At 56.7% G+C, this 111,581-nt stretch overlaps 3 protein-coding genes, 1 long non-coding RNA gene and 1 other non-coding gene across 8 annotated transcripts; 2 read left to right on the top strand and 3 right to left on the bottom strand.

Moving 5' to 3' along the window:
• Positions 1-17,567: 17,567 nt before the first annotated feature.
• On the bottom strand, positions 17,568-18,128 carry LOC123832037. Its single transcript, XR_006787989.1, has 2 exons — positions 18,029-18,128; positions 17,568-17,631 (listed from the first exon to the last, which is right to left on the bottom strand). It is a non-coding gene; the product is annotated as an uncharacterized LOC123832037 (long non-coding RNA).
• On the top strand, positions 18,121-67,931 carry COL16A1 (collagen type XVI alpha 1 chain). 4 transcript variants are annotated; one of them, XM_045859499.1, is made up of 72 exons: positions 18,121-18,420; positions 20,006-20,112; positions 22,039-22,113; positions 22,221-22,338; positions 23,195-23,318; positions 23,609-23,875; positions 24,482-24,562; positions 24,729-24,854; positions 25,664-25,717; positions 26,027-26,053; positions 26,614-26,649; positions 27,660-27,686; positions 28,728-28,790; positions 29,076-29,117; positions 29,242-29,286; positions 29,386-29,421; positions 29,752-29,814; positions 30,139-30,183; positions 30,266-30,361; positions 30,532-30,570; positions 31,121-31,165; positions 31,324-31,359; positions 31,834-31,944; positions 32,344-32,379; positions 32,610-32,645; positions 32,723-32,833; positions 33,201-33,245; positions 34,015-34,050; positions 34,201-34,245; positions 34,544-34,675; positions 35,442-35,477; positions 35,692-35,799; positions 36,118-36,240; positions 36,339-36,392; positions 36,601-36,642; positions 36,987-37,022; positions 37,109-37,162; positions 37,333-37,401; positions 39,471-39,524; positions 39,616-39,642; positions 40,368-40,427; positions 40,610-40,657; positions 40,790-40,843; positions 44,186-44,239; positions 44,455-44,487; positions 46,852-46,968; positions 47,055-47,096; positions 47,199-47,285; positions 47,925-47,969; positions 48,898-48,942; positions 50,645-50,698; positions 51,239-51,292; positions 51,808-51,861; positions 53,411-53,455; positions 53,570-53,623; positions 53,935-53,970; positions 54,314-54,376; positions 56,652-56,723; positions 56,915-56,968; positions 57,799-57,843; positions 58,063-58,107; positions 58,424-58,477; positions 58,923-58,976; positions 60,944-60,994; positions 61,349-61,438; positions 62,872-62,907; positions 63,749-63,793; positions 65,152-65,340; positions 65,676-65,742; positions 66,457-66,633; positions 66,810-66,887; positions 67,616-67,931. In XM_045859499.1, the coding sequence occupies exons 2-72, from the start codon at positions 20,040-20,042 to the stop codon at positions 67,816-67,818; spliced, it is 4,878 nt and encodes a 1,625-aa protein (XP_045715455.1). In that variant the 5' UTR covers positions 18,121-18,420; positions 20,006-20,039; the 3' UTR covers positions 67,819-67,931. The 4 variants fall into 4 exon arrangements, with proteins under 4 accessions (XP_045715455.1, XP_045715454.1, XP_045715458.1 ...); XM_045859498.1 differs by having other exon boundaries at positions 18,121-18,425; XM_045859502.1 differs by lacking the exon at positions 40,610-40,657 and having other exon boundaries at positions 18,121-18,425.
• Positions 67,932-75,492: 7,561 nt separating this feature from the next.
• Positions 75,493-91,539, top strand: PEF1 (penta-EF-hand domain containing 1). The gene is made up of 5 exons (XM_045858419.1): positions 75,493-75,618; positions 83,953-84,229; positions 88,203-88,358; positions 88,853-88,996; positions 90,531-91,539. Exons 1-5 carry the CDS (start codon positions 75,595-75,597, stop codon positions 90,758-90,760), a joined length of 831 nt encoding a protein of 276 aa, XP_045714375.1. The 5' UTR covers positions 75,493-75,594; the 3' UTR covers positions 90,761-91,539.
• Positions 91,540-94,212: 2,673 nt separating this feature from the next.
• HCRTR1 (hypocretin receptor 1) lies at positions 94,213-101,644 on the bottom strand. Its single transcript, XM_045859613.1, has 7 exons — positions 101,440-101,644; positions 101,085-101,263; positions 99,688-99,931; positions 99,232-99,347; positions 97,557-97,783; positions 96,050-96,171; positions 94,213-94,425 (listed from the first exon to the last, which is right to left on the bottom strand). The coding sequence occupies exons 1-7, from the start codon at positions 101,642-101,644 to the stop codon at positions 94,235-94,237; spliced, it is 1,284 nt and encodes a 427-aa protein (XP_045715569.1). The 3' UTR covers positions 94,213-94,234.
• A 6,837-nt stretch (positions 101,645-108,481) lies between these two features.
• LOC123832421 lies at positions 108,482-108,611 on the bottom strand. The gene has a single exon (XR_006788073.1). It is a non-coding gene; the product is annotated as a small nucleolar RNA SNORA16B/SNORA16A family (small nucleolar RNA).
• Positions 108,612-111,581: the final 2,970 nt, after the last annotated feature.

The raw sequence follows: 111,581 nt of genomic DNA, 5'->3' as shown, positions 1-111,581 counted from the left end.
GGCGGAGCTTTCGTGCATTGAGGGCTCTGCTCCTCTCTGCCACTAGGTCCCCATTCTCCCAGGCACTGACTTGCCACGTCACCTTAGGCAGGTCACTGAATCCTGTCTGACTCAGGTTTCCTTGTCTGTAGGCCAGGCAGCCCTTCCATTAGGGCTCACATCTAAAAACCTGTCATTTCTTTCCCGGACTTGAACTTCTCACCTCACTGCCTTTATGCTTTCTGCCTCCATTATCCAGTCCTTTGTCCACCTAGCCCAGGTGTGATCTTTGCAAAATGCAGATCTGGCCAGGCCACTGCCCTGCTCAGAAGCCTTTTGAAGATCCTAGAATTAGCCTAGTAGAATGCAAGGCCCTCCCTTGCGCACCTCTCCCGGTCCACCTCTCGCCTCCCCACCCAAGCACATGCCCTCTCCTCTGCCTGGAACTCCTTCCCGCTTACACTGGCAAAGTCTCCCTCATCCTTCCTGATGCAGCTCAGGCGGCCCCTCTGCGAAGCCGCCCTGAACGCCCTGCCCCAGCAGTCAGCAAGTACTTGCGGGGCTCCCCCAGCCTGGCACACTCTCCCACGATAGCGCTGCCCACACAGAATTGCTGTCATCTGTGTCGGCCTGGTTTGGGTTTGTGCGCTCAGCCCAGGGCTCCGCAGGAAGCAGGCACCAGCCAGTCTTTTCTGAGTGAACAGATGGGATGTGCAAATCTCCCCAAATATTAGCTTCCTCATCTGCAAGACAGGGATAATGATAACTCTTACCCAGCCTTCCTTGCTGGGTACCCGGAGCATGACATGAGCCTATTCATGGGGAGCATTTTGCGGGGGTTATCTACCCTTCCCCTGGTTACTCCTTATGGCCCTGGGTGCTCTCCTAGGACCCCAAGTGGGAAGACAGCCCTAGGTGCTGTCCAGGGTGCTGAAAGAGGCCCGCTGCCCTCTCAAGAGAGAAGGAAGCCTGAGAGGCTCACCCAAGCTCAGCGGCAGCCTTTCCTTGCCTTCCAGACTGTGGCAGGGTGAGCAAACAGCCTGTCCTCCATCAGACCAGACTCCAGGAAACATCCAATAAAAAATAATGCAAATTACGCCTAACATTTTCTAGTAGTCATTTTTGAAAGCTTAAAAATGTGGAATTTATTTTAGGATATTTAATGCAACATATCAAGAAACATCATTTCAACACATAACAGAATCACCAGTGAGATACTGGACATTCTTTTTTCGTTCCGCGTCTTTGAAATGTGTGTGTTTTATACGTACAGCACATCCCAATTCGGTCTGGCTGCTGTGGCTAGTGGCTACCATATTGGACAGCACAGCCCCAGACAGAAAAAAGGTAATGACCTTGAGCAAGGTAATCGTGTGTCCTCGGCGAAAAGGAAGTACAAGTCCTACCTGGCATCACTGCGTCATGGTGAGGGCTCCAGGAGGTGTGGTAGGGAAGGCCCCCAGCCCAGTGCCAGCACACAGTAGGCCCTGAGTCAGTGTTCCTGGGGCTAGGGATTAGGGCATACAGGTGGGCAGGGAGCAGAAGCAGAAGCAGCTCCTGAGACCTGGGACTGCACCCTCTCCCCAACCCCTACAACCACCCCAGAACCTACCTTTCCTCCTCCCATCTGCAGCCCCAGACTCTGGGAGAAGGGGGGTAGGTTGGGACTGGCACTTGAACAGACACATTAAAACTCACTTGGGTTTAATGTATGTCCATTAGGCACCAATTAAAAGGAAATTAGGTGGCCTAGGTGGCCTAGGTGGCCTGAGGGAAAACCTGGTCGTGGGATGCTGCCAACTCCTGCTTCTCTCGACTCATCCCCCTTGAGGCTTTCTCTTGCCCAACACGGCAGCTCCTGGGGTCCACATTCAGGGCTTTTTAGGGCCATTCCCCAGTACCCCCGTTATTTCCCCAGTACTCCTACAAGGCTACCAATCCCGGGAAGACCCCCGCCCTCTCAGGTCCTAAGGCATGGTGAGTATGCAGGGCAGGGGAGACTCCCATAAGGGACTTCAGACCAGTGGGATGCCGAGAAGAGTGCTGAGTAGGGGGCTGGCGTGGTCTGTGTTAACAGGATTGCTCTGAGTGGATGGGAAATGGCTTCAGGGTGGTACTGAAGAGTGAGGGGGATGTGGAGAGACTGGCGGCGAGACCATATGAAGGAAACTAAACTGTGGGGTGGGGGGGGGCGGTGTGCCATGCAGAGAGCATGGAATCTGTATACATGTAGGTGTGGATGGTACAGGAAGGAGCCAAGGATGATTTGTGGGCTTGTGCCTTACACAACTGCATGGATGACCTTGCCATTGGATTTGGGGTACAGGAAGAGGACTAGCTTTGGCGTTGGGCATGTTAACCTCGAAACACCTTGGAGATGGTCAAGGGAAAATGTCAAGCAGGAAGCTGGCGATGAGACAGGATGGCTGGGCTGGAACCACTGGCATGGCAGGGGGCTGTGTTGGAGCAGGCCGCAGAGGGAGTGGGAGGCAGTGAAGACGGTGTAGACGGTTCCTGAAGTGGGGCCGTGAGAAGATGGAGAAAAATTTCAGGGCACACCATAGGCTCTGAAGGCGAATTAGCTGGAGAGGATGATGGAGTGTTTCCAGGAATGAAGAGGCCCTCGCCCCCTCCCCAGGATCCTACGCAATAACAGACCCAAAATAACTAGCCCCGCCATCTTGGGAGGCGGGGTCCTGCAACCTGGTAACAGAAATCACAGTAATTCGTTCTGCTCATTCTGGGGGCTGCAGGCCGGCCGCTGTTCCTGAAGAGGGTGAGAGGGGATGGGATGGGCACTCAACAAAACCTCAGACCTGGGAGGAGGGAGCTCTGGGCTCACTGGGGAGCAGCCAGGGTGCAAGATGGGGACATAGACACGGTGCCCTGGGCTCTGCAGCCTGTGCCTCTGCTTCCCTTGACCAGCAGGAGCAGAGGTAAGCTCAGCTCCCCGCTAGGCCTGCTCCGGCTTGGTATGTCCCCATCTCCTGCGGTGGCATGGCACAGCCCCAGCCATCAATCCAGGCATCCCTAGAGTCAACCAAGAAAGTCAATATTTAATTTGGGCACCATGTTAATGCCATTGATTACTGACCCCTCCACTTCCTTGGGCTCATTTGTCACTTCCCACCCACCGGGGGTGGGGGTGGGGCCTGGACTCAGTGGAGGCAGAGTGCAGCCTGGGGTTGGCTGGGGGGAGCCGGCCTCCGTGTGCAGGTGCTGCCCTGGGCTACCCAGCCTTCTTTCTCCCTGAGCACCACTGATCTGCTTCCTGAGCCCTGTCTCTGGGGAGGGAGGTGACAGGGAAGGGGGTGGCAGTGGTGTGCGGTGAGGTGGGGAGGGGAGGTCCACTTTCCTCCCAGGCAGGTTGAGTCCAGTTCCCTGCAGGGTCCGGAAACAGAGCAGGTGTGGGTGGGGGTTGAACGAGAGCGGGAAGGACAGAAGCCGTGGAGCACACCGCCACCACGGGAGACAGATGCGAGGCCAAGGGCTGTGCCAGCTCGGGCTTCTGGAACCTCTCCTGGCTGCCCAGTGCTGAGCCCGTGTGATGCTGTGGGACCCACGCGGGGACCTTGAAGGGAAGGTCCACCCCTAGGCCCCAGAGAGCACGTGGGGTGCATGGAGCTTAGAGGCTCAGAGTCCCGCTGGGCAGTGAAAGGGGCTGGTAGAGTGGGCAGGGGCAGAGTGGCAGGGGGCAGGGCCCATGTCAAGGCTAGACTGTGTCCAGCTCCACTGTTTTTGTCAGTTCTGTGGATCCATATATGGGACCCTTGGCATTTTTCCCCAGCCCAGCCCATTTGCCCTCAGAAAGGGAATGGCATCTGCTTTGGGGGCCAGACTCGTGCTCAAATAGCAAGATGCTGAGTGTCCCTGGGCAAGTTAAGCAGCCTCTCTGAGCCTCAGAGTCCTCCTCTGAGAAGTCTCTTAGGACCTTGGTCATTTTGTACAGGTTTCCAAGTGTCAGGGATGGGCAGGGGTCAGCTTTCATGGCCCAGAACGATGTTCCCCAGAGTCCGCACACTGCGTAGCTGCCCAGCCTGGTGCGGCAACCACTGGGGGGCTGTCCACTGCCAGTCCTGGCCACCGTGGCACCCTGGGTGGTCCCCTTTCTCCCCAGCTCTCCAGCCAAGGCCACATCACTGAGGGGACAGTTGGGCTCGGCCTGCCATGTACCACTGGGTGACCAACCCAATGGGCAGAAAGTCCAGCTTGGGGCACCAGCAAGGTGGCAGCAACACATGTAAACACTCACATAAGTGGCAAGAAAGTCTGCTTTGATGAACTTATCCAGAGTTTCGCAATCAAAAACCCAAAAAGAATTTGTTTCATTTCAGCATACATGTATATGCTGTGCTTCATGGGTTAATATCACTTCTATTATGAATTATCTAGGGGCAACTTCAGACTCTTTTCAATGGGTAAGGCATCTAAGTGTCTTAATCTGGCCTGGATGCCTCCTGTTCTGAGCTGCCCCAGGACTTCTCAGTGGCCTGGGTGATCCTCTCTGAGCCACTCAGTCAAGCCTTGAACCAGAAGAGCCCGACGGAGTCATTCATTTATTCAGTAAACATTTTCTGACGCCAAGCTGTGCCAGGCTCTGAGCTGGACACTGACAAGGTAAAGATGAGGAAGACTTGGTCTTCAGGAAGGATACCGAGGAGGTGGGAAGCAGGGGGAAGGGATGGGTTTTGTTTCCTCTGTCCAAAACCTCCCGTGGCTCCAGAATAAAGGTAAGGTTCTACACCATGGCCCATGAGGCGGGGCTCGGCCTGGTCCCCTGCCACAGTGCTGCCTGAGTCTCTCACCACTCCCCTCACTGATGGAGCTCTAGCCCTCTGGCCTCCTTTCCACCCCTCCCACATTTCATGGTTTCTCCCACCCCAGGACCTTTGCATGTGCTGTACCCACCACTTAAAAGGCTCTTTCCCAGTTATCTACTTTGCTGGGGCCTCATCTTTTTCAAAAAGATTTTATTTATTTATTTTTAGAGGGAAAAATAAATAAATTTTTAGAGAGAGGGGAAGGGAGGAAGAAAGAAGAGAAACATTGATTAGTTGTCTCTCACACGTGGGCCCACAACCTAGCCATGTGCCCTGACCAGGAATCGAACCAGCAAACTTTGGCTTTGCGGAACAACGCTAAACCAACTGAGCCGTGCCAGTCAGGGCTGGACCTTTATCTTTCAACTGGAGCTCTTAATGCTACCTCCTCAGAAGGCCTTCCTTGCACACCCCTTGCCCCTTCGAGTCCCTTTTTCTCATATCACTCTAATCCTTTAGTACTGCTTCTCCTGACCTGAAATTATAGCACCTGTTTCCTCCTTATTGCTGTCTCCCTCACTAGACTGGGAGCCTGAGGGCAGAACAGGGTTAGATTCACTGAGATACACACCGTTGCCGGGCACGTGACAGGAACTTAAAAGATACTGTTGAGTGGAAGATGAATGCATGTGGTGCTTAAGGTTCCGACCAGACATCAAGAGGGTGGGTATCCTGGAAGCAGAGGTAATCTCTGGCCTTCAGTGCCCTGCCACAGGCCAACTGTGTCTGTGTCTCGTGCTGGCGAGTGGGTAGGGGGATGGTGCTACACGTGCACGCCTGAGAAGGGGAGAGCCCCAAGGACTCCAGCCTCAGGACATGCATATTGCAGGAAGCTCATTCCTTGCATATTAACTTGCTGCTGTCCCGTTGCTGCTAGATTTTTCACTGTCAAGGCAAATGGTTGATCAGGGATGGGGGTTGGGAGGGCAGAGCATTCAAGTTCAGGAGACCAAGTACATTTTCTGTGAGAGTATCACTTGCAGCCAGTGGGGGGCGGGGGGGGACTTGCTCCTAGGTGGCCATGCAGAGGTGCTACATGTGCAGCTGCCTAGCTGAGTGTGCTAGGCACACTTAGCTGGCCTGCAGTGCAAACGGATGACTTAGGCTTTACATAGCATCTTTTCTGAACCCAACTGAGGGTAGGAAGGGCCTTTAGAGACCATTGACTTTCATAGCCCTCATTGCACAGATAGAAAAACTGTGGCCCACAGAGAGGAGAGGTTGCTTGAAGTCGTATCCTGAATTCACGGAGGGTCAAGGCCAATGCTCAGAGGACAGTGAGTCTTTACGGAAAACCAAATGTGTCTCTGTCATTGTGCTGGGCATGGGGACTTGCCACACTAGAGAAGCCCACACACAGTCCAGGAAATGGGGCTGGAGGAAGAGGGGGATAGACATGGGCCTGAGTGGGGGGTGTCTCCTCTGCCTTTAGGGGGAGGCTCCTTAAAGAAGGAAACTCCTGTGCCGAGCTTTGAAAACTAATTGAGAGCTCAGCGGGTGGAGAAAGGGGAAAAGGCACTGCAGGTGGAGGGTGCCGAGTAAGCAAAGGCAGGAGACATGAAACAACCTGGCAGGTTTGGGGAATTGCAAATCGTGTGGTTTGGCTGCAGAGGAGAATGCGGGAGGATGGACAGGCTGCAGATATGAGGCTGCAAGGGAGGCAGGTTCTGATCAGAGGGGCCTGGCGGGCCGTGATAGGGGTCTGGATTTTATTCTGAGGACTGCTGGGGAATCACTGAATCACTTGGATTTTAGAACAATGGCTGCAGTGACCAAGGAAAAGTGAATTCAGCAAACACATTTTGAGCACTTACTGTGTGCCAGGCACCGTGCTGGGTCCTGGGGATTAGGTTCTGAATGGGGCACACGCATCTCAGCCCTGCAGTGTGAATACGACAGACAGGTGTAGCAGGTAGGAAGCTTGGCACACAGTCTCAGGAAATACCCCATTTCTTTTTCGTTAAATCAGCTCCAATGTGACTCACTCTAAGTCCTTTCCTAGGAGTTGGCAGGAAGCTCAACCTCAGCCTTCGCTGGGGCTCCCCGCAGAGGCGTGTGCAAGGACGCGCTGTCCCACCTGGGCCTAAGCACGGAGGAGGCACCTTGTCTTTGGTCTGCACTGGTCACACGGAGATGCCCCGCTGTCCTAGTCCACGTGGTCCCTTGAGGTTCAGGAACTCAGCTGCTCCTGTGCCACTCGGGAGCACTGAGGCCAGCACCCCAGTGCCTGGGCTCCAGCCCCCCACAGCTCTGGTTGTCCGTGAGGGGAGCTGCTGCTGAGGCCCCCACTGCTCACGGAACCCCTGCTTTTGCTCCCTCTTCAGCTAGCCGCTCCCTCCCCTTTCCCTGCCCACATCGGCTGCCCTCTTCTCCCCTTGGGAACACCTAGCACAGTCACTTCCAGGAGGTTCGATTTTTCAAAAGTCAGGAAGAGCCATCCTCAGACTTTAAGCAGCTTTCGTGCGCAGCCGGCACAGTTCCCCGAGGCTAGGGAAATCAAAGGGCTTGGCTACCAGCTTGGAACTGGGAGGGAAGCACAACAATTAGCATGTCAGTACATTGTCCTGCTACCAGAGTGGATGGACTGGAGAGACCCAGGCAGCGATACTCTGAGAGGGGCGGAGATGCACTGAGCTTTGTGGGAGCTCAGACAGGGGTGGGTACCAGGCTTATGCCTGGGGGTCAGGAAAGGCCTCCCAAGGAGGGGAGTTTTCGCCAAACTGAGCCCTGAAGACAGTGAGGAAGTGTTTTTGGGAAGAGGGAAGAGCAGGTGTCAAGGCCTCAAGATGAGAACCTACAGGGGTGAGTGAGGAACAGACAGTTGCCCTGGGAGAATAGCTTGGGCTGAAGGAGGTGGGGCTGGGTGGTGGAGCCTCCCAAGTGCAAAGCCAAGGTTTGGAGCTCACCTTGACCATGAGAAGCCGTTGAAAGATTTTAATCAAGAGATGTCATGACCAGATTTCTGGTTTTGAGACACTGGTTGGCTAGCAGTAAAAAAAAAAAAAAAAGGATGGGGAAAAGATAAAAAATTGGAGGAATGGGGAGCCGTTGGCAGGAGCTGCAGGGATCCAGGCCAAGGATGGTGGCTGCCTGGACGGATGGCGGTGGTGGTGATGGAGAGAGAGGGCATCGTCCATAGGTAAGCATGAGGAGGAAGGGACAGGACTTGCGGTTGGGGTGGATTGGCGGGGCGGGGACAGACCTTCAAATGGCTATGTGGGTGAATCCCTGAGATGGAGCAGACGGAGCAGGATGGTGGTGTGTAGGTGCCAGCGAGACATCCAGGGAAAAAAAGGATTGGGGTGCAATGGATCCCTCCCACCACCCCACCTCTGCATCCCGAGATTCCTAAACTTCCCACTAGATGGAGGGCTGGTGCTGGGAGACCGGCTCCTCCTCCCGTCCTCCGCCCCTTACCCCTATTGGGATGGGCCTCCATTTGGGCCTCCTCAACCCCACCTCCCTGAATTCTCCAGGCGAGCCCATCTCGTATTTGGGGCCATCAGCTGTCCCCACACTGCAGGACTGTGACCTTAGCCTCTAGGGTCTAGTAGTAGCGGCATTAGCCCAGACACCTCTGCCCCAGGGGCCTCCGTGTGCCGCTCTGTGTGGGTGTATACAGGGCTGTCTCCCTGCTCGGGGGATGCCGCTCGGGGGATGCCTCGGCCAACGCGGCTTAGAAAACCTGGAAGACCGCCCGGCTCCCACAGATGCATCCTCAGCCTAGAGGCCTGCCCATCAACGGCGCCATTGTTACCCCCACCCCCGCCCCCGCCGACGCTCTCCTTCTTTCCTTCTCCCCCACCCCACGATGGGGGAGGAGGTCCCCGTTCCTCTCACTTCTGGCTCAGGCCCCAGAGGCAGGCCCAGCCCCAGTGCCCTAGATGTCCAGACTTTGGGATCAAGATACAGGGTTGGACAGAGCTGGGCGGAGCCAGACTACAGGGGGGTGGAGTCAGGGAAAGCACCCGGGTAATGCGTAAGGCCCAGGGCGGGCCAGGGGCGTGGCCAGCGGCGGGGTGGGGTCCGGATCCCCAGACCCTGGAAACTTCCTCGGGTTTCCACCCACAAGCTTCTTAGGTCGCTTGGGAGCCCCACCCACTTTGGCCCCCCAGTTCAATAGCCGGACAGACCGACTGTCTGGCTGCACTTAACAGACGTGGTTTCTCGGGAGGCCGCGCCCAGCTCCCTGGAACTGCCAGGCCTTGAGGAAAGGCAGGGAAAAAGGGTTACGGACGCAGTCTCTGGGCCTGCACCTCAACCCTGCGATTCCCCACTCTCACCTCAACTGCTCCCGTTCTCTTAGACAGTTGGCTGGAGGAGCTGCTCGGGCACCCGGGCCCCTCACGAGGTCCTCTTTCCCTGCCCCTCAGTGCTCAGGCCTGGAGCCTGCTCTAAAAATAGACCAAGGAGTGGAACATGCCCACCCAGGAGGGGATCTGGGAGGCCTGAGTCACCCTGCAGGGAGGGCATTCCGCCTTCTTGTGACGGCCAGGCCTCCTTCTGTTGGCCCGACTCTGCGCTCTGGGCTGTGCCATGTCGCCAGGGAGCAGGCCAGGCCACGGGGGCCCAGGCCGGTGAGCTGAGTAGTAGCAGCCACAGCCGGGAAGGATTAGGAGTTCCTGGCCCTGATTTATTTAGTTGTTTTTGTGTCTCGTGGCTGCTTACAGCAAACCCCCCCCTCCACCCCTCTTCTTCAGCAGGACAATCACGTCTATACCTGCCTCTGTAGCCCGCCCAGGCCCAGGGGGCTGTTCTCTGGGTGGGGACCTAGGCTTGGAGGAACAAAATGTCCCAACTTGGATCTCAGAAATTCTGCAGCTAATATCCCCATTCTACGGAAGAGTAAACTGAGTCCCAAAGAGAGGAAGGGGCATCTCACACAGTGGAGATTAAAACTCCAGCTCTGCTTCTTAGCAAGCTGCTTCTTAGGGCCTGTTGTCTTGCCCTAAAGAGCTCAAGTTGAGGAAGACACCCATGCACCTTTAAAATGGGGCTAATGAGAGATATGTTGGATTGTCCTGCCAGTTAAAGTTATTTTTTTATTTTTTTTAATCTTTTTTTAAGAAAAGACCCTTCTCTCTCTTTTTAAAGATTTTATTAATTTATTTTTAGAGAGGGAAGGAAGGGAGAAAGAGAGAGAGAGAAACATCAATGTGCGGTTGCTGGGGGACGTGGCCTGCAACCCAGGCATGTGCCCTGACTGGGAATCGAACCTGCGGTGCTTTGGTTCGAAGCCCGTGCTCAATCCACTGAGCTACGTCAGCCAGGGCTTAAAGTTATTTTTTTAAAAAGCAGCAGGGGCAGATTGGGAGTTACAGTACATCTGGGTTCAATCCCAGCTTGGCGAGTTAGTCACCGTCAAACTTGGGAACAGAAGGGGCTCAAGGGTCCCCAGGGTCAGCTTTCCCTTTTTGCCAAGGGGAACGGGACCCCCCTCAAGGCAAATAATGCTTCAAGGCAGACCCTGGCCTTGAACCCTAGTCCTCAGTCCCAAGCTCTTTCTTCCTACCTTCAACCACCTGTCCTCTCCTGTGGAAGCGCCCGTGTCAGACCTTTTCCGAATGGTCAAGGCTGACAATATTCCAGTTGGTTTTATTTCTTTACATATTATTTGCTACTTAGGTCACTTTGTGTATGTGGGGGGGAAGCCCTGTCTTATATATGGCAGAAATGTCATTGACCTCTCAAAGCTACCGGAAATCGGCTGTGTAAACAACGAAGGGGGACAGGAGGACTCAGATGAATGTGGGTGTGAGGTGCAGGGTAAGAGTCCATGGGGGATTACTTACCCCCGCCCCCAAAATAATAATGAACACTTTTGAGCGGCTACTGTGAGCTGGGCTTAGTTTCACATTATCTCCTTTACTCCTCCCCCAAATTCCATGTGGTTAGGTGTTATTATCACCCCATTTTACAGGTATGGAAACTCAGGACTCAGAGAAGGGAAGGAATTTGCCTCAGAGAACAAAGCCAGGAAGTAGGAGAGCCAGGATCAAACAGGCTCAGAACTTTGATTTTATTTCTGCCTTGATGAAAAGGTGGGTTTGCACCCTGACCTCTCTGTCTCTCAGCCTCCCTTTCCAGCTGGCTTGTCAGGCCTCCCCAGCCCAGCCCGGGGCACTGCTGGGAGGGGCTGCGGCTGGGCAGCCATGGGAGCTGAGAGTCCAGGATTTGTAGAAATTACGAGTCCAACTGTCTCAGTCTCCTACATGCAAGGAAAGAATCCGGGAGGCCCGGAATGCTCCCCTCCTCACCACACCTCACCCAGGACAGCCCTTGGCTCGCCCTCCATAGAGCAGGGTTCCTCCTTGAAAAGAGCTGAACTCCTTCTTTCATTCATCCACCAAGTATTTATCAAGTGCCTAGTGCCTGCCATAGGCTCTGGGGATAAAATGGTAGCAAAAGCAGTTCTTCCCATGGTGTGTGGTCTAGCAGGGCACAAAGACGCTCAAATAAATCAGTGGCTGATAATTGATTACACCCCTCCCACTCCCAAGCTTCTGTTTAGATTTACCCCTTCTGGGAAACTGTTCCCAAGTGCCTTTCTTGCACCCCCTAGTGGTAAGGAAGGTTAAGACAGTCTCAAAACTGAAGGTTGGGGTAGGGGGCAGGTGGGGAGGGAAGCCTGCCAACAAATTGCGTGTGTTGTGGCGGGGAGGCTACGCTTTCTCATCGTGTGGATGCAGTAGCTGGCATCTGCTGAGTTCCAGGAACCGTGCTCAGCGCTTTATATGCATCATCTCAAGTAGCCCTCACAGCGTCCGTGCGAGCTGTGAACAGTTCCGTTTCACCACCAAGAAAAATGAAACTCACCCCAAGAGGTGACACGATCAGCCAGGAAGTGGTTGAGGTGGGGTTTGAACCCAGTCATTCTGGGGCTGAAGCCCCCACCCTTAGCCACTTATGCTGAGTTCTTGTTTGATTTCAGGTGAAGAAACTAAGACCCAGAGAGGCCTAGGGATTTGCTAAAGGTCCTATGGCACATCAGGACTAACTTGAGTTGTTGGTAGCCAAAGAGAAGGGAGGGGGCCCTAAGCTCTGCTACCCACCCTTCGGTCCCCAAGGGGATCACTGGGGGGTGGGGCAGGGCCTTGAGGAAGGCTGGGGGTGTGCTCAGCGCGGCCTGTGCTCTGCCCTCTCCCCGCTCTGCAGGCCCCGTGCTGTGGGTGGCGCACGCAGCAGAGGCCTCCTGGATGCGTCAGCAGGTGTGGGCCGAGTGCCACTGCCCATCCTCTGCCTGCTCTGAGACGGCATCTCTGTGCACTGATCTGTGTGGGCTGGGGAGGTGGCTGGTAGTCAGGGGAAGGGGAAGCTTTAGTCCTTCGTCCTCTGGGAGTTTTCAGTCTGTCTGGGCCTGTCTGGGGAAAGGGGGCACTCCCTGTGTTGGGGATCTTTATGCAGGTGAGCGTTTAGAGCGTTTACCAGGCGCCTGCTCGGTGAGAGGGCCTTTCCCTTTGTCGGTGCCTCCTTTAATCCTGTCAGCAGACCCTAAGCCATAGATATCGCTGTCATGTCTGCTTTTCAGAGGAAGAGGTTAAGCAGTACCTCAAAGTTATCAAGAGAGCCAGAGGCTGGATTTGAACCCAGGTACAGGAGACTTAACACCACATTCTACTGCAGGGGTTCTCAAATGCAGTCCCTGGGCCAGCAGCAGCAGCGGCGGCGGCACTCAGGAACTTGTTGAAAAAGCAAACCACCGAATCAGCAGCTCTGGGGTGCAGCCTGGCAACCTGTGTTTAAGCCCTCCAAGCTCCAGAACTTAGGCTCTACTGTTTTATAGCATTTGGGGGCTACGGGTGACTCGTTTAAGATCATGGGCCCTTGGGCCAGGCAGAGCTGAGTTTAAATCCCTGCTGCACTACCGCCCAGCCCTATGACCTTGACACTTAAATCTTGAGCCTTTGCCTTTCTAGCCTGTGAAGAGGGGGTGATAACAGAACCTGCCTCCTAGAATTGTTGCTGGGTTAGATGAGAGAGTAGGTCCTGTCTGACAGATGGAAAAATAAAGGCTCAGAGAGGGGAGAGGACTTGCCCAGACCTCTGCTGTGTGGGCTCTTTCCCAGGGAGGACTCTGCCCTGTGGGTCTGCCCCCAGATGACCACTTCCAATCCGGCCCCGTCCTTGCCAGCTGTGTGTGGGGCCTGGAGTCGAGGACTCGCCTTCTCTCTGTCCACCTCCTCATGCTCAGAACGGGGATCGAAAGAGTGCCGGGACCCCCTATGGCCGCTGTGAGATGAAAACATGTTCCTCTGTGCGTGGTGCCAGCCAGCCCTTTGGAAGGGCTCAGTGGATGCGAGGGACTGTCATTAAAGGCAGAGCCAGGATCAAACTCTCTTGTCCTCCCACGGCCCCCACCCCTGGACAGAGGCCGATTAGGAGTTGAAAGGAGGTGAGCGAGTGTGGGAGTTCTGAGGAGCAGAACCTTCCCTTTCGGGCAGAGCAGGGTTTCTCCGCCTTGCACTATTGACATTTTGGGCCAGATAATTCTGCACTGTGGGGGCTCCCTCGTGCAGTGCCAGATGGTTGGCAGTGTTCTTGGTCTTGACCCTCGGGGTACCAGGAGCCTCCTCCCCCAAGTTGTGGCAACTACAGGTGTCTTCAGACATTGCCAAATGCCCCCTGGGGAGCAAAACTGCCCCTGTGGAGAACTACTGAGGTAATCAGGCAAAGTGCTTTTAGGTGCTTAACACGCCGGGCATGTACATATGGGATCCTACCGTTTACCTCGTGGTGGGGAGGCTGGGCCCTGGTTTGGGGGTGGGGGTAGGACTGGAATCCAGGGCTCCAGTGCCTGTAACCTCTCCACAGGTCCCTCAGAACAGGTGGGCAGAGCCAGGGGACAACCACACTGATGCCCAGGAGGCCTGTAGTGTTCTCCCTCCTCCCTCCAGTGTCCACCTGCCTGGCCATTGCCACACCCACAGCAGTGCCCACCTGAGTCTGGGCTTGCCTCTCCAGGAGCGCCATGGCGACCAAACTTGGTAGGTGCCTGATGCCATGAGCTACTGAAGTAAGACACCCTGGCTGGGCATTTAAAAATGTTGCCGAGGCCGAAGTTGCCTGGGCCCAGGATGCAGAGCTCACCATGGCCCTGCAGCAGAGGTGGGCCCCAGTGGACTGGCATACCGGCATGCCCACTGAGACCAAAAAGCTGCCATCAGAGGTGAATGATGGGTCTCCCTGCCACAGGGAGGCTGACAGCCATGAGACCGTGGTGGCAGCGCTGATGTAGGGCCAGGAGGGGGAGGGGAGGAGGGAGGATGGGAGACGGAGTCAGAGAGTCAGAGGTATGGAGCCAGGAACAGGGACATGAGACACAAGCAGACAGGGACAGAGGCAGGGTGGAGAGAAGCAGAGAACAAACAAGCTCCGAGGTAAGCAGAGACAGGAGACAGGGAGGTACTGACACAGGAAGTGTGAGCAAAAGACAAAGGCCGGACACTCAGAGAGAGAGAGAGAGGGAGAGATATGCAGAGTTAGAGACTCAGATCCGGACATGGGGGACAGGAGCTAGAAACAGAGAGCCGGAGGCAGGAGAGTGCTGGAGAGGAGCCGGAGCGCAGGGAGGGAGGAAGAGCTGGAGAGCCCAAGGTCTGACACAGATGCAGAGACCAGAAGACGGGGCAGTGAGAGGGCATTGGTGTCGGAAGGAGACGGGCCAAGAAGAGGCCCAGAGAGACCAGAGGACGTGCAGAGACGCCTTGGCCCTCTGGTCTCAGCCTCTGCTCTGTGACCCAGAAGCAGTGTGCACGTGTGCGTCTCTGCACACATGTACATTTATGTTTGTACTTGCATGTCACACTTCCAGTGGGTGCCCGTTCGTGTCTGAGCTCAGACAGTGGATGGTGCTTATGTCCACCAGTCCACTGACTCCCCAGTGGATGCCTGTGGGGTGCCAGGCTCCGCGGAAGGGCAGCGAGGCCTGGTGGACAGGGCCCTTGTGGAGCCTCTCGCTCACTGCTGGAGGACAGTACACAAACACACACGTGCCAGAGCTGTGAGGGGATTTGAAACAGAGTCCTGTGATGGGAAGCGACTCGGGGCTCCTCTCAATCTGGCGGTCTGGGAAGGCCACTCTGGGGGGGTGACTGATGAGGTGAAGCCTGTCAAAGAGCCAGCCAAGCAAGGGTCAGGAGCAGATCCTTCCAGAAGAGGGAAGAGTCGGTGCAAAAGCCCAGCGGGGAAAACCAGCTTGGCAAATTCAGGACCGAGAAAGAAGCCAGTGGGGCCACAGCAACTGGGGTGAGATGTGTGTCTGGGGTGAGACGGGGAGGCAGAGGCCAGATCACAGAGGACTTGGTAAAGCCAAGGGGGAGATTTTGGTTTGTGGGTGAAATGAGACCCAGAAGGTTGAAGCAGGAGAGTGCAATCAACAGCTTTGGGTTTGGAAAGGTCTTGGTGGGAAGTGGGGGTTGGGGACTCCTGCACAATCGGGGTGAGAGAGGGTGGTGGTTTGGGTGAGGGTGCGAAGAAGTGGGTGGATGCAAGCTGTGTTTTGGGGTAGGACTGACAGAATAGTGGGGGTGGTCGAGGAAAGGAAGGAGCCAGTGATGACTAGGTCTTCAGACTGAACATCCAAATGACTTGTTACGAGAATGAGGTAGACAGGGAGAAAGAGATCTGTGGGGAAATCATCACGAGGGCTGTTTTGAACGTGTAATATGCCCGTGAGCTTGTGTGTGTGCACATGCGTGAGGGCCCAGGTGTGTCCATGTGCATGTGGGGTTCAGATCAGTTCTGCTTGGCTGCATGGGACTCCTGGGCCCTCCATGTTCTGGCTCCTCACTTTCCCCCAGCCCCAGGAGCTGCCGTTGCCAGGTAGGAATTCCCCAATGGCCAGCTGGGGTGGAAGGGTGGGTTGGCCTGTGGGCACTACGGACATCTGGGCCTTCTACCCCAGGCCCAGGAGGCCTTGGTAGCCCCACCCGGCAGCGGCAGGCGGGCTCCAGGGCAGCTGCTGGCGATTAGCAGTGTTGATTACCTCGTGGCAATGCATCTGGGGTGAGGGCGATGAGCCCAGCCCCAGGGGATACCCTGCTCGCTGGCGTGCAGGGCTTTCTGGGGCTGAGAGAATGCAATGTGTCAGCCTCACTGCAGACACACGCGCGTGTGTGTGTGCATGTGCACGTGTGCATGTGTGTGTGTGCAAGTGGGGGTTTCTGTGAGAACCACCTGTGTCTGTATGGCTGCCTGTGTGTGTGCTAGAGGTCTGCAGGTCTTTGCTCGCTCATATGCATCATCGTGCCTGTGGGCACATGTGTGTATTCTGCCTGTATTTTGTGCATGCACACGTCTGAGTGTGCACACATGAGTGCACACCCAAGTACCTGCAGAGCTGTGCGTGTGAGTTCTGAGAATGAGGCACCTGGGTTTGAGTTTGTGTTTCAGTGTGTCTGTTTATGGTGAGGAGTGTCCTGTGTGTACATGTGTCTGTGTGACTATAAGTGTCTACGTATACACATGGAGCCTGCACACACATGTTGTGAGAGAGCGTATCTGACCGCACACTTCCGGAGGTATGTGCCTACATGTCAGAGGGCGGGAGGGGCATGAGCACATCTCTGGGCTGTGTCTGTGATGGTGTATCCAGGTTCAGCATGCACTCCGGGCTTGGCTGTTTTGGTGAGCACCTTGGGGTGCAGTAGGAAGGTATTTGGACTTCTCCTTCTCAGGTCTCAGGTCCCTCCAGTTCTGGGTCAGATCTCCCCTCCTGCCTGGAAGAGTCTGGGGTGTGAGTTGCCCAGGATGGCAGGGTGGTCAAGAACTTGTGCTGTGAGTCCAGGCTAAGCTGGGTGCGGGTCCCTGTACAACTACCCACTAACCACGTGATCCTGGGCGAGCTGCAGTTTTCCTGTGCTCCCAGTTTCCCCATCTGTAAAGTGGGGATAAGAATTGAATTCTCCCTGCTGGGGTGGTTTCGAGGGTAAAAGGAGCCTAACCTAGCTGTGTTGCCTATTATTTCCCAAGTGCCCACCACTGGGGCAGCCGCCTGTGGCCAGGCTGGGCCCATGCCTACCCACGCCTGGGGCCAGAGCACCCAGAAGGCTCCACCCCCTCCGCTTCCCGCATGCTGAGCTCAGCGATTCCCAGGCTCCACCACGGTCGTAGCCACATCTGGGCTGGCTCCATGCAGGGACCACAATGGAGGCGCCTTCATGGCCGTGGTTGGGGTTTCCGCTGACTCAGCGCCTCTGGCTCCGGAGGCGGGTTAGATGGGGCCATAGGGCCAGGTCTCCACCATGTTGTTTCTACTGGAAGCCCCCCCAAACCAGAGCACTCCAGTTGCTGTCTCTCACCCCCACACCCATTCCTCCCACTCATTGGCCTCTTGGACCTACTTCTTTGTAGCTCTTCCACTTTGCTGCTCCCAAATTTACTGCCTCCAGCGGGAGACCCTGGGGAGGGTCACCTTGATGACTCCCCTGCCTCTGGACAGACTGGATGCATGACCTGCTCTTTTCTCCTCAGAAGTCCAACCTCTCATGCACCCTCAGTTCCTCTTGCTTTCTTGCATCCGGACTATAAAGCAACGCCTCTCCATCGCTGGGTATCCGCTTGAATCCCAGCGTCACACCCCCCCCGCCCCGCCCCCACCTCCTGCGGGGTTTGCAATAATAATGACTATAGCAGTGAATATTGACCGAGCTCCTCTTTTGAGCCAGACCCTGCAGTAAGCATTTTTACAGACTCTGGCTCCTCTCCTGCTCACAACGACCCTGTATGGTATATCGGTCATTACTCTGCATTCCAGATGCGAAAACGGAGTCCGAGTTCAACAACATGTTTGAGCCACAGAACAGAGGACAGGGACTGGAGCCCTTCTCATCTCCTGGAGTAAGGGGGAATAAGAGAAAGAGGCCAGAGCAGAAGGGGTTAATACACACACATGCTTCCCTCAAGGGCCCGCACCCTCTCCCCAATTCAGACAAACCTAGAAACACTAACTGGAAGTCAGGCTCAGAAACAGGAAAAAGCTGACCGAGAAGGCTTGGGCAGCAGCCACGTCACGGGTGCCACAGAACTGGGGAGGAGGGTCTCCACCCCTTACCCCAGCCATCTGGAGGCCCAGCCTGGGAAGGGGAAGGGGGTGGCAGGGGGGAGGCCCTTCCAGCTCCAGGCCTGGCCCTTAAAGGGCCGGCCTCCCCGCCCACCCGCCTGCTCCCAGAGCCCCCTCGTAGGGCAGCTCTGGGCACGCAGGGTCCCGCCTTGCTGGCTGACTGGCTCACCTGGCGGGAACTGGGAGGGCGGGCCTGGGAGGACGGCCAGGCCAGGAACGGGGCTGTGAGTCTGTCCGCCGCCTGTGCCGATGCAGAGCCCCCTCCTGGCTCTCCCGCCCTCCTCCTGCCTGGCGGGCGGGTCCAGCTGTGTTCCATTAGCAGCCCTGGCTAGTCCCCAGCCCCCTGGAACCTCCCCCTTTTCCCCCACCCGGAGTGGAGTGGCCGGTAGTCCTGGCGGCAGGCTTGCGCGCCTCGCCGGGCAGCCTTCAGCCCCCAAAGCTTAGGACCTGTGACGCTGGGGGCCTGAGGACAACCAGAAGTGACCGAGGATTTCCTGTGGGCCTGAGGAACCCAAGCCCTGCTTCCTCTGGCTGGCTGCACTGAGCTGCCTGGATTACTAAGTGAGGTAGGGGGATCTCCAGCCACGATAAGTAGGGGGTGGAGTGGACTGCCTCCAGGCTCTGGGCTGAGTGTCCCTTCTGCCACACTTGCTGTGTGACCTGGGGTAAATGGCTTTCCCTCTCTGGATCTCAATCGCCTTCTCTGCAGGGGGATGAGCTCTAAACTCCATTCCAGTTCTGACTCTCCCTGCCCCCACATCTGTGCCTTTGTAATGGGATAGGGTCATCTCCTTGGAGGCTTCTTCCATCCCTCCCTGTAGGCCCTGCTCTGGCTGGGGACCGGGGAGTGGAAGCCAGAGATCAGGAGCAGGAAGGGGATACAAGCATATCAATGTTCACGCCTCCACATGCACTCACGTGTCTCACACAGTTGGCAGCTCTTCCGCTGACTGGCAGGAAGGAGAGGCCAGGATAGGGTATGAGAGATGGGATGTGCTCCCTCCCAGTGTGGGGGATGATGAAGAAGGTGGGGAAGGGTTTTGCCCCAAGAAGAAGGGGGTTAGGGTCCTATCTCCAAAATATTGAGGTGAGGGATTCCTTTCTGTTCTCATTCTCTATCCAGGGCTGAGGGAGGAGAAATAGAATTCCATTACAGCTGGAAGGAATGAGGTCAGACTTGCATAAGAACTTCCCAACAGGAAGGCCATTCATAGGCTAGCTATGCGCACGTGTGTGTGTGCAAGCTCTTGTGTCTGGGTATATTAGTGAACATGGATCTTTGTGAGTGTGCCTGTGTGCAGGTAGGCTTGTACGCATATATTGGCATATATGTGTCTGTGTGTATATGTGCCTGTACATAACTGTGTGTCGTGCTGACACATGCATGACTCCATGTGTGTGCGTGCAAGCTGCCTGTCTCAGGGGAGGCTGGATGATGTATGGCTGTGCTGGCTGCTTGCTGAGTCTGCATTGATTTATCTGGGTCCATCCATCCAGGGTTTAATAAAACTAAAAGATGAGCATCCATCAGCACCAGAGGTTGGCAACAGGGTCCTGAGCCCCGGTGACTGGCTGTCCCCCCAACTGTACCAGTGGGGGAAGCTTGCTTGGTGCACCTACCCCCTGTGATGCCTGCCAGGAGTGTCAGCCCAGTCGTCAGCCCCTGACCTTGTGGGTGCCTGGCAGGGCCTCCTGCCTGAGCTGGGCACAGCTAGCCAGGCACCAGGCTAGTGTCTATGAGTACAACACACAGGTTGATGAAATATTGATAAATGGCCTCTGCCTCAAGCCCCCTCACTCTCCCAATGGATCTGGCCTTGTAGACCCTCTAGGTCTCTCCTCAGCTCAGCAACTCTCCACCGGCACAGCCAGCTGCCGCTTGGGCTGTCAGTGCTCCAGCCCGCATTCTGCTCTGGCTGGTTGGTGTCCACGCCATGCTGGTGGTTAAATATTTTGAATGTCACCCAGGCCCAAATCGTAGCCGAAAGCCTGTGGTTGGGCCTCTAAGAGGTTCTGATGCCTGACCAGACCTCCTGCCACCCCAGTGCCAGGGCTTGGGCCCCGGGGGCTGGCTGCTGTTTGCCCACCTGTGGAATTGTGCTGTGGGAGCTCAGGAATCCACCTTCCTGGTTTCTGTGATTTTCAGGTGCTGTGGCTCTGGCCGACTTCTCTGAAGCAGGATGTGGGCACTGTGGGCTCCAGGCCTATGGCTGCTTGGTCTCTGGGCCACCTGCAGTCATGCGGCGAGTACAGGTGAGACGAGGCCGGAAGATCAGGGTGCCATATGCCTGTGAATGGCTCCCTGCGGTGCCAGGTCCTAGGCACCTATGTGACCATGTGCCTAGGCCATGTAGCCATTCATAGGAGAGTCTGGGGGCTGGACTCAGGGTGGCCTGCGGTGTTTGTCCATGTGAGCCTGTGTGACGTGAACAAGCACACGCGCACGTGTGTGTGTTTCTGTCTGCACATTTGTGTGTCTCTGGGCCTCTCTCCGCATCTGCACCTTTTCATGTGTCTGTGTGTGAGATGACAACCCCCTTCCCTAATACGCAAACCCACCCTGTGCACAGAGTGCTGGCGGGGCCAGTGGGCTAGGGAGGCGCAGGCGGTTAGCAATCCCCGCGAGAGAAAGCTGCATCCTGAACGAGGCCCAGGCCCCTCCAGTCCTTTTCAAGGTGGATAATCCATCCTCCAGCCAATGTGTTATTTTTCCGCCAAGGCTGGCCCTGGATCCCAGATAAAGGGCCCGCCTTGAGGCCCAGACACTGGATGAGACAGAGGGTGAAGCTTTCCAAGGCCCAAAGCCAGAGGAAGTTGACCGGGCAGCTTGCCCTGCCCTGCTGGGTGCCCTCTGGGCTCAATAGCTTAGTCGCCTAGCTGAGTAGAAATAGAACTCCTAGAACCCAAATCCAGCCAAAGGAGGCAGAAAAACCAGCGTGCCGATGCAGGAGGGGTAAGCCCCTGGGTGCATGTGACTGCCCGAGTTGTGTGTACATGTGTGTTTCTGCATGTGTACACATGTGCCTTGCTCTCCTTTCCCTCACCGTGTTCCCTGGGGGATGGAGTAGAGAATTTCAACATCTGTAAGGAATCTGGGCCCATTGCCATGGGCTGAGTCACCCACTGCTGCTGCTGCTGCAGTGATAATCTTTCTGGGCAGACCTGGGAGAGGAGGGGGACTCCAGTGGAGTCACCATGCCTAGGGATCCAGGATCCGTCCTCCAGCTGGGCAGCCGGGGAGTCTAAAGCCCAGCTTCTAGGAGCTGGATTCACTGTCTTGTCCCGGCTACCACATGTGCATCGGTGGCAAGGCCTTTGCGACTGTAGCCTCTCTCTCTGCTGTTGGGACAGCTCTCCCAACACTTCTGCTCAGTCAGGCCTATGGTGCCCACCCATCCCTGCAGGGTTCTGGGGACCTGAATTAAGCTATCCTCTTCTCCAGGGGCCTTTACCTCTTTAATAGACCCTACCTGGAGCCTCAAGGGCATGGTGGTTCTCTTGAGCTTGTGGTCCACTTAGGCCCTCAGTCTCTTTTCACCGTTTCACAAGGTGGTGGTCCAGGTGAAAAGTCAGTCCGTTCTCTGGCCTGCTTTTCTGCTTCGGATGTGAGAAATGTACCCCAACCCGTTGTTGAGAATACTTGTACCGGCTGCATATGGTGTCCCTGGTGGCACAAGCATCCCCAGCTCACGCATGCTCAGAGACACTCACGGGCTTGTGTGTAACACCAGTGTGCCTGACCCGACGTCTCCTTCCGCTGCAGTGCTCTGCCCCCAGCGGGGGTGCATGTCATGGAGGGAGCGCGTGCATGTACACATCTCCCCACTGAGTTCTAGGGTATCTCGGGGTTTCTTTTGTTCTCTCTGTTGCTGGCTTGGCCCCTGACGTGGGATCTTGGGGGATTCGGGTTCTAGGCATACTCATCCTGGTCTACTGTGGACTCCCTTCCCAGCCTTGGGCTAGGCCTCAGTCTCTGGGCCTCAGTCTTCCCATCTGTATGCTGGGGACTCTTCCTGGCTCCCAGGGTGGCCAGGGCCAGAAGGCAAGAGGTGACAGCTGGTCCAAAGCACGGCCTGGCTAAAGGTCCAGAGTGGGGACGGTAAACCCCTTAAAGAGCCCAGCTGTGCAGCTCCCTTAGGCTGAGCCCACCAAGTGCCCCGCCGCCGATGTTTCCTCCAGGTGAGCAGTGCCCACCTTCGCATCAGGAAGGACTCAAGTTGGAACACAGAAGTGACTTATCGGGCAACGTGACCGGTGAGTGCCCATCTCGTCCCGTTGTCCCCTCCCAACTTTTCCCCGGAGTGGCCTGTGCCTCTCCTCATCTGCCCAGCTGAGCTCTTCACCTGGTGTCTCCCCCGAAGGCTTCAACCTCATCCGCCGACTCAGCCTCATGAAGACTTCGGCCATCAAGAAGATCCGCAACCCCAACGGGCCCCTCATCCTGCGGCTGGGGGCGGCCCCACTCACCCAGCCCACACGGTAAAGGCCCCGAAGTGGCCGCTGGGGGTCAACACCGACCTCAGCCCTACTCGCCAGCAGCTCTGGATGTTAGGGTGCTGAGCCTACCAGCACCTACGGGTCATTCCATCCTGCCCAGTGGTCTCTGCTCCTGGGGCCTGCAAGGCGGGCACAGAGGAGGCGCCTGGCAGGCCCACATTGCGTCCCTCCTCTGTCTCTGGCTCACAGTGGTTGGGGACAGGCCTGCATCCTGTGGACACCATGAGGACCCCAGGACGGGGTGGGAGCCTGGCATGGGTCTGTGTGTGTGTGTGTGTGCTCGCACGCATGCTCTTATGCATGAAGTCCAAGTTCCCACAAGTGCCTGGGCATTCTGGCCCCTGCTTGCCTCTCCAGCTTCATCTCCCAAGATGAGTCTCTTTCTTTCTTGCTCCTCTGGTCCTACTGACCCCTTGTCATCTTTTTCCAGTGTCTCTTCTCCTATCCCCCTGACCTGCGCCCAGTTATTCTCCCCGGGACATCCTGAATTCCTGGGAAGCACTTGCCACCAGCGTTAGGAGATGGCGAAATATCACTCTGGGGATTCTTTGTTTATGGCTTGCTCCCCTAGCCCCTCCCTGTCAGACTCGAAGCCTCCATGATGAGCAGGCACCTTGTCTATGGTCCCTCTGTTGCCATCCCCAGCAGCCAGACCCCCACCTGGCACATAGTGGGCACTCAGGAGGTGTCTGTAGAGTGGATGGATGTGTGCAGCTGTGCGTTGGTTTGGATGTGTGGGCCTGCACTTCGCTTGTGTAGGTTCAACTGTCCCGAGGGCCCAGGGTGGCAGTAGTGGTCCCTTCCCCAGCCTTAGGCACCTTCCCTGCTCTGTCCCCAGACGCGTGTTCCCTCAGGGTCTCCCTGATGAGTTTGCCCTGGTGCTGACCGTGTTGCTGAAGAAACACACCTGCCGGAACACGTGGTATTTGTTTCAAGTGACCGATGGAGATGGGTACCCACAGGTGAGCCCCACTCCTACCCCCGTTGCTCTTGGGGCTGAGCGCGGTACCAGTCTAGCCCAGCTTCTGTGCCCGCTTGGGATTTCTGGGGCCTCTCTGCCCCCGCCTGGGGCCCGCCCACCAGCATCTCCCTCATTCTGGAAGGATGCACTGCTCTGTCCCCAGGCAGCGTTCTCTCCTTTCGGGGCCTCAGTTTCCCCTCCTGGGAAATGAGCTCGAGGGCCCTTAACTTTGCCATGCTCTGGCTGTGGGGCTCTGATTCTCTGTCCTGCACCTTCCCCAATTCCACACAGATTTCTCTGGAAGTCAACAGCCAAGAGCAGAGCCTGGAGCTCCGGGCCCGGAGCCACGACGGCGACTTCGTGTCCTGCATCTTCTCGGTGCCCCAGCTCTTTGACCTGCGTTGGCACAAGCTGCAGCTGAGCGTGGCGGAACGCGTGGCCTCCGTGCATGTGGACTGCACCTCGGCCTCCTCCCAGCCCCTGGGGCCCCGGCGACCCATTCGGCCCGTGGGCCACGTCTTTCTGGGCTTGGACGCTGAGCAGGCCAAGCCCGTCTCGGTGAGTGCTAGGTCGGGCTCTGGCCTCTGCTCCTGCTTTCTGGGAGCCTGAGTGAGCTCCCCGGAATCTGTTTCTGCCTGGGTCCTCCCCTTGATCAGAATCCTCTCACAGCTCCCCACAACCCTCCAGATGCAGCCTAAACGTATGAACCCGGCATTCAAGGCCCTTCATGATCTGGTCCCTGCAAATGTCCACAGCACCATCGTCCCCCACCTCTCCCCACGCAGCTTGGCTCTGGTCGGTGCCGCTCTTGTCGGCCACCTCACCCAGCACTTTCCCGCCTCCATGCCTTTGCCTGTGCTGTGACCTCCGCCCTGAATGCTTTTCCTCATGTACTGTCTGTTGACTAGCTAGTGGTCCTTCAAGCCCAGGTGGGATGGAGCCTCTTCCTTCCCTGTTTCTCTGGGCCATGGTGAACATTGCTCCCTCCTTCCCTCTTTCCTGCACGAGCAGTTTGCTTTCCTCTTGGTGACAGCTACATTCCTGATGGCCTCCCTGGCCGGACCAGAAACTCCCAGGGTAGAGCCACCTCTGTGCCTCACGGGGGGCTAGGACACAGAGCTACTTGCTACAGTGAAGTGACAATGACTTGTGTGTCCCCTGCAGTTTGACCTTCAGCAGGCGCACATCTACTGTGACCCGGAACTGGTGCTTGAGGAAGGCTGCTGTGAGATTCTACCGGGAGGGGTGAGTGGCCTGGCCCCAGCACAGCTGCGGGGAGCAGGGTTGGGACAATACCCAGGGGCACAGTGGGCCGGAGGTAGGGACCAAGAAGAGGATGCCTAGAGATCTTAGGGTGGGGGGGTGTGGTCTGCCTTCTGTACTGAATCCAGCCCTTCCCCACCCTGGGCAGTGCCCTCCAGAGACCTCGAAGGCCCGTCGGGACACCCAGAGCAACGAGCTCATCGAGATCAATCCACAGACTGAGGGCAAGGTCTACACCCGCTGCTTCTGCCTGGAAGAGCCTCAAACCAGCAAGGTGGGTGGGCAGGGCAGACAGACATGGGCACAGGCAGGCGACGTGAGACCACCCCTCACCTGGCCTTGCTGAAGTCTGTCCCTGGGGTCAGTTGTGCCTGGGGTATGGAGGGCACCGGAAGCCCTGCCTGTTGGTGTATCCATGCTATAGGGTTTAGGGAGGCAGAGAGACAGCCCACTGGTTAACCCTGTGCCCACTTGCCTGCCTGCCTGTGGCAGTAAGAGTCATGCCTATCTAGCTCTGGCACCACCCAGACCCTCACTGACGCCACCCCAGGCCCTTCTGGTGAGGGCAGGGTGAGGCTTGTGCCCAAAGGCAATTTCTCCAGGACAGGGATACCTGGGACAGGGGGCCAGGCCACACTGCCTCCCTTGGGGCTTGTCTGCTCTCCTGGGCCCAACCCTGGCCAATGCCAGGCTGGTTCTGTGCCCAGCACCATGGCCAGCTGCCCTGCTCATTTTCAGGTTCTTTAGGGGTAGCAGGGAAGCCCAATTCCTCTCTTAGCCCCACCCCCTGCCTGGGCACCCTCCCTGCCCACTGGGCATCGTGCCCAGCCTTTGGCTGCAGGAACACAGGATCTCATTGATTCATGGTCTTGTTTTCTCCGACATCACGTGGGTGGAGGGAAAAGGAGGAGGGGGAGTCTGTGGGATGCCAGGGGCCTGAACAGGCTCTTGACGCCATGGGAGGTGCCAGATGCCAGGCTGAAGGGGTCCCTGGGGCTCGTGCCCCTGCCTGAGTGCCCCTTTCCAGTGCGGGTCCCGGAACTGCCCCCTCCTCAAAAATTCCCCTCTACTCTGTCTGCCTAGGTGGATGCCCAGCTGCCGGGAAGAATCAGACAGAGTGCAGAAAGGGGAACAAAGGTAGAGACGGTGCGGGGGGAGCCCACGGTGCCCTCGGTCTGCCCTTCATGCCCTCTGCAAACTCCTTGCATAAGAGACTCTACTCCCACGCTCTTCGTGCCTGCCCACCCCTCCCCCCTGCCCCGTCTCCTGGACGGGGCTCAGACACATGGGCGCCCCCTTGAGAAGGAAGGGCGAATGGGAGAGAGATAGCACAGTACCTGGCACCGTGGAGGGCACCCGCCCCTGGTGGTTCTCGGGCAGGGGTGTTAGAAGCAGTTCTTCATCCTCTCCATTCCCTGTCCATCCCCACGCCCTCCCTCTTCCCAGGCCCACCAGGAGATAGCCCCCGATGAGGTAAGCCTCCCATTTAGACTGGCAAAAAGAGCTCGGTGGAAGAGGTGCCAGCATGAGCCCTTTGGATAAGGTTTTGGGGCACCAGAGCCTAGGCGTGGGCGTGTGGAATGGCTACACAGCTCCCAGCATTCCTCGGGGGCTCAACACTGGGCCTTGTCTGCCCCGAGCCTCTCCTTAAGGGGTCGGGGGTAGGGTTTAGGCCTGGACAATCTGGCTGAGTTGACAGCAAGTGGCCATGGGAATCATGAGGAGAGCCCAGACCTTGGCCGTGGGACCCTGGGTTCTTGGCCTCGTTTTGCTTGGACTTGCTCTGTGACCCAGTGGCCACTGCTCTTCCTCTCTGGGCCTCAGTTTCCTCATCTGAGAGATGCCTTGGCTCTGGGTGGGTAGGAATTCAGGGGTGAGGCTTGTTGGATAGGATTCCTATCTTCATGCTCTCTAAGACTCCACCCAGAACATACGTGATGTTCTGTGTGCTTGGTGTGTATGGGGAGGAATGGGTGGGGAGGGCTGGTCCTGGGCTCTCAGCATTGATCTTCTGGCCTGTTCTTCCCTTTCAGTGCCCACCCTGTGCCCACGGTGCCCGGGAAAGCAATGTGAGTGAACAGAAGATGTGCGGGGTGGGATGGGCGCTGGCTGGGGGTCGGCGCTGGCTGGGCCTGGGCATTGCTTAGAGGTTTGCTTGGCAGCTTCCTCGTTAAGGACAAGGGGGTCTTTGTGCACGTTCGCACTCCCTCCCTGCCCATCCCCCCCAGCTGGGCCTGACCCCCACCCCCACCCTCAGCAAGCCAGGGCTGCATGGAAGGGGCCTCACGCCTGGGGTCTGGGCGGTGTATTTGAACCCAGGCTGGAGTGGGGACGGGCTGGTGTCCGGGAGGATCAGGACCCAGCTCTGCACTCCCCAGGGACGTGGGCCCACTTTGCTCGAGGGCAGCGTCACACACCATCTTTAGAGAGAGGAAGGGCTCAGGGTGACGCAGCCCAGCACTGGCCCCCCAAACACATATTGGTGCAAGGCCTCCCCTCCTATCCCTCTCTAGCTGGCCCGGGCCCACCCTCCCTCTGGGGTCCAGAAGGATAAGGGAGAGGGGCTCAGTGCAAGCCCAGCTGGTGCCCAGCTGCGCCTCTTCCTTAGGCAGCATGAGTCACCCCTTTATCAGTGCCTGGCATTCCCAGTTGACAAGTCACATTGGCCCACAAAGGCTACAACCTCAGCTCCCCTCGGTTCCAAGACCCTTGGAGGCTATCAGAAGTACTCCCCTCTGCTGACCGCCTCCGTTTCCATTCAGTCCCCCACCAGATCTGATACCTCTGGCAGTCCCCAGATATACTGGGGTTACCATGGCAACCGAACAGCCATGTTATCCTAGCAGCTGAGGGGAGGAGCTAGTCAAAGCCAGGCAGGTTTGGAGAAGGTGGGTTAGACCCCTCCGCAAGTTTGACAGCCTTGGGGCCCAAAGTCAGCCTGCTGGTTGGCCCCGGAGGCCAGCAGTGGCCGGGATTGAGCCCGCTGGTCCTGCCACCGCGCTGTGTGACCCTGTTCTCTCTGGACTCCTGGTTTCCTTTCCCTCCCTGAGGTTTAATGCTGTCTCCTCTGTCCCCTCAGGTCACGACTGGTCCCTCTGGCCTCAAGGTCAGTCCCAGCTGGAGAGCAGGACACTCCTGTCCTCTTCCTTGGTCCCAGCCTGTCCTGCAGCATGTGACCCCGGGGCTGTGCTCCTCTCAGGGCTGCCTAAGCCTGTCTGTGTGTGTGGTGGCTACACGCGTGTGTGCTGGAAGAGTGGGTGTGCGTAAGGATGTTGAGAACTAACTGCCCTTTCCAGAGGCCCCGCTGCACCTCAGGCCTTGGGCCATGTGTATGCTCGTCTGTGACCTCCCCAAGCCCCTCAAGCATCCCGTGGGCTGGGTGCCATCATTTCACTTCAGGGAAAACCGAGACCCCGCTGTGCCCGAGTGTGTGACCGGGTGGGTCAGAGTGATTGCATGTGCACGTGGCTGCATGCATCTCCGGACACATGTTAGCACGTGTGCAGCCTACTCTAGTGGTATTGAGGGCTGAACCCATGCACTCGACCAGACCGCAGAGCCTGTGGGTGGGGGGCAGACTGTGTGTGTGCAGATGCGAGCTTCTGCCTGAGTGTGTGATATAACCCTCTCGGCCACCTGCGTGTGAATGCTGGCTGAGTGCCAGGCTCTGTGCTGAGCACACTTCCTGCAGCATCACACCTGAGGTAGGTGCTGACACGAACCCCACTTTATTGATGGAGAAACTTCGGCTCAGAGAGGTCACATGACTTGAGTCACATATTAAAGTGATGGGGGCAGGATTTGAACTCAGGCAGCCTGACACTCACCATCACGGGTTTCTGCTGCTCCATGTTTGCGTCTGTGCACGTGCCCCTGTGCCCCTGGGTGTGCTGTGTGCAAGCTAGTGTGCTGGAGCAGGGGTGTGGGGAGAGAGACACCCTAGGCGTGAGACTATAGATTGCCAGATACAGCCTTGTGGCCTGGGTTGAATGCATATGGGATCCATGTGCCGTGTGCGTGGTGGGGGTTGGGGTGGGGTTGTGCTCATTTATACACCCACGTGGGGTGGACGGGTGGGGAAGGTCAGACTGGGGAGGCTCCCGTGTGTCCCCTCTGGTCCCAGCACCTGCTTTGGTCTCACCCACAGGGAGGGAAAGGTGAGCAGGGCCTGCCTGGTCCATCAGGCCCCAAGGGAGAGAAGGGAGCCCGGGTAAGTCCCAGCCGTGCCGGTGGCAGGGCCCTTCCCAGCTGTGCCCTGGGGTGGGGTGGGCTGGGCTGGGGTGAGAACCATCATCTCTCCGTCTCAGCTGGAACCTGGCGGCCTGGCCCAGAGGAGGGATGAGGGCCAGGGTCTTTCTAAGGGGTTAGTGTGTGGAAATCTCTATTTTCTAGGGGCACCTAGGACTGTGGAATTCCTTGGCCCATCCTCTCCAAACAGGTCTAGGGAGACTCCGCTAGGAGGTCCCACCCCTGACCCCTTGCTCCCTACCCACAGGGCAATGACTGTGTCCGAATCTCTCCGGATGCCCCGCTTCAGGTAAGACCCAGAGGCGAGGCCTGCTCCAGGGCCAGTGTGGGGTCAGCCCTGGGGAAGGGGCTGTGCCCTTGGCAGCCCGTGGGGTGACCCTGGGCCCCTCTCAACACCTTATCTCCCTGCTCAGTGTTCGGAAGGCCCGAAGGGAGAGAAGGGGGCGTCAGGAGCCTTGGTGAGTGTGGGACCAGGGATAGGGCAGGGGCAGGGGGCCCTGGGCCCCAGCCTCCCTCTGTTTTATCACCCCTTCTTTTGTGTCTCCAACTTATCTCAGGGACCCTCAGGACCCCCAGGATCCACAGGCCAGAAGGTAATGGGCCTGGATCTGGAGGGGTGGGTGCCAGAGGGGCTCGTGGGCCCACAGAGTTGAGGAGGGAGGTGACATTGGGCACAGAGTTGGCAATACCTTCCAACACTCCCATCAGACCTAGACGGGGATGCCACAGACCCCGGAGTGGTAGTCTGGCTGGCTTGGGAGTCCTTCCTGTTGTCTGCCTTCCTGTGGTGACCGAAACCATTTAACCCAGGGGGAGGCCGAGACTGTGGGTCTAGAAGGCAGCTGTCTCTCCCCAGATGGAGCTGCCCTGGTTCTTCCCAGCCCTTCCCTCAACCCCGACCACTCTGTCTCTGCCTTCCGCAGGGCCAGAAAGGAGAGAGGGGAGACGGAGGCATCAAGGGCTCTACGGGAAAGCCAGGCCGAGATGTGCGTGCGGCGCTGGGGCCCCTCCCCACCACGACCATCCCTCAGCAGGGTTGTCAGAATGTCGAGTTTAACCGCCAGAGTCCACTCTGATTCCCTCACTCGGACAACGGAGACCTGAGGGGAAGGGCTGTGCAAGGAGTCACAGCAAGGAGGGCGCTTCCTGACCCCCAGCCTAGGAGCCCCTGACCTCTAATTCTCTGGGGCTGACATTTGATGACCTCGGGGCACTGGGTGGAGCCTGGCTTTGGGGAGGGACAGCTGGGTGTGCGGTGGGTCTGTACCCTGGGGAGGTGCCAAGCCTTGGCCATTCTTGTGCCCCCACAGGGCCGGCCCGGAGAGATCTGTGTCATGGGGCCCAAAGGACAGAAGGTGCGTCGTGGGTGCTGTGGGGCAGGGAGTGGGCGCTGGGCCGAGGCGGCAGCTCTCTCACACTCTCATCACGTCTGACCAGGGAGACCCTGGCTTTGTCGGGCCTGAGGGGCTGGCAGGAGAGCCCGGGCCGCCTGGCCGACCTGGGCCCCCTGGGATAGGACTCCCTGGGACCCCGGTGAGTACCCCTTGCCCCTCCTGCTATCCTTTCTTCAGAGACACTCTCCTGCCAGGCCACGGGTGGGGAGGCCAGGCCTAGGGTCCTGTTTGGGGGAAGCGGCTAGAGTAGACCTTTCTGCAATTTGAGGCCCCTGGGAAGCCTCTACCTGACTCTGTTTCTGCACTCAGGGGGACCCGGGTGGCCCACCAGGCCCTAAAGGAGACAAGGTAAGCACAAGCTAGAGTGAGGGCATATGGGGGAGCCCCCTGCTCTGCAGGAGGGGACAGAAGAATGGGCTGGGGGCAGCCTGGGTGATGGGCATGTGGTGGGGGAAGGGGCCAGGCGTTCGTCTGAGGAGGCTGGGGTCCAGGCCTGGGGAAGCGCAGGCCCACGGCGTCTGGTAGCGACCAGAGGGGCCCGCACGGGAGGGCCCAGCTCACTGCAGGGCCTTGTGCCTTCGTGAGCAGAGAGCCCTGGGAATGTTTGCCTGTCTGCTGTGGCTCCTCCGGCGTCACCCAGACCACTTTCCAACCCACCACCCTGGGGAAGGGGGCGCAGAGGCCTCATGTCCTCCCTTCCTTTGCAACCAGAAGGCCTTGCGGTAGAACGGAGGGCAGGCCACAGGAAGGGAGCCTTTGCTCAGCAAACAGACCAAGAGGAGATGGGAGGTTTGGCAGAGATTATCCTGCTGTCCAGAGAGGGGACTGGATGGGGAAGGGGTGAATGGGCTTAGGTCCCAGCCAGCAGCCTCCCCCTTAACCCTTCTTCTGACCACAGGGCAGCTCCGGGGTGCCGGGAAAGGAGGGCCCAGGCGGGAAACCTGTGAGTGACTCCAATTCGGTAGGGTTGGGGAGGGGGTGGCCCATCCTGCCCAAGTCCACCCTACCACGGCCCCCATAAGGGGGGCCAGGTCCTCGGGCCCTCCCTTGGCACACCAGTCCCTCTGCCCTGGCCACTAATGACCACTGTATCTCCTGCAGGGGAAGCCAGGGGTGCCGGGGCTGAAGGGAGAAAAGGTGAGTCCCTGGCCAGGGTACCCCAGCTTGGGGTGGGGGTGGGAGCCCTTCCCTGGAGGTGACACTAAGCATCAAGGGCCCAGTGGCCAAGGGTGCTGACCTTCCTTAGGGGACCCCCACCCCTGCGTTGTTACTACGTGAGCATGGCGATCGTCAGATAAAGAGCCTGGCTGGGGACTTGCACAGCCAGGTTCAAGCCCCGCCTCAGCCACACGTGATTTATGCCTGTGGCAAACTTCCACATTTGTACATGGGACACAATGCTCTGTGGCTGGTGGTGAGGATGCAGTGTCGTGATGTCCAGGAATCATTAGTTGAATGAACGAGTCAGTTGAACCGAAAGCCCCTCCAGTGTCCCTGCTGTCCACTCTGATGCTGGGGCTAAGGCTCTGGCCCACCCAATGTCTACAGCTCCTTGTCTGCCCCTGGGTCGCAGCCCCATCTTGTCCATTTGTGGTCCCTTCGTTCCGCTAGGGTGACCCCTGTGAAGTGTGTCCAACACTGCCTGAAGGGTTCCAGAACTTCGTGGGGCTCCCTGGAAGACCAGGGCCCAAGGGGGAACCGGGTGATCCTGCACCAGCCAAGGTGAGTGCCTAGGGTAGCCAGGGAGGGACCCCGCAAAAAAACGTGGGGGGATGATCATAGAGGTGTTGGGCAGAGAGGCTGGGTACGTCTTATGACCATAGAGAGGTTATGGGCAGAGAGTCTGGGCACTTAGCTCAATGGGTAGGGGCTAAACCACAGAGTTTAGGACTGGGCTAGAAAGCCACCCCAGGTCTCCATGGCAACTTCCCAGGGTTCCTGAGGAACTGCTAAAATGCCTTTTGGGGAAGCTGGTGTGGAGCCAACCCTTACAGTGAGCAAGCCTGCGCCCTCCACTTGGGGCTGGGTGTTGGCCAAGAGTGATGGAGAGGAGTAGGCAGTGCTGGGTTAGGGTCCTGGCCTGGACTCCCACCCCGCCCCCTCACAGACTCTCTCTTTTAGGAGGGCCTGGGAGCTGCTGGACGCAAAGGTGATCGGGTATGTAGAGCAGCCCTCTAGCGGGACAGCCTAGCCTGGCTTCATCGCCTCCATCTGTCACGTGGCTTAACCAGCCCTGGCCCTGGGGTGCTCCTGACCTTCAGTGACCTAGAACCCTTGGGTGTTTAAAGTGTTTGTGGCATGTGACATTGCTGTCCCCATACACGTCGAGGAAGTTTGGGGCATCCCAATATGCCCAGCCTCAGACCATACATCTTTTCTCTCTGCAGGGAGACCCCGGAATCCAAGGCCAAAAAGGAGAGAAGGTGAGGGGACCCCAGTCACCTGGCTGCCCCCCTCTGACTATTGGAAGCCTTTCTGATCCCTTCCCTTTCCTCCCCAGGGCGAGTCCTGTTTGTCCTGCGGCCAGGCTGTGGGGGCCCAGCATCTTGGGCCTTCTACAGGGGTCAAAGAGGGCATGGGCCCCCCTGCCTTTGGTTTGCCTGGCCCCCGGGTGAGTGACTGCTTCCCCCTAGCACAGCCCAGCCAAGCCCACCCTTGCTCCCTGGCGGCCTCCCTGGCTCCCCAGGCCCCTGCATCTCAAGGCCGAGACCGGGAGGGAGGCGCTGAGGCAGGTGTCCCAGGCTCGCACCCTGGTCCCTCCTCCATTCCCGCACTGCCCCGGGTGACTGCCCCAGAACTGCCTCTCAGAACGTCTGAGTGCCCAGCCATACAACAGAAACGACAGTCCGGCTGCCTGCAGGGCAGAGGGATTTGTAATTCTGAGCTGCAATTCTTTTTCTGGGTGGACACTGGGGCCCATGGAGTCCGGGAAGGACGGGACTGGAAGATGCTGTAACTGTGGCTTGATTGCTTTTCAGGGGGAAGTTGGGGCTCCAGGGCCAGTGGGGCTGAAAGGAGAGAAGGTGAGACCTGGGTCACATGTCGGGGACACCAGGACCTCTTAGCAGGGAGACAGGGGAGAGGGCCCCGGGTGGGCAGTAGGGACAATACAGATGAGAGATCAAACCGTACATGCACAGTGAAGCAAATTCATCAACGTGTTACAAACTGGAGTTGACACATTTATTTCTGAGAGCCCTCGTGTTCTCCAAGAAAGTTCCTTCATGTTGTATTTTGAATGTATTGATAATCTAAAACAATTAAGCACACTCAGTATGGCCTTATGCTAATATAATAATACTAACACTTCTTTACTACTTATTACGTGCAGGGCACTGTGCCAAGCGCCTGCATGTGTATTAACTTGTTTCCTTCCCTTACCACCATATGAGGCAGAGGCTTCATTGTTCCCATTTTACAGATGAGAAAACAGAGGCACAGCGAGGCCCAGTAAACTGCACAAAGTCACATGGGTGCTTGTGTGCAGAAGTGGGATGCGAGCCCAGGAAGTCTGGCTGGAGATTCTGTAATCTTCACCTCTCAGCTGGCTCCCTCGACTGCAGAGGCCGTGTTAACATTTGTATTTCTGGTTGCATTGGAGACAAATCACAGCACTGAACTCGCAGTGCAGCATGACTCAGACGAGGGGTTTTGTGGGTGTAGGAGTATTCAAGTGCGAGAAACTCTGAAATATATGTTCAGACTCGGCTCTACTGAGCAAACTATACCTGTCATTTCTCAAATAGAGCTTTGCAGCCCCATTTGACCTTACGTTCTCTGCTTTGATCCCAGGGTGATTTCGGGGAGGTGGGGCCGGCTGGCAGTTCGGTAAGTGCAAGTGTGCTCGGGAGGGCCACAGCTCCGGGAAAGGACAAGGAGGGAGCTGCTGCCCACTGCTGGGGAGATGACAGGCCGGACGGTGCCTCAGCATGGCCTGGGCAGATGCCGGGCATCACACATTTTGTTTTAATCACACAGGGACCACCAGGGCCCGTGGGACCCACAGGCATCAAAGGGGAGAAGGTGAGGATGGAGACGTCCCCCGCACCACAGCCTGGGCTGACTTCCCCGACACGCACTCATCTTGCTCTCCTTCAGACTCTCCGAGCCTCCCCGATGTCTGAGGGTCATAGCTGAGCCCTTAGCACGGCGTCCAAGACCCCTGATGACTTGGCCCTTATCTTCCTTTCTTACCTATTCTTTCGCAACCTCTCCTGAGGTATCCCTTGCCCAGTAGACATGCCCTATTCTCAGGCCTGGGTACACTCCCCAGATTCCAGTCCTGGCCTGGGGAGCCCAGCCCTCTGTCCTTGCTTGGCAGGGGGAGCCTTGTGAGCCATGTTCAGCTCCGTCCAAGCCTCAGAACGGGGACAGCCATGTGCTGGCCTTGCCTGGCCCTCCTGGAGCAAAGGGAGACCCTGGGCCTCCCGGCTTCGGCCTGCCGGGAAAACAGGTGAGTCCCAGGGCCTCTGGTGGGGTGGGGGGAGCGGTGCAGATGGGGCTTAAAAGAGACTAGGGACCCCACCTGGGTCTCTTGGCTCCCTGGGCAGTGGGGAGTAGGTGGCAGTGCGTGGAGGGGTAGGACCATTGTCCCCAGAGAGAGCTGTACTGACAGGCATCTGCCCTTTACCTTGGGACACAGGATGGCTGGGTGTGCAGAGAGCGTCCCAGCCTGGGGCCAGCCAGGCCTGGGTTCAAAGTCCAGGCTCCCTTTTACCAGCTTTTGGACTCGAGCAAGTCCCTTTTCCTCTCTGTGCCTGTTCCCTGTGCACGGCGGGTATGGTGGAGGGATCACATGCATGAAGCACTCAGCCTCGAGCAGTAGGTGCTCAGGGAATGGTAGTTACCTCTGTGGTGGCTGTTCTTGTTGCTGCTCCACCAGCAGCAGCAAACGCTGACAATGTGTACAGCCGGCCGACCCTGCGGCACGGCATCAGCTCATCTAACCTCTCTAGAGCCCTGCCGCGGAGACACCTGTGCTATTTGGTCATCCCCACTTGGCGGATGAAGACATCGAGGCACGGACAGGATAAGGAACTTGCCTAGGGTCACCCAGGCAGGAGTCTGGCTCAAATCTTTTCTCTGAATCCACACAGTAACTGAGAGCAGAGACTTGGGTCTGTTTTGTACACTGTTGCATTTCCTGGGCCTCGCACAGCGTCGGCCACTTAGGGGTGTCTGGTGTAAGTGAGCGGGTGCTGCCAATGCTTTCTCCTCAGGGCAAGGCTGGAGAGCGTGGCCTGAAGGGGCAGAAGGTGAGAAAGCCTCAGTGGGCCTGGGCGGGCACCTCCCCTTCTCGGATGCCCTCTCCGCTTCCTTTTGCTGGTTGCCCCGTGCCCACTCTCTTCTCCCTGCCCAGTCCCCAGACCCCCAGACCCAGCAATGGGCTCTGAGTGCCTGCAGGTCCCAAGAGGACAGCCTGCCCCCCCATGGGTCACCTCTGCCCTCCTCGATCCCTACTCCTTACAGGGTGACGCAGGAAATCCGGGAGATCCTGGAACGCCTGGCACCTCGGGGCAGCCGGGACTGTCAGGAGAGCCTGGGGTTCGGGGCCCCGTGGGGCCAAAAGGAGAGAAGGTCAGTCAGGCGGGGGCAGCTTGTTGCATGAACAAAAAGCAATCAGACCACAGGGTATGAGCGGGGGAGGCCGCGGGGCTGGGCTGTGAGCCTCCCAGGGCACCAGAAGTGCTGGGTGGAGGCGCCTCTGCTCTCTCCTGAGGCAGGAGGAGAGCCAGGAGTGCCAGGTGTCTGATCTGATCTCCCAGGCTGAGGCGGGGGCAGTAGAGGGGCAGAGCTCTCAGAGGGGCACAAAGACCACCCCCCTTCTTCATGCCTCCTGCTGGCCCGAAGGCTGGCCTGGCTCACCCACTCCCGGCTATGCCCATCTCTGACCAGGGTGATGGCTGCACGGCCTGCCCCAGCCTGCAGGGGGCATTGACTGACGTGGTGGGACTGCCTGGGAAGCCAGGCCCCAAAGGAGAGCCAGGCCCGGAAGGCATGGGACGGCCTGGGAAACCGGTGAGTTCGGGCTGCCTGCCTTCTGGTCCTTTCCTGCCTGGGCTTCCTCTCTCTCCCCCTCTCCTCTGTGGGACCCATGGGCCATCTGTGTCTTTTAGGGCCAGCCTGGTCTCCCAGGAGTTCAAGGGCCCCCAGGACTGAAGGGCGTACAGGTAGGTGTGAGCATGGGGGACCTGAGCTGCAGGTATGTGTGGGTGGGGGTGGGGTGGGGAGATACCTGGGGGCAGTCGGCTGCGGTGGGGGATGGAGATTAGCTATGGAGTAGGGAGAAATGGTGGAGGAGGTTAAGGAGGAGGGGCTGTGGGAGTGGTCAAGTGTCAGTGGGGCTCTCAAGACAAGGATGTCCTTCTGTCTCTTCAGGGAGAGCCGGGGCCTCCAGGAATAGGAGCCCAGGGACCCCAGGTGAGTCTGGAGCCTCCCCTTTGCCTGCCCGCTGACCCCTTCCCCCAACAACACTGCCACTGGCCAGCTGTCCACTCCCATCTACCCGGAAAACCACAAAGCTCTGCCCTCTCCCACATGCTCCAGGGCACCGCTCTGGGGTAGAGTTGTGCAGCAGCTTTAGCCTTGCTTCTGTCCAGGATCTTGGCTTTGACCCCTGCCTCTCTGACCCTCAGGGTCTTCTTGGGGTGTTCTTCTGAGGGCTGGCAGACAACCCACCACAGACCAGGTCTGCCAGTGGGGCAGGGCCAGGGGGCAGGTTGGCTTGGACGGGTGTGGCCCAGTCTGCCTTCTCTGACTTGCAGGGGGAACCTGGAGCCCAGGGTTTGCCTGGCATTCAGGTACGTCTGCCTTGGGCCTGGAGGGGGCTGGCAGGGGGAGGGGCTACTCTAGGATAAAGGATAACTAGCCGTGCTTCCATCTGCAGGGGTTCCCGGGACCTCGAGGACCACCTGGCCCTGCCGGAGAGAAGGGTACCAAGGTGAGCCTCTGCCTCCTTGGGCACTAGGCCTGCAGTGCTTCTACGAGGCCTGGCATCAGGAGCAGGGGACATGGGAACCAAGTGATGCCTGTCAGAGAGCTGCCCAAGACCTGGCCTGATGTGTCTCCCCTGCCGGATTGCCCCTGCAACCTTTGTGCCCTCTTCTGCAGGGACCTCCGGGGGTGAAAGGAGCCGTTGGACCCATGGGACTTCCTGGTGCCAGTGTCTCCGGGCCTCCGGTAAGGGTCCTCTCTGTGCTCCATGCTGGGGCTGTTGCTGGGACCCAGGGCGTTGCTGCTGGGAAGAGGGCATGGGGCTGCCCCGGCCTGTCCCCCGGCAGTGTGGGGAATGGGAGCAGAGACGTCTCCGCTCAGCCCAGCCTCGGAGGAGGAGGACCACCTGAGCAAGGGCGGTACCGATCACCATCGTTTTCTGCACAGCGACTGTGCTGAGGTCCTGTGCTGAGCTCCAAACAAACAGGGGTCATTCCATCCTCGCAACCGCTCTGCCTGGGAACGGCCCTATTGATTCACGCTGTTTCACAGACAAGGAAACTGAACGCCTGAGAGCGAGGAGGCAGAGCTGGGACTTGAACCCAGCTCTGTCTGACTCGAAGCCGCTGTGTGAACTCCCCCGCCCCTGCTTCAAGCCTCGGTGTAGTTGGGGGTTGTTTAAACCAGTGTTACCCGGTGGGACTCTCTACAAGGATGGAAGCACTCTGTTCCCGCTGCTGGAGACGGTAGCCACTAGCCACATGTGGCTGTCGAGCACTCGTGGTGTAGCTAGTGTGACTGAGGAACTAAAATCTACATTTCATTTAATTTTAACAAATTCAGCCCTGACCTGGTGGCTCGGTTGGGGTGTTACCCCGTACACCAAAAGGTGGTGGGTTCGGTCCCCAGTCGAGACACGTACCAGAAGCAACCCAATGGATCTCTCTCTCACACTGATGTTTCTCTCTCTCGTCCTCTCTTCCTCTCTCTCTAAAAATCAATAACCTTATCCTTGGGTGAGGATTTTAAAGCAATTTTAAAATTCATTTGAATCGAAATAGCCCCGTGTGGCTACAGGCTACCGTGCTGGACGGCACAGATCCGCCCCGACCGGCAATATGTCCAGCCCACGAAGGCCCCCCTTTATCTTTGTCCCACCGATGAGTCCCGTGTCCTGAAAGCTGTGTTTGTGGAGCTAATTGCATCAGTTAAGAAATATTAAATGCATTTCCTCGTTTTCATTCATCAAAGACCTGTGTGACAGTCAGCTTCACAGGAACCCCCTAGAATTTTGCAAGGTGATATAATGCTGGCCTAACTCGAAAAAATGTCACCGTTCAGCCAGCCGGGGCTATGCCAGGTTGTGAACAAATGGTAGAAATTTTTCACGGGCTTTTGGCAGTGTAGAAAATCGCCCCGTGAACTGTAACTTTTTGGCATTTATGGATCCCTAGAGAAATTCCAGCCCCGGTTTGGGAATCACTGATGGATTCCTTTGAGGGTGCTGTGTGGCCCACAGGGGCCAGGGGCTTGCCCAGGCCCCTGCGGCCAGTCTGCACTGCCCCACAGAGCTGACTCTCACGGTCCCTCCCTGCCCGTCCCGGGGACTCCAGGGGCAAAGCAGAGGCCAAGGTGAAGGTGCTCCTCGTCCTTGGGGAGCCTCCCGTCCCATGTGTGAGGGCGGCACATCCCCCAGGACGGCAGCCGTCAGAATGCCTGTGTGGCCGGGCTGGCCTCCCCCAGCCTGCATCGCATCCAGGAGGCTCCCCAGCCCTGGCCCCACACTCACTAGCTGTGACCTTGGGTGAGTGCCAGCCTCCCAGAGTTTCCCGTTTCTTGTTGATAGAACAGGAGCTGCAATAAATAGCCTGAGACACAACCTTTGTGACAGAGAGGATATGTGCCCAGCACTGAAGGGCGAAGGGGAGGGCAGGGGCTCTGGCCGCACAGGCCTGGCGCAGTCATGCTGTTGGGTCTGTCACAAAACCCCCTTCCGCCTCAGTGTCCTCACCTGTAAAACAGAGCAGCACTGCCCTGGGGGCAGGGCCGAGGATCCCAGCCAGCGTTCTCTGACGGGCGCTCAGCCGGGAAGTGTGACACTAAGATGGTGATCAGGGAATACCAGGCTTCTTCCTCCTTCCTCCTCCCCCGTCCCCTGCATTTCAGTTTCGTCCTCCAGAATGGGGCACCCGGATGCGGCTCCAGGGGGGCCTGGCGCTGCTTCTCTTTGTCCCATGGCCCTCCCTGCAGGCAGGCTGATGGCTGGCTGCTGTGTAGCATCAACCACTGACCCTGGGCTCTCTCTCTCTGTTAAGGGACCTGATGGGCAGCAAGGACAGACTGGACTTCCGGGAGCCAGAGGGATGCCCGTGAGTATAGCGTCTCGAGGCTGCAGGAAGCCACAGCTGGCCCTGCCTCCACGCCCTTACCCACTCATCTTCCTGTGTTCTTCCCCTGCAGGGTGAGAAAGGATCTCAGGGAGAGAAGGTAAGTCCCATCTCTCGGGGGAAATTAGCAGTCCCTACAGTCCTGCCACCCAAGGGAACCTATGTACATGCTAGTAGCCCTGGGCCTGGAGAATGGGGACCGTCCTGGTCTCCTTGCCTTCCCAGCTCACTGGTCCCAGGGAGCAGGAGCCCCGAATGCTCCCCACTTTACCTGGGTGCTGACCCAGGGCTCTATCAGGATCCCAGGAGGCCCAAAGAGTTCCATAATCCCCCCTGGGCAGGGGACAGCTGCATTTTTGAGTGGACGTGGGCGCTGAGTCAGGGACGGGGACTAGGTGGGGAAGGACTAGCGGTGAAAGGGCAGAGATGAGAGGGACCAGGAGCGGAGGGCCCGGCAGGCAGGGCTGCAGCTGCACTGGAGGTGAGAACACCTGGGCTGCCGCAGATGGCGGTGAAACTGGAAATGCAGGCAGAGCAGCAGCCCTTGTCTGCTGAGTGCCCCCCACGGGCGGGAGTTCTGCGTACACTGGTCTGTTCCATCTTCGTGGCAGTCTGTGCATTTGGCGTTACTACCCCCACCTTACAGATGAGGAGACTGAGGTTCAAGGGGTTGAACAGGCTGCCCAAGTGCACAATCGTAAGAGGCAGGTCCTAGATGTGAGCCCTGGCCTCTCCATCCCCTGTGCCTGTGCCACCTCCCACCTGTCAGTTTCCAGAAGGTCCTTCATCCTTGCTCTCCTCTGACAAAGGCCCTTGTCTTTCCAGGGCGAGCCCGGGGAGTGCTCCTGTCCCCCCCGAGGAGACCCTGTCTTCTCTGGCATGCCGGTAAGTGGTGCTGAGCGCCCTCCCCCCAGCCAGGGGGAGAGGCCTGGCCTCCCGCCACAGCCCAACACGCAAAAGCCCCGCAGGGCTTTGCGCCCCAGCCAGCTGCCTCCCCACGCAGCCCTGCGCTTGGTGTGGACGTTGCCTGTAACCTCTCCCCTTTTGCGACCCCCACTCCCACCCAGGGTGCTCCGGGACTTTGGATGGGCAGCTCCTGGCAGCCGGGCCCGCAGGTGTGTGTCGCTTGTCTCCTCTGTTTCTCCTCTTGTCCGCCAGCGCCTCCCGGCTTGCCCGCCCTCCCACGGCTGCCCCCAGCAACGGGGCAGCGCTTTCTTCCGGGTCTGACTATCTTTTCTCTCCCGCAGGGTCCCCCAGGAGTTCCCGGACCACCAGGCCCCCCTGGGGTGCCTGGGCTGCAGGTGAATGGGGGTAGGAGAATGAGTTTGGAAGGCAAGGCGCATGCTCTGTGCTGGACCCCAGGGTGTGCTGCTTCCCTCCCCCTCCCCACCGGCCCCTGAGCACGCACACCTGTCATTCCTCACTCCTCTGTGCTCCTGCTCCCAAGGGTGCTGTGGAGGGCCCGCTGACCCCTGGGGCAGGCCGCGAGCACTCCCGGGCTTTTTTCAAGGAATGTCCTGTTGCGCCGTAGCGCAGCCACCCTACTGACACCCATGCCAGGCCCAGGCCTTGGCCAGCTGACAGGAACCCAGAATCTGGGTCAGATAAAACATTTCTTACACTGGTGCAGAGTTCCACCTGTTTCTTGCACACCTGCCATTTTCCAGGGATTGTTTTTGGTTTTTGGTTTTTTTAGATGCTGGTGATAAAACAGTGGACGGAATTAAAAATCCCTCTTCTCCTGGAGCTTGCTTTCTAGTCAGAGGGACAGACAATGAGCAAGATAAATATAAATGGAATATAGTATGTCAGGAGATGATACATGCTAAGGAGAAAGATAAAGTAGGGAGTGGGAATGGAAAACGGGAGGAAGGCAGGGAAGAGATGTGGGGAAAATGTTGAACAGAAGGTAACATTTGAATCGAGACTTAAAGAATATGAGGAGTGAGACTTGTTATGCTTTTTTCTCACGGGAGAGTATTCCTGACAGGAAGCGGCAGGTGCAAAGGCCAGAGCGGGGAATGCAATGAGCCCCCTCCGGCAAGGAGGCCAGGGATAGTGAGGAGAGAGCGGCTAGAGTTGAGATCCCACCGCATGGCGTCCCAGAGCTTGGCAGCCTGACTTTGAATCCCAGCTGTGCTATATGCTAGCTGTGTGATGCTGGCCCAGTTACTTACCTTCTCCCTGTCTCCAGCCCTTCATCTGTTAAGTGCAGATAATTACTGCGTGTACCTCATGGGGCTATTGTGAATTTCAAACAAGCTAATGCATGCAAAGTGTATAGAACGGTGCCTGGCACATGGTAGGTGCTTAGAAGGCATTCACCATCATTACGACGACAACTACTGTTATTATTTTACATCCATTCTCTCGTTTATTGGAGCCTTACATCAATGTTAGTAGGAAGGTGGTGTATCTGTAAGCCGCAGCTGGGCAAAGCAGGGCTCTGAGAGGGAAGAACCTTGGCTGAGGTCACCCCGCTGGGAGCTGGCGGTGCTGGGCTGCGCTTCCCCGCGCAGAGCACTTCTCCCCAATGCCGCCCTCCGGGACAGCTCCCCAGTGGCCTGCGCAGCAGGCCGAGTTTCCCAGGGCTCCTAGGAGGCACAGACCGTGGCTGCTGCATGTCTGGCTCTCAGCTCCTGGAAAGGTGATTTTCACCTGAAGAAGGAGGGCAGAATCACAGGGAAGCTTTTTATAAACTGTATTCCCCACGGCTCTGGTGATTGGGAAGTGTTATACTCATGTGCACACATGCACCCCTGTTGCTGATGGGAGTCTCCACTCTGATCACAGTTCCCTGTCTCACCCAGATGCAGAAGTGGAGCCAACTCTGGGCCCCCAGGGGCAGCTACACGTTTCCCAAGTATCAGGGCTTCCTGTTGCACTCCTGCCAGGAAACAGGAATCTGTCTGCAGGGAGCTTGCAGTTTGCTTGGGGAAGCACGGCAGTCGTTTCAAAGTGATCCGTTAACCAGCTCACGCTGATGCAGTGTGAGCGGTGCCAAGCCATGCTGGGGGAATGAGGCAGAGAACAGTGACTGCTGGGCCTGGTGGTCCCAGGCACCAGAGTCCTCTGCCAGTGCCAGCACTGGGGACCAGGCTGAGGCTGCCTCTGACAGGCAGCTGCCCTGTGCCAGGCAGGGCGCAGGTCCTGCCGCCCAGGCCGGGTCGTCTGCTGCAGCCCCTCCTTCGTGTGCAGAGACTGGCTCGGAGACACACGGCACTTACTGGCCCGAGGCCACTGCTTGGTTATATCATGCAAGCCTCACCCATTTCACGGGAGAGGAGACTGAGGCACAGGGCTTAAGAAATGTGCCCAAGGCTAGAGAGCTAGTAGACAGCGAGCTAACAGCTGTTCACAGCTGCAGTAGAACAATAGGTGGGCGTTTTAGTTCTGGGAGGCAGGGAAAGAAAATCACAGAAAATCAGGCTTGAACTAACACACGGGCAATGCAGAGTGGAGCAGGGGGTGAATAAGAATTTAGGGCATAATTACAATGAACATGTTCAAGGTGTTTCTCCCTTCCCAAGGCACTGTTCTAGGCACCTCCCCCCGTGAACTCCTTTAGGACACAGAATGAATAGGGCTGGGCGATGGCACGGTGGTGGTGTGAGAGGAGGCAGCGGGGCTGACATGGGGTCTGACCCAGGCCCGGTGGAGCCTGGCCTGAAAGCCGGTGGGCTGGTGGGAGAAGGTGCATGTTCTCTCACTGGGAGCTGGGACCTGAAGGACGGCCAGCTCTCAGCCCCGGCCAGGGAAATCCTGTGCCGGGAGAGCAGGGTGAGCGGGGGTGTGCCCGCTCCACGCGTATTTCGTGCATGCCTCCTCCCCGTTGGGCACTGGGCACTCGAAGGCGAGCATGTGCCCTACTTCCATGGGGCATTTTATATGCACATGCACACTGGGAGTCTGCCAGGTGAGCAGAGAGTCCGGGGCAAAGCTTTCCTGGGAGCATTCTGCGTGCCAGGCTGCGCCCTAAGCTCCTTCCAGCTCTGGTCTCCTTTTAAGCCTCACTGTCAACTAACCCTGTGTTATAGGTAAGGAAACTGAGGCACAGAGATTGTTTCTTCTCTGACAAAACCTGCTAAACATTACACAGGTAGCAGGAATGGGCCCCTAACTAGGTTGACTCCCCAGGCTCCACCTTGTTGTGTGGGCGAGTGTCCCTGGGAGGGTCTTTTGAGAAGCGATGCCGGCGTCGTGGTTGCGAGGGGCGTTGAAGCCAGCGGTCCTCACTCTGAGCCTCACCTCTGTGCCTTGCTCGCCCTGTGACCGTGGCAGTTACTCATCCTCTCTTGTTCTGTTTTTAAGATGGAGATAACAGCTAGTTCACCAATAGAGTTGTGACGATTCAATGAGAAAATGTAGGAAAAGGACTTAGCACAGGAAGAAGCAATGGTTACATACTATGTAGAAGACCCTGTGCCTAGTTTCTGACTTCCGGTAACCCGTGGAGAAAAAACACCCTGTCAGACTGGGTTGCGGGGGTCACCCTATGAACGCATCTGGAGATTTCGAGCTAAGACTATGGGTTCAGCTTTGCAGAATGAAGGGAAGGGGCAACGGGGGTGGTGGGAATGGAGCAGGGAGCCCTGTGGGCTAGAGAGCGGAGTCCACTCACTGGTGTCTCTTCTTGGCTGCAGGGAGTGCCTGGAAACAACGGTTTGCCGGGACAGCCCGGGCTGCCTGCAGAACTGGTAGGTGCTGGCCAGGACTCACTGTCCAGCTGCCTTCCCAGGGCTGAGCTTGCCAGGCCAGCACCCTGAGCTGCAGTGGCATCAGTTGGGGGGTCCCTCTTCCAAGGCTGGGAGAAGCCTGGATGGCACGTGGCTTCCCATGGCTCCACCTGATGCCATAATTCTCCTCCCCCCCTTCCCTCCCCCACCTGAGCCCTCCCATCTGTCTCTTGCAGGGGTCCTTACCCATTGAACAGCACCTCCTTCAGGTAAGAGGGTAAGAAGGGGGGTGGGTACTGGCGGGGGCGGCAGAGAGAGCTGCGGATGGAGCTGTTTGTGGGCAACGTGAACTCCGTGCATGTATAAGAGGGTCTAGCTCCTAACTAACCCTCAGGCGATGCCTGCTGAAGGGACCCTGTTTGAAGGAACCCTGAGAAGGTACATGTAGTGGATGCAATTGGCAGCTCCAATCCCAAAGCCAGTGAGGCCCTCTACCACCCTGGTCACGCCAGGCCAGGGCCCAGCAGCACCCAGAGCAGAGCGGGGAGTCCGGTGCAAGTGCACTGGGGGGATCTCAGGCCTGCCCGCCCAGGTTGCATTCTATGGTAAGACTGGGTGGGGGCCTTGGAGAAGGCTTCAGCCATCTTCTGGTCAATCCAGGAAGAATCGAGGAAGGAGAGGGGATTCCAGAAGCAATTCTAGAGGTGCAAGGGGACTTGGAGCCCGGAGGCAGAGTCAACCTGTGCGGGGGCAGCAGACAGTGTCAAGGTCACACCCAAGGGTGTAGCTTGGTCTGGCCTCTCAAGCTGGGCTGAGATTGCCCCTTGGGAACCAAGGGTGACACAGCCCTTCCTTGCTCGGTTGCCTCTGGAGATGAGACCTGAACTTTTCCCTCCTCCAGTTCAGCATCCTCAGGGGTCCCTCCCAAGCTTTGGCCACCAGAGTCCCCTGTCCTGCCACCTTCTAGCACTGGCTAGTCAGTGCCCTGGATATCCCACCTCCCCACTGGGTCAGGACGGCATGGGGGTGTGCCTGCCCTGATCCTGCCCTAGCCCAAGAGATTTTCAACCTTTTTCACCTCATGACACAAAAACTAATTTTAAAATTGCGCAGCGCACCAAAAGATACATTCTTGCTGATCTGACATACAAATAGGTATGATTTTGATTCATTCACACCGGACGGCTATTGTTGTGTTGGCTGTTGTCTTTTTTTGTTTGCCACTCTTAAGGGGAAAGAGGTCAGTGCCCCTGACTAAATAGTCAGGTGTTGCAGGTTTTAAAAATTCTTGCGTCCCACTGATTGAAAATCGCTGCCCCAGACGGCAGACGTCTCCAGAAGCAGCCTGAGGCCAGGTGAGCCTCCTGGCAATGGTTACGTGTCAGAGCACAGTGGGGTTGTGGCAATGAAACCCCAGCTCCTCTGCCCCGGGCTTCCGGCAGCCTGGGCTCTTCCAAGTCCCGCCCCTGGGCAAGCGATGCGCGGCTCATGCAGGACTTAATGTTCCTCCGTGCAGCACTTCTTCTGAGAGCTTCTTAACCAAGTGCTCTGCAGAGGGGCCCAAGCAGCTGTCTGGAGAGGGGTCAGAGGGCACCCCAGGGAGTGCAGACCAGGAGCCCCCGCCACCACATGTGCGCACAGCCCAGAGGAAGCCCGGGCCTGTGGACTGGACACCAGCTCTGGCCTCAGACAGGCCAGGGTTTAGTCCAAGCTCCCCGGTACTGTGGACAAGTCACGCTGTCTCTCTGAGTGTGGGCTTTCTTATCTCCACAATGCTGCTAAGATGACCTGCCTCACTGGCTGTCAGGGTCCAGTGCGATAATGTGCATAGGCCTATTACGATGACTGGCATGTGGGTGCTGAGTAAGTGACAGCTGTGGCACCAGGCTGTGTAGGGAACAGTGAGGGTAGAGCAGGGGCTTCTGCCCAGGGATTCACGGACACCCCACCAGCCCATGCAGAGACTCCGGGCTCCCCAGTCCTCTGAGACTGTAGTCTACTTTTTTTACTAGTGGGTTTTATTTTTGGGGGGAAGAGGACTCATTGCTTCCATCAAACTCTCAGAGGGCTCTGTGACCCACAGAGGTTGAAACCCCCAGGGAAGGGGAAGACCTTCTTGTCGAGAAGACTGCTGGGCCCAGTGAACTGGGCGTCTCTGACCGCTGGGACCTGCTGGGACCTGCTGGGACAGAAGGCAGACTCCACCCCTGAGGGCGTCTGCAAAAGGCCTGGCAGCTCCTGCAGCTGCTTCCCCTGCTCCCGCAGAAGCTGTTCAGAGCGGCCTTTTCAGCCTAAACCCTCGTGGCACGTCCTCACAGTGGGTGCAGGTTGCAGGAACAACCAGGACAGATGGTCCCTCCGTGGGCCCCTCTGCCTTCTCCCATACGCCTGTCTGGAAAGTGGCTTTGGTGGGGCCCACCAGTGCTGCTTCTTGGAGGAAACTCAAAGCCAGTGTTGGGACTGCGTCCCCTGAGGATGGAGCAGAGCTGCCTCAGGGACATGGCTGGGGAGGGGGAGAGGGTGGGTGAGGGCTGCCAGCCAGGCAGGGTGCGCAGGCTGAGTCCAGGCAGGGTTCTTCCGTCTGGCCCTTCCCGGCCATCTCAGACCCATGCCCGTCGCCCTGCCCTCCTCAGAGCCTCTGCAGGGACTGTGTCCAGAGGCAGACAGCCCGCCCAGTGGCCCTCCTGCAGAAAGGGGAGAAGGGAGACCAGGGCATCCCTGGCGTGCCAGGCCTTGACAACTGTGCTCGGGTAAGAGGCTGGGTTCAGGGGCAGCCTTGGTGCAGGGAGAGCCCCCCGTGGCCGCACCCGACAGAGCCTCTCGTTGCCCCTCACAGTGCTTCATAGAGCGGGAGCGCCCCCGAGCTGAGGAGGCCCGGGTGAGTAGGCCTTCGCCTACCCCCTCCACGTCCCCCCACCCGCAATGAACCCCACAGGGAGGGCCCCTGCCTGCTCACTCCCACCATCTCCCTCCGCTCCAGGGAGACAACAGCGAGGGCGACCCGGGCTGTGCTGGGAGCCCCGGCTTGCCCGGTCCTCCAGGACTGCCCGGCCAGAGAGGAGAAGAGGTAAGACCAGGGGCTGGGCCCTCATCCGCACAGCGGCCCCTAGTTCCCGAGGGCAGTTCCATTGCCGCCCAGTGTCATCGGGCCCTCCAGGGGCTCCCTGTCTCTTGGGAGTCCTGCAGGGGCCCCCGAGGGCTCAGGTCAGCTGGCGCCCCTGACTGCTCTGCCCTCACTGCTCTGCTCGCACGCTGGCCTCCTCGCTGCTCTCGGGCCACGGGCCACCCTCCCTCCCCGGCCTAGCTGCCGCCTCTGTCTGCATCACGCTCGTCACCGTCTGACATGCTGTGTATTTCCTTCAGTTAAGAGCATTCCGCAGGCACCTACCAAGCGCCAGCCTCCGCTCTGTCTGTTACCGCCCGCCTCCCCCCGAAGTGTAAGCACCACGAGGCGCAGGTTCTTGTGTTCTGTTTATTGCTGTGTCCCCAGCACCTGAACCGGCGCCTGGTACACAGTATAGCTGCTCAATAGACATGCTCTGGATGATTCAGTGAACTGAATGCAAGGTCTGACACCAGCTTTCACACCCTGCTCTGACATCAGCTGCCTGCAGACTCCAGCCATGGCGAGCCAGGGGGGCCGCTGAGACCCCGGGCTCCGTGGGGCCTGAGCCTCTTCATCCATTTCCCTTGGCTTCCTTTGCAGGGTCCGCCCGGCACGAGGGGCTCCCCGGGTCCTCCAGGCCCCATTGTAAGTATCTGGGGTATCCTGGCCTGTTTGAGAAGCTCTCAGAGGGGTCCTAGTGCTTGAAAACCATTTTGCTGCCATGTGACCAGGAAGCTGCGTGGGGCAGAAAGAGGAAACTTCCACCGCCCGCTCCTTTCTCTCGGCAGAGTGTCTATGGGGACCGTGGACTCCCACCACCGGACCCCTGGGCATCTGCCGCTCTGCCAGTGGTCCTGCTTAGAGAAGGCCTCCAGGGTGCATCTGTGTTTCCCCACCCCCATCCCTGCTGTGTTTTGCATAAAGGACCCAGGCTGGCCTAGGCAGTGGGGGGCACCAAGGCTGCTGGATCTTGCTCTCTGCAGCCAGGGAAGCATGTGGCAGCCTGGCCAGACCTCTCTATGCCCCTGTGACACCAGTCCCTCCAGGGGCCAGGGGCTGGGATGGAGCTGCCCTGCCCTGCTCTGTAGGGCCACCTCTAGGACAAGCCTCCGAAGGCCAGACGAGGGGCATCCCCCTGGAGTCCTCTGTGGTGTTGATATGGCAGGAGAATAGAAGTGATTAGAAAAGGCTGGGGGAACTGAAAATGCTTTCTCTGGAGAAAAAAAGGCTGGTGGGAACTATCTTAGGAGCAGGAGCCACCCACCTGCGGGCTCCGGAGGTCAGGTAACAGGCGGGAGGGGCTTCCGCCCCAGCACGGGGGCTCAGCTAGACCCGGGAAGACTTGGGAAGGGCCGCTTGACTCTGGGGGCTGTTCTTCATCTCTGCTGATGGCGGAGCCACTCTCCCTGGAGCCAAGGGGAGGAGTGTGCGTCTCTGGCCCAAGACTTCCAAAGAGCCTCTTTTCCAGCTGCCTTGAAACATTCCCGTGACCTCTCCCACGACCCCTCAGCCCCAGACTGTGCCCCAGAGAGACTGAGCTTGTGAGATGTGACCTGCCTGTTTCTCCCACCAGGGCCCCCCAGGTTTTCCTGGTGCCGTTGGCTCCCCCGGATTGCCTGTAAGAACCTAGTGCCGCTCCACCTCCCCTCCCCCCACCAGCCAGGTCTCTGTGGCTTTTGCTTGTCTCCTTCCCTGTCGTGGCCTCACCTCCATCCTCCATGTTCGCTTGTTGTTGTCCCCCTGCAGGCATGGTGGCTAACGACACGGGCTCCCTGAGGGCCCAGCAGCTTGGGCATCTCCCCAGTGTCTGCCCTCTTGTCATTTCCCCTTCTCCTACTTCTCCTGCTTTCTTTCTCTCATCACCGCCCTCCCCCCCAACCCCCATCGCTTTTGTTTCCCTTTTCTCTCCCACAACCGCACATCACTCTCCACACGTCCTCTGGAGCTATTTTATACGCTTATTTTAAGCCGGTGCCTCTAGGGGCCCTCTCTATTTCTCCCTTCTCATTTCTGCCTCCCGCTTCTCCCACCTTTGGTGTTCACTGAAGATTTGCTGAAAGTCGTTCTTGGGGCCCTGCCAGGCGCCTGGCGCTGAGCCTGGCAGAGATGCCAACGCTTGAGGGCTTCACATTGCAGGCTGGCACAGGTTCGCCGCCCTGCTGCTCGGCAGGGCTGTCCGGAGGCACCCCGGGGACCAGAAGGTGCCGGTGCCTGCACCTTTCCCAGCGTGCTGGAGGAAACTCTCAGCTTCCTCCTCTTCCTCTCCTCCTCCTTGGCTCCAGTCCCAGTCTGCTCCAAGGCTGGACATGTGGTGCCAGCCAGTGGGGTTTCTGAGAGTCGGGGCCCCTGCCCCTCTGTTCTCGGCATCTTGGTCTGCTCCTTCTGCCAGGCGTCCTTAATTCCTCCGCCTTCATCATCGCCACAAGTGTGTTTGAACCATCCTCACCCTCACTTTGCTCTGGGTCATGGAAACTAACCCACCGGGTGTCAGACTGTGTGCTCCCGGGGCCTGGCTCTCCTCCTCCCCGGCCTGGTAGCGCGGCCCGGGGAGCCGGGCCCCTCCTTGTCGCAGTTCCATCTGTCCCCACGCCCTCCACCTGGCCGGACCGTGTCTTTTCCTGCTTGCTTGGGTGAAGGGGCCATCTGTCCGTCTAGCCATCTGTCTTGTGTTGTGGAAAGGTTTGGGCGCCGTCTCTCGTGGGCACGAGGGGGGAGGGACGGACACGGCCCCTTCCTGCCGCGGCGAATGTGCGAAGGGCAGGGCGAGGAGTTGGGGTGGGAGCTCCGGCCTTGATTGACAGTGCTATCCCTTTCTACCCCGAAAAGTGACAGGGACTGCTCTGGAGGCAGCCTTCCCATGTCTCTCCCCTGTGTCCCCAAAAGAAAGTGATTTTGACTGGGGGAGGGAGGGGGACTTGGACAGGTAAGTGTTGGGCGCCCAGTGGTACATTTTAGGGCGAGCATCACTCTAGGGACACCTCTCCTGTGTCACCCTCTGGAAGGCACGCCCAATTACTGTCGTAGGGCACACGAGCGACAGTCACCTGCCTCAGAGGTACCCTCTGGGAGTCACCCACCTTGGGGGACATGTCTCTGCAGTCACCTGTCTTGGGGGCTGTGCTTCTGAGAGGCACCCACAGATGACAGTCACCCTACCAGGACACACACCGTATGGACACCTTGCTGGGCACCCTAGAGGGCCACCAGCAGCCCCCATCTTTGCCCGGAAAGGACACGGAGGGCTACGGGGCAGGGGCAGGGGGCAGGGGCTGGGTGGGGAAAGCCGTCTCCTGCAGTTGCTCATGATTTTTCTCTCCAAGGGTCTTCAAGGAGAGCGAGGCCTCAGGGGCCTGACGGGGGAGAAGGGGGAGCCGGTAAGAGGCGGCCCGTGGGGGGCAGGGATAGATGAAGAACCCTGAGGAGACGGGGGGGGGGGGTCCCAGGGTGGCTGCTGTGTGGAAGATGGGAGGTGGACTCTGGCTTTTGAAACTGTCGCCCCCCGGCCCCGATTCTCTCAGTATGGGGGTCTGCATGCCACCTCAGGCTCCAAGGAGGCCCATCCCCCTGTGAGGGGCAAACACCCCTGTCCCCTGGTTTCCGCAGATGTCCCTAGGGGCTGTTCTCCATGCTTCCTGCAGCACTAGCAGGTCCCTGCTACTCCCCCTCCCTGGCCCCTGTCAGCCCCGGCTCTGGGCCCCCGGTTCTGGGCCCCCGCCTCTGGCTCAGCTCCCAGGGTCTCGGTGGCAGTCGAGACCCAGTGAACCTGGGCCTTGGGGAAACGGCCCTCGGTGGTGGCTGACCTGGGCGGGTGCCTGCCGAATGGCGGCTCCAGGCATGCTGGCTCTGGCCACCCTTTCTCCTGGGAAGGGGAACAGAAATGTCAGGGGGCCAATCACGTCTACCTTTCTTTGCAGGGTGCTCCTGGGCAACCTGGCTACCCAGGCGCCATGGGCCCACCAGGACTGCCTGTGAGTGAGAGGCACTGGCCCGGGGGTGCTGGAGCCTTAGGGTGGTGGGCAGGGCAGGACCGGGCTTGGGCGTCCCTCGGCAGCTCCTTCCTTTCCGAGCATCTTGGCCCACGCCTCTGCCAGGCCGTCCATGCACACCCCCCGTCCCGGAAGCCCCCTTGGCAGTATGGCGTGGTGCCACCACTTTGCTTTGGGGGCTGTCACTGCTGTCGCTGCACATTGAGGGCCAGACTCTCAGAGCACCCTGGGAGGCCGAGGCCCCAGCAAGACTGAGATCTGCTTGGGGGAGGGGGCTGTTGAGAGAGTTGGAGGGACAGCACGGAGGTGCTGCCCCACACAGGAGCCTGCTAGGTGGGCGTGTCCCCTCTTTCCACTGAGGACGGTGGTGGCAGGCAAGGAGCAGCCCACCTCTCTCCCTGCAGGCAGTCGTGTAAGGCCGCAGGCTCCACCCCTCTCATTAGTGCCGTGACAGGCAGGCCGTGGGGCTAATTCCTTTCTCCTTGCTCACTTCTCAGGGCAGCAAGGGGGAGCGAGGCTACGCTGGGCCCTCGGGAGAGAAGGGAGAATCGGTGAGTCTGTGTCGCAGCCCAGCGCGGGGGTGGGAGCAGGGCTTCAAACAGAGCCGGTCCCTGCCTGCCGCCCCCACCGCCGCCACCGAGATCTTCCCAGAAGCCTGTGAGGCGGGCACACGACCACTGTTTCCCTGCCCCCTGAGTCACTCCAGCTGCATCTCAAGCAGTCAGCACAGGCTGGTGGCCAGAGCTGTGAGGAGAACCTCAGCAGGATTCATGGAGCCAAAGGCCTCGGGCTGCCAAGGGGAGGGGTCCAGGAGTCAGCTGGCAGGAGACACCCCCACTCCCACCCCAGCAAAGGCAGGCTGACAGGGGTGGGCAGAGAGGCCCAGGCCTGGGATCTAGACCCTGCTCGGCCACCTGGCCGGCTGCAGGCGCCCAAGCCCAGGCCCACCCTTTGCAGAGCCAGGCCTGCGCTGCGTGCGGGAGCCAGGCTGTTGTCAGACCAGGACCCTGAGGCTCTTGAGGTGGCACGGCTCACCCAGGGCCCTGCAGCTAGTTAGTGACTTAGGGTGCAGCCTGCCTGCAACCCCGAGTCTTCCTGTGATAAACCACCCAAACCTTAGCCTTACCGTCCCCCTCACCCATGTCAGCGAGGCCCCGCCGTGTGTTTATTCAATAACAAATATTTCTCGTGGGCCTGCTGGTCACCCGCCAGGCTCTGGGGGCACTGTGGTGAGTAGAATGGGTGATTGAGTCCCTTGCCCTTGCGGAGTTTACATTCCAGTGGGGGAGGCAGGGAACAGATGAACAAATAAACACATACAAATAATGAGAGATAAGACCGAAGGAGGAATTAGGAGAGGGGCTGGAGCGGCGTGCTGGACTGTAACTCGGAAGGCCAGGGAGGTCTCTGAGGAGGCGACCCGTTTGAGCTCAGTCCCAAATAAAGTGGGGGAGGGGCACGTGGCTGTCTGTACTGGGGAATCCGGAGGGAGAGACCATGGCTGGGGCCGCTGAAGGAACAGCTTTGAGCCGTCTGATGATCTAATGATCTGAGAGACCTAGTGGGATGAGGGCACTCATACAGTGGAGGGCGTTGTAGTGGAGGGTACAGTTGTGCGAAGGCCCAGGATGTGGGTGTGGGAAGTGTCTCAGGACACAGTGGGCTAACCGAGCAAGGCAGAAGGTAAGAAAGGGGGAGGGAAGCGAGTGGGGAGGGGTGGGGGGTCGGTACCGGATCACAGAATGCCTCCCACCTGGCACTGGTGGCCAGCGTGATCCTCATTCAGGCGGCAGCGGGGAACCATGGGAGGTTTTGAAGCAAGAGTGTTACAATCCAAGCTACGCTGAAGAAGAGAGGGCAGCCGGTGGCTGGCTGGACTGCAGGGAGCCAGGAGCGGGCAGGACTAGTGAAGAGGCTAGTCCAGTAGCTCAGACAAGAGAGGGGAAGCCTGAACAGACCAGGGGGAGGAGTCCTGCTGGCCTAGAGGGGCCTCCCACCGCACCTCCTGCCTCTACACCCCATCCGTCCTCTGCCCCGTCCTCTCGTTGCCCACGCCTCCAGTCAGAGTGATCAATTTTGCTCTCTTTTTTTGGTCTCCAGGGCCCACCAGGTTCTGAAGGCCTCCCAGGTCCCCCAGGCCCAGCGGTGAGTAAAGGAGGGGCGGGGAGATGTGGACCTGGAGACCCTGGGTCCTGGTGCTGCCCCAATATCTGAGGCAGGAAGGTTGAGTTCCAGCTGCATTGTCCTCTGTGATGACAGGGTCCCCGAGGAGAAAGAGGACCCCAAGGGAGTTCGGGTGAGAAGGGTGACCAGGTGAGTGGCAACTAGGACGCGGCTAGCCATCCTGGCCACAGCGGATGGTTGGGGGGAAGTGGGGGTGGGGTGGGAGGAGTAGGGTCATCTCATTGGTGGAGGGCGGACCAGCGCTGGCCTCCCAGCCCCAATCCACCTCGAGTTGTAACCCCCGACCTCATGCCCAGAGCCTCACCTGCTGGCCACCTTGGGCCAAGTGGAAGGCAAGGCCCCATGTCTAGAAGCAATACCATCCTGTCCCTCTTTCTACCTGCCGGCCAGGTAGGACAGAAGGGGCAGCACAGCAAACTGTCCTTCCCTTCTTCCCGCAGGGATTTCAAGGCCAGCCAGGCTTTCCGGGCCCCCCGGTGAGTGGAGGCGCAAGGCCAGCTCTGTCCAATGTGATCCCGCCTGGGAGGGGGGCGGGCCTGCCCAGGCCAGACTCAGCAGGATGGGCCCGAGGAGGGGAGGGAAGGGGCACGAGAGGAACAGCCTGGGTGGCCAGGCCTGATGCCAGGAGCCAGGGCCTGGAGAGCAGGGCCTCCTGGGTGGGCCCCAGCCCAGCAGGCCGGCAGACTCGGTGCTCCTGGGTGGTGTTTCTAGAAAGCATCAACAACGGGAAAGCACAGGCAGCAGGAAGAAGGAGGGGAGCCTCCCCCGCCCCGCCCCCCGCAGCCCCACGTTCATTCCTGCCTGGTCCTCTGTTCATAGGGTCCCCCTGGATTCCCAGGCAAAGCAGGAGCACCGGGCCCACCGGGACCCCCAGCGGAAAAGGTGAGCAGGACTCCCTGTTGGCCACAGTCCCAGATCTGAGCTGTTCGGCTCCCACCCCCTGCTCTATCCCCGGCAGCAAGCCTTTGGGGGCTCAGGAACTGCCTCCGTCACACTGAGGGAGGGGGAGGGGAGCCCTCCAGGGTGGCCCTAGCACCTCCCCTGCTAGCAAACCAGTGGGTTGCTAGGGATGGGCCCAGAACACCCGCCAGCCTGAGGCCAGGTCTCTGCCTGATGGGGGAGGGTGGGAGGGAGGAGGCAGAGGGGCGCAGTGAGAGCTGGGTGACTAGGATGCCACAGGCCGCCAAGGCCAGCTTCATCTCCTCCAGGGGGAAGGCGGGGAGTTGAGGTGGGGGAAGCGAGCCCACACTGGGAGTCTGGGAAGCCCCAAGGCAGCGGGAAGAGCTGTGCCATTTGTCTTCTGGGTCTGACAAGAGCAGGAAGAGGCTAGCCTGGAGGTATTGTCCCCAGGGGCCCAGAGAGTGACCTAGTGACAAGGGTGGGAGGGGGCAGCAGCCTGGGGAGCCCCCACACTGGCTTCCCCCAGGTTTGGCTTGCGAAACTGCCCTGGTGTGGGGAGGGCTGACGTTCCTGTTTCAGCCCAATCGCTGGGCTTCGTGGATGCGACGGCTGGGTGGTGTGATGAGGCCCCAAGATGCACTGCGAGCACCCACATGGGGACCCTCTTTCGTTGGGGAGCCCACATGGCACAGCAGAAACGACTTCCTGAGGGGCTTCTCTTGGTCTAAGCACTCTCTGTTCAAGTAAGGAAATGAGGCCCGGAGGCCGGGGCACGTAGCAAGGTGGAAGGTAAAGCCAAGACTTCCCTCCCAGCCAAGCAGAGCCCCCAGGCTGCTTCCAGAACCAGGGCCCACCAGCCGTGGTGGAGGCCACCTCCTGGCCCTTCTCTGGGAGGGACCTGGGTGGCAGCCCTCTGTGCGGGCTCTGCACTCCAGGGCTGCCTGCTCACCTTAGGCGGGTCATTGTAGACAACCCCAAACCTCTGGCCAGCGGTTCCTCCCCATTCCCTGTGGAGCTGACATTTTTCTGGGGCTGGGCTGACCCCTCCTGGTGGCTGGTGGCATTGCAATACCAGCCCGAGCTCTTTTTTTCCATCCCCCTCTGAGCCATTTCCAGCTGGACCCCTTCCCCTTGACCACCTCACAGCCGCTGCTCCAGGGCAGCCACCCCCTCTGCACTGGAGAAGGCAGCAGCCCTCCTCACAGGGATGCCTGCCTACCCCATTCTCCCGTAAACACGCTAATTCAAAGGGCCATTCTCATCACTCCCCTTCTTTGAAATGTTAATGGCTCCCCCGTGCCTGTAGCAGTGTTTCCACTGTGTTTTGTAGTCCTCCAGTCTCATTGCACAGGAGCTCATGAGAACCCTCAGTCTATAAAACAGATGCAAGTGTAGCTTCTCTGGCTAAGGCAAGGGTAGGGCGTCCCTGAGTTTCCCCTCTGGGCCCCCACTTTGTGCCCTTAGCTCCCAGGCCCCCCAGGCCCCCCAGGGCGCTGAGAAGTACTATTTGAAAATAGCCGTCTTTTCAGTAAAATTGAGCACGGCGTGCAGGGCCCACAGCCAACCAGGCCCCAATGCCTCCAGCCTCCTCTCCCACCCATCACACGGGCTCCCAAGACACCGTGGCTGGGCCAGGCGTGTAACTGCTTCTGAGTCCTTGCCTTCTCTGTGGTTCCCTTGGCGTGCCCTGTTCCCCCTCTCCAACTGCCCAGACCTCGGACGCCCTTCAGAGTCTAGCATCCGGTGACACTTCGGTGACACTTCCCTTGGCCCTGGCCTGAGGGAGCTTCTCCATCCTCTGAGCTCCTGTAGCCCCTTATTTCCACAGCGCACAGGGACTCTTGCATTGTCCCTTACTGTGAGCCTCTGAGCTCCTTGAGGACAGGGACCCCCTTCTCATCTGGGAGAGGCGGAGGCTATACAGCACTGGGTGCCTTGCTGGAGCCGATGTGAGGTGAACGCCTCAGTTCGCACCCGCTACTGAGCGCCCACCGTGCCAGCCCCTGGTCAGCCCTGGAGAGGATGCTGGACTTCTCAGGCTCTGCCCCTTCCTCGTGGAGCAGTGAGGAATGCCGTGTGGATAAAGATAGACCCCCTTGGGGGAGTGCTGTGTGGAGTACAGCTGCGTGGTCCAGAGTAGAACTGGGAGACCGAAGCCAGCCATCCCAACCTGCAGTAGTCGCCGCAGGCGTGGCCCAGGGCTGTGTCTCCGGCGTGGGCTGAGGCCCTGCTGACTCTGCTGGGGGCTTGTTTCCAGGGCAGCGAAGGGATTCGAGGCCCATCAGGCATGCCTGGGCCCCCTGGACCACCAGGACCTCCCGGAATTCAGGTAAGTGTGTGCCCCCTTAGCCTGGCGGGCGTGGGTTATGTGTGCATGTACACACAGGTGCATGTGTGCGCGTGTGTATTCGGTAGGGCAGGGAGTTGGGTGAGGGGCAGAGAGGCTGGGGGGCCAGGTGAGGCCTCACTGCTCCGAGGGTTCCAGCACGGTCATGTGGAAACACCTTTTCCTGTTTCCAGGGCCCCGCCGGCCTGGACGGTCTGGATGGGAAGGACGGCAAGCCCGGCTTGAGGGTGAGACGATGGGCAGGGAGGGCGCCCCCTTCCTTCTCCAAGAGCCAAAGTCGAGGGAGCCCCGATGAAGGGAACTGAAGCGGCCCTCACCTCTGTTGTGGGCGCCCACGCCTTCCCTCGGCCTGCCTCTCACCACACCCCACCTCCCTGATGGCACCAGAGTGCCATGGTGTCTCAGTTCTCCTGGTAGCCTTAGCCCCCTTGGATGAGCCAGGCCTCGCCGAAGGCAGGGCAGCGACGTGAGTAAATTCCTGTCCAGAAACTCAGACAGCTAAAGGAACTAGTGTCCCTTGGGGCCCCGCTTGTGTTGGATACCTGGCTCAGAGCCTGCTCCCCCAGGCAGGGTGGGCTGGGTGGTCACAGTGACATAAGGGACCTAGACTCCAGCCCTGTCTGCAGCTCCTGCTGTCTGGAACCAATGCTCCCAGCTTTTGAGTGGACACATTAACCCAAGGGACCCAACTAGGCTAGTGTCGTAAGAAACCAGGTTGCAGGTGTGGAAGGACTCGAGCCAGCCTGGCCCCTTGGGTCTGATTTTGCTGGGGCATCTGAAAGGGATGGGGCCACAGCAAAGGGCAGAGCATCCAGGGCAACCCCATTCTGTACCCAAAAGAAGGAAACCTGAGGTCCAGAGAGGGTGGGTAGGATTCATGCAGGGGCCATAGCCAGTCAGAAGCTGAGCCGAGCTAGGAGTCTTCCCTCTGCCCCACAGGACCTCCCTCCATCCTGGGGCAGCTGGGGGAGGGGCTGGAGAAGGGAGAAACATTGGTGAATGAGTTGGGTACAAGCTAGACAGAGCTCCTGCCTCAATGCCCCTGCTCTTTCCCTAGGGAGACCCCGGTGTCGCTGGCCCACCTGGACTCATGGGACCCCCGGTAAGTTGAGCTTCAGGGAGGAGCTGGGAGCTGGGAGGTGCCAAAGCTGAGCCAGCCTAGCTCTGCTGTGGTGCGTGGGGTAGGTGGTGCGTGGGGTAGGTGGTGCGTGGGGTAGCTCGGATCCTCCATAGGTTGGTCTGGTTTGTTTAACCCGAAGGACGATGGGAAGGGGCCTCTGGTGGAGGCAAGGGATGTGGCAACTCCCTGCTTTTTTCCCAGGGTTTCAAGGGGAAAACAGGACTTCCTGGCCTTCCAGGACCAAAGGTAAGGGCCTGGTGACCTCTGCCAAGCAGGTTTTCTTGGCTCTTCTCAACACCTGACCCGAGACAAATGCGGCACCCCAGACAGACTGGATGTACCACCTGATCCTGGGCTGAGATGCCGTCCCAGCACCCAAGCCTCCTGAGGCCGCCGGTGCCTGGCAGACCGGGTCAGGGCTTCCCCAGTCCATCAGGCTGAGGGTCTCAGAGGGCCTCGGGCCAGAGCTGGGGCAAGTGGCCAGACCTCTCGGGTGGGGTTAGCGTGGGGTGGGGAGGAGCCAGGTGGCAGTCTGGCAGCTCCAGTTCCCTCTCTCTTTCAGGGCGACTGTGGACAGCCAGGTCCCCCAGGGAGCAGCGGCCGGCCCGGGGCTGAGGTAAGGGCTGGGGACCTACACGTGCTGCCTTCAGACAGCCTCTGGGCTCTGCCAACCTGGGATGCAGCCACTCCCTCTCGCTCGCCAGCAAAGCAGCTGTCTTCTCTCCTGGGCCTTCTGGGGGAGGTTTTGCCCAGCATGGCACATCTTGTCTTTCTCCCTCCTCTTAAGGGTTGTAACGGTTCCCCTTTCCATGGGCTGTTGGGTTGCGAGCCTACAAAGGCAGGGCTTGGACACCCCGGGCTGGGGGCTCTGTCTGGCCCTTGTACTCACGGGCAGGGCTGGTGCCCCGGGCCCCGGAAGGCTTACCCCTGGAGCCCAGGGCTTGGCTCAGCTCCCTGGACCGTTGGCATTCCACCTGCTCCGCTCAGGCTCCCACCCCCAACATCCTCGGGTGTGTGATTCTGTTTCTATGTCTTTTCTTTTTCCCTTCTGGCTCCTGCAGGGTGAGCCTGGTGCCATGGGACCCCAGGGAAGACCCGGCCCCCCTGGCCACGCTGTGAGTTCTCTGTTTCTGTGTCTGCCCCTAGGGGAGTGAGGATTCCGCTGGAGCTGGGTGCCGGTGGGCCAGCTGGCGACTGCCTGACCCCGGGAGCAGCCCCCAGCTGCGCAGAGCTCCATGGGACTTTGGGCTCACCCAGCCCAGCGGTTCCCAGGCTTTTTGCCGTTTTCTTATTTTCTGGGTCCCTTTGAATTTACTTATCAAACAAAGGTCATTCAGTTATTCAACAAATAATTACTGGGCACCTGCTCCATGCCAGGCATGGTTTCAAGCTCAGGACTAAGGCAGCGGGGAAGATAGACGTGGTCCCCCCCATCCCAGAACTTCTGTGCAGGCACAACAAGCAAACTCACGTGGAAGTGATGTGGTGTCACGGGAGGTGGGGGGACCAGAGGTGACTCCAGAGGAACCTTTGACAAGAAGGAGCCAGTTGTCCAGCAGCCCTGGGGAAGAGCATCCAGGTCGGGGGTGGGGAGGGGGGAGGAGAGCAGATGGTGCAAAGCGCCTGATACGGGGAGGGGCTTGTGTATTTGGGGAGCCCAAGATCAGCGCAGCTGGAGTGGAGTTCAAGGAGGATGGGAGTGGGCACGGGGAAACTGAGCTCGGAAAGGACACGACGCACATGGCGTGGGGGCCAAGGGTGGAGCGGGGCAGCAGTGCCCTGACCTGGCATGTGATTAGAGGCAGCGGTCCTGCTAGTGACCTGCATGGGGCGGGGAGGCAGGGAGAGTGGAAAGAGGGCAATCGAGGGTGACCCCGTGTTGGGTTGCACGTCAGTGGGTGGTCTATTTACTGAGATCAGAGAGGATATTTACTAAGCAATAATGGATTTTCCGTCTACCTCACTCATCAGCAATGTAGACGACGGCCAATGGGCGCCTTTGGTCAGTGTGAAGGCGCCGAGCTGGTGGGGTTCCCGAGGAAAGCAAATAAAGGCACTGGCATTTTATTGCAGCCCTACTGTGGCAGGCTGTAGAGCTGCAGGCTTTGGGAAGTGTTAAAAATAGTTTATGACCAAGAAACAGAACTCACAGGTCTTCATCACTATTTTTAGAGATCTCAAGGGGTCCAAAGGCCTCCGGCTGGGGACCGAAGGTCCAGCTCAGACCCTCTCACGCTACAGATGGAGGGAGAAGTCACACACTCCGAATTATGTCCCCACTGGAGACTCATTCAGGGGCTAGGGACAAGGGGGATACAGGGCTCCTCTTCCCTCCTCTGTCTGCCCAGCCCTGCCCCCTGCTGTGTGCCAGTCTCAGTGCTGGACATTCCTGTCCAGGAGACTTCAGAAGAGTACAGCAGAGACCACGCCCCCAGAACGTGCCATGTGGGAGAGTGCGGGGAGTGTGCTCTGAGAGAGATGTGTGCCCTGGGAGCCCTGGGTAGCTCTGGTGGCGCTGTTCAGGGAGGTGACATTAGATCTGTTTCTCAGCTGCAGATGGGGGGGGGGGGGCCTTTGGGCAAGGGCCAGCCCAGGCAGGGCAGGAGCACTCCTGCGTGTTCATGTTCAAATTGCCGTCCTCCCGTGGTAGGGAGGCTGCAGGAGACCGGGAGGCCTGGGGTTGGTGCTGAGCCCCTGCCCCTCATGCCCTGCTGCGCGGACCCCCACTTCTGCTCTTCACCTCCGCCTCCGCAGAAGGCAGGCGGGGGTTAGGGTGGGGCTCGGGAGACACCTAAGCCAATGATGTGGGTAACTCCCTCAGGCCTTTGCTCCCCATCATCCCCTCAGCACAGCCCCGGATGTACCATTGCATGAGCGGCTGGCACCAGGGGCCTGTGAGCATAGGGACCCCCAGGACTCAGCTCTGGCACAAATCTTTTAGCAGAAGCTCAAGTGCAACACCCGAAGGGAAGGAGGATTTAGGATGAAGGTTGGGGCTTGTTCCTGCTGTCGTCCCTCCGCACCTCCCGGAGGCCTTGTTACGAGAGATTCTTTTCAATCCACTGACTTTGCCTCTCTTTAGGGACCAGCGGGGCCTCCAGGCCAGCCAGGCCCAGCTGGGATTTCTGCAGTGGTGAGTGACAGGCGCCCCCCCCTCCCCTCCCCCACACCAGGAATTTGGCTCTGCTCTGCTCTGGGCTCCTTTTGGAGGGAGCTTGGGGGATGGAGAATAGCTTGTCCCCATCGCTCTCCTTTTCTGGTCAGCCTCTCTTGCCTCCAGAGGCCTCCCCCACTGGCATGTGCTGAAGGCCTTGGAGAGGGCCACAGGCCATCCCAGGGTCCCGTCTCAAGTTCAGGAGGCACCAGCTCCCCCTGTGGGACCTGGGGGTTGGCGGGTGTGGTTCCTGGCACGCAGCATCTGCCCCTGGCATTGTGGGGTTCGTTTTTGTCCCTCCCCTCCCTTGTCACCATGCTCCCTTTTCTCCAGGGCCCGAAGGGAGACCGGGGAGCCACTGGGGAAAGGGGCCTTTCAGGCCTCCCGGGCCAGCCTGGCCCACCTGGACACCCCGGCCCTCCGGTAAGACCCGCCTGCTCAGGCACCGCCCCAGGGGAAAGGGCCCGTTGGCTTTGTCAGTTGAGAGCCGCACTGCATGTGTGGGGGCTCCTGGGAAGGAGGGGCTGTTTGCGTGGAAAAGGGCAGCATGAGCTTGTGCCTGAAGATCCCATCATGTTCGGAAGGAGGGACAAGCTCAGTCAGCAGGCACCGCTGTGCCCACTGCGCACCAGGCTGCTGCTGCTGACCACCGGAGACGCGGGTAGAGCTCCCTCCACGCGGTGTCGGGCAGGGGACACTTGGCCCCGCCCCTCCGCAGCGAGCTTGTGGGTGACCACAGAAAATGTGTAAATGTCAGGAATTAGAAACACAGTGCTATTACTGAATGAAGCTTTCTCAGCGACTCGGAAACCACTGATAATGTGTTGAATGAAGAACCAAGGGCGTGGCATCTGTCGTTTCATCTGTACTGCAACCTTATTTAGTCGGTCCGATTGTCCCCATTGTACAGACGAGGAAACCAAAGTTCGGCAAGGTTAAGTAGGGTGTCCAGAGCCACACAGCTGGTGAGTGGGACAGCCTGTCTGATGCCAGAACTTTCGAGTCAGACACGCTGCCGTACTCCCTCCCCAAAGGTCCCGGATGGGCGAACCGGGGAGGTGGGCCGACAGTCAGTCTCAGGGAAGAGAGTCAGTGGGCGGAGCTGAGGCAGAGAGCCAGGTGTCCCAGCCCCCATGTCACGGCACTTTCCAGCAAAGCACACTTTCTTTTGCGGAGCGATAGCCATGACCCTGGGGCTGGGGCCCTAGACTGGGGCGGGTATGACCCCAGCAGAGTGAGCTGTACATCCTGGTCAGCCCATGTGCCAAGAGGGCCAAGTCTCACCTGCCACTCCCTCGCACTCCTGCCAGGGACTGTGGGCAGGCAGGTCCCTCCGTCCCTCCCCTTCCCTGCCTGCAGGCTCAGGAGCCTCCGGGACCCCTGGATGAATCTGCCAGGTTGCCTTGCAATTCCTCTTCCCCAGCGCCCACACAAGTGGGTGGGTGGGGCCCAGGAGGGAGCCTCTCCTGTCCTAGGGGGGGAGCAGGCTCACCTGACCAGATCTGCAGTTCACACCTTCATTCAACAAACATGTAACATACACTCAGAGCCAGAGACTGCAGGATGCTGGGTCTCAGGCAGAGAGGTGTGGTCGGCTCTTCCTAGTAGGGCCCAGTGGGCGGGGGCGGGGGGAGCCTGGAGCTGTCAAGTGTGGCAAGTGAGGGACTCTGGGACAAGACAGGAGTGTGGGGCAGGGGTCTAAGTTTCCATGCCTGTGCCCAGAGTGTCCCGGAGGGAGGGGGAGGGCCATGACCCATTGGTGGAATGGGGGCTGGGCACGCTGGGTGCGCCAAGCGAAGCATGTGACGTCCAGCTGGGTTGGCACTCATGGCATTTTTATTGCTCTTACTTCCCAGGGTGAGCCTGGTGCGGATGGTGCGGCCGGCAAAGAGGTACCGTTCGTGCTAACTTGTCCTCTTCCCGTGGGAGCACCGCTTCGTGCTCCTGGCCCTAACCTGGCCCCTCCTCATCCACTCAGTCACCCTCTCAGCATGCAGACTGTCCCGGGACAGACTATATATGGGGCCCTGTGCCCGTGTCGCTCGGGGGAGAGGAGCTGGGCTGCAGGGCGTGAGGATGGGAGCGCGACTTGTTTTTCATTATTTTTTTAAACCATGTGTCTGGTCAAAAAGAGACAATAGTAAAAATAAATTCCAAACACACATTTCCAGGGTGCCAGTGCTTGCCAGGCCCCCCAGTGTGCCACAGATTTGCTCTTTTATTCTAAATTCTCACCTCTTTTTTGAAATTCTCACCTCTTTTTTTCCAAAGATTTTATTCCAAAAAAGATTGGAAAAATCTTTTTTTCCAAAGATTTTATTTATTATTTTTGAGAGAGAGAGAGAAGTGAAGGAGAAAGGGAGAGAGACATCAACCGGTTGCCTCTTGTACAGCCCCATCTGGGGACCTGGCTGCGGATCGAGCCGGCAACCCTTGGTTAGCAGGCCAGCGCTCAATCCGCTGAGCCACGCCGGCCAGGGCTCACCTCTTTTTGTCTGTAACAAAGGACCCAACATAATAATACATCTCCATGCCATGGGGGACACCAGTTTCCTTTCCAGCTGTCCACCATCCTGTTAATAGGGAGGCTCTTGTCTTTTCTCATACAGAGCCCAGCTAGACCTAGCGCAAGGGCCTGAGGCTGTGGACGGTGGTCCTTTCATGGGACGTGCCTCCCCTGGGTGGCCTGGAGATGCTGCGTACACTTGACCCCTGACATTTGCTTTCTTCTAGGGACCGCCCGGAAAACAGGGATTCCATGGATCCCCTGGTCCAAAGGTGAGTGGGCACTGAGTGGGTTTGAGAGGAAAAGCTCACAAGTTGGTTAAGCCTGGGCCCAAGCTACGACTTTAGCCATGGAGGGGACACACGGGAAAGGCCAGCAGACAGGGAGAACAAAGTGGGCAGAGCCTGGAACAACCTCATCTCTGAAAACTTCTCACATGGTGCTGTTCCAGGATTCTTAGCTGTCATTGGGGGAATGGAAATTTCAAATTCATTCTCTCATTGATTGATTGATTGACTCATTCATTCATTTATTCATTCATTCATTCTGCAAGCATCTGTTTGTTCTTGCTTCCATGCCAGGCCCTCCGTCCTTGCCTTGGGTAAAAAGAAGTCCCCGAACAACAGATGCTCACTTAGTCCAGTCACACTTACACTAGAGTGTGGCAGGTTTTACTGAAAATGAGACACAGCACTGAGGGATCAGAGGGGGGCACGCTCAGCTCAGCGTGGGAGTCAGGGAAGCTGCACAAAAAACAGGGACATTTCAGCTCCTACCCTTCCCGACAGCATGGATGCACCCGGAGAGCATTATGCTGAGTGAAATAAGTCAGGCGGTGAAAGACAAATCCCATATGATCTCACCTATAAGTGGAACCTAGTCAACAAAACAAACAAGCAAAATATAACCAGAGACATTGAAATACAGAACAAACTGACAGTAACCAGAGGGAAGTGGGAAGGGGCAATGGGGGAGGGGAGGAAGGGTCGTCAAGGAACATGTATAAAGGACACATGGACAAAGCCAAAGGGGGGTAGGATGGAGGGTGGGAGGTGGGGATGGCTGGGATCGGGGGGAGTGTTGGGAGGGAAATGGAGACAATTGTAGTTGAACAACAATAAAAAAGAGAAAAAAATTGAAACAAAACAAAACAGGAACATTTTAGCTGGGTAGTGGAGTGCACTGGGTCCGGAGGAGGGGAAGGGCATCCAGGCGGGGAGGACTGAGAGGGTGCGGCCCAATCAGGGAAGTGTAACCTCTGCCCTCTGGAGGGAGGCGCTCGGGCAGGGAGTGAGACGCTCAGGCAGGGAGTGAGACGGGAGAAGAGGTGGTCGGGACCACATTGTGAATGGTCCCGAATGCATGGCCCAGGAGTTAGGCCTTCATTCGGGGAGCAGTTGGGAATTGTCAAAATTTCTAAGCAGAGAGTAACGCCAGCAGAGCTGTCTTCTTTCTACAGGGACTGTCCTGGCAGTGAGGTGGGGCAACCCGTCAGGATGCTGGGGCCGCAGTCCAGAGGGAGATGCTGGGGGCCTGGTTGCAGGCTGGAGAGAGGGGCAGATGCTGAGACATCACGAGGGAGACTTGACAGTACTTGGCAGTGCTGGACTGTGACTTTCTGTCCTTGCAGGGCGATCCAGGACCTTCAGGACAGAAGGGCCAGGCAGGAGAGAAAGGAAGAGCTGGCATGCCTGGTGGGCCTGGCAAGAGTGGTCCCATGGGGCCTGTTGGGCCACCAGGTCCTGCAGGAGAGAGAGGCCATCCTGGATCTCCAGGGCCTACAGGGAACCCCGGATTGCCCGGGGCTCCTGGCTCCATGGTAAGGGGAGGCTGGCAGCCACGGACACTGTCTGGACATGCAGGGTGGGGCATGGACTGTTTTGGAGCCTTTTGCTGCCATTCTGCAGGAAAGAGCATGATTCCCATACGAGTGGCTCTTACTATGTGTGGGAAGGTGGGGGGTTGGGACCCTCTCCCCAGAAATACACTGATGCACAAAATGGTTTGGACCATTCCCAGGGCGGCAGTTAGGATTAAGTATCTGTGGGTGGCTCTCGGGACCTTTGCTTCCCTCCCGTCCTTTATTTCCATTAAAGTTATTCCCAAGGGAGGCTGGGAAGTGTAATTGAGGCAGGCTTTCTTCTCTTTCCTCAGGGAGACATGGTGAATTACGATGAAATCAAGAGATTCATCAGACAAGAGATCATTAAAATGTTTGATGGTAATTGGTGGCTGCTGGGTGGCACCGGGTGCTGCTTGCCCTTCCCAGCTGCTTCTCCGCCCTGTCCTGGCCTCCTTTTCCTTCAAGCTCAATGTCCTACCCCCTCTCCTCCCATCCCACCCCCACCTTTCAGGCACATGTTCAGTAAGACTTCAGATGTTTCTTGTCACCTGCTCTGTGCAGAGATAAAATGGTTCCCTCCTGCCCTCCCCAAGCCCCCACTGGAGCAAAGGAGACAGACAAGAAAACTGACATCAAATGAGTCTGCATGAAGTGAGCTCTAAATAGTAGGGCGAGCAGCAACCGTAAGACGGCTGCTGCGGTTTCATTTGAAGCTCGCTTTCCTGTTCGTGTGCCGGTCTAGCACTGACTTGCTAGGGAAACAGGCACCCTGTCCGCAGGGGGCTGGACGTTGTGATGGGGAGCAGACCTCGGGTGTCTAGCCAAGAGTCTGGACTCTCATCTGAAGCCAGCGGTGAACCAATGGAAGGTGCTGGAGAAAAGAGCCACTGTAATTAGATCTGCGCTTCAGAAGGGTCACCATGGAGGCCAGGGCACAGGAGGCCCCTTGGATCAACCCCCATGGTCCTGGCTCTGACCGGGTCCCTCTGAAGAAAGGTTGCTCTGAACGCCAAGCTGACTGCCTTTCTGTAGCATCTGGGGTCATTCCAAGTCCCCGGTTGCCCTCTGACCCGTCCCTGTCCTTTCTTGCAGAGAGGATGGCTTACTATACCTCCAGGATTCAGTTCCCTGTGGAGGTGGCGGCAGCTCCCGGACGACCAGGGCCCCCAGGGAAGGATGGTGCTCCCGGCCGGCCAGGCGCTCCAGGGTCACCTGGGCTCCCCGGGCAGATTGGCAGGGAAGGACGGCAGGGCCTGCCGGGAATGAGAGGTAAACCTGCCCTCCAGCTCCCGAAGCGCACACGTGGTTCTTCGGGGCACACGTGAGCACTGTACGAGGCCGGCTGTGCACGTATTTGTGCACGTGTGTGTGTGTCTAATAATCTGAGTGGGTATGCCATTTTTCTCTCAGGAATAGGACTTCTTATTTTATTTCTCTTGTCCTAGGATTGCCTGGTACCAAAGGTGAAAAGGGAGACACTGGTGTTGGTATTGCAGGAGAAAATGGCCTCCCTGGCCCCCCAGGTAGGAAGAGCCAGCATTTAAGACCATGAATCTAGAGCAGCTGAGACCTCCTTTGTTTGTGCTCCTTGCATAACACTGTTGTGTGGACCCTCAAATACCTACAGGCCGATCAGCCAACGTTTACAGTAAAGTGACTGTACAAGACAGTCCGCTAGGGCATGTGTGTGGGGAGTGAAAGACCCAGTGCCGGCCCTCAAGTCCTAAACTGGGCTAGCCAGACGCAGTGGGATAGAGCCGGATGCCGTGGGGCCAGGGACTGTGAGTCAAAGTCCTGCTTGGCATCTCGCCGGCTGTACGACCTTGACCAGGTCACTTAACCCAAGCTGTGTGGCCTGGAAGAGAATGACCAATGCCTGCTGGCCTGGCCCTGAGACCCAGTTCACCACTTAACCACATGCGCCACCTTGCTGAGCCTGTGTCCTCACGTACAAAGTGGGATGACAGTGTCATCGTCACGGAGCTGTGGTGCAGATTCAATGGATGATGCATACAAAGCACTCGGCTGTGTGCCGTGCTCAGTCAAGCCAGCCAGTAGTTCTGTTATTGTTAATTAGTGTAAGCTCTGTTATTGTTAAATTAATGTAAGGGTCCGATCGCGTCTTCATGAGGACATGTTGTGACCCGAGAAGCATTTATCACATGTGAGGTATTTTTGACCATGACCATGATCTCTGCTTTCCTTAAGTCTGGATCTCCTGATTCTCCTTTTCTGGCTCTTCCTGCCCTAGGTCCTCAGGGTCCCCCGGGGTATGGCAAGATGGGCGCAACCGGACCGATGGGCCAACAAGGCATTCCTGGCATCCCTGGCCCCCCGGGCCCCATGGGCCCGCCAGGCAAGGCCGGCCAGTGCAGCCCCTCGGACTGCTTCGGGGCCATGCCCATGGAGCAGCAGTACCCGCCCATGAAAAACATGAAGGGGCCTTTTGGCTGAAATCACCGTCTCCAGCAGATGAAGGACTCCTTTGGGAACAAATGTGATGGGTTGTGAATGTTTCGTTTTTTAATTGCTATTAATATTTTTTTATCAATAAATAAAAAAAGAAAACTCTCTGTAGTCCCAGTCCCAGTGGGGCTTCTCTGGTGCCGCCCCCGATCTCCCTCCCTGTCGTCCTCCTTTGTCATGTGGTCCCAGGGTCCAAAAGGGCATCCCCCTCATGGTCTGCGGTCAAGCAGGGGAGCTGTGGGATGCTGCTGTATCCAGTGTGCCCAGCTCAGCTCTCCAGCTGCTTCCGAGCTGTCCCTTGTCCTCTGGACCCTGTGTCCTGTCCTTCCCAGCACACTTCTCAGAGCCGGAGAAGGGGCGTCACAGAGCCTGTCCCTGCAGTGAGCCAAAAGCAGGTTCAAAGGCCCTGCTCGTAAAGGCCCTTTCCTAGTTGCTTTCCTGAAGAAAACAGTATTTGGTACGCCACCTACTCTTTCCACTCTTTCCATTTCTTGAGTGTGACCCAAAGCTAACCCAGGCTGCACCCTGGGAAACGCCACCCAGTGCTGAAGTGTGTTCACCCTCCTGGCAGCACCTCCCAGCGCTCAGTGTCTCCTCGCTGCTCCAGTAATTCTGTGATTAAAAAGCCCATAAAAATGGGGGAAGGAGAGGCTCCAGCCCCTGGCCTGGGCAATGAGGGAACGCTTCTCTGGGAAGTGAGACGGAGCCTCCCTCCTAGACGGACTCAGGGACCTGCCACCAGCTCTCCTGGACTGCACATGGCAGCTTCTGTTACTCTCTGTTACTCTGACAGATTTCTGGGCTTTCGGAAACAGGTTGCATCCATACCAAACGGTCGTTAGGCAAGCCCTGATTGGATCTAAAAATTGGATCTAAGTTTAGATAGGATCAAAGGGTCCTCAAAGCCTACTGGAAGTCCGGCGATCTCTCTCCTGTCTCTTCAGTATGTAAAAAGGCTAGGAAGGAGAAAAAGTAAGTGGAATACTACTGAAACATTCCATCCCAAGTTTCCCTTTCTCTAGTTGTCAGATCCCTGTTCTGACGGGCTGGCAGCCCTGTGAGAAAGCAACAGGGCACGTCCAGAGGGACTTCCAAAAAAAGTCTTTTTACTGGCCCCAGCTTTTTGGAAGGCTTATCCAAATTGGATAAACTTCAAAGGGATCCCAGAGCAAGCTCAGAAGTACACCCGGGGTCCAGATTCTTATCCAAATTGCTCAAAGCCTTCAAACTGTCAGATCTCTCCAGAGCTGGTGTTTCCAGCAGTTCTGAAAATTCCCTTCTCCAGCCCTGGCTGGTGTGGCTCAGCGGATTGAGTGCCAGTCTGCGAACCAAAGGGTCGCTGGTTTGATTCCCAGCCAGGGCACAAGCCTGGGTTGCAGGCCAGGTCCTCATTGCGGGGTGTGCGAGAGGCAACCACACATTGATGTTTCTCTTTCTCTTTTTCTCCTTCTCTTCCCCTCTCTCTAAAAATAAATAAATAAAATCTCTTTAAAAAAATTCCCTTCTCTAGTTTGGCCCCAAATAGTAGGAGACCCGCCTGTGGGTGGCTTTTCAGAAACTTTGCCCTATTATTTTTTCCTGCCAGGAGCAGAGGAGTGCTGTGGCTGGGGGAATGAAATAGGGCCGGCTCCCGAGCATGCCCGTGTGTCTCTCATGATGTTTTTAGGGTATAGGAGGAGTCCATTCCCATTTTCTCTCTCCTGGGCAGTTCTTGGTTAACCCTGGTTCTAACATAAGACGTTAAAAAGCAAACCCATCACCTCAGCACTGAAGTAGCAGCCAGTGTGGGACCGTGGATGAGGGCAGGTGTTGAAGTGCCCCCTTGAACAGCCCGCTGCCCTCTCTCGGCTCCTTCTGTGAAGCGTTAACTGGTGATGAGCCGCATGACAAGGAGCCCGTTGGCACCGGTAGAAAGAAAGAGAAGCAAGGACCAGCTGCCGGTCAGGCAGGCTGGCTTTGAAGGCCACAGGGGAAAGTCGCCATGAGGAAACATTTGAGGGCCACTCGGGCACCAATCCTTGCAGAGTAAGTGATCCTTTCTTCCCTTTTGTTCTTGAGTCAAATTCACACTACCCTTAGGACATTTGGTGACAGGCTAGGTTTAAGCTTTCATGATTAGAGTTCTCATCTTCCTGGAGTTTGAAATTGCTGTATTTTCTTGGACCATGAAGAACCAGATGGAAAGTTGAAAAACAGAATTTACAGTCTCTTCTGTTACCATAGTCAGAAAAAAAAAAAAAATCCAGGGATTTCGCTCATGAGTTCAGAAACCGAGTAAGCTTAAGAGAAAGGAAGGAGGGGCGCATGCCTTTCACGCCTTCCGGAGCAGCTTTCTCGCATTCCTGCCCCCGTTAGTCTTTTGTCTCCATTTCTCCGTGTGTTCCAGGCTTTTAAGGCAACACACAGATCACCGAGATTGGCCAAGTCTCACTTGATGAGTCCATTTCCTCTCTCTACTTTGTGCCAGGAGCTGTCTAGGGATTCAGAGGCAAACTAGACAGATATGGTCCCTGCCCCCGCAGTGTCTGTGGGGAGAGCAGACAGTTAAACAAGCAATTACAATGAAGTGGGAGATGATGGGGCAGCGGCAGGCAGCAGGGGAGCACCGAGCCGAGGGACCGAACTGCGTCTAGACAGAGATCGATGTAGGCAGAGGGGGACACGTGCTGAGGTCCAGAGACGACTGAGCACAGTGCGCGGAGTGGTGAGAGGCAGGGGGGTGTGGCTGGAATGCGGAGAGGGAGCGGGGGAGACGTGGGGAGCGAGCCTACGCTGCGAGGGTGTGTCGAATCAGATTTGCCTAAGGTGGAGTCCACGGACAGCGGTGCGAAGAATGGACTGAGAAACCCGTGCTCTGTGGGATGGAGAAACGCTGCTGCCTATTTATTCTGCAGGGGAAAATCCCAAAACGTGATGCCTTCTGGAATTTAAATCTTCCTTTTTGTCACACTCTCCCATCTGCAGAATTTAACAGAATCCATTTAGACTCTTCATACATGGTGTGTTAACCTCTTAACAGACTAGGTCTTTTTGTTGTTCTGAGTAGTTTATGGGAATAAATTACGTTATCAGTGCACTCTCCACATGATTCCAGAACGGAAGGGCAGTATGGCCAGGATGCCACGTCTGCTGTTCTCCTTTTTCTGTCAGTTCAGGGGAAAGCTGCAGATAATCACCCTCTCATCCACCGCATCGAATTGGAATTTAAATTTTGAACTGGCTGTAGTTGGAATCAAAGAGAATTAATTCCATAATAATTAGGTGAGTGTCAGTCTTCCTTCTCAGTAAGCAATACTGGAGCTTGGTGCTGAGCCAGGACGCCTGTGGGAAGGGATGTGTCCCCGGGGAGGAGATATTTTCCAGTGGCTGGGCCTTCCATTGCTTTGCTCTGCCTCACCTCTAACGGGTCAACCACAGGGCTTCCACGCACTCAGGAAAGTGCTCTGTGCTCTAACAAAGGGCTGGAATCCAAGTGTTCTTCTTGGGCTCGGAGCTGAAACAATAACAGGAACCGCCCCACCCACCTCTGTCTAATTCAGGTAGTTGAGGTTTTGGAAATGAGTTGATTGTTTTTCAGTGTTTGGAAGATTCTGATCTCCTTTTTATCCATCTGTCTCCAAAATAAACACACCTGGGCCTGCTGCAGGTCCTCAGAGGCACGGCCCTGGACTTGGCTTTGGCTGGTTTCTGACAGCCTGAGAGATGGCTCGGATGGCTTTGCACCCAAACAGCACAGGCGTCCAACAGACCATTTTCTCCTCAGAGCCCTTTGCTGGGCAGAGGGAGCTCAGGCATGAAATTCTCTTAGGAGTTTAATCCTCCGCACCCAGACAGAGCTTGGCAAGTGATGGGAACTTGGTAGGTTAACGTGCTTGCGGAATACAATGAGCATGTATCACATTCCGCCAGTTGTCACTATTCTCTCTGCCGGCACACATACCTTGACCTTTAGCCCAGACTGCAGGACTTCTTCCTTTCTGAGATTTTGAGTTTGATTCCACCTATTTTTTTGGACTGGGAGGGGGCTGCGTTACAAAGAGAAAGAAGACAGGACCTACTAAATACTAAGTGCTAAGCAGTTAAAAGATTGTGGACCGGGTTCAAATCCCTACTTCTCCATTTATCTTTTCGGTAGCAGAAAAATCACTTAGCCTCTTCTCCTCATTATAAATGGGTAAGAGTATCTTAAAAGATTGTGGTGAAAATGAAACAACGCATTGTACGTACCACAAAATCTGGTACCTAGTAGCATTCAATACAGAATAAAATTACTACTACTACCACTACTAACATTTATTGAATTCATGGCAGGCACTGTTCTAGGTACCGGGGATAGAGAAGTGAAGAAGAAAAGGACAATCCTACAATCGACACATAAACTTTAAAGAGAACAATTCAAATAGTGATAAGTATGAAAAAAAGAGACACAATGCTCTGACGGATGACAAGAATGAAGGGAGCAGGCAGTGCTACTTTAGATGTGGTGTTAAGGAATGTTCCCACAAGGAGGTGATAATCTGAACCACCAGTGACGGGTCAAGGGAAGAACGCTCCAGACAGAAGAGCTAATCCAAAAATCTGGAGGTGGGAATGATCTCGGTATGTTCCAGGGGTGAAGACCAGGCCAGCACGGCAGGAGAGAACTGAGGCCAGCAATGGCAGGAAGTGTGGCTGGAGACATAGACAGGTCGTAGAAGGCCATGAAGTTCATAAGGGTGTGCTTACATGTTATCATAAGTGTTATGGAAAACCTCTGGAGGGGTTTAATCCCAGGAATAACATGATATCATTTACATTTAAGACAATCACTCTGGCTGCTCTTTGAAGTATAGAGTGTGGGGGCCCTGGCCATATGGCTCAGTTGGTTGGAGCATCATCCCATACACCAAAAGGTTGCAGGTTCGATACCTGGTCAGGGCATGTACAGGAGGCAACTAATCCATGTTTCTCTCACACTGATGTTTCTCTCTCTCCTCTCCCATTCTTCTCTCTCTAAAATCAATAAACATATCCTTGGGTGAGGATTTTTTTTAAAAAAGAATAGAGTGTGGGGAAAGAGTGAAAGCAGAGAGGCTATGGTCAGGAGGCTATTGTAATGATCCAGGCCACAGACGATGATATCTTTGACTAGGCTGATCTCGAAAACAGGAAAAAGAGCAGATGTGAGTCTATTTTTGAACTCAAGCAAATGGAGGTGGAATAGTATGTGGAGACACAAAGGCCACGCAAGAATGCTTGTAGGCTTTTTTGGCCTGAGAGACTGGGTGGATTTTCTGCGATGAAGGAGAGGAATGGGTTTGGGGGAAAATACCAAAGAGAACTCATACAAGGCCAGCTAGAATGTAGCAGTAACAGTACCAAGGACAAAGGGAGGCAGGCAAAAGAGCGGCTAACTCTGGAGCTGGGGGGAATGTGAGAGGGTGGACAACGGGATCGGAACTGAGCTGTGAAGTGCCAGCAATAGGAGGGATGCTGGTCCGCTGAAAGGAGTGGTTTGAGCAAAGGTCTGGACAAAAGCAGGTGCAGTAAACTCATTTGTCAAATCTCCACATATTTGTTTCTAACAGCTGGGGAAACCGAGGCTCAGAGAGGTTAAATAACTTGCCCAAGGTCATCCAGTTAGAAAGTGGTAAAATCAATAGTCCACTCCAAAGCAAGAGTGCTGCATGGTGAGACTGGTCCCAGGAGTACAAGAGTGAAAGAGAGATGGGCCCCTAAGACGTGAGATAGGAGAGGCGAGGCCAGGCCAAACTGTGAAGGGCTTGGAGTGCCAGAAGGGAGAGGGTGGGCTTATGTTGCAGTTGGAGAGGAGGCTGTCCAGCTGGCAAGTAGCATGATCAGCACTGTGATTCTGGCAAGTGCCTGGCTAGATAGATGGGCTGGAATGGGTAACACCTTGTAACACTATTCACTTGATTTATTTTTTTAAAAAATGCAGTGTCAGGCACTGGGTCAGGTACCCTAATGACAAGCAAACCCAGACACAATCTGTGCCCATATGGAAGAATTTAACAAATTAATCAGATAAGTGTGCCAACAAGTGTAGAGCCTGAACCATCAAGTGGCAATTTAGTACATGACTATGTAGTCACTTAGTAACCAGGATCTGACCTACTTTGGGGACCAATCAAGACTTCCCTGCTGAGAACTGGACATCCATTTGTGAACACTGAAAAAAAAAAAAGAAAAAGAAAAAGACACCTACTAAGAAGGGTTCCTGGTGGCTAACTGGGATCAAATAAAAAAGCAGACCTTAGGCCCTAGCTGGGTCACTCAGTTGGTTAGAGCATTGTCCCAATACGCCAAGGTTGCAGGTTCAATCCCCAGTCAAGGCACATACAAGAATCAACCTATGAATGCATAAATAAGTGGAATAACAAATTTATGTTTTTCTGTCTCTCCCCACCCCCTCCTCCCCCTCTCAAACCAATAAAAAAATAAAGGCAGGCAGAAGCTAGCAGCCCTTTTTGCACTATCTCATGCAAACTGCACTTCCCAGAAACACCTGCACTAAATTGCCTATTTCTGTCCTCTAAACTAACCCTCACAAAGGTTTCCTGGAATCCCACATCAACCAGTAAGATTGAGGGTTTCCCCATCCAATCAAAACTGTGCAGCTCTGACCAATCAGAGGAACTCTCCTCTGACCACTGAGGACAGTGCCTTTTGGGCCAATCACACTGCAAGGATTTGGAGCCCTCATTTGCATGAGGACAGACCTATCAGGGACCAGGCAGTAGGTGGAGACCTCTGTCCACATAAGCCAGCTCTTCTCTGGCTTTGGAAGTACACCTTTCCTTCCCATCTCAGAGTGAGAGTTATGTCCCCGCTAGTTGAAATGAAACACCAAACACTACGTCTTGGGAGAGCAGCGTGAGGCAAACTGGCACAGAGAAAAGCAGACCAGTGTAGTGCACAGCACACCATCCAGGAGCAGAACAGAGCTGTCCAGCTAGAGAGGGGCTTGGCCCCAGAGCTGTTCTGCAGCTCTACAGTTCTCACAGCCATGATTAAAATGTCCTTCTTCCCTGCACTCCAAATTGGGAATTTTTGTTGGCACTGAATTGGTGCCAATGACCACCGGTTTACATACTGACCCCAGTTGTAGGCCATACTCTGCCTCTCTCATATTGAAATAGGGTAAATCACTGCCTCTTTAGAATTCGTTTCCCCACTTAGGAAAAAAGAGGCTATGTATAATTTAATTTTCCTCTCCCACTATGCCAGTTTGGGATTTTCCTCTCTGAAGACCACAGATTGTACTCCAAAGCTACTGATTGGAACACGGTGCCTTGACATCAGAGCGAAGTACTTCAGCCATTGCCTTCGTCCTTTCCAGGCGGCCTCGGTCAGTTCCTAGTTGTCATCGTAACCCCCTGCACACACCTCCCGGCGGAAACTTGGAGTGAAGACAGCAACTAGGCCACTGTCACGTGTCCCACCTGCCAGGTTAAAACATGGCCACTGCCGCAACAGCCCACCCAAGCGCTTCACTAAATCCCCAGACCTGACCACTCTGGGACCCACTATAACGCAGGAAAGGGAGGAGCGAACACAACTTCCGGAAACCCCCATCCGACCCTTAGCCCCTCCCCTTTCCGGGAGCTACGGGCCACCTTCCTTAACGTCACTTCCGTCAAACCCGCGCCCAGGATTGACAGACACGATATTCAATCAAAAGCGGGGCTGTCCCCAGGCCCAGGCGGGGGCGGGTTTGAAACCGGGAAGCCCGGCCCTTCGCCGCTAGGTGACGTCAGATTCGCCATGGCCAGCTATCCCTACGGGCAAGTGAGTATGTGAGGGGCTGGCGAATCCATGCAGGGGCCTCGCCAAGCCCAGGTCCAGAATCTCGGCTTTGCTTTCTCTCCGCGTTCTCCCTACCCCTCCGGCGCTGAGGCTGGCTTCCGCGGGGTCTCGGGCGAGTGAGAAGGGAAAAAGGGTTGTCGGTCGCGCCCGTCTCACGTCACCCAGGACTGAACGTCTGGGAGGTCTCGTCGCGCCCCCTTTGACGTTGCGCACGCAAGGTTTTGGGGATATCTGACCCCACAGACTCAGGTCGGGTTTGGCTTGGGCCGCATGCATTTGCAAGGCTCCCGCAGAACCCCGGGGTGGAGTCATCAGCGCCAACACAATGTTTACAGCCTCGGTCCGCCGGTATCATTGGGGGCGTCGGATAAAACAGACTCATGACGTACTGCTTGGAAATAATGAAGAGAATCTTTGGTTTTAGCTGGCCCCACAAGTGTGCTTGACTGCGTAGTCCAACACTTCCATTTCATACGTAGGAAAAGAGAAACCCAGAGAAGACACAGGATTTGAAATCACCAGGCAGTTAGGCAGCAGACCCCAGAGCTGTCAGCAAATGCTGCTTCTCTGCTTGCCGACCCATTTTGTTCCAGCCAAGAACATCACCGCAAGGTGGTTCTGTGGCCAGACTCCTTCGTTGGATGGTGGAATGATTGAGTGATTAAGTACAGTTTGGAGTCAGAGGAAGGTTCACACCTCAGCCTCATCACCTAAATAGTTGTGAACCTTTGAGTGAGGTATTTTGCCTTTCTGAACCAAAGTAAAACGGTCAAATAAAAGGGACTGCCTGATAGAGCTGTTCTGAAGAGCAACGAAGTGATGCCTGTAAGCCATTCGGTACTACTCAGAGTGTGACAGGTGTAACCTTGTAATATTTTGATTTTCATTAGACTCCTAGAAGGTCAGAGTTGGGAGAGCCCTCCAAATAGTCCCTTCATTTTAACAGGAGGAAACTGAACCCAGAGAAAGCTCCCCAGCTACCCAAGATCACACTAGTTCAGGAGATAAAACCCACGCGAGAGAAATTGTTGAACAAGATCATATGGGATGTTACAAAGTGCTTCGTGTAATGTAGTTAACATGCCAAAAGACGGGGCAAGAACCCTTGGAGGGAGTGCAGCCCTGTACAGTTTTGGGGCACAGTATTTGGACCTCCATTATTTCAATCACGAAGGCCTCGTAGACATGCCATCAGGGAGTATTATCCCCAGTTTAAGGCTGAGGAAACAGCCCAAAGAGGTTAAAGTGGCTTGCCCAAAGTCATCCGTAGCAAGCGAGAGGATGAGGCCAGGGCTAGAATTTAAACGCCTTCCATTGCGTACTTAGAGGTAGGAAAGGGAGAGGCCACCGTGGGCTGGGGTTAAGAGGAAGCATAACCTAGCAGTGTTGCCCAAGCTCCGTTCCAGTCTGAGTCTTGTGAAATATCAACAGGTATTGCTGTTGGAGGAGGATTCTGCTGTTAAATAAGTTTGGAGAATACTCTGTGAAATAGAGCTGAATAAGCTCACCAAGGGGCACCTCAGAATTCTTAATTTGTTAATATACATTGTAAATATGCCAGAAAGGGATAGATTGTGCAGTATTTCTTAAACTGATTTAACTATAGGACCTCCCTCCCCCCACTCCATCCCTCCCTTTTTTTTCACATCTTGTCAATTTTTTGGTAACACTAATATTCCTGAGAAGCAGAGTTTCGGTAAACATTGCCACAGTGCATTGTTTCTCAGTGGATGGTCTGCATCAGAATTACCTTGGAGCTTGTTAAACAGGCACATGTTGGGGTTCCGCCTTAGACCTGCTCTGCACCTAGGAAGAGTTCTACATTTTAATGAGCTTCTGGAGGCAATTTGTATGCGTCCTAGAAGAAGTGACATAGAAATCAAGAGCCTGAACTTCCGGATTAGACAGAATGAGGCTAGAATCCTAATTCTGCTACTTAGGTGTATGTCCTTGGACAGATTGTCTAAGGGCTGGGAGCCTCCGTTTCCTGCTTGTCGAAAGAGAGGACTGATAACTTAATAGGGCTAACATGAGGATGAAATACAATAAGACCTGTAGGGAGCTTGGCACGATGCTAGTGCATAGTGTGTGCCAGCGCGTGGTGGCCTGGCTCTTGCTGCTGCAACCACTCTTGTCATGCAGTGCCACCTGGGCTTCTGCACAGGGAAATGTTGCAAAGGGGCACAGAGAGAAATGTGTCTGGAGTAGGAAAAATGCTTTTGTTCCCCCATCATACCCTTGTCTTGTTCAGCTCCCGGTCCATGATGCCCCAAGAAAGGAAATACATTGTTTTAAAGCATCCAAGGGCTTAGCAGTTACCTCCCTACACCTATTACAGAGCCCTGGAGGATTCTAGCTTGTTGTTAGGAGTCCAAACTGTTAATTTTCTACTGCCTTTGGCCCCAGGGCTCTCGAGCACGTGCTGGGTGTGGTGGTAATAAAACTCAGGTGCCCTTTGATCCTGCGGGGGAACCAGCGTGATGTGTTTCAGTGCTTAAGAGCTTGGTCTCTGAGGCCAGAGAGATTTGGCTTCAAATTCCTGCTCTGCCGTTTCCTTGCAGAAATTTCTTATAAAGTCTGAGGCTCAGTTTCCCCTTGTGTAAAATGGGGTTGTAAGGGTACCTAACTCAAGAGTTACTGTAAAGGTTAAATGAGATGGTCCATGTAAAGTGCTTGCTATGATGTATTGGCCTATAGTAAGTATCCAAGTGGCAGAGTGAAACGGACGTGTACATTGCAGGGTCAGTGCAGTGAACGGTAAATGGGAGTAAGTGTAAGGTACACGCACAGTGCGGGAGGGGTACCTGACTCAGTCTCAGGGGGAGGAAGGTTTCCTGAAGGAGGTGGCATTTAAGCCCCAAATGGAATCTTCAGCAGGATGTATCTGGCTGGAGAAAGGCATGGTGTTCCAGGGGAGGGAATAGTGTGCGCACAGGCCAGGAAGCAAGTGAGAAAGCTGGTGTTTGGGAGGGACTGAAGGAGATCAATCCACGTGCTGTGAAGAGGAGGGAAGGGGAAACAAATGAGACGAGATAGGTAAGCAAGGACCGGATGCTTTTCTGAAGAGTGTGGACTACATCCTAAGGGCAGTGAGGGAACTGCTGCCGAGGTGTCTCCCACCTGCACTTTGGAGCCATAACCAGGGGGCGCTGGGAGAAAGGGTCGAAGTGGGGAGACTGGAGGCAGGGAGCACCCTTGCAAAGCTACTGAGCTACTACTCTAGGTGAGAGGATGGTGACCCAGCGAAAGTGGTTTGAGAAGCACTGGGGAGGCAGAGGTGAGACCACTTGGTGCCTCATCGCAGTGTCTGTCAGAGGGAGGAAAGAGGAGGTTCCCATTCACTGAGATGGGGATGCAGAGAGGCATAGATTTGGGGGGGAGGCCCAGGAGGTGTTGGATGTATGGGTCTGCAGCTCAGGTGAGGTGAAGCTGGACGGAAGGATGGCACCTCTGGAGTGTCAGCACAGACATGGTCATTGAAATCTTGGGACAGCTCTTGGCGCACTGGTTATTTGCTGCCGATTTCTGGCCTTTAATATTTTAGGAGATTCTGCTGGTGAACATCCCAGGCACTCCTCTTTCTTGTGATTGTTTAACTTCTTGGAATGGGCTCTAGTCCCCACTCCCATGCCCCCACGGCCCAGCAGGCACTTGAGGAGCAGCTCTGGAGCACAGGCTGTCTCGGCAATGCAGTCTACTCTCTTCCCCACCAGGACTTGGCGGGGACCAACCTTTGACCCCTCCAAGCCTCTCAGGGGTTTTGGAGGCCTCAGAGCCATAAGAACATATAGGACTTTCTGAGTAGATTACTTGGGGTGGGTGAAACTCCCCACCACTTGGAGGAATACAGAGATTCCAGAGATTCCAAACTGACTGAGAGGTTAGGCTATAGGGCCTTTGGGATCTCTCACAATACTGCGGCTTTCAGATTGGGCTCTAGGAGCTGGGGTGGGGAAAGGATAAGATTCTTCTGAGTCTCCCTGGTGACTGGGCCTGGAGCCTCAGAACGAGCACTAATCCAGCCCTCCCCCTTCTCCCCGCTCTGCTGTAGAAATCCATCACACTTGACAGATATATTTAGGACAATCCCGGTACCACACAAGGTAGCCGCCCACTCATTTACGGAGTGAACCCACAGGAGAGAGCAGTGTGGTAGAGCTGTGCAGACCCTGATTTGAATCCCACCTCACCTCTTCCAGCGGTGTCACCACAGGCACAGTGTTAAAACTCTCTGCACCTTCATTTTCTCATCTGTGAAATGGGGACGACGCATTATGGGACGGAGGGTCAGTGAGAGCAGGTTGAACCAGAAGCATTTAGCAGAGCCGGGATAAAATGTTATCTGCCCCTCCCCCACCCCAGTGTTTCTGTAATGCTTTGGAAACCAGGGTTACTGAACTCGTCTCTTTTTTCCCCCCTTTTATCATCTTGTGTTTATCGGTATAAAATTCTCTTGGAAAAGCTCTCAGAAGGATTGGCAGCAGGGAGTAGTATAAAAGAACCTCCATCAGGGGCTCGGGTTTTCGTTTCTGAGTCAGACCTTTACTGACAACTTGGCGACCCTGGGACCATCTTCCCCAGCCTGGACTCGGCCCGCTGGGTGGCCCCACTCCCTTCCTATTCTGGTGCAGCTAGAAACCTGCGTCATTCCAAACATTTCCCTTTCCTCACTCCTCCTCCCTCCAGCTCTTCCCTAACCTAATTAGTTGCCAAGTCATGTCTAGTCTGTCTCTGAAATAGCTTCAGAATTCATCCTGTTTTCTGCAGCTCCAAGTCTGCTGTCTGGCTCGGGCCCTGCTTGCCCGGCACCTAGCCTGCCGCCTCCTCTGCTAGCTCATCCTCCACGCCGCTGCCGGTTAATTCTCCGAACATGTTCCTCCCCTAACGGAAACCCTTCTATGGCGCTCTGTTTCCTCCAGCATTGAGTCCAAACTCTTTAGAGTGGTATTCATTTGTTCAGATATTTATGGAGGCTTGCAGGTGCCAGGCACTGCGCAGGACCCTGGGGTACCGTGATGAATGAGCCCAGTGTCTGCCCCCGGGGAGCTCACTGCTGCGTGGAGGAGACCACGGACAGACACTGTTCTAAGACACCAGTAACTCACCAGCCAACTGAAATGCAGCAGCAGAGGTGCCTGGACAAGGAGGGTGTGAAGAGTCTGCAATTCTGAGTTCTTGCCCCTGCCGCCTTCCTTTCACTGTGTTCCTTCCCCACTCCATGCTTGCTCATAGGTCCGTGCCTTTGTCTCTCTTCTCCCTTCTGTCTGGAATGTCCTTCTCTGCCTTCCTTTTAGAGAAGGCCCTCGCATCCTTCACTGCCAACTCCAATAGCACCCCTGCCTCCTCCAGGAAGCCTTCCTTGACCCACTTCGTACATTTATTCATGTTACTGCTTATTTATCATTCAGTAAGCAGAACAAGTTCCTCTGCCCATGCCTCCTTGATCTGACCTGGTGGCACTGATCAGACTGCACCGTCGTCATCTGTGGGCTCCTCGAGGACAGATCCTGCTTAGTTTTGTGCCCCCAAGCCTAGCACAGAGCCCAGCACAAGATTGTCGCTCTGTAAGGTTTGCCTAGTAAAGTCTTTTAACAGGCGTGTACCTCAGTTTCTTTATGTGAAAATGGGCCCACTGCTTTCTTCCTTTCTTCTGTAGAGGATCATTGGCAGGATGCTGCCAGTAGTGTTTGTGTGTGTGTGAAAGTGCTCTGTAAACTACACACGGGTCGTCTTTAGTGTGGGACGGAGAGGAAAGGGTTGGTTGCTGCCGGGCTACACCAGGCCCCTAGGCCGTGATAGGGAAGGTCAGGCTGGTGGCACCTTCCTTGTTGGCCTAGGGGCATTTCCCAGGGTGCCCTAGGCCGGATGCACTTTATGGCTTTGTTCACAGGGCTTATTGTGGGGCAGCTGCTTCCTGGCTGGGTATTCAGCCTGTTCTTTGTGCCCAGACTCTCCTCTGCAGAGTCCCCACCCCCCCCTTCTGCCCCACAGCACCGGAATCCATTCCCTAGCGCTTAAGGGAAGAATGCCGGAGCAGGCAGCAGTGGGGTCACTGGACTGGGGTGTGGGTGCAGAGTGATCCAGCTCTGCCTCTGCCTCCAACTCACAGTGCCACGTGCAAGTTCCTTCCCCTTTCTTGGCCTTGATGTCCCCATCCGTAAGCTGAAGGGGTTCAGTTAGGTGACTGGTGTGCTGAGCACCTTTCCATTACACCTCTCCAGTTCCCTTGGTTATCTTTGTCATTCAGGTCTCAGCCCAAATGCTGCTTTCTTATGGGAACCCTCCCTGATTTCACACCGTCTCCTTTGTTACCCCATGGCATGTGGCTTTGGCGTCCATTGTAAACACCTGTTTCCTTGTGCTGTCTTGTTAGGTGTTAGAGAGTAGCTCCGTACCTCTCCTGTTAACTGCGAGCTCCTTCAGAACTTTCACTCTCCTGAAGTGCCCCCTCCATGCCCCCCTCCCAGGTTTCCTGGCCCAGACTTTTCTGATAATAATAATACAATAACAGTGGCTGCTATGATTTATTGATCATTTCCTTTATGCCAGACACTGTTGTAAGAACTTTTTTTTCCTTATGTTAATGGTTTTCAAACTCTTTTGGGTCAGTGACCATTCTGCAGAGCTTCCTCACAGTCTAGCAAGGGAGGGGTCCCTCACAGTCAGGGCTCTGGACCCCCCAGTTTGCTTCAGCCAGAGCAACTTTCATCAGTTTTTAAAATCTTGCTTTGTCAAAAGATTCTTCAGCTCAAAATTAAACCAACAAAATTCTGCTGTGTTTATTTGTTATAATCTGCAACTCATTGAGAAAGGGATTGTTACATTTTACTTGCAAAGCAACAAGGTCAGAGAGATTAAGCCGTTGGCCCATGGTCATGAACTCAGCTGGTGAGAGCAGAGTTTTGAATTGAGATTTGCCTGTGACTTCATTGCCCGGGAGGGAGTCTGGCTACAGTCTTAGCCCTGGCCGCTTCCAGGGTGGAAGAGCTCCCATGATGCTGCGTGGGGAAGGCGGAGGGTCTGCTTCCGTCCTCCCTCCAGAAGCCTCCTGTCCTTAAGCAAGCAGACCCCCATTAGACAAAGTGTGAGTTTGTCCTCAACCCTGAGGACCACTGTCCCAGAAACTGTCAGACACAATAAAAGGAGAAAGTCCAGGTTCTCAATGGCTAGTCCATTGGTGTGCCTTGCAGGCTGATGTAGAACTTGGCTAGGTGTTACCCCCCTCACAGTCCTCAGGGCCGGGCTCAGCTGCTCTCCGTGCCCATGAGCTCAGCCTGTCTGCAGGTGGGTTGGAGCTGTGCTCTGCCAGGCCGTTTGCTGGCCATTTAAGGAGTTGGAGCCGAACACTCTGAGCCCCAGGGATCCCTGGCTAGAAGCGTCAGAACACGGACAAGAGAGGGAATGCTCCCCCACCCCCCGCCACCCCCATATGCCCTAATGTACAAATGGCCTGGCCTTAGCAGCCAGGAGACCTGGGTTCTGGCCCCAGCCCCTCCACTGTCTGTATATGGTTTTCCTAGACTTGAGCTTCCTGCTCCATAGAAGAGTGCTATGATTAATAGTGTATATCAAGTCCTTACTCTGTGCCAAGATCTGTTTCTAAGTGCTTCATGCGACTGGTCTCATTCCTTTTACACACCAGCCTGGGAGGTAGCCAGGCCGAGAGAGGGTAAGTCCTTAGACCGGTTAGTAAGTGGCAGAACCTGAACTTGAACTGATCTTTTTGTCTCTTAACCATTGTACTTTGCTGCCTTAGGAATGGGGTCTAGCCTGCCTGTCCCACAGAGGATGGGGAAGTGTTTTTGCATCAGGAGTGGAGTAGGGTGAGGGGCACGCTAAGGATGACTCCATGCAGTGGACACATCATCTGTGACAAAAGAGGGTCGCTTCTGTACTGTGGGTTTGCAGATAGGGATGGAGTACCACGGGGTGAGGATTTGGAATTCTGTTTGATTCGTTGGCCTACTCATTTATACAATAAATGTTTACTGAGCATCCATTCCTCACTGGGGGCTGGGGATTCAATGGCAAACCAGACATGATCCCAGCCCTTGGGGAGCCCCGTTGGGGTGCAGGGAAGGGGAGCTGGGAGGGTAGGGTTCCAGCCTTGACTGTAGGTCATCAGCGTTACGACCTTGAGTAGGTTGTATCTCTAGAAGCCTGGGGCTCCCCATCTGAGTAACGGGGCCATGGTTCCAGCCTTGCCCGTAGGAGCAGCTGAAAGAATGATGGTGGCCATGTTTATAGCTGTCAGGTGCTGTACTATGACTAGTTTCTGGCCTTACCATTCTGACTGGTATTTTGCTCTTCTTGCAGGGCTGCCCAGGAGCTGGAGGACAAGCACCTGGAGCTCCTCCGGGTAGCTACTACCCTGGTGGAGGGCAGTATGGCAGCGGGGTACCCCCTGGTGGCGGTTATGGAGGAGGTCCTGCCCCTGGAGGGCCTTATGGACACCCCAACCCTGGAGGGCTCCCCTCTGGAGCTCCAGGAGGACCATATGGTGGTATGGCCCCAGGGGGCCCCTACGGTCAGCCGCCTCCAAATTCCTATGGTGCCCAGCATCCTGGGCCTTATGGACAGGGACCTCCTCCAGGTAAGTAGGGTTTGGGGTTGCAGGTGCCTCTGACCTTGTTCTGAGTTACCCAGGGCCCGTTCTTGCCCTTCTTGTGGGTGGATGTGCGGGCAGCCTGGCCTCTGACACCTTAGCATCTCGCTTCTGCCTTCAGCTTGCATTGGCGGAATGGAAGTCTGCTCGTTAGCTTTGCAGTGGTAACAGCAGCCCCACAGTCTCTTTGGCTCACAACCACAAACGTTTATTTCTGTTGCCTGCTCACAGTTATTTAGTCTTGCTTACATGCCGACAGCTATGGTTTTGGCTGCTGAGGTTCTGCTCCACATGTCTTTTCTTGCCGGATCCAGGCTGGAGGAATAGCCCCTATTTGAGATAAGTGTGTTCTTGCGGCAGGGGAAAAAAAAAAAAAAAGAGCAGGAGACCCAGCAGGAAGGAATGCGTGATGCCTCTTAAAGCTTCTGCTTTCAATTACTTTGTATCTCTGCCATTCACATGCTATTGGCCAAACCACATCCCCTGGTCCAGCCTCATGCCAATAGGATGGGGATGGATGCTCCTCACCTGGAGGGGCCCCGCAGGCCGCCTGTCAGGGGACAGGATGTACAGTGCCCTCACGGGGAAGGCGGTGGAGGTGCAGGCATAGATCGGCAAGTAATGGCAGGTAATGACGCAGTCCATCGTGGGAGGGAGTCCCATTTCTGTGTGAGGGAGACTGATTACTATGTGTAGAAAAGCAAGATAGTGTAGTTGTTAAAAGCTGGGGCTTTTGAGATCAGACTACCTACTGAACAGACCAAATTATTTTACCTCTTTAAGTCTTGGTGTTTACATCTGTAAAAATGGTGACTGTCTCTCCCAAGCTGGTTAGTCAGGATGAAATAAAAATAAGAACATGCAGGTAAATGTGAGAATAGTGCTTGGTACAAGGGAAGGGCTTAATAAACAATATTCCGTGAGAGGCGCTAGGGGATGCGCTAGGGGCGGGGTAAACAGCAGATTCCCAAGGTGGGGTACTGGACAAGATGGGGGAGGTTGGGGCCAGGGCTTGGTGATTCAAGGCAGGCAGAGACCCCTGGGTGAGGGCTCAGTGAAGAGTTCTGAGTGTCTCAGACAGGGGTCAGGGAAGGTGAGTGCCCAGTCCCCTGCTTCCTCCCGGCTTCATTCAGGCAGCCTCTTAGACGCTGTGCTGTTCCCGGGAGACTGAGCCAGCAGGAGAGCAGCCTGGAACCGCTCTGGTGCACCTGACGGGCCTCCAGGGAATGGTGCTGTAGCATCTTAGCTAGACACCCAGGCGGGAGGCTCCGAGGGAGATGTGCAATTATGGGGGGGCGGGGGTTCTAAACACCGTGAGCAGTGGCATTTATCTTGTCAGAGCCCAGAGCTTCTGGCTGTTTGCTTTCAGCTCAGCAGCTTCATGCTGGATTTCCTTATCCTTTTAAAATCTTGTCTCTGAGGCTACAGGAGGTCTTTGCAAGGAAAGGAGCCCCTGGCTGTGAGGCTTATTCCTCCGGGGCCTGAGGCCAGAGATAATCTCTGGGGCTGCAGAGGAAACAAAGCTGTGCCTCAGGCTCTTAGCTGCTCACCCTCTGTAGCTTTCTCTCACCTGGCACCTCGGCCTCCTCTCCTGGGCAGCTGGTGGCCTCCTGGAGCAGTGCTTCTTAAAGCATGAGCCATATGTCACCTGCACTGGTCACCTGAAGCCCCACGTCAGCCCCACTGAATCCAGGATCTAAGGTGGGAGCACCACTGCTCTGTAAGACAGGTTTGACCCGTAAAGGTGCCCACTGCCCACAGGAGATGCCCTAAGGGCACCCCAAACCCAAAGGGCCTTTCCAGCCTCCTCACCTGAATTGCTTCTTCCTCCTGGCAACCCAAGACCCCTCAGAGCACTCTGAACATCCTCGGTGTCCCTGCCACGTGCCTGCTCTGCTCCGTGTCACCACTCTGTCGTACTCTGCAGAAACGGGCCCACACATGTTCCAGGCCCTTTGCTAAAGCTCCCTTTCGCTGCTACTTCATTTAGTCGTCACAACCACCCTGGGAAGTGGGTCCATTTTAGAAATCAGTGGACTAGCATTCAGAAAATGAAACAATTTGTGTAAAGTCACACAGGCTAGTAAGGGTCAGAGCTCTTTGCTTCCAGAGCCGGAGTGGCTGTGGCCCTCACTTCCCCATGGCAGAGCTGCTCTTTCAGAGAGGATGGTGGCGTCTGCCTGGTTCCCCACTCAAGGCGGTCAGATGGTCCCTCAGTCAGCAGAGCCCCTGGCCTCACCTTTGGGGCAGGGCTGGACGGTGGTTTCTGGTTCCACAGCTGTCCCTGTGGCTGTCCTGATACTGCCCGTGCGGAGGAGCCCTTTCTGTGGCCAGCTGAGGGGGTTTAGCAGTGCCGTGTAACCCTGGCTTTTTCCTCAGACAGTCGGCGCTTCCCCGCACTCCCCTGTCAGCCTTTCCCTGCACTCCGGCTCACTCTGCACGTCCCTCCAAGTGATGACCCTTTCCTCTGTCCACTGACACATGCACAGAGCTGTTTGGGCTACAGCCACACTAACAACCAGCAGTTACAGAGTGCTTAAATTTCTGCAGGTGCTGATATAAGGGTTTTTGTATATCTTCACAATTGATGAAGTAGATGCTGTTGTGTCCTCATTTTGTAAATAAGAGAACTGATATATAGAGAATTTAAAAAACTTAACCAGGGCTGGGACTCAAACTGAGGCCACCCTCCCATGAATCGAACACCTTCCCTTTCTGTGTCTGACCCGTGCCCGCCCCTAGGGACTCAGAGGTGAGTTAGGCTCCTGCCCACAGGTGGCTCCAGGTCTAACCTGGACGGCGGTATAAAGACATGGAGAGAGTAGGGCCACAAAAGAGAGCGAGCAGGAGAGGGCAAGAAGGCCTTTTTGGGGACAGGGGTGTAGGCAGGCTCTAGGGAAGGAACTGCCTTCCGTTTGGGTGTTGAATGGTGCAAGGAAACGCGTGCAGAGAGCTGCGGGACAGGGGTGGAGGCAGAGAGAGCAGGGCGAGTGAAGGCCCTGCGCGGGGGGCGGGGGGGGGGGTGCAGGTGCCGGTGAGAGCAAGCGTGAGGCTTCATCTGGGCTGGGCCAGAGGAAAGAAGACGACAGTGGGGACAGAGTGGGAGAGGTCGGCAGGAGCAGACCCCATTTGGGGGCCCCTGGAGTGCCGTTTTAAGGATGCTGGACTTTATTTTGTAGGCAGTGGGAGCCTTTGGAGAGTTTTGAGTTGAGGTGGGGGAAATTGGTGGGGACAGAGTTGCATTTTATGAAGATCACTCAAAGCAGGTGAAGGATGGCGAGAGTGGCTGTACGGATGGTGTGGCCAGGCCGTTTGGTTTGTTACAACAGTGCAGGTGACAGGTGCGTGAACCCAGGCAGGTGCAGGAGGAACAGAGTGGGGAGATACCTGAGTGCGAACTGACAGACTTGGGCAGCTCTCTGGACGTGTGGGACGAGGAGATGTCTCCAGGGGCAGATGGGGGCGCTGGTCGCACACCAGAGGTGATGGGGAAGGAAGAGAGGTGGAGCTCTGTGGTCGCTGGTTCTCTGGCAGCTCCTGACAGACTGTCAGCTCTCCCGGGCGCCAGGGCCGTGTGGCCCCGTTCCCACCCCCGGGCTCCCTGCTGCTGGGACTCCTAAATACTTGTGTCCGGGCTGTGCGCGTTAGGTGCCCAGCCAACATTTTTGGGTCTCCAGTCTGTGAGGAAGAGAGAATCCCTCTGTTCAAAGAGTCCTTAATCAGCTGGACAGGTCCTTGTTCCTCGGAAACTGCAAACCCAGTAGAGAGGTGACTGGAGCCCTGCAGGGAGAGCCGGTGGATTCCGAGTGGAGGGCGACCGAACCCCCGGAGTGTGCACGGAAGGTCCTCTTCCATCGGAGGCAGGGTGTTGGGTGGTGGGAGATGGGGTGGGTGGGTTCGTGAGACTGTGGGCAGGGCCAACCCGTCGTCAGGGCGGCACTTGGACTGGCCCTTCCTCCAGGTGGCGCCCCACCCAATGTGGACCCCGAGGCTTACTCCTGGTTCCAGTCAGTGGACTCCGATCACAGCGGCTACATCTCCATCAAGGAGCTGAAGCAGGCCCTGGTCAACTCCAACTGGTCCTCGTTCAACGACGAGACGTGCCTCATGATGATAAGTGAGTGCTGCCTTTCCCTGGGGGCCCGGGCTGGGGATAGGGCCCCCTGAGGGCTGACAGCAGGCAGGCGGGCAACCATGCTGGGGGAAAATCTTTTGGCCAGAGAGGATTTCAGATAGGGGTCTGGGTTCAAGGTGAGATCTAGACTGAGAGCTCTTCCCCCTAGATCCTTTCTCAAGTTCTAGTTCCTGCGGAGTCACAGGCTGACTCCATTTCCCATTCTGCAGGATGGGACCGCATGCTCCGGGAGGAGACAGTGGGGGGGGGGGTCACTTGCCAAGCCCACAGAGAAGATGCAGTTCTGGAAAGCGGGGCAGGGAGGGGGGCTGGTGTGGCACTCGATGAAGGTATGTCTCGGGTATGGGCCTGCGGGCTGTGGGCCTGTGGAGTCTCCTGCTCCATCAGCCTGGGGAGAAGGGCTGCTTCCACGGAGAAGAGCTATCTGAGGACCCTTGGCCCACAATCTTGAAGCCTGCCTTTCCTTTCTCCCCAAGACATGTTTGACAAGACCAAGTCAGGCCGCATCGATGTCTATGGTTTCTCAGCCCTGTGGAAGTTCATCCAGCAGTGGAAGAACCTCTTCCAGCAGTACGACCGAGACCGCTCGGGCTCCATCAGCTACACGGAGCTGCAGCAAGGTGAGGGCTGTGGCAGGGACGCGGTGCACAGAGCATCTCTCGACTCCCTAAGGGAGAGCAAGGGCTCTTCTCCCACCTCTGACCACCAAATGCCAGCTGCACTGCAAAATGCTGCCCGCAGGACAGGCCTGCTGCCCGCCCTTCTGGGCCCGGGCTGGGGCTTTGAGCCAAGACCCCGGGCAAGGGGACACCTGGGTCCAGGACCAGGGTGGGAGTCCCGGTGCCGGGAGCCCTGGCAGTGCTGGGTGAGACAGGCCGGGCCCTCGGGGAGCCTCAGGGATGAAAATGTCATAGCCCAGGGTCTGGGGGACTCTTTTTGCTCTGGTTTCTAGCATGCAGAATGGGAAGAGCCCCGTACAGGGGCTCAGAAAGATGGCCTCTGTTACTGTCTCTGCCAGAAGGGAGTGCCCTCCCGACGCAGGGACCCAGACCACTCTAAGTATGGCAGGCGGGGAGGGGGACCTGAGGCCTCCGTCCCAGGTCTGCCTCCAGTTCTGACTGTGGAGGATGGGTGGTGAGTGGGGTCATGAGATCCTGACACGCAGCTTTGCCACCCGGGAGGGAGACGGTTCCCCGGCAAACCCAGCCCCTTGTCCGGGCCGTGGATGGGGGGATATTATCACAACAAAACTAATACTTGTTGAACGAATACTGGCTATGTAGTAAGACTTCTAATGTGTCACGTCATTCATTCTCCCTGCTTGATAGATACTGTTTATTATTCACGCCCCCCCCCCCGCCCCCGCCCCTGCTTAGATGAAGGGTTCCTTGCGATTGTCCTTTTAGGGATGAGAAAGCCGAGGCTTGGTCTACGTAACATGCCCTCGGGCCACCCAGCACAGGGGGAAATGAGGCGAGGCTAGGCTGGTGGATTATTTGGGAGGAAGGAAGGAAGCCTCTCGGGTGGGACGTCGGCGGTGGCACGTAGGCTGTAACCTTGGAACTGCCCGGCAGCCCCACCCGGGGAGATGAGGATGATTTCACGTATTGGAGCAACACTTACCGAGTGCCTGGTGCGTGCCAGGCACTGTGCCAAGGGCTGTGCGTGACCTTTCATCCTCACCGAATTCCCCAGGTAGGTATGGTTCCCACTTAGCAGTGATAAGTCAGAGGATGAGCGAGCTGCTGCAGCTCGCCGAGGGGCTGTGCTGACTCCAGGGCAGGTCCCCGGACTCCTGTGCCGGGCTGCCTCTGCCGTCCGCTCCGGTCAGGGTGCTCAGTGGGGCTCGGGCTTCCCTCCGTGATGCAGGCGAGTCAGAGATGAGCGTGGGCGGCCCGGTGTCCTTCTGGGGCCCCTGCCCGAATAGGCAGTGAGGGAGATTTGGAGAAAGAGGGATGAGGCCCTCCAGCCCAGAGGAGCATCCGGACAGAGCCTTGTTGCGCTGTGCCACCCTGCACAGGACCTTGGGACTTCTGTCCCCTTTCTGCTTCGGTGTCACTCCCCCAAAGTCCCCTGAAGTGCTGTGCTCTGTGGCACTGGCCGATGGCAGTGCTCATGACAGGTTTGTGTCTGCTCTGTGTGCTTCCTCTCCAGCTCTGTCCCAGATGGGCTACAACCTGAGCCCGCAGTTCACCCAGCTCCTGGTCTCCCGCTACTGCCCGCGCTCCGCCAATCCCGCCATGCAGCTGGACCGCTTCATCCAGGTGTGCACGCAGCTGCAGGTGCTGACCGAGGCCTTCCGGGAGAAGGACACAGCCGTGCAGGGCAACATCCGGCTCAGCTTCGAGGACTTTGTTACCATGACAGCTTCTCGGCTGCTATGACCCAGCTTATCTGCAGAAAGTGGGCTGCTCCAGGGGACCTCCCCTGGCTCTTCAGAGTGGGAGGAGCCTGTGGGCCTCTCGTTTTTTCCTGCCCCTCGTAGAAAAAGATTCTCCCTTGCCTGACGCAGCACTGCTCCCCAAAGAGGACTGTGTCACAGCCACCAAATAGTGGGGTCTTGGGCCAAGGCTACCCAGGTAGGGTCCTGACCTAGGAGAGGACTGGAAATTAATATCCTTACAGCCCTGAGCATTAAGTGGCACAGCCTTGGTGCAGGAGATGCCACTCTGTGTAACAGAGTTTGTCCGAGTAAATTGGCCGGGCTCCAGCCTCTGGCTTTCTCCCCAGTGCCCTGGCGCCAGCGGTAGGTGTCCCTCGGCCTCTTACCATTAGCAGCCGTGTCCCCTCTCCCACGCTGTCCTGTCAGAGGAAGCCAGTCTCTTCAGCGTGGACTCTGACCAAGGATGAAAGAGATTTGCCCAAGGGACCAGCGGCCTGGACTCCACCCCCCAGGCCCACAAGTCTGTGTGGGTTACCTTCTAGCTGCCGGGGGCTGTCCTGCTCAGGGAGCTTGGGCGGTCTGTTCTCTGGGCATTGAGAGCCAGGCTCCTGCGCTCTGCGGCTCGGACCCTCGCCGCCCACCACGCTCCACCTGGCTGCAGTGCCCAGGATGCAGATGCCACCTCCCACTGCCAATGCCTTTCTTGTCTTTTTTTTTTTTTTTCATTTGGGGCCAAAAGTTCAGTGAAACTGTAAGCTTCAATAAAAGGATAAAATTCTGTCCCACATTCTCCACTCTGCCTTCCCAGCTACAGGTTTATATGCTCATCCAGTCGCCCATTTATTCTTTCATTCAGCAAATATGTAAGTGCATACTACGTGCCACGCCATGTGGAAAGAAGCCGCCGAGGGGGGACATAGGGGGACGTGAGGCTGCTGCCATTTACCAGGGGGAAGTTGGAAGGTAGGGGGCTGGGCTCAGCTCGAGGACCTGACTGTGTGTTTTATAACAGTTTTAGGGGTGGCGTCCTGGGCTGGAAGCAGCCATCCCAGAAGTCTGGCCTTTCCCTTATCTCAGGCCCTAGTTCTGCCGTCCGGACGAGCTGCACGGCTTCCCCCCACTGTCAGTAAGCACGGACCCTGCCCGCCTGCTGCTGTCCGGCCAGCGTGGTAGCCAGTCCACTCTGCGTGTCTCACGAGCTGACAAAAGCGAAGACACCAGCCGTTCTGGTTCTTGTGGGGGGCCTTGTGACGGGTAACAAGGTGATAATCCTTTTGCTTTTGGGGTGATGGGAAGAACTCCAGACCCCAAGCCGAGGATGGCTGGGGAGGGAAACTGGCTGCTCCGCAGCTCCCTGAGGCCCAGCGGCTGTCGGATCCAGCAGGTCAGTCCCATCCTCTGTAGACTGGCCTTGGAACTACGTGGAATCAGCTCCCAGAGGCCAGCCACTGCCCAGAGCTGGAGTCCCCTCCATGGCCCCACTGTGAGTGCACCCTCTGCTTGACAACCTCCAACGAATGACAAAGAGCTCAGTGCGTTTCCAGGCAACCCATTCTGCATGCCAACCCACTAGACCCCTGGAGATCTGCCACCACACTCCCCCCGGTTCCTCCTGGGCTCTTCAGCTGCTCCTTGCTGAGCACCTCTCCCCTTGTCACGCTGGTCACCTCCCTGGGATTTTCTGCAGTTCACCCGAGTCTGCCATGTGGAGGCCTGAGCCTCACTGTGGCCCGGGGTTCAACCATCGCCCTTAGGGGGGAAGCTTCTGCTGTTTCTTTGTTGCCACTGAGCCAAGCGTCTCTGGAAACCCACCTTTAGAATGGCGCCTGTCATGGTCTCAGCCTTGTGATCTGCTGGGGCTGGGAGCCCAGGACCTGGGTTGGTCCTTGTGGGCGTGGTTGGTTCTGAGCTTGGGGCCAGCCCTCACCTCTCCCTCTGCACACCGCACCTCCCAGCCTGGCTGCAAACCTGACAAACAGCGTTGGGTCCTGAAGCCAACCAGGAGTGCGAAATGGGCAGGCTGGGCCAGCCCACCTGGCCGTACCTGCATGTCTGTGGAAATGTCCAGGGCAGCAGGGCTGGTGAGTCATCCCGAGAGTTAGGGCGACGGAGCACACCTTCCACCTGCCCTGGTGGTGCCTATGAGGGGGGGCGCTTGCGCTTTCCTGGGCTGGGCCCCTGGCAGGACCGGGGTTTTGGCCCGCTTCCTGCCCGGTGAGGTCAGAGGGAACCCGCAGCTTCATTAATCAGGTCAAGGGGACCTGCCGGTGCGCGCAGCAGGCTGGCCTCTGCCAGATGTCTCTCGCTCCTCTTAGGAGAGCAGTGATTCAGACTGTTCCTCCTGCTCTGGCAACGAGGATCAGGGCCTCTGGCAGCCCCCTGAGCATCTCAGCAGCAGACAAAGCACATCTAGCCAAGTCTGTGGCTTTCTCTTTTTATTCTGTGAGTTCATAGAAAACAAATGAGAGCCCTGATTTCCGAGAAGGTAAAGATACTAGTAAGGCAGTCTGTTAGCTCCGCTCTTTGCCCACCCTCCCCTGCCTGCCTGGGCCCATGAGCAGACAACCGTGTCCAGGACTGAGGTCCTGGGCATCGGAGAACTGGCACCGCCTCAGGAAGCAGCACCTCGTGTGCTCCGAGGCCTGGCGCGCAGCCACTCTGGGACCCAGCTCAGGGGTTGGGAGGTGGGAGCAGTCAGCAGACAACAGCCCTCCAGTGCTGCCTCGCCGCCCCCACACCGACTTCCCCACCTTCCTCGCTCCTCACCTAAGCAGCACAGATTTTGTGCAATGACAAGGAAAGGGAACATTCAGTGCCAGGCTTTTAATTACAATTGCTCTGGGCTGCTGGCCTCCACACCAAGTGGTCACAGGAAGATGGTTTTATCACACCACACAGCCGAAGGGATCCAGTCTGCGGTGCGGGCACTCGGCACCTGGTGGGGGTGGGGCTGTGTTCCCACTGGGGGCGGGGGAGGCCAGGCCCTGATTCCTTACACGGGTGGCAGAGCAGGGCTGGCTGAGGGCAGCCTGAGTGTTGGGGAGCCACTGGGCCAGATGGAGATGCTGCTGGGCCCTTCCAGCAGGCTCCGGGGAGGCCTGTGGCTGGGCAGGAGAGGGGTCTTTGGGAAGAAGGCCAAGCTCTGTACGCATGACTGGGATGGATGCGCTGTGAGGTGTAGCCCAGTGAGAGGAGTACAGTGATAATCTTGCCCACAACACTACTGTTTACAAAGAGCTTTCCACTTTCTTGTGCCTGCTTAACCCTTCTACATCAGTCCTGTTTAGGGGACACAGCTCAGAGAAGGGATGTTACTTGCCTGGAGTCAAACAGGTGAAAAATCAGGGCGGGGGCCCTGGCCTCGTGCTGCATCCAGCAGTCTCCACAAGGAGTCAGGGCTGGGCCCCAGGAGCCAGAGGAGCAACCCGGGCAGGGGATGGGTTGCACCCCCTGGAGCGGCCAGGGTGGCCCTGGCTCAGGGAAGCACTGTGGTGACGCTGGTCAGCACCACGTGCTCTGAGACTTTGGAGACGGAACACCGACTCTGCAAGGACAAGGACTTGTGCCTGGCGGAGGAGCGGGGGCTGGGGGCCTTCAGAGAGCCACGGGGACCCAGTCCGGGCAGGCAGCAGGAGAAGGCGGCTTTAAACTGCTCCCGGAATTTGCCTTGGTTGGGAGACAGAAGACACAGCCGTAAGGAGACAAATACTGCAGCAAGAAGGGGCCTTGGGCCCTGGGACGCCCACGCAGCTCAAGCCAAGCTGCCTATGAGGGGCCAGGAGGGAAGGCAGAGCCGGAGGGAGAGAGCCCCAGAGCCACCCTGTCACTGCCAGGGAGAGAGGACAGAGGCCCCGGAGCAGGTTCCCCAGGAGAAATGCGATTTGTATCTGATTCCTTGACTGCGCTCTGGCGCTGAGCCCAGCGGCTCTAGACGCGGTGTCTGGCTCAGGGACCTCAGATCACCTCTGCCCTCCTTGGCGAGTAGGTGGAGTGGCCCGGGGCTCACCTAGGCTTTCCCCATTTCTGTCCCGTGGCAATGAACATGCCAGTAGCCCTCGCACCGTGCACCGTGCCGGGTGCCTCAGCACCCCAAGAAGCTGCGGTCCTTCATCTTAACTTCAGAGATGGGACACACAGCGGTGCGGTGGCTTGCCCAAGGTCACCCAGCTAGAAGTTCTAAGCCAGCCCAGTTTTAACACTGAAGCCCTTGGGCGGGGGGAGGGGTGCGGGCAGGGCTACCACAGCCTCCCTGTTCAGCCAAAGGAGAGCAGGGAAACATTTTATCTGGAACTGAAACTTCATGTTCCAGCATCCTGTCAGCTGTCCAGTGCCCAGCAGAGGGCCATGCACACAGTAGGTGCTCAGTAAATGCAGGCCAAAGAGAGGAATGCAGCGTGTCCTTTGCTGCAGAGCTCATCTCCCCTGTTCTCTCCTCCGAGCTGGAAACCCCTAGCCAGCTTCGCTGAGTAATTCTTGCGTCTCACTGAGGGTTGTAATATTGACCCCTGGCCCCTTTCAACGTTTCTTGAAGATCATTTGTGTCTAGGCTTAAACAGTGGGCTGGAACTGTCCTTCAGGCCTTGTCCAAGTCAGAGATCTGGTGAGCCACACTGTTGCTGGGCTGCTGGGGGTCGGGTGAGGGGGTGGGGGGGCATGACCGCCCTGAAACGGAGGTAGAGGGAAGGTGGGGGAACTGTGGGATAGCGGGGAGGAGGGCTGGATTTCCAGAGAGGGCAGTGGTGCGGCTGGTGCTGGAGGGGGCAGACCTCGGGATAGACCCCAAATTCTGGCCCCTCTGCCAGTGTGTGTCTAGCTGGGCATGGGGAAGCCCTCTCCCTGCCGGGCTGCCTCTGCCACGCACTCTCCCTTAGCCTGGATGCCTCCATTCTGCGGTCACCCCTCAGGCCTGGCTCCCACAGGAGCCTGTGTTGACTGGGCAGGCTGATGGGAGGCCCTGCGGTGCATGTACCTGGCAGGGGTGCAGGTGAGCCCGCCTAGCTGCCGCCCTTCCCACCCACTCACTGGTCTGCATGATCTGCAAAACTGGAGCCTAGGTTCCGGTCAGCTTCCTTTGGCCACAGCTGGGGGTGTGGCCGGTCTCCCGCTCAGACCAAGGCTCCTGGGGGCGGGGTTACATCTTCCCCCTGAGTGGGAGTTACCAGAGTGGAGCCTGGATTCCCAGGAAGGAGCACCTGTCTCGTCCCCCCACCATCTTGTACTGGGGGTGGAGAGACGGGGGTCCTGGGGACAGTTGCTGCCCTCGGTCACTCCGCCTGCCCCGCCCACTCACCGCTGAGGAAGTTGTAGATGATGGGGTTGGCGGCGCTGTTGGCGTACACCAGCCAGTGGGAGAAGGTGAAGCAGGCGTAGACGGCTTCTCGGTCGCTGGCTTGGCGGAACATCCCGAACACCCTGGGACCGGGAGGGGGAGGACAGTCAGAAAAGGGGCAGCTCCGACCAGTGTGGCTCAGTTGATAGGGTGTCATTCCACACACTCAAAGGTTGCCGGTTCAATTCCCAGTTGGGGCACAGGCCTGGATTTGGGGTTTGATCCCGGTTGGGGCACTTATGAGAAACAACCGATTGATGTTTCTCTCCCTCTCTTTCTCCGTCTCCTCTGTCTAAATAGAGAGATAAAATCTTAAAAAAAAAAAAAAAAGAAAGAAAAGAAATGGGGCAGGTGCGTGTGTGTATTTATGCGGCGTTGCTCACAGAATTCAAGATGCAGAGCTGTAAAGTACAGAGGTTCCCACTGCCCCCTCCACCCACCGGGGCCTCTGGATCTGGGTCTTGACCACAGTTTTGGGTTCCTGAGCACAGAGCGTGACCAGGGTGCGCCTGGGGACAGGCACAGGGCACATCTGCGCAGTCACCGGCTCTCTGATCCCCATCAAGTTCTCGTCCGGCCTCACGGCAATGCGGTGAGTCACAGACACTGTCCATTTCCTCAAACAGGAAGCTCAGGTGACGGCCCACGATCGCTGAGCTGGGCAGTGGCCCAGAACAGAGGCACGCGGGACCGCCTTGCTCTTCCCCTGCACCCCGAGGCCCCCAACACCCAGCCTGCTCCTCCTCCTGCGGGCTCAGCCCCTCCCTGCAGTCTCTGCCAAATGTCACTGCCTCAGAGAGGCTTCTTTTTCTTAGCCCATTATATATATATATATATTTTTTAAAGATTTTATTTATTTATTTTTAGAGAGGGAAAGGAGGGAGAGGGAGGGAGAGAGAGAGAGAGAGAGAGAGAGAAACATCAATGTGTGGTTGCTGGGGGTTCTGGCCTGCAACCCAGGAATGTACCCTGGCTGGGAATCGAACCTGGGACACTGGTTCCCAGCCCGCGCTCAATCCACTGAGCTATGCCAGCCAGGGCTCCCATTATATATTTTTAAAAGATTTTTTAAAACAACCCATCAGCCTCTGTCACTGGCACTGCCTACCTACTTTCCCTGTTTTATTGTCTTCATAGCAGTTACCACTGCCTGGCATTCTAATGTATATTCATTCCTCCTCCCGCCGGATGTGGTCTCCATGTGGTCCGTGTGGTGGGACTCTGTCTTTCGGGCTGCCTGTGTTCCCAGCCCTCCCGTCTGACACCCGAGCGGCTGGATGGAGGAGTTTTCACAGTAGCCCTGGAAGGCCAGCGCTGTCAATATTCACATGTCTCAGATGAGGAGACTGAGGCTCAGAGAAGTGACTTGCCTTGGGGTGGAGCCAGGTCTTCCTCCAAAGCAGAGAGAGCTCCTTCCTCTGACCGCACGCCACCCCCTCACCCGGGACCTCTCGCTGCGTGCTCTCACCTCTTAAGGACATTGAGGACGCTGATGGGCAGGTAGCAGAGGGCAAAGACCAGCAGCACCACCATCAGCATCTTGGCCGTCTTCCTCCGAGCGCGCATCTGCTTCACCTCGGCCAGGAAGGCCCGGGCCCGAGGCGGGGGCTCTGCGCCCTGGCCCTGCCCCTGCTCCTCCGACTGGTCTGAGGGCCGCTTCCAGTTCCTCACCAGGGCCGAGGTGGTGCCGGGGATCTGTCCAGCAGAGACACAGGCAGCGGTGGTGGGAGGAACGCTGCGGGAAGTCAGTCCCCTTTGCTGGGACCCACTTCGGGCTGCACCCCGGGGCAGGCGGAGGTGGGCGAAGGGAAGAAACCCTTGCAACAGGAAGGAACCTAATATTCATGATAGAGACCAACACTCTGGACTGAGGGTGAACAACCTACTTTCATTTTCCATTAGCTCATTGTGAGACCACCCATAGCGTGCCTTTAGGAAGGTGTCATCGGCCCTCAGTGACAGCTGAGGCAACTGAAACCCAGGGAGGCAGGGGACCCTTGGTAGCATCCTCCCAGTGCCCAGATCACCCTCCCTGTGGGGGAGGGTTGGGGGGGCAGAATTGTGCCTCTGCCTGGCCCACGCCTGCCTGTGGGGAAGCCTCGGCGAGGGGTGAGCAGGTGAGCGGCATGGAAGGGCCTGGGCCTCAGAGCGCAGGTCCCGACCTCGGTTGGTGCCATCAGCCTGTGATGGGTCCAGGCTCCTGGAGTAGCCACAGATTTCCCCGAAGCCTCTCCCACCACTGGACACCTGAATCACCCCATGACAGAGGGCATGAGGCTAGAGTCCAGGAAACTTGGGGTCTAGGGCCAGCTCAGCCATTCATGAGCTATGTGACCTTGGTCAACTCACTTTCTGTTTCAGAGCCTTGGTTTTCCTGCCTGTGGATGAGGAGAGGGACTGCTGCCATTCTGACCGGGGGCTGTGAGGAGCAGGTGCGCGTGGTGGTGGGCACGGGGCTGCCCATGGTCTGGCCTGCATGCTCTTGCTGCACAGGCGCTGGCCCAGGACTCACTGTTGCAGGGCCGAGGGCCTCTGCACAGCCCCTGCCCCACAACACATCCCACAAAACCGGCCGTGGGTCAGTGTGTAATAAAGCAAGCAGGCCCTGAAGCCAGAAAGGCTCTGTCACTCTCTGGCTGTGGCAAGCTGGTTGCCGTTACTCGGTGTCCATAAAGTTGGTAACATCGCTGCTTTGGTGAGATAGTTGTGAAAACATTGTGAGCAAAGTGCGTGATTGGCAAGCAACAGGGAGGTGCCATGGTGTTTCAGCATTGAACTGAGCACTGGATCCCACCAATCTCAGTTTGAGTCCCTGACCATCCCCTCCCTGGCTGAGGGGCATGGGGAAGTTGCTTTGCCTCTCTGGGCCTGTTTTCTCATGTATGAAGTTGGGGGTAATACGTGGTGGTTAAGAGGATGCAAGACTAGCTGGAGGTGCGTGGTACAGTCAATGCCAGCTACTGATACTCTTCAGTTCTGGGGTCAGCTCTAGCACGTTTGGCCTTGAGTTTGAAAGTCCCTGGGCCTTGTCTCTCCCTGGTTGCAACCAGGATGGCGTGTCCTGAAGGCAGAGGGCTGTCTGCTCCTTAGACCAGTGCCTTATCCCCTCCCAGCCCAGACAGTGACACCAGTGTGGGTCTCACCTGGCGACCCCAGAGCTTGCGGAAGATCTGGAAATACGCCATGGCCATGAGACCCAGCGGGGCCAGGTAGGTGACAATGAAGAAGCAACTGTGGTAGATCTTGGGATAGAGGTCATCTGCAGGGGCCAAGAGATGCAGAGGTTGGGCCCCCAGCCTGTTCTGCTTAGCAGTGCCACCCGGCCCCAGCTAGGGCCAAAGCAAGCAGCTGGGCCCCTTCTAGGCACCACGGCAGAGAGACCCTGGAGTTGCCCAGTCTGAGGGCATCCATCCTGGAGGGACCCCCAGCAGAAGTCTACATATACTAGAGGTGCGACCCGCCCTGAAGGTATGCTCAGTAGGTGCCCGCTCTGAAGTGTCCTCTCAGGAGACACTCCCCCGGGTGTCCCGACAGATGCCTGCCCCACGGGAATGCATCCCAGAGGTGCCCACTCCAGGAGGGCTGGCGCCATTACCTACCCGCCCAGTGTTCGTCGCAGACTGAGAAGAGCCGGGTGCGGTTGGCCAGCTCGGGCAGCACACTGCTGCATTCCATGACAGCGGCCTGGGGCACCATGACAGCCAGCGACACAGCCCAGATCCCCAGGATGGAGCCTCGGGCACGCCGGGCGGTGCTCTTGAACAACAGGGGGTGGCAGATGGCATACCAGCGGTCCAGGGCGATGAAGCTGAGAGTTAGCACTGCCACTGACACAGACACGGCCTGCCCCGTGGAGACACTGTGTCAGTCCTCTTGGGGGCCACCCGGAGACGTGGAGTGAGTGAGGGGCCCACAGCCCCGAGGTGCCGGGAGCCAGGTGCAGTGCACACGCTGGCTCCACTTACTGGCTGTGTCGATTTGGGCAAATCGCTCACCCTGTCAGCCCCACCGGTGGAGTGGGAATACACCATTCACCTGCGGGAGCCCCATAAAAATAAATGCAACCACGGAGAGAAAATGTCCTGCTCGAGACCCGGCACAGAGTAGGTGTTCCCTGCTGTGGATAATAGCCTACACTCACGGAACTTACTGCACACCAGACACTCTCATTCTCATGACCCTCACAACCACGCCGTGAGGTGGGGACTCTCACCCCATGATACAGATGAGGAAACCGAGGCACAGGAAGGTTAAATACCTCACCCAGGGTGATTTTCCTCTGCTGCCTGTCTTTATTCTCGGGGTTGCTAGCGCTAATTAGTTGAGTGGAAAACCTCAAAACAGCCAGGACTTCAAGAGGCATTTCTCTCTGCCCCGGGAGGCCATCCCTTCCCCAGGCTGTTGGGAAACAGCCCTGGTTCTGGGAGGCAGGGATGCACTGAGGTCCTCGGTGAGCACCGCTTCCAGGAGAGCCCCCGCCCTCTGGGTTACAGGGAGGGGGTTGAGGCCACCTTCTTTCCACCCAGACCCCAACCCCACCTGAACATCCTGATTCCCATTGGGGGCTGGGAGGGCCCTGGCAAGGGGTGGGGGCAGGGAAGAGACTTTCCAGCAGGGCCTCTCAGATCTGTCTCCCTCGGGATCAGGAAGCAGGCCGAGCGTGCATTTGTGTCTGTCACTGTGGGCTTGCGCCTCTCTCCTCCACTGTGTGCCGTGTGCCTGGAGGTGACTGTGCATGTGTCCGCACGTGGCTGTCTGTGTCTGCATGTGTGATGGGGGGGCTCTGTATGAGTATGTGAGGCTGTGTCAGTGGCCTCCAGTGTAGGGCTGGATGGCCTGCCCTTGCTGACACTACAGGATGACACCACACAGGTGCTGACGAGCCACCGTGTCCTGTCTGAAAGGCACGTCTGAGGGTCACTGAGACTTCTGTAAGGCCAGGGTTTTTGTACTTGATATGACAGCGGGGTGATGAGGGGCACCCGGCAGAGCTCACCTGTAGATAGGGGATGACCTTGCAGAGGGCATGGCCGAACAGCCAGGACTCAGTGATGTCCACCAGCAGGCTGACTGGCAGGCAAATGGCTGTCACCAGCACGTCCGCCAGGGACAGGTTGACGATGAAGTAGTTGGTGACCGTCCTCATGTGGTGGTTCCGCCACACGGCAAGACAGACTGCAGGTCGGGGTGGGGATGAGGGGAAGCCAGTGGCAGAGCCATGCCCCCCACATCGAGCCCCCACCCCACTCTACGCAGGGGCCCAGGGCAGAGGCTGGGGGGCAGGGGAGAGAGGCGAAGCCCAGGATTCCTGCCAGTCGCCAGGGGAGTCCCGCAGGGACACAGGGACCTACCCAGCATGTTGCCCACCAGGGCCACGAGGAACACAGCCACATAGGCTGCGATGAGAACCCACTCGTATTGCTTCGGATACAGATAATCTCGCCACAAATATTGGAGAAACTCGTCTTCGTAGTAGTAGTCGGGAGGCACTGGGGACGGGTCCCTGCTGCCAGTGGGGACTCCCGTCTGGGTCCCTGGGGTGGCCGAGGGCTCCATGAGCTCAGGAGCCGCTGAGACCTAGGGGCATCCTGGGCTCCGGGGAGGGAGGGAGCTGGGCTAGGGGGCCTCAGCCCACTGCCCTCAAGGAGCCCGGAGTCTTGCACCAGATCTTTTGGGGTTCCAGCCCCAAAGCTCCTGAAGGAAGGGAGGGAGTGGGAAGAAAGGAGACATTAGGGAGAGTGCCAGGAAATTTGCATAGAAACTCCCTCTTAGTTCTCACAGTTCTGTGCTGTGGGTTACAGTGGAGAGGGACAGACCTCGCCCCTTTCGGCCTCAGTTTCCCCATCTATTCAATGGAGTGATGACCACAGCTACCTCACAGGACCTCCGCGGGGGGTAATGGGCTCTAAGGCGTGCCTAGTGCTTTACCCAGAAGCTGGCGCGGGAAGCTAGCTTCCCCATTATCAGAGAACCCTGCTTTGCGGAGGAGGAGGTGGAAGCTCAGAGAGGTTGAATCCCTCGCTCAAGGTCACAGAGCTACTCTTCCAGGTCTGTCTGGATCCACCAAACGTCACAGATTTGAGAGAAGTCATCCAATTGCAAATATTTTCCCCTAAATATCAGTTCATAGGCCTGAATATTTGGTTGAAAAAAAGGTGAAGAGAGGCTTTAGACACACAGGCCCGCCCACCGGAGCTGCCAGACCCTCCCCCGTGGGGACACACACACCGTGGGGGAAGGGTGCGGGGAGGAGCTGACGCTGTCTCTGGAAGTGGGGAGAGAGCCCGAGGCCCAGCCGCGGGCGGGACCGCTCCACCCCCGGGCTAGCCCCTCTTGAACACCCCCGGGCCGCGAAGCCCCCCGGAGGCCACCAGGGGTCGCTGGCGGCCGGCGCGCAGGACGCTCCTTCCATTCACAAATCCGGCCTCGCTCCCCGCCCCTCCACTCTGGCTCAGATCCCTCCTTCTCCCCGCCTGGGCAGGGACGACCCCGACTCGTGTAGGAGGGTTGCCCGGCCCTGGAGACCCCTGGGAGAGGGGGAGGGGACTCCTTCAGACCCCACGGAGCATCGGCGGACCCACTCCCTGCGCGGGACCTCCCTGCACCTCCCGAGCTGTGAGGGGCTGTGGGGCGGCGGGGCGGGGGTACGGGAGAGCGAGGCTTTAGGGGTTTTGCAGGAGCCTGCCGGGAGGAAAGCCTCCTGGGGACTCCGCTTCCCTGCACCCAGGTTATTTTCTCCCGAGACTCTTGGCTCTCGCCGAGGGGTCGTCCGAAACCCCCACCCTGGGCCTGGGGTCCCCCACTCCCTGCCCTGCACCTCTTGGCTCCGGGACGCCGGCGTCCTCGGTTGCTGATTCCCCGGACAGTGAACCGGAGACTTCGCCTCCCTGCCCCGAAGGCCGGGCTCCTGAGGGTGCTGTGGCTCCGAAGCGGACTGTGGCTGGCGCGGGATCGCTGGGCTGCGCGCCGCCGGGCGGGGTGGCCCGGGCGGGAGGGGCAGGGCGGAGAGGGGAGCCCCCCAGCCCGTCTCCTCTTCACGTCTCCCAGCTTCGAGACCCGAGACCCGGAGGGCGGAGGGAGATGCTGGTTCCTCCTCGCCGCCCACCTCACGCTTCCATCCCACTTCCATTCATGCGTCCATCCGTTCATTCATACCTTTCGCGTTCATTCAACGTTTCAGCCTCTGCATTCAGAGCACACCTACTGTGTGCCAGCGGGCCCTGCTGGTCAGCTTCGGAGAGTCACAGTGCAGACGGGATGCCAGCTGCACCCCTCCTCGCTGTCACCTAGCTGAGGAGGAGGATGGCACAGGTGGGTTACAGGGATGAAGAGACGACGCTTGCACCGCCTCCGGCCAAGCTTTGGCTGCGACTGCAGCTGCTAGTCCCCAGCGATGCCAGGGGCCCTGTGCCCCTTCCCAGCCCCATTCTATCTGCCCCACCCCATCCTTTTTGTTTATACCCACGTTCCCCCTCCCAAGACAGGGATGGGAGGTGGGGGCAAGAAGCCGGGAGTCAGAAGAACGGGCTGCTTCAACAAGCCTTTACTAAGCAGCGTGTCAGGCAATCAGCTACAATAATACAGCTGCCATTTGTATAGTCCTGGCCATGCATGATCTCATTTAATCAGTCGGAGGTAGTTGTTATTGTCCCCATTTTACTGATAAGAACACTGCACTCACTGTTTCAGCGACTTGCCCAAGGTCACACCTCAGGGCCACAGCTCGGATTTGAGCCTGCGCTTCCCTCCAGGTCCATCAGCCTCCTTGCCCGACAGAGTGCCCAGGCCGGCGGGAGGCAGGCGGGCTCCCGGCCTGGCAAGTCCTCTGTGGTGTGAGGAGAGCTGTGAGGGGGCTCAGCGGGGCGTGGGGCACAGAAGGACAGATTGATCTAGCCAGAGCATCAGGACAGGCTTCCCAGAGCAGGACGCTCTTCACGGAGACCTGAAGAACGAGAACACAGCCCTGCAAGGGGATTGCGGTAACAGCAGAGAGAATTCCAGGTGGAGGAAATAGCAGGTGCATAGGTGTGGGGGTCAGGCCTTCTGCGGAAACACAGGGAGGTGAAGGGTGACCTCCAGGGCCTCAGGCGGTCACCTTGGCCATCCCCCGCCTCAAGTCAGGAGCTTCCTGTCACGTCGTCCGAGCCACCCTCCTCTCTCACCGACGGAGACTCGCCCTTCCCTCCTGGGAGGTGATGCCTGTCCCTGTTGCAGCCACGGCCCCCTTTCAAAGGACCTGGGGTGGTGCTGTTAGGCGTAGTGCATGGGAGGAGAGCTTGGGCAGCACGGGGGACTGTCCAGTAACCTTCACCTCTCCAGAGCAGGGGAAGGAGTGAGGGTAACCCCCAGGCCGACTCTGTCCGGGCGGGCATGGCATGTGTGCACAGTGGACAATGTGCCACAGCGTCCCTCTGGTTGCAAAGCTCTGTCCTGCCCACCCAAGGTGCTGGCCAAGGTAGGGGGATGGTCGAAGCAGCACCAGAGAGGACTGGTTGGTTGGTATGTGTGTGTGTGTGTGTGTGTGTGTACCTGTCCCCACACTTGTGCTTGCGCATACGTGTGTGTCTATGTTTAAATAAGGGCTGTGAGTGTGTACCTGGAGGAGTCCTGTGTGTGTGTTTGTGCCTCTGAGGGTGCCTGTAGGTCGGGGACAGGTTCTGGGTTGATGACTGAGGAGTCACCCTGGCTGGGATGTGTCTAGTTGGGTCTCCGTGTGTGTTGGTGTGTTGGTGTTTGCATTTGCAGGGAATGTGTGTGTGGAGGTGTCTGTCTCTGTGTGTCTGGATGTGCATTTGTGGCTTAGACTAACCTTGGTCTCCCGGTGCGCTCCCGGTGAGGGTGCGAGTGGGAATGTGGGCATGCCTTGAGTCCGCGGCTCTGTGAGTGTGCGTCTGTGGACTTCGTATGTCTGCCCACACAGAGATGACTCATCTGATCTCCCCACACTAGTCCCCCCATCTGGAGCTGCTGGACTGTTGGCTGTGTCAGGGTTGGGGAGGGGGCTGCAGGGGGTGGGGCATGGGAGGCAGACTGTGCAGGACACTCAAATGACCAGCTGCAGCAAACGAGGTGCAGCTGTGATGGGGAAGGTGCAGCCCGAGTGTGTCTGCGTGGGCGGAGGGCGCCAGCTGAGCCCAGCACAGCCCGGGCTTATAACCCAGTCCACAGATCAGAGCTATGCACGAGGGTGCATGAGTTATGTACCCTGGGCCGGAGTGAGCAAGGGGCTCCCCAGGTCTCCCCAAATCTTTACACATGGGGGTGCACATGTCTGTGTGGGGAAGGAGTCATGGTTGAGAATCCACCCTTTCACCCGCAATTTCCGCTTTTACAGAAACAGTCCTACCTCTCCTTAAGGGGGAACCCCATTGCCAAACCCTTCCTTCACCCCTTGGTACCCAGAGATGGCTGCTCCCCAGGACAAATCATCATGAACAATTCCTTCTACCCCGAGGCAGCGGGTCCTTCCTCCTTCCCTATGAGACCCTGGCCAGGCTCTGTGTCCCCAGGTCCCTCTGGGCCTGAGGGTGAGCTAGGCCAGGTATTCAGCCTGGACTGCATGAGGGAGAGAACCCAGGTGTATGCTCAGAGGAGACCTGGAGCCCCGGAGCGGGGGAGGGGCAGTGATGCTGCAGAAGACCCACCGGGAGCTGGGGTGTTTTGGTCCTTGGGCCCCACAGCACTGGCCTCTGGGTGCTCCCGGCAGGTGCCAGTCCATGGAGGGATCCAGGAACCGCGTGTCCTCCTTCTCCAGGCCAGCTCCTCCTCCACCCAGGGAGATTTGCCGGAGCTGCCTGTCACCCGGTGGCCACATGACCTCTTGTTGATCTAATCCTGACCCTCTGAGCCGCAGGTCCCTGTCACATCCATCTCTGAGTGTCAGCCCCACACTGGCCCCAGGTACGATCCCCTCTCCCTTCCAATTCCACCGTGACTTACAGTAACCTCTGTCTGGCTGGGACTAGAGTAATTGAAATGCAATTGGGTTTTCAACTTGCTAATGGATGGGAAGTCCCATGGCAGGGCAGAGGTGCTTCTCAGAGGAACAGAGGTGGAAGACGGACAGCAGGTGTTGGGGGGAGGGGGGAGGGAGGGCCTGGAGAGGGGGATTCTGAGGGGCAAGAGGGAAGGGGCTGAAGACAGCAGTCTTCTGTCTGTTCATCCAATCAGATCTTCATTCAACAAACACTGGCAGGTGGGCTGTGGAGATGGGGGCCCTGCTGGTTAGGCTGGGAGACCCCATGTAAGCAGTTGGCTTGGGGTGGATATGAAATGCATGGAGGTGGGAGCCTATGGAGCCAGGAGGGGTGGGGAGCAGGTTGGGACTGAGGCCAACAATGATAGTGCATGTGAACCCAAAGGAAAAACAAGTCAATCGCTCCCGTCTGTTAAGTCTAGTGTTGAAAGGAGGTCAGGGGCACAGGCTTTGGGGCCGGAAAGGCCTGGGTTAGACTCCCGGCTCTGCTGCTTCCTGCTGTGTGACCTTGGACTAGTCACTTCACTTCTGTGGTGGGCTGGGTAATGGCCCCCAAGGATGTCTACATCCTGACCCCTAGGACCTGTGAACATGTCACATGGCCAACAGGACTTTGCAGATGTGGGTAAGTTAAAAATCCTGAGGTGTAGAGATTATCCAGGGTTATGCCCAGGGGCCCACTGTAATCACAGGGGCCTTGTAAGAGGAAGGCAGGAGGGTGAGAGCGAGAGGACGTGAGGGTGGAGCCCGGGCTGCCACGACGCCAGTGCGGGAAGGGGCCAGGGGCCAAGGGGTGTGGGCACTTCTCGAAGCCGGAAAAGACCAAGAGCAGATTCTGTCCCAGAGTCTCCAAAAGGCATGTGGCCCTGCCGATTCCTTGACTTTAGCCTCATAATACTCATTCTAGACTTCGAACCTCTGGGGGTGTAAGAGAAAAAAATTTGTGTTGTTTGAAGCCACTAAGTGTGTGAGAGTCTGTTAACAGCAGCCATTAGGCTCTTGTGTGGCCTCTGTGTGTCTCCTTTCACTGGTTCTAAGACAGGACCCACAGGAGCCTCAGCCCCGTCGAGCTGGGTGAGGGTTCATGCAAACGGCAGGTGTGCAGGGCGGCAGATGTGCAGGGCAGCAGGTGCTGGGCGCCCGAAGGCAGAGACACATGTCCGTGCACGTGCTATCGTAAAAACCATTTAATGCCGTTTCAAAATCAGAGTGCTCATACCATGCGAGGAATCAGGACTTCATCAGACATCCTTATGCTCATCTCGTCATTTGGTATTGCCTTTATTTTGAGTTTATAAGGTACAGGAGGTGGCTAAAGATCTAAATCATAAAATAATAAGCAACATTAGTAATACATGATGATGTGGTGTGGTTATTTTGAAAGAGAAGCACCCAAGCGGAAGGAAAAGGAGAGGCCTGACTTTCCTGGGAGGCGTGTGTGTGTGCGCTGGTGGGTTTCTAGCTACGACCTGGATCACCGGACATCTGAGGAAAATCTCCAACAGGACAGACAAAGACCCAGAGAAGCAGAACAGAAGTTCCAGAGGCAACTTGGGCTGGGTTTTGCGGGATGAAGAGGAGTTCGAAGATGGGCTTTGAGTAACTCAGGCTAGGCAGGAGTGGGAGAGGAAGACGGAGTGAGATTCCAGGCATGGAATCCTGAGGGGGCTGCATGAGCAAAGGCTAGGGGTGGGCATGGCAAAGGGTGGCTCTGGGCGTACAGTAAACACTAGTTTGGCCTGAGGGTGCCCCCATGAAGAGGAGCAATGAGAAACAGGAAGGCAGGTGAAGGGCTGGACTTGACTCTGGGCTGAGGATCTTGGGCTGAATTCCGAAGGCGGGGGGGGTGGGGCACGGAAGGTTGAGCCAGTGAGTGTGCGATGTGGGTGGGTTGGCAGCTCTGCCCTCCAACTCAAAGACATTTGAAATGAATTAAGAGTATGTTTTCCTTGTAAAAGATTCAAGCCACTCTAAATAAAATAAATTATTTTTAGTCTTGTAGAGTAGCTATTGACTTCTGTGTCAGAATACAGCTACTGTAATAAAGACTCCCCCGACGACAGTGGCTTAGAAAGACGGAGGTTTATTTTCTTCTGCAGACCATCTAGGGCTAGCAAGATGGCTCTACACTTGTCAGGGAGCTGAATTCTGCCAGGACAGAAGGGTATCACAGCTGTGAGCACAGGGCCCGCTGCGCATCACGTGTCTGCCAGTTAGGAGCTGTGTGACCCTGGGCAGCCTGCTTAATTGCTCTGTGCTTGAGTTTCATGATCTGTAAAATGAGGATAATTTGGGACCAGTCTGATAGGGAGAATAATGTTCCCCCAAAGATGTCTATGTCCTAATCGGTAGAAACTGTGAATGTTACTTTATATGGCAAAAAGGACTCTGCAGAAGTGATGAAGTTTTTTTAAAAAAACAGTTTTTCCTGAAATGTTGCAGATCAGTGAAGCAAATAGAATGGTGACTGTCAAAGAAAACTGTCACTCCGGGCTTTCTGACCTCAGCAGTGATGTGGAAGCAGCTGCGGCTTCAATAAGAGCCGTGAAGAGTCTTGAGATGGGGATGGTAGCCGGTGTTTCCCAGGTGGGCCCAGTATAATCACGAGCATCCTTCCAAGGAGGAGGCAGGAAGTCAAGTTGTGATAGGGTATGTGAGATGGAAGCAAGAGATTACAGGGGTGTGGGGGAGGAGTGATGAGCCGAGGGGCAGGTGGCCCCTGGGGGCCAGAAAGGCCAGGAAATGATTTCTCCCAAGTCCCCAGAAATAAGCAGCCCGGCCGACACACTGATTTTAGACTCCCGACCTCCAGGATTATGAAGGAATACATTTGTGTTGCTTTAAGCCACTAAGTTTGTGGTAATTATTACAACAGCAATAGGAAACTGACACACATCCTCAGTACGTGTGCCCAGAGCAATTAGAAAAGTGCCTGAGCTGCAAGGGAAGCCAGGAAAAAGCTCTGCGTGTGTGCGTGCGTGCGTGCATGTGTGTGAATAGCTCTGTGCCTCAGTGAAATGTGTAAGGGTTCAGTGATGAAAGGAAGCGGAAGAGGTGGGTACTGAACTAACAGTGTCCGGCACCATTTTCTGCTGTGAAAGATGAGAAGTTTAGCAAAGGTACCTTCCCTCCAGAACTGGAATAGATACGGGTTTTCCTGCTCTTCTTTCTTGCGCCCTTAATTTAATGCATGATCTCTTGACTCCCTACTGGGTAAGATGAGAGCACTTTTATCCCCTGGGCTTTCCTCCTCCTAACTCTTCTCAACAAGTCATTTCATTTGCATCTCATTTGTATACATAATTAAATGTTCTGGTTTTGTGTGTTGTCTATCTCTGAATTTTAAAACTTGAAAATCAATCAAGTGTTTTAAAAAATTATGTTATGTAGCCCTGGATAGTGTGGCTCTGTGGATTTAGCACTGGCCTGCGAAATAAAAGGAAATACAAGGTCGCTGGTTCGATTCCTGGTTAGGACACGTGACTGGGTTGCAGGCCAGGTCCCCAGGGGCATGTGAGAGGCAATCAATCAATGTTTCTCTCTCACATTCATGTTTTTCTCCCTCTCTTTCTCCCTCCCTCCCCTCTCTCTAAAAAGAACTAAAATCTTCCAAAAAATGTTTTAAAATGATGATTATGTAAACATTATTCTCTGCAGAGCTAACTAGCACTCTGAGACCCATGGAGAAGGAACTGTATCTTATGGTTTAAATGCTACTGCTTATAGGGGAATGTTTCAGGCCTCAAGTTCAAATGTACTTTCCTATGGTCCCTCAAATACTCAGAGCCATGTTAAATTTTAATTTTGTTCATATTTGCAGCATGCCTTTCTTATACAACTTTTTGTCCCACTGGAGTTTCTCATTGCTTTTCTCTTCTTTTTGAGAAAAGAAACACATGCCTTTTAAATCAGGTCATTAAAATCCTCCAGCTTCTTAATTACATTATTGGTTGAATGAAGCCCATTTTCTTCTTAAAAACATTCTTCGCCAAACCCTCTGACTTCCTGTTCTAATTTTGACTGATGTTTTTATGAACTGCTGGTATTTCTATTCATTGCACTCCTGGGTTAATTCCACTGTTTCACGAATCTGTTGTCTTTCTCTTCCTTGGGTTTTGTGCCTGTTTTGCTGGAGTATATCTTCAAATAGCATTTTTTAAAGGAGTGCAGGAGGGAAAGCTTTCTGAGTCTTTGCATGTCTGCAAATGTCTTTAATTTGCCCTTACGCTTGCTTACTGAGTGAGGAGGTCAACTAGCAAGCTTTGCTTTAGGGTTTGTGAACGGGGTGCAGGTAGGCAAGCAGATGCTCCCCCCACCCCTGTCCACCCTGGGCCAAGATAAGGAGGTATTTACTCTAGACACCAACATTCTGAGTAGGCACCCTGTCCTTTTGAGAAAGATCACTCAGTTTCTTGGGAAAGTATTTCTCATTTTTAGCCTCTCCCCCTTTCTATGTCTTCTTGGTGTGTGTGTTTGCTGGGAAAAGTTGGTGGCAGATGCTGGCTTCTTATTCACTAGATAGGCTTTTATTTGAATATTTTCCAAACTTTGGTTATTCTCATGCCGTCGTCTCAATTTTTGCCATATCTTCTTATTACCTGTGTTAACATTTACTTATGGTAATATTTTTCTTTAAATTGACTATCCTAGTCTTATACTACATTTGTAAAGTTGCAAGTTTGATGTTCTATTTATATCTCTTATTGTTTGCAACTATGTAGTTATATTTCCTAATCTATATTAAAATAAACAAATAACTCCTAAGATAACAGAGTGTTTTTTATTTACACCAAATATCATTCACAGCAGTGGCGCATGTATCATACTTTGGGGAATATGTCTTTAATTAAATACTGTGTTAATTACCCTCTAATCAACTGCCTGAGCTTTTTCTGTGTACCTGACAGTCTAGGCCTCCAAGGAGGTCTCCTTTAAATAGCCCTTCTCCTCCGTGGCCTGATTCTGACACGCTCGGAAATAAAGTAAAAGATTGATTACGGAAGACAAAATACCACTTTTATTGTTGATGATGTGAAGGGGAGGCCTTGGCTTAGGATAAGAGCTGAAGCATCTGCTAAGTGAGACTCCGTTACGGCCATCACCGACCGCTGGAGAACATAGTTTGGCTCGTTTCACACGCAGGGGCTCCCGATCTCGGTCATGCCCCAACCCCCCCCCCCCCACCGTGGCAGCATGTGGCTGTGGCAACTGACCTTGGGCTCAGGTACACACTCAGAAAGCAGGCAGTTCATGTCTCGCACAGACTGCTCCAAATAATAGAAGAAGAGGGACAACTACCCCTTGCATTTTCTGTGGCTAGTGGAAGCTTAATACTCAACCTAGCCAAGGGCAGTTTAAGACAGAAAGATCTTAGGTCCATTCTCAACTGTGGACATAGACTCAAAATCAATAATATCAAACTAAATACAGAAATATATTTTTAAATGCATCATGACCAAGTTGGGTTTATTCCAGGAATGCAAGAATATTTCCACATTAGAAAATTGTCATGTCTCA

Source organism: Phyllostomus hastatus, unplaced genomic scaffold (genome assembly GCF_019186645.2).
Source record: "Phyllostomus hastatus isolate PE091 unplaced genomic scaffold, TTU_PhHast_1.1 phas_scaffold_182, whole genome shotgun sequence".
In the NCBI taxonomy this organism is placed as follows: Eukaryota; Metazoa; Chordata; class Mammalia; order Chiroptera; family Phyllostomidae; genus Phyllostomus; species Phyllostomus hastatus.
Note: the sequence above shows the minus strand (reverse complement) of the source record. Positions and strands in the feature narration are given on the sequence as shown.

Coding starts and splice junctions, on each gene's coding strand:
- COL16A1 (XM_045859499.1), top strand. CDS start 20,040: ATGTGGGCACTGTGGGCTCCAGGCCTATGGCTGCTTGGTCTCTGGGCC. Junction 23,876..24,481: donor AGCAGGCCAAGCCCGTCTCG/GTGAGTGCTAGG, acceptor TGTCCCCTGCAG/TTTGACCTTCAGCAGGCGCA. Junction 33,246..34,014: donor TGGGGCTGAAAGGAGAGAAG/GTGAGACCTGGG, acceptor CTTTGATCCCAG/GGTGATTTCGGGGAGGTGGG.
- PEF1 (XM_045858419.1), top strand. CDS start 75,595: ATGGCCAGCTATCCCTACGGGCAA. Junction 84,230..88,202: donor TGGACAGGGACCTCCTCCAG/GTAAGTAGGGTT, acceptor CCCTTCCTCCAG/GTGGCGCCCCACCCAATGTG. Junction 88,359..88,852: donor GACGTGCCTCATGATGATAA/GTGAGTGCTGCC, acceptor TTTCTCCCCAAG/ACATGTTTGACAAGACCAAG.
- HCRTR1 (XM_045859613.1), bottom strand. CDS start 101,644: ATGGAGCCCTCGGCCACCCCAGGGACCCAGACGGGAGTCCCCACTGGC. Junction 99,932..101,084: donor AGGTCATCCCCTATCTACAG/GTGAGCTCTGCC, acceptor TCCACGGGGCAG/GCCGTGTCTGTGTCAGTGGC. Junction 96,172..97,556: donor GTCCTCAATGTCCTTAAGAG/GTGAGAGCACGC, acceptor TCCCGGTCCCAG/GGTGTTCGGGATGTTCCGCC.